At 46.3% G+C, this 144,179-nt stretch overlaps 2 protein-coding genes across 4 annotated transcripts; one reads left to right on the plus strand and one right to left on the minus strand.

Moving 5' to 3' along the window:
• The first annotated feature begins 9,628 nt into the window (after positions 1–9,628).
• LOC119181222 (E3 ubiquitin-protein ligase rfwd3.S) lies at positions 9,629–50,349 on the plus strand. Of its 3 annotated transcripts, none has more exons than XM_037432402.2 (14): positions 9,629–9,766; positions 16,660–16,897; positions 20,065–20,209; positions 20,917–21,083; positions 28,711–28,796; positions 30,778–30,880; positions 37,213–37,379; positions 38,032–38,236; positions 38,881–39,038; positions 39,632–39,838; positions 45,486–45,583; positions 48,524–48,615; positions 48,965–49,135; positions 49,812–50,349. In XM_037432402.2, the coding sequence occupies exons 2-14, from the start codon at positions 16,676–16,678 to the stop codon at positions 49,974–49,976; spliced, it is 1,986 nt and encodes a 661-aa protein (XP_037288299.2). In that variant the 5' UTR covers positions 9,629–9,766; positions 16,660–16,675; the 3' UTR covers positions 49,977–50,349. The 3 variants fall into 3 exon arrangements, with proteins under 3 accessions (XP_037288299.2, XP_075731682.1, XP_075731681.1); XM_075875567.1 differs by lacking the exon at positions 9,629–9,766 and adding an exon at positions 10,025–10,110; XM_075875566.1 differs by lacking the exon at positions 9,629–9,766 and adding an exon at positions 10,989–11,030.
• Positions 50,350–52,785: 2,436 nt separating this feature from the next.
• Positions 52,786–77,541, minus strand: LOC119181223 (uncharacterized). Its single transcript, XM_037432403.2, has 4 exons — positions 77,318–77,541; positions 73,565–73,747; positions 55,003–55,033; positions 52,786–53,324 (listed from the first exon to the last, which is right to left on the minus strand). The coding sequence occupies exons 1-4, from the start codon at positions 77,334–77,336 to the stop codon at positions 53,177–53,179; spliced, it is 381 nt and encodes a 126-aa protein (XP_037288300.2). The 5' UTR covers positions 77,337–77,541; the 3' UTR covers positions 52,786–53,176.
• Between the last annotated feature and the right edge of the window lie 66,638 nt (positions 77,542–144,179).

Here is a 144,179-nt window from a genome sequence, read left to right on the forward strand (position 1 = left end):
TGTGCCCCCTCCTTATGTCAACGTATGGGGCTTAGGGTGCCTCGATGCGAGCGGAGGATTGATTGATTTGTGCGGTTTAACGTCCCAAAACCACCATATGATTACGAGAGACGCCGTAGTGGAGGGCTCTGGAAATTTCGACCGCCTGGGGTTCTTTAACGTGCACCCAAATCTGAGCGCACGGGCCTACAACATTTCCGTCTCCATCGGCAATGCAGCCGCCACAGCCGGGATTTGATCCCGCGACCTGCGGGTCAGCGGCCGAGTACCTTAGCCACTAGACCACCATGGCGGGGCGAGCGAGCGGAGGAGCGGGCATTGAGGCATTCTAATGGCGTTGACTTTGCGCCCTTCCCGACCGAGTCGCAGCGTTTTCCCCCCTCCACATTGTGTGGATGTATATGGCTCACTGCGCCCCTTCCCCTCTCAGGGGACAAGGGGGGCTCGCTCCCTGCCCCCCCCCCCCTCGTTCGCACGCCTGTGGCAGACAAGGCGCACGTAGAGCCCATGTCCATTTTTTTTTTTTTTACCCCAGCTAGCACTGTATGGAGCCAAAAATAAAAGCGGGAGAGGGGTGTGCAGCGCTGCGCTAGTTGTGTGAACTGCAAAGACTGCTATAGCACCAGAGGCGAATAGAGCCACTCATTACGGGGGGGGGGGGGGGGGGGCGGTCGCCTAAAGTCACACCGGATATATGAAGGCGTGGTCATAACTTTATTGTTGTTTGTATTAGCAGAAAAAAAAACCCCTTCATAGCATACTGTTCAAGTTTGCTCACAGGGGTTTCACTCGATTTGTCCTAATTGGCGATAGGAGGGTAACTACAAGCACTGTATTGAGGGGGGGGGGGCAGACTACCCCACCCCCCTGGATCTGCCACTGTATAGCACCGGAATTGGCGGCGCTCCCCTTCTCCTCATCGTCACCTCCCTATTTATTTGTCTCGCTCTCTATTGTTTCTCTTTCTCAGTCTGTCTTTAAACTCCGTTTCTTTCTATCTGCCTCTGTATCTCTCGCTTCCTCTTTCAGGGTAAACAGGTGTGCGCTAACAAAGACGAGGACAGGGACAAGCGCAAACTTTTCAACTGAATTTTATTATTCGTCACCCTTCAAATATATACTTACGAAATAACATAGTCACGTGGTTGCACGGTCAAAACCAAATACGTTTCTAGAAGCCGCGCATAAAATTAAGCTCACAATCAAATAAGGATATTGACGTGTCGCTAACAGAAGCATTGCCTCTTGCAGTAATATAAGAAGCTTCCATCAGTTCGCGGGCTGTAATATCACCGCTCCTACCCAAAATCTTAATCTCACTGAAAATCGGCCAGCCCATGCATGCAAACTTGGCAATGCGCAGGCAAATGCGCGTTCCCGTTAATTTCCAAGTGAAAGCTTTTGTTCCCTTGCACAGTCATTCACGCAATGCCCCGTATGGCCAACGTAAGATTTTCCACAAGACAGCGCCTTTCTGTTTTTCTTTCGTTCTCTCTTTATCTCCTTCTTTCTGCCTTTCAGTCTCTCTATCTCTCTCTTCCTTCCGTGCTACTATATATATATATATATATATATATATATATATATATATATATATATATATATAGCTCACGGCTGGTTATTTTTTCATCCACTTTTCTTTCTTCTTATTTACATTCCATCATTCCATTGGTTCTAATAACTTCCCCTGTACATTCCTTGGCATTACTGTCTGTTAGATCTCATTAATATTGTGTCAAAACACGGAAAAACGAGCCCTTAAGTATACACTTATCTCCCATATATATATATATATATATATATATATATATATATATATGAGATATGGCACAACGGGAGCGTTGTCAACAAGGATAAATATATTTATTTCCCAACAGTTTCGGGAGGGGTCCTCCCTTCATCAGGGGATAAGTTATATATATATATATATATATATAGTGTCTTGAGTGCTATGCTTCACTCCCTCATTCCGTCACCCTCTTCCCCAATTTCATTTATCGCTCCATTTCTATACCACACCATGCTTTGGATGGTGCACGTGTGTTCGAATGCCATCTCTCGGAGAAGATTGTTTCCCTAGAATTTTTCTTTCTCTATCTTCATTTCCTTTTCTCTCTTTGCCTGTACGTCATCTCATCCATCAGAGTTATTGCTTACCGCGCCGGAGAAATCGTATAGCTTGTATGAAAGCAGAAGACCATGACAATGAAGAAGAGGACGAAGAGAACGCGAACATGCCGCTTCAGGATGATGTTTTTCTTAGTGACGCCGCATAAACTAAGGCGAGCTACAGCAGCTTCGCTATTAACTAAAAAAAATGGCAGCCGATCTCCGAAGTCAATGCTGAAGATGTAATTAAGCCAGGTCCTAAATTCCATAATGTCAAGTTTGAAGTCTCCGACTAGTATAAAGTACGGACGGACGCGCGGACAGACACACGGACAGGCGGGCGCATGCATGGGTGGACTGATGGACAGATGGACGGACAGAGTGCGGTCTATGCGCTCTATGAACGCTCTGTGCATGGTCTGTACGGACGGACGACGGCGACAACGGGCATTGTGCAAGCCTAAGGAGCTTCGCTCCTAAAATGTCGCCGACTTCGAAGGCTACGATCCGCGGCAGATGCCGTCAACTCTGTTGTGCCCATTGTGTGCAAGAGTTCTGACCGATTTCGTTACTAGGACTCGAGGGCGTAGCCAGGGGTAGGGAGGGGGTTGAACCTCCAACCCCCCTGCCCCAGGCTACGCCCCTGGGTGCCAGTCCCCAAAATTTTCCAGTTTTGCTTGCACACATTAGACTCGTACATACATACGCACTTACGAACATATTGTCACGGGCTAAGTAGATTCCTGAGGATGACGACGACGAAGTGCTGAACGGGAACGTGCTCGGACTGCAGCAGCGTCGTACGCATTAGCTCGCCAGTATATTCGCCAGTACGAATTTGCTCACCAGTGTATACTTATTCCCCGTAACATCATTGGTGGAGGTGCTGGGTACCACTCGCTATACAGCCCAACGAGCTGGATCATCGCAGCGGACGGCGCATTGCAGCTACCACGATGACTGACCAGGCTACACAATGTCAACAAGATCCGTCAGCCCCGCAGCCGATCGTTGTGGTGCAACCTCGTGACCCAGGTCCATTCAACGGCACAAGTGGCATAGACGTCGATGACTGGCTGGTTCAATATGAGCGCGTCAGCAGCAGCAACCATTGGGGTCCAACGCTTATGTTGGCGAACATCATCTTCTACTTGCATGGCACGGCAAAACTCTGGTACGAGACACATCAAGAAGAGTTGACTAGCTGGGACGTCTGTAAGCAAAAATTGCGCTATCTATTTGGGAAACCCATCGGACGTCAAGTGGCCGCAAAGAAAGAGCTTGCGACTCGTGCCCAGACATCCACAGAGCCGTACATCGCGTACATCCAGGACGTGTTGGCTTTGTGCCGCAAGGCCGACAAGGACATGCTCGACGAGGACAAAGTCGGACACATCCTGAAAGGAATTGCGGATGACGCCTTCGATTTTCTTCTGTGCAAGGACTGCTCGACGGTGGAGTCGGTCATCGAAGCATGTCGTCGCTTCGAACAGGCAAAAAGTAGGCGCATAGTTCACCGATTTGACCGCCTCCCCAACACGGCGGCTACGTCCTCTTGCGAAGATTTGCCCACACTACACCAACCACCAGCGCCAGAAAACGTCACCAGAATAGTCCGTCGGGAACTCGAGGCTATGGCTCCCGCTATGTCTAGCGTCAGCGCGCCAGGACAAAACCTCGATGCTGTTTCAATGATACAGGCCGTGGTTCGCCAAGAGATCGCGAATCTGGGCATTTCGCCACCTCATCAAAATGCCCCTGCTACTTCCAGCTCGGCTCCAGTCGTTGCGGCTGCCACTCCGAACCGCACGTTCGCGCCACGACGAAACCCAGCTGAATGGCGCACTCATGATGATCGGCCCATATGTTTCACGTGCCATCGGATAGGACACATCGCTCGCCATTGCCGCAGTCGTTGGACCTCATCACCTCGACCGAGCTTCTATGACTGGCGGCCTCGCTCTGAACGTGCACCTTATGCCCCGTCCTACCGTGCTGAGACAGGTGCAGAGCATAATCCAGAACGTCGGACCAACCGCTCGCCATCGCCCGTGCGTCGTCAGTCACGCTCGCCCCAACCCCGCCGTTCTCGGTCTCCCTACGACCGTCGCTCGGAAAACTAGCCGGTGCAGCCCCCGGAGGTGACGCTGCATACACGACTCGGACTGCAAATCCTCTGATTACTCCCGACCAGCGGTGCAACCTCCTTACAATTCTCGTTGATGGATTACCTATAACTGCTCTTATTGATACCGGTGCACAAATATCTGTGATGAGCTCAGACCTCCGCCGCCGCCTCCAAAAAGTTCTGACGCCTGCGATTGCACCTACCGTTCGTACAGCGGATGGGAGTACTCCCGCTGTGCTTGGAATGTGCACTGCGCGATTAACAATTTCTGAGCATCAAACTTCAGTTCTGTTCGCTGTACTGGAAAATTGCCCTCATGACCTCATCCTTGGACTCGACTTTCTGACTTCACACGCTGCGCTCATTGACTGTTCCAAAGGTCTTCTTCGGCTCGAACTACCATCCTTTTCGGAAACCGTCTCCACTAGCCCACCTCGTCTACGCTCTATCGATTTCCTCAGACTTCCGCTGCAAGCCACAGTCCAAGTCCAACTCTCGCCATATCCTGCAGTACCCGATGGTGATTATGTTGCTGCCCCAATTTCTGACGTCGCCATGACACGCAACGTTGCACTCCCCAACACGGTGGTTACCTTTAAGGACAACCGAACTTCGTTTCCCGTCCTCAATTTCGGCCTCTCAGCGCAAGTTATTCCTCGCGGCATGTCACTTGCGCATCTTACACCACTGGTCGACCACACAGTTTCGGCTCTAACCACCGATTCGCCACCCGATTTTTCATCAACGTCGTTCTCGTCACGTTCCTGTTCCGACCTTTTCAAGCCAATGCTATCTGACACGCTCACCTCTGAACAAGTCTCTGCTTTCTGCCGTGTGCTTGCTTCTTATCAGGACATCTTTGACTTCGGCGACCGTAATTTGGGCCAGACATCTGTGGTAACCCATCGCATCGACACCGGTGACGCTCGACCCATTCGCCGACGACCCTACCGTGTGTCAGCCCCGGAGCGTGCTATTATACAGCGAGAAGTCGATAAAATGCTTGATAAGGGCATAATCGAACCTTCATCTAGTCCCTGGTCCTCACCCGTTGTACTTGTTAAAAAGAAGGACAATAGCTGGAGATTCTGTGTTGATTACCGCCATCTCAACCATATTACCAAGAAAGATGTCTATCCCCTACCGCGCATAGATGATGCACTCGATTGCTTGCACTGTGCCAAATATTTCTCTTCAATAGACCTTCGCTCAGGCTACTGGTAGATCGCAGTGGACGACAAAGACAGAGAGAAGACGGCCTTCGTGACTCCTGATGGACTTTATCAGTTCAAGATGATGCCTTTTGGATTATGCAAAGCCCCCGCGACATTTGAGCGCATGATGGACTCTCTCCTTCGAGGCATGAAGTGGACCATCTGCCTCTGCTATCTTGACGACGTTATTGTTTTTTCGACTACTTTCGACGACCATCTCACCCGTCTGTCCGCAGTGCTTGATGTTTTTCGACGTGCCAACTTGCAACTTAACTCGTCCAAATGCCGCTTTGGGCAACGCCAAATCTGCGTACTCGGCCATCTTGTTAACGCTGCGGGCGTTCAACCAGACCCTGCGAAAGTCCGAGCAGTTCGCGACTTCCCCACACCCCGCTCAGCCAAGGACGTCCGAAGTTTTCTGGGACTGTGCTCCTATTTCCGTCGTTTTGTCGAGAAGTTTGCTGAAGCAGCCCGTCCTCTAACCTGCCTCCTCAAAACGGATGTCGCATTCACCTGGGGCCAACAGCAAGCAAACGCCTTCTCGTCGCTCGTTGAAATTCTCACCAATCCACCAGTCCTAGCACACTTCAACCCATCTGCCGCCACGGAGCTTCGTACTGACGCCAGTGGCCACGGCATAGGCGCAGTGCTCGCGCAGCGGCAACAAGGCATGCACCGCGTCGTCGCGTATGCAAGCCGACTGTTGTCGCGCTCGGAACAAAATTATTCCATCACAGAACGCGAGTGCTTAGCTCTCGTCTGGGCCATTGCGAAATTCCGGGACGCCTTGGTCGCTGGGCGCTGCGCTTACAAGAGTACACTTTTTCCGTATCCTATAAATCCGGACAACTTCACAAGGATGCCGACTGCTTGTCCCGTTACCCAGTCGATCCTCCTGACACGAGGGAAGATGAGCAAGAGGCCCTCGTTCTTTCAATTACCGACTTCACCGACATAGCTGCTGAACGACGCCGCGACCCCTCTTTGCGTGCTATTATCAATGGTCTGCACTCTCCCCACCCTGACCACTCCTTACAACTGTTCGTTCTTCACAACGACATCTTGCACCGCTACAACACCCGCCCTGATGGTGCTGAGTTTTTACTCGTTGTTCCTGTGCATCTTCGCTCAGACGTTTTGGCCCAGCTGCATGATGCCCCCTCCGCTGGACACCTAGGGGTGTCACGCACGTATGACCGCATTCGCCGCCGATTCTTTTGGCCTGGCCTCTACCGTTCTGTGCGACAGTACGTTGCGGCATGCGACCTCTGCCAGCGCCGCAAGACACCTGCTCTGAGACCTGCTGGTACCCTCCAGCCCATTGAAGTACCAGAAGAGCCATTTTCCCGAGTCGGCCTCGATCTTCTAGGACCCTTTCCCGTGTCGGCCACCGGTAATAAGTGGATTGCTATTGCTACCGACTACGCAACGCGGTATGCCGTTACACGCGCCCTCCCCACCAGCTGCGCTACTGATGTAGCCGATTTCCTTCTTCATGACATCATTCTGCGTCATGGTGCTCCTCGTCAGTTTATCACCGATCGCGGCAGCTGTTTTCTATCTAAAGTAGTCGACGAGCTCCTGCGATCCTACTCTACCCACCACAAGTTCACTACAGCGTACCATCCGCAAACCAACGGCCTCACGGAACGCCTCAACCGTACCTTGACGAATATGTTAGCGATGTACGTCTCCAAGGATCACAAAGATTGGGACATCCACTTACCTTTCGTTACCTTCGCATACAATAGTTCACGTCATGATACAGCTGGATTTTACCCTTTTTACCTACTGTTCGGTTATGACCCGCCTTTGCCCATGGACACCATGCTCCAATCTGACGCCCCCTCATCGACTGCTTATGCTCGTGATGCCCTGGCCCGAGCTGACATCGCCCGCCAAGTCGCCCGGGATCGTTTATGTGCCTCGCAGCTTAACCAAAAGAGTGCTTACGATCGCCGGCACCTCGACGTACAGTACTCTCCGGGATCACTCGTCTTGCTGTGGTTACCATCACGTCGTGTTGGTCTGAGCGAAAAACTAATGTCCCGTTACGTTGGCCCCTACCGCGTCATACGCAAGGTCACCAGCGTGACCTATGAGATAGCTCCACTCCATACCACGTCAGTACCAGCTTCAGTCCCGACCGATACAGTGCACGTCTCACGGCTGAAGCCATACTTCTCACGCCACGAGAATTGATCGCACCGGGACGGTGCTTCTGCCGCCGGCGGGTAATGTCACGGGCTAAGTAGATGCCTGAGGATGACGACGACGAAGTGCTGAACGGGAACGTGCTCGGACTGCAGCAGCGTCGTACGCATTAGCTCGCCAGTATATTCGCCAGTACGAATTTGCTCACCAGTGTATACTTATTCCCCGTAACATATAAAGCTACAGTATTAAAGTTTCGTTAACCTCTCCCCCCCCCCCCCCCAAAAAAAAAAAAAAAACTGGCTACGCTTTTCTTGCGACCAGTTTCTCGACGCCCACTGCGAGGAGAGCACTCAACCTGGAGAAGCTAGCTGGAGATATAGCATGGCATCCCGCTAAGAATTGGCGTTCCGGGTATTGATATACTAGAGTTCCCCTTCATGGGGTAAGGTTAGTCGCAGCGCCCCCCTCCTAAATCATATAGGTCAATGTATGGGTATTTACAATATTCTAAGCACAAACTTTGCATTTCTCCAAGTCACAGCACCCCTCACTCTGAGTTTGCGCCCCCCCCCCCTCTGTCTCCCCCCCCTCCCGTCCGGACTCCTATGGTTGCGGGAATCCATTTTTCGAGAAGGGGGCTTTGCATTTGTTCTCTTCTTTCATATACTCCCTCTCCCACCCCCAAGCAATCTGCTCAGTGCTGTTCTTTCTCGTGGGTGAGAAGCAAAGTAGATCGAAACAAACGGTACCCTCATAGAAGATTTAGAAGATTCTCAATTTGCACTTCTTGCCCCTAGCAGCTGTCAGCAGAGTGTGATGACCATGGTTGCTCGTTTTTCATGTGTAGACTGGTGTAGACATTGACACAAGAGGACCGCGTGCAGCACTTTCTTCAGCTCCGCAGGACTGCAGAAGTTAAACAAAAGCAACAATAACGATACTTTATTTGTACCAAGTTAGAGCATGCATGCCCTAGGCATCGCATAGGGTTGGAGTGCTGAGACCTTGTGCTCCACGCTCAACCTGAACTTTCGGACCGCACTACGGGAAGTGTCTTCCGGGCAGCTGTCAATATGTGGAGCCAACACGGAGGAGCAGCACGAACCGCTCCTTATTTTCCTTATTGGTAAGCATACGTACGGTCGGTCAGTGGCGTCGGGGTTCCCTTTTGGCCAAACCAGAGACAAGATGTAAGCGAAAGTAGTAATGTGCCTCGAGTTAGCAATTTTAATTCAGTGTGTTTCCTTAAATTGCGTAGCTATAGAAGAACAGTGAATGAGTGACTCATTCACTGATATTTCCTCGGGGGCCGGGATTCACTTTAGTGAGATTCAGAGGCCACTAACTTGGTGGGCATGTAACCTGCTGATCAGGAGCGTGCGCCGAAGTCGGCCCTCTACGGCACCAGTGCCTGCACAAAACGGAACCAATAGCCGCATGCAGTAAGTTTATGCGCGCTTGTAGCACTGAAGACCTAGCTTGTAGGATACATATCCCAGATGCATGAATACTTTGAGCGTTACCGGCGTTACTTCTGTTTTATAAGCATCGCAGGTCACACAGTGTGTCGTACCAAAGAGTGCCATAGTGTTTTAGACTATAATACTTGTATGGAAATACATGACAGGTACCGTGCATCCTGCTGCAAAGCGAAAGGAGTGTTCCGATAAACGCAGCCACAGGCTGCGTGTCACATCAGGCAACCATGCGCCAGGCCTGCTGAGTTTGGTTCTCGCTTTAGTACGCGCCGAGTTGAAACAAGAGTTGTTTTGAGCTGCTAATTTTGCGTGAAGTCGTCGATCGATCAAGCAAAAAGGTGCACCACCCTGGAAATTCGATATTCAGTCAATCACCCGCTAATCCTTGTAGCCGCGTTCAGGCGCTTGCCGTCGCAAAGCGCCCGTTGCAGCAATCTCGTTAACTCTCGCCGAGAGTTGACGGACCCGAATATCGCATTTTCCGTTCGCAACTTGCGCTCTCCGGGGTTATCCTTAACTCGACTGGAAATTTCAGTCAATTTCAGCGTTGAAATTCCGGTGCACTTCACTTCATGCAGGTAAATAAGATTGCCCTTTCGCGCCGCCCGCGTAGATGCTGAAGAAGATCGTCCCGTCATGTACAGCTGACTAGCCCTCTGCCTGCTTCACTTGCGAAACAGGTAACTAAAAGTGATTGTCCATTTACCGCCGTGTTGCATTTGTCTGCAAAAGTGTTCAAGTTCTTCTCGTGTGGTTTGACTCGAGCCTTCGCCACTAGCCCACTCCACTGTTGAGCTACAAGTGGTCAATCGTTTTGCTTGCTGGTGCCGCTTATATATCCATTCCCTAGTTCTAACTCCAAACTGTGCCGCTGTTACGTGCATTCGTCATAAAAACTCGTGTGAAATACACGAGGCTTCGTTTCCCAGTACCTCTGGATACCTATGCGCCTTAGGAGGTCCACTACTGGTTCAAAAAACAAAGAAAAGTGACCGCTCCCGTATACTGTGTGCACTGTTATCCCGTACGTTCGGTTTTGTTTATGAAGTGCTATCATTTATGGTAACCGGTGTTTTCGTATATGTTAGTTTGTTTTGCTGCTGTTTGTATTCGTGCGCAAGTTGATGAAACGTTGCGGCTCGGTGCCCACCTAATGTTAAAAATATCGCGTAAAGTGCTGACGCGCTTAGCTTCGTCGCCTGATGTTTAGCGATTATTAGCGTTCCGGGCGCTTTCATCAATGCGCTGTCCGCTAAGGGGCTTTGGCCCTGTGAAGAAAAGAGTAAGTAAATTAAAGTGCACCATTACTTCAGTTGAAGCTTACGCTGGCATATTTATGGTGGCCTTTCGTACGCTTAAGAATTCAAAATGTACGGATTTAGAATTGAAAGTGCCAAAGCAGTAGCAAACAATTAGCTTCAGTTATATGTTTCTGCACGTCCTCATCGGAAAACGTTGAATAGTCAATGTTGGGGCTGTTGAAGATGCTAGGAGTTTCGTATTGGCTACTGATAGAATGTGTGGTATGCTGTTTGCTGTCGAATATTCTTACGGCAGCCTCTCTTTTTTCTTTTTTCAACAACTAGCTCAGAAGTTACTTTTTTTTATCTTGCTGTTGTCGGTTGGGCTTCTATTAGTTTTGTGTACGATCTTGAAAATAGTTGAGTGAGTCTGATTGTAAGGTTAAACTTCCGAATTGTCACTCCAAATATAAGGGCTTCTCAATGTGGTATTAAATTTGGGGCACTACACTGCTGTGGAAACCGTCTGAACAGGCAATACCTCGGATGTAAAAATGTTCTTGTCCTTTGAGTGTACATGAATTTTGTTCCGTTTTGTTTTTTTCTTTTTCGCCAAAGTACAGTGCAATCCTAAATGCCAAACATCTTCTTGCCCCTAATTCAGGACAAGAGCCTGAAAAAAAAAAAAAAATTGCCTCCAAATGTGAGTACCCGTCATGTTTTGAATGTAAGCAGTGGGCACTCAAGCCAATGCTGTGAGATCATTTAAAAAAATGTTTAAAAAAATGTTTGTAACTGCAAACAGCCTCCCAAATATTAGCCATTGCGACATGCTTGAAGCAACAGCGGCTGATTTATGTGTGAAACATCGAAGTTTTCAAAAGCTTAGAATTACGCAGTCCATCTGCTCTTTTACGTGTTTATGATTTCAAACTTGCTTAGCTAACAAGGATAGAAAAATTTTTCTTGATAAGTATTTGTAGTATTGGCTCTTTTACATTAAACCCTTAGGCTGCCATTGTCTCAGGGGAAGGGGAAGGAGGAAAAAAACTTGTGTTCACAGTGCAGAAACTGTATGTTGACGATGGCTGCACATAAATTCTGAATATATGGGGTACTCCAACGGTTACCTGGAGAATGGATCCTGTCTTTATCAAGCCCTCGACTTCAGAAGCACAATACCATAACCATCAAGCCTCAGCGAAGCTCGGAAGAAAAGTGAATGAAATTATTGCATCCACAGCTATCGCTTGTATATTTCCTAATCGGTATGCTAAAGAGAGTAGCATAATGAATTCTGTCTCAATCTTGTGAGCCTCTCAACATGAATGGTAACCTTGTAGGTTTTGCAACCTCATGCATCACATAAACTGACTTCCGTGTAATGAGCGCCACTTGCATGTGATTTACGGGGTTTCTGGAAACAACAGCCTTCGTCCTTGCAGTAAGTCTAATTCATAAATAAGCGTAAAGGCTAAAACTAATCGTACACTCGGCTGTGGGGTACCATACTTTTGCAGATATTGTTTGTGCTAACGAAACGCAGAACATTTTTGTGATCAGCACGCCGCACCCTGGAAACTCGGAATCCTACGCTAAAGTGGAGCAAGTTCGGATGGAAGAAAAGCTCCTCGAAGTGTGAACTTAGCTGACGCCGCCCGGGCATACGTGCATGGGAGTTGTTCGGGGTATTGACCCTGATCTTTCTGACGACTGGCTTAGCGAGCTCTTCGTGCAGGCAAGAAATCTGAAAGTTGTTGGAGTATGGCGCATCAAGCAAAGGCCGACGGTAATCATCCTGTTTGACGGAATGAAAGTTCCAACACTGATAACAACGCGAAGCCCGTCCTTTGTCCTAACTAAAGAAAGCATGTCCAAGCCGAGGACAAAGTGACTCACCAGAACTTTCCGAGGCCGGAAGAGGAAATATGGTGGCCAACTTTCCTTCTAAACAAACGGCATAAGATGCGACAGGAATTCTGCCAAATATTAGTCTTGCTTCGAAGTTTAATGTTTGATTGAATATTAGTCTTGCTTTGAAGTTTAATGTTTGATTGTTTGGCGAGAGCTCCATGCTGAAGTGCGCAGCTTTTAAAGAACCCCTAAACGACCGAGAGGTTGAAGTTTAGGTGTAGTGTTTCAATAGTGCATGAGTATTGAACAAGCGTGCTGGCGTGAGAATGTTTCGAAATGGTGCCATAAGGGAGCTGCATGCATTTGATGATTTTGAGGGGTTTGCTCGTTTTGATTTTTTCTTCTTTATGCTCCGTTCGTCAACTCGTCTCTTATTTTGGCCTGGTGCTCTTCCTGGTCATGCAGGGGGGAAGAGTGGAAAGCAGACGAGCTGATGAATATGTCACAGCAAACATTCAAGGAGCTGAACAATGTAGAAAGGCCCGGAGAGGAGAAGATATTTTTTAATTTTATTTGTGGGGCACCCATGGTTTCTTGCACTGCCACCTTTGTTATTGTTCATTGTGACATCATTCTGAAGAATTTTTTTAAGACGATTCTTTCATAGGAACCTTCGAGGCAAAAATTTTGGTCTGTCTGGCTGTCTGTCTGCCTATCTGTACATTTGTCTGTTTGTCCACCCTAAGTGATACCTTAAATGGCACCAAATGACACCACAAAAGGCCGACCTTATCCCCAGTGCCCACCAATATTGCTCATGATTTAGCGTTCATACTTATGCGATTGTCAATTAAAAAGCAATTATTGCGCATATCTGATGCGCCATAACAACACGTCAATATTCTGTATGTGTGTCTCTTTACTAGAAAAGGCATACATAAGTAATTCTAGACGATGCAATGCTTGCACGAAAAGGCAAGTGTTTTCAACGCTTTGCTAAGACGACATGGTGGTGGCACCTACGCGTCGTCTGACTTCATCTCGAGGATCAAGTGGATACCCGATTTGTGCGGCTAGGCCATGTTTTCGCCTTTTTATTGGAGTTTTTCGCCCCGTGCCACGGTGGCGCTCGGCTTGACCTGCCAAGTGAGACGCTGCGAAGATGCCGCTCGAGGACATGGTTTTCAGCGAAGACATGTCCAGGCAAGAGACATGTCCCTGGCCCTAATGCCAGCAATAGTGCCAACCGCCCAGTGCACCCGAAGGGGCCGATAAACAAGCTCATCGCCGCGCCGCGTCTGCCGCGACTGCCTAAAGATCACTACCGGGTTGTCGTCCGCCCCAAAGGAGGAATGGTCGTGCGCAAGGTCAGTTGACTGAAGGTTACCGAAGCTTTGGTGATGGTTGCTTGTCTTGGCCCGCTGCAGGCTGAAGAGGGTATTGTTCGTGCTATTCAAACGCAGAACTTTTTGTGATCAGCACGCTGCACGCTGGGAACACGGAATCTTATGCTAAAGTGAAGGGAATTCGGGTGGGAGAAAAGCTCCACAAAGTGTGAACTTTGTGACCCTGACCTCTCTGACGACTGGCTTGGCGAGCTCTTCGTGCACGCAAGAAATCTGAAAGTTCTTAGAGTACAGCACATCAAGCAAAGGGCGGACGGTAATAATCCTGTTTGACAGAATGAAAGTTCCAAACTGCGCTATGTGTGGGACAACCTTGATTCGGCGCACCGTCTACCGACGACAGATTGACGCCTGTCGAACCTGCGGTAAGTTGGGCAATCGCTCGGATGTTAGTCCTACTCCTACCGTTATCAGCTGCCGGAACTGGGGGGGTCTTATCACCTGAAAATCACACCTGCCAGCCAACGTGCTCCATCTGTGGAGGAGCACATCCGACGGCGGATCGGGCCTGCAAAAGCAGGTACCAGGTCCCTTACATCATTTGGCGTAGAAGAGCAAACAAGCAGCTTGGGGAGTTCGTGCCACAGCAAGCAGACGGGTCTTGGTTCAACCAGGGGGTTGAATCTGGTACCCCTGGGTGGGGTGCGGGTCACCACTCTCGCTCGAGGAATCAGTCGGCCTCCTGTGTCCGGATTCAGCATGGACCTACCTGGGCTGATCGAGTGGGTCACCAACGTGAGTCTCGCACTATCGTGCAGCGCCAGCTGCCATTGCAAGATACCGCTAGGATACTGCTGATAGAGCGTGAGAAGGCAACTCTGAGGAGTGAGCTTCAGGAGATTAAAGCTCTAGTTGAGGAGCTTAGACAGCGTGGACGCATGGTGGACGCGGCAGTGAATGTTCAGCAGGCAGACGCGCAACCTAGAGGCAATAAGAGAAAGGCCGCTGACTCTCCGGTAGATTTCGAGAAGGAGCTCAGCGACTTTAAACAAGAAATTACAGGAGTGGTCCGCGAAATTAAGGATGCCATCGTTGGTGTGATCTCTGTCATCCAGACCCTCTCTACAAGGGTGGAAGTGGTGGAACAAAACTTAAGTAGAAATCATGGCGCAGGAAAATAAGGAGTTACAGATTTGGCAATAGAATTGCATGACCTACCTCAGGAAGAAGGCAGTCTTGCAGCAGTTCATTAGCTCGCAGGTGAATAAGCCAGCCATAATACTGCTCCAGGAGACCCTTAAAGCAGAAATGACCCTCCGTGGTTATCGCTCCGTGGCGTGCTGGGGGGAAGGAAAAGGAGGGGTCACCACTCTTGTTTCCAAAGAGTTCTCTTTTGAGGTTTGCAATGTACATCTGGATTTAAAGGTAAAACACATATTTATTTAGTTAATTCCAAACTCTATTTATTTAGTTAATTCCAAACTCTCGGCTTAAAGAGCACCTCTTCATACTGAACGTTTATAGCTCACCATCAGACACTCGGGAAACTTTCAATGCGCTTCTGTGCAAAGCCTCCAAAATCGCCGGCTCGGCTCCGTTTACAGTAGCTGGCGATTTCGATGGGGCTATATTCGTAACCCGGCTGAGGGGACGGCGCTTCTGCAGCATACTAATAATCTCAGCCTGTTACTTGTTACTGATCACAACTTTGCCACTCGTCTGGGCAATTCTGTAGTGAGGGACACCGCGCCAGACTTGGCTTTTGTCAGGAACGTCGAGCTCCCCCTCCGGCAGAACTTGCATGAGAACTTGGGGAGCGACCATTTCATTGTGTCGGTCTCTCTCGAGGTTAAGGCACCGCTGCCGCGGGTTTTCAAAGTTGTTGATTGGGGCGCCTTTCGAGAAATTCGAAAGTGGAATGAAAATAACAACGATGACCTTGGCCAGCTATTCGAGCAGCTTAAGGCAGACATTAAAACTGTCACTAAGGTGGTGCTCATGGATATTAAAACGGATCGCATGGACAGTTGCCTAGCTAGGCTAGTGACTCAACAGGCGGCTCAGAAGGAAAATTGCTTTACTCAATAAAGAGATTGAATCATACAGCCATACCCTAGCCAGACAACAATGGGATGAGGTCTGTAATGCTGTTGACGGGCAGATGCGATCAGGGGCTAAGTGGAACATTCTCAAGCATCTCCTAGGAGATAGGCAAACTAAAGCTAATCAGAGACACACTGCTGACCGTCTCATTCACAAGAAAGGTCTGCTGGGCTCTCCGATGATCACATCTTGCAACAGTTGGCCAATAGGTACCTGCCCCTGAAGGCTTCCACGGGGCAGACTACCCAGATTGCTGAGAAGGCGGAGCTGGACTCCCCCTTTAGCGTAGCAGAGGTCAGGGCTGTCCTTTTTGGTCTTAACGGGAAGTAGGCTCCTGGGCCAAATGGTATTACTAACAAGTTACTTAAAAATTTGGACGATAGATCTCTTGAGGTACTAACTGATGAGGTCAACCAGGTTTGGGAGTCGGGGCAGATGCCGCAGGAGTGGTGAATGGCCTCTGTCGTCCTCATTCCTAAGCCTGGTAAACCTCTCGAGCTCGACACACCTTCTCCTCCCTATGAGGGAGAAAAGTGGCAAGGCCATGCGGAAATTTGAAACCGGCTAGAACCGATGTTCTAACCCCTATAACTTCCTTAATATATCACATATTAGCGAAATTCTTGTGGCAGCATGTACACAAAGCAATAGTGCACATATAATTTATAACAATTTTTGCACCTCTTGGTTGTTTACTGGCCCTTTAAAAAGTGCATAGAGGATCCACCCAGACTACTGAAGCTTTGCAGTCAATTGTCCCTGCCACTAAAGTAGTGGCCCAGCTCATGCACGTGGCATTGCTTTCTGAAGGCTGAATCCCCAGCCGTATGGCTTATCACGTCAGTCGGGAGTACACGCCCATTGCTGCAGGCTTGTGTGCATCTGCCTTTGAGGAGAAATTGCTGTAGACTTCTGAAGTTGTATTCGACTATAAATGGTACTGCCAAAGTCGTAAAAAGTATGCTGTCATTGCTGATGCCTCTTTGGAGTACACTGTGAAGTGTGTCGCATTTTTTTCTCTTAACGCAGGTCCTCTGACATTGAGATGTCCGTTGTGGAGCTCTCCGGCGACTCTGAGGATGAGGGCAGCCAGTGGAACACAGATGCGTCGATCTCGGACAGTGATAGAACAGTGAGCAACGAGCAGGACAGCAGCACAGATTTGTCGGACAACGACCAGGACCTCTTCTCCGACTCCGAAGAATACACGACCGACAGCTCCAATCTCATCCACCTGCAAGTGGGCGTCGGCAACATGAGCGACCTCGTAAGTGCGGAATGTGCTAGTTGCAGAAACAATTTTGCTGTTTTGGTGGTGCGACTGCGTCGTATTTCACCAATGGTAGGAAGAAACTGATGGTGTTCCTTATGCACCCGCCTGATGCATTCATCTCGAAGGTGAAATTCATATTCTCCTTCTTTTTCTTAAAAGCTGCCGTATTGGAACCTCCATCGCCTCCCTCTGAAGTCTTTCTGCAACTAACGTGTTTTTGTGATGCCTTCAGGATAGCAGGCATTGCAAGCTTCTTGCCTTCCATCTTGTTTTGCACTTCCATCGGGAATGACTCACTTTTGAGCAAGCAATGATGTTGTGATAACGTCACCATGGGGTAGGTGATGTGACGTTACCTGACATTATAGCGATGTCATGATTACGTCACAAATTTTAGCGCTCCATAAGGTCATTATGACGTTGTATGGCCGCGTCATCATCTGATTATATTTTGCATCGTTCGGGTTGACGCCGCCGATGTGGGACTTTGGTCAGTTTTCTCAATTGGTGAAGTATCTAAGGATTTCGCCTTAAAAAGTGAAAACATTCATCTTTGATAGTGCGGTGGTGCCGTCTTGCAATATCTATATAGGCAGTTAAATCCCGAGAAAAAGTACCAGCTCTGCCCACAGCCATGACTGTCCCTCCCTCGGAGAGAAATTGTAATAAAGGGACACTAAGGAGGAAAACATTTTTCTTAATAATAGTAAATTACCTTTTCACAATTCAGAAATCACCGCATTCGCCATGAGAAGATGTTCGGTAAGCAAGAAAACGTGCATAGAGACAATGCGGGTGGCATTGCCATCATGAAATTCCTGCAGTAAACTGTGTGATGTCATAAATTCTGGCGGTATTTACTAAGGCCTACGTAGCTCCTAATAGGTAATAATGAAGCACAATGTCTGCTGATGAAGCCAGAGGTTATCAAATTTTGGGAAATTCTATCGAGCCAATGCCGACAAATTTTGACAAATACGTTTTGAAATTCGTTACGTCATGAACTCAAGTTTCGGCACGAAATTTAGAAATAGTATTTGGATGTTAATTTCATCCTCTATGAATAAGCTTCTGATGGTGTAATATTAATGAGATTAGAGTTCCCGAAGAACACTTTATCAATCTAAACCATTTCAGTGTTTCACTTTAGTGTTCCTTTAATGCTCCATCAAGCAGAACTTTATTGCACGACATCGAGCGAGTGATTGTTTCAGATAGTTCGCTTTTCCATATGTAGAGGCACATATTAGTTTCTGGTTGTCGCAGGTTGAACATACAAAGGGAAACTTTGCGTGTTGTCTGTTAGTGCTCTTCAACGTTGGTCTTAGTTTGGAAACTTGAATGCCCTAGCAAATTTTGTCAGCGTTATTGACATTGGTTCTCAGCCAAACGTAATGTTCGAAAGAGTAATGATCGATCTTTAATTCTTCGTATGCTGTAGCGAAGAGGAATGCTATAGTGGAGCACCCTCTCCAGTGGCATTTAGTGGGTCAGCCTCTACCGCGCATTGCTATCGCGCTGCCCTCTCTCATGGTGTCTGTGACTTCAGACGTTGATTGAGCCACCAGTTGACTCTTATGCCAGCGTTCAATAAACACCATTACAGTGCGTATCTAAATCAAAATCAGTCGAGAAAAAGTGCTTACGATTCAAGGGTAAACCAGCCAGCATAACTACCTTTCGCATGTGAACGGCATGCGCACGGCATGCGCACGTGGTTTTTGTGGGTGGAGCATACATTTGTGCTGAGCTTAAGCTGAGTTTAGACTTGAAACAAACAGTGAACGCTGGTATGAGATCACAACAAGGGGGCTGTAGTTGTCCACTGGTGTTCGTAAGAGATATTGCACAAATTACTAAAAAAAAAAAAAACACCGAAATCAGAAAAAAAAATATCCAGGATTGCATGGAGTTTTAACCTGGGTCTTCTTCGTGCCAGCCTAGTATTCTACCTCTGAGCCATGCTTATGTGCCAAAAACCCTATACAAGTGTCATGTCGGGAAGAAACCATGTTAACATATGCAATATAACATGGCAGAAGAATAAGATAACGACCAGGCGTCACACAATATGAACTGCATTACAAGTGGGGTGTTGAATGCTTCCAGCGCATTGCAAAGGGCACAGCCCTTGTTCTTCATCTTCATCGACCACCAAATCAATCAATGGAGTACTGGGTACCTTGCAAGCGTACTTGTATTAGTAGTAACCCCTAGAGAGTTTGCAATAGTTTCTAGAAATGGTGCTCTTCCAGCTTTCGCTGTGACTGTGCTGTGCTCTCCGTGCATGCTTGGCGTTTTTACAAGTTAACTGACTCAGGCATGCATTACTTGAGTGTGCATCTAGTACGCCGGCTGCCACTGTACGTGATGTAGAAAGAAATGAAACACTTGGCGGTCATCTGTCTGTAGAGACTGGAAGGATTATGGTGATATACCTTTTGGTCTTTGCGGTATTGAGGAAATGTCCAATATCTGATTATGCGACTAAAAGTTGGCACTAAGATTACTACAACAAGCTTAATAACAATCAAGAAATCGGCCAGTGCTCGTAGGGCCTGCTTGTGTCTCCGGCATATTTCGAGTTCTCCCATTGCTATCCAACTGGTAGCTAAGCACAGTGGTTCGTTAGCGTGCATAGCTTACTGGAGCAGAGTGGTGTGTGGTGTAGTGATGCTAGCCGAGCACAGACCCTCTGAAGGAAAAGGAATGCAGAATTTACCTCGTTATGCAGCGCAGTAGTGAAGCACTTCTATTAGGATGTGAGTAAAAAGCGTTTGTCACCGTCACAGTCATGCGGGCCGACTGACTCTCACTGCAATTGACACTCAGCTTTTTCTGTTGCATCATTTCCCTCTCATACGCTCCTTAAACTTTCCCCTGGAATAGCAATGGTAGAATTCAAAATACGCAAGTTTCGTAGCTGCGGGCCGATGACGGTGCATCGTAATCAAAGAAGTGAAAGTTGATCTTCGCACAGTAGTCTGGCTTTCCCGCTAAATGAAGTGCGATATTAGGCTCCGATGTTTGCAGGAGCCTTGTCTGTATGACCGGAATTTTTTAGTAAGCTTGAAAAGTCTTTCAGAGTGAATTTGAATCTGTCGCTCACCTGTGTACTACTAGACCGTGCGTGAATACCACTGATTGTTGCCATTTTGCAGGAAGACTTAGGCGACTCGGACTCCTCGTCCGTTCAAGTGCTCTCAGAAGCCGAACAGCTCGACGTCTCTAGCGTGGTCGAAGTGTGGACTGACCGTGGTGACGAGCCACCTGATGAAAATGAAGATGACCAAAGCGTGTCGTCAGGTGATTTCAACTTTGGCCTGTTTTTCAACTCTTTCTTTCTTATTGGTGTAGCTTTTTTTCACATCATTATGATTGCTGCTTTGAGTAACTGATTACGTGTTAGATTAGTCTGCTGTTTGTTTTGACAAATGCAAATAATGTTGATGCAGCTCTTTTCAAATAGGCCGTCACTGATTTCTGTTACTGATGCCCCGCCGCCGTGGTCTTGTGGCTAAGGTACTCGGCTGCTGACCCGCAGGTCGCGGGTTCGAATCCCGGCTGCGGCGGCTGCATTTCCGATGGAGGCGGAAATGTTGTAGGCCCGTGTGCTCAGATTTGGGTGCACGTTAAAGAACCCCAGGTGGTCGAAATTTTCGGAGCCCTCCATTACGGCGTCTCTCATAATCATATGGTGGTTTTGGGACGTTAAACCCCACATATCAATCAATCATTTCTGTTACTGATTTCTGCGCGGCCCAAACTGTGGCAACACGGAGCAAGCGAAATTGTATTCCGTATCAAGTCGTAAGGTACAGGCTCCCAAGATGACACAGGTGCCGTGTTTTTCTTTTTCAGCTCATAGGCCCATGCAGAGGGCCAGGGTTCAAATCCAACTGTTATTTTGTTGCCATACCTGCGTTCCTTGCCTTCTCTCATGATCAATTCCTATAGACTGGCTCAAATTTCTGTCGTTCTGAGTGGGTGGTGCCTTTGTCGAATTGCTGCAGAAGTCCGCTCAGAGCCGGATAACCCGGACACTGAAGTCGAAGAAAACGATGAGCCACAGGCAGAAACTGCGGCGGCGGCTTTACCGAGTGAGCAGCAACCGGAGCAGCAACTGGCGTTGCAGCCTGTGCCCGCGCACGAACGGAGTGCTTCTGATGAAGAAGGAACCGTGAGTATTGAAGCATCGGCTCCTCAACCCCTTTACAAGCAAAGCGAGGAAGTACCTGTAGAGCAGTGCTGTCATAATGTATGAAATGCACTTAGATTTAGAATATTCATTGGAAACATAACTTGGGACAGAATTAACTCTATGGGACAGAATTAACTCCAGCTGTCACCATACATCCACAATCATTAAATTGAAATTGGTTGAAAGAAAAAAAAAAGTGTTTCTGTTTCTATAATGTATTGCCAACAGTAGGTGACATTATCTGTAATTAAAGCAACCTTAGGAGACATTTAATAAGTAATAAGCGGGTGTGCCAGGACAAAGCTGTTTATTAGAGCTGTGCTAATACTCTCATATCTCGTTATAACGAAGTTGAAAAGAACCCACAATCATTTCGTTATGTCCATTATTTCATTATATTGTCATGACTAAAGGCCGGGCAAGAGGACCACAAAGTGATGAGCGTGGACAGCACCCACGGTTGCTCCGAGAAAGACGACGTCGAAGCGGCTGCTCTTTTGTTCTGTTAATAGAGACCTTGTTTTTCCTGGTCGCACCCGCGTCCCGTGTCCTGTTATTTTCATGTCGCAACAATATCGATTATAACAGTTTGTGGCAATGTATGCTCAGATGGGCACACACCTATAAGCATGCTAAGAAAGAAACCGCCTCGCGGACGATGTACCGCTACGTGGCCACGCGTGCGATGGAAAATAAACACAGTCGAATCTCATCAATTCAAACACGCTTAATTCAAACTTCCGGTTAATTTGAACTCAAGCTGAGGTCCCGTCAAAGCTATGTGTATTCTAATGGGTGAAAACGCCCTGTAATTCGAATGTGCAAGCACTTTAATTCGAACATGCCGCGCTCCGAAAATGCTCTCAGTACCATGTCCAATTCCACAGCGGCACCTCTCATTGCTGTGCGCGGAGAAGGAAAAAAAGAAAAGGAAAGAAAAGACTGTGGCGGATTGTTTGATCTCTCTCAAATGTCGACCTGCGACGCGCCTGTGCCACGCTTTGCCCTTTTCTGTCTCTTCACGAAGAGACCCTTCTCCTTTCAAGGCCGCACGTGCGGAGAGAGAGGAAAAAAGAAAACTGTCGCGGAGAGTCCTCCTTTCTCGGTGCGGAGGGTAGCAGCCGAGATGCCGTCGTTGCCGTTGTCTTTAAGTCACGCAAGTGAAAGAGAAATCGCTTTGCACTGCGCCACTGCTTCTTCGTCATGTGAGCCGCTGAGTGCTTCCTCAATCCTCTCCGCTGGCTGTGTGAGGAGAACAGCTCTCTCGGCCGCGCGTGGCGTGGCTGTAAGGTCGGCGCAGGAGTTTTGAAAGAGCCGCACCGAATGAGCGTCAAACTCCGCAGAAAACGATATACTTAACACACTACAGTCTTTTTTTTATAGACTTTTTGATAGACTAATTTTTTTGTTATATCCATTTACCGGTCAATTTTACTTCATTACAACGAGGTTTAAAACGCATGGTTCTCAATGGAGCTTTCAAGTGGAATTTCATTTACTTCCTTATATCCATTATTTTGTTATATCCTGTTACTTTATGACGAGGCTTGAGTGTAGTAATATTTTGGATGCGAAGCAAATTTGAATATTGAAGTGTGAGTGCAAATAAAATCGGATATTTTTCTAATACTTCGAAGTAAAACTGCAGAAGAAAAAAAAAAAAAGCTGGAGAGGATTCTCAAGCACATTCTTATAAAACAGCAACATTCTGGCTAGGGTGATGAAGTGCTGGTGAGTTGGTGTTTCATAGCTATCTTATCAAGAATGATGCAATGCAGAGGCCATATTGAATTTATGTACATGATTTGGCACAACTAAAGTGTCTCCAACAGCAATTTACACAGGAATGGCAGAGATGCTATTTACTTCAGCCTCTCCCCTTCTTTCAATTTCTCTGGAAGCGCAACTGTTGCGGTGGATAAGGGTGCGCTCGTTTTGAGGCGGAAGTTCCAAATGTCTCCTGTAGATGTCAATATATGTATCAGAACATCTGAAATTTTGGATGCTAAAACTTTTTGGCACGTGATATTTCATACATCCTACTCATATTTCAGGACCAAAGGAGCATTATTTGAGCCCCCAGCTATGGCACATTTATCATCTCCGTGTTGGAACCAGAGTTTATTTTTTTTTTAACGCACTTGCGAATGTAGCAGAGGTTGAAAGGCAGCTTTGCCGCATCACGAGAGTGTGGTGGGGTGAAGCATAATAAAAATTTGAAGGGGTCATTGTCAATTTGACATTGACTGTATTTGTCTTTGGGACGTTCGAATTGCTTCGAATAGTAAAATTGGAGGGCAATTTGAATCGAATAGTGAACACTATTAGGAAAATATTCGAAATTTTGAATATTTGCACAGCTTTACTCTTTATAGAATGGAGGGGATGATTGGGGGGTTTGCTACATATCATCGCATGAAAAAAAAAATGCTTTGTGGATACTTCTCTAGAAGTAAGTTTGGTGACTGTGGGCAACACCTCGAAGAACCCTGAAAAGCAGCTTTGTCTCAGGCTGCCCGTGGCTTTGTGTAGAACTTGAGCATACCATTCTCACCAGGTATGTAGCTGCAGCGAGCGTTACATTCCTTGTGTGTTAGCCATGTGATACCGCTGTAGCTGGAGATGGCATCAGTTTTTGTCCTTCTGCTGCGCTGTTAAAACAAAGCCAGTTGTACATGAAAATTTGTTTGCTATGTTATGTTCCTGGTCCTTGCTTCACTTGATGAAATGACTCTCGATGCCTGTCATTCTATCCTTGTCAAAGGTGACTAGCCAAAAAAGGCACATAAAAAACTATAAGTGTCCAAGGAAAAATATATATATATATATATCTTTGTTGCCCACTGACTCGAACTTGTGTACAGAGAAGTTGAATAGCTAACTACAATAAAATATTAGAATTCATAAAAAGTGTAGGTTTTATTAATGCAGATCTAGAGGAGCCAAAGTGCAAAGCTCGATCATTTTCAAAGGAATACTGAATGGTAATCGGAAAAAAAAGGGATACTGAATGGTAATCAGAAAAACTGACAGAAACATCGAAATTTTACTTGGAAGTAGTGACTCTTTTGATGAACACAATTTATTTCACCTATTTTCGGACATTTGGCTGTATTTTTGGCGGCACGCCAGCGCGAGCCGTGCCATCATGATGGCAGCCGAGCGTGCTGGGTGTACGAGTTAATGTCCTCATCTTCCCTTCTCACTATCTTTTACATCACACTTCCCTCATTCCACAAAGGTGCTGAGGCATTCTCCATCATTTAGTGAAGTGCTGTTGCCTGTCAGTGCCATTTGCAGTGGTTCCGAAACAGTAGTTGGAGTTCGGTTAGCTAAGAGATGGGGGCGACGGCTGGCATTGTTTGCGTGCCCATTTGCAGCATATGAAACTTACCAAAATGTTGCCTCCTTTAGTGCACTGCATGGCCGCTAGACGTGGAAGTTTGTGAGGAGCGCATTAAAATTAATATTTACCTCCGCGAAAGGTGTCTATCGATTTCAGTGCCTAGTCTTTCAATTTGGCTAAAAATCTTGGTGGCAAAAAGTTTGTTCATTATCTCTTTAAGCACGAGCAAAAAGCTGGAGAAATAGTGCGTTTTTTTCTGTGTGGAACTCGTAAAATGTTGTTTTAAATGTTGCTTTGTTGTTAATATCACTAACCTTCTGAATTTTATCTTAAAAATAGCTGTGAAACAGCCAGAGTGGTGGTGGTAGCAATACCGTGCCATCAGCTTGTTATTTGTTCCTAATACATAATGATTCATATGCATACTCATGAAGCTGCCTTGCCGTTATAATGCTGAATCGTTGAGCTGTACAGTGAGATTATTAGTAGATAAGCCGTAGTACTGAAACAGCTCCTTATATTTATCCTTCATATAAAACCTGGCTTAATCTTGAAAAATGCAGTGGGCCTTGCTCTGCAAACAAACATCATAAGAACCAAGGGCACCTTTTTAGATGTGAAGCAGCTCTTTGACTAGCCTGTGTAACGCTGTCTCTCTGTACGAGTGGCATCACACTCCTCTCTGAGTGCACGCTGACATCACTCTCTCCCTCGCCTGCCGCGCACTCGCTCCGCTGTTGCGACCGCCGCTCTCTATACCGTCGACTCGTCGGTTCACGCGCAATAAACCTGACGCACGCCTAGCGTACACGTTTAAACATGTCCGTACATGCCACCTCTCTCTTGCTTCACCCTCTCCACCGCTCGCAACGCTCGAGTGCACATCGAGTGGTAACACTCTTTCGGCTCGTTTGTCTGCGATGGAGTGGACGCCAGAAGACGATGCTCCTTCACCTGCTGAAACTACTGCCGATGCGATTACTTCTAACTTGGCCATCGCGGGCATTGCGAGGGTTAGCGAAGCCGAGCGCGTTCGCTAATGGCGACGTCGTTTACTCAACTTAAACGCTACACCGAGTTTCGCTTCAAACCATTCTTGCAGCACCCGTCGATGCCCATTTCAACAGGGTCAACGCCATGCGCACCGCTACTGCTTCGCATCCCATCAGGTTTCCCTTCGGGGAGATAGTCCAAGTTTCTTGAACTGTTGTTGGTTGCAAGGCACCTATTTGTGTGTATGTACTGAAGTTTTTCAATCACATTTGACTTTTTTCTGCTTTGGAAAGTTGTACAAGCTCTTTGCAGTGATAACATATTAAGTAAGGCTGGTTTGTTCTCTGCTTTTAATCTATGCACATTGCACGTGTATCTTTTGCAGACTGATGAGCTTGGAGTAAGTAATAAAAAAAAGAAAAACTTTTAAGCAACTTCTCTCTTAGTCAAGCATAAATCAGCAATGCTTGTGTGCCATAGCATACGTCTAATTATCTCTGTACTTCTACTCCTAGATCAATCAATGAACACGAATAGTTTTGTTGTCAGCCTATTAGTTTGCTGTTCGTACCAGTTTGGCCAGATGTTAAAAAGATGATGAATTAAAGCAGGAAGTTTGGGTGCTGGTTGCTTGGCATCATTGAATACTATCAGTGTGCATATTTTGATAGCTGACTACAGTAAAATTATAGACATTGTAGAAATCTTAGATTACCATGTTGTAGATCTGTACCAATCTCCACGCAAATTTTTGTATATCAAATGGAAGTGTATGTGTGATGAAAAGTTTGCCATAACACTAGGCGTCTTTAGTACTGAAACTGGATAGACATTTTGGTTATATCTTGCTGGGAACGACACACAAACTAAAGTAGTGCGACCTCATAGTGTAACCTCTAACAATGGGTGATGTCTTAGGCGTGCCCTAGATCTTAGTTTTAGTGGGGTGGAATTCGTCAGTGGCTGTGACTTAGATGGCTTCAACTGCAGAAGCGTTATATGTCATTAAACTCTTCATTGGGCCAATGTTCACCTAACAAAATGGTTAAAACTTGCAGTACGATGATAGTGGCGAGCGCAGTCATTGGTCATTGAAAATTTTATCTACAAGTCTGATGATTTTGCTTTCTATACATGAATAGTGGTACATCCCAGATGGTGAAAAGCAGGAATTTACCAGGTTTACCGACTTGTTGTTCTAAGGCTGTATTGAAGGCAGGAAATCTGACTTATCACCAATTTTCGATCTGCAACCTCTCGCAGAACACATGCATTGATCTGGGAGGCCTCTTGCGTTTTTAATACTACATGGCAGTCCTCTCTCTGATAATGAACGGCTACAGGGAGAACTTTTCACTTTGCTGCTCCAAGCTCTGTGGGCTTTTCATATCCTTCACAATGTAACACTGCTGTGCTGCGCTTAGACTAATTGAAGCAAGACTGGTGAGGAGACGCACAAATGGTTCCCACTTACACGTGCATTGCGCTGTGGGCATCGTGAGGTTGTAACAAACGTGGGGGTGCCATCGCTGTTGCAATTGGTGTGTATCTAGTCACATAGATGTTTTATGCGAATGCACATGAATGTTAGTAACATTTGTCTGGGGGCCACAGCAGCCATCTTTATAAATGATCTCTTTCTGACATGGAAGCCACAACAACGTTTATTGAAAGTACCAGCACGTCTTGTTTATTTGGGACCACTCCAGATGCTTTATGCTTTTGTTTTTCTGGAAAGGCAGTGATAGGGATAACTAAAATAGTAGCTAACCAGTCATGTGACCAAGACCGGGCAACTGGCTCATTATTCTACTCGCTCAAACACGAATCGAGTTGTGAGTCTTGAATAGGTCTGGGTGGGTTACATTTCGGAGAGTCTGAATCTAGTGAGTCTGGTTGAAAAAAAATTAGAATGAGCCTTAATCCGAGTGAGACTGGTTGAGCAAATTTTTGATGAGTGCAAGTGAGCCCTAAATGCAATAAATATTTCTTGAGTGATTTTGAATGAGCTCCACATTTTTTGCCAACCTATTGTATCTACTTTAGCATTGCTACCAGCCTAATGTTAGCACACATTTATACTCACACTTATTTGCATGTACTTCAACGCACTATGGTTCATACTCCGGCTCAATAATTATTGATCAGGAGCATAGGTAGCGAAAGGGTAGGATGCCTTGGCTTCCTTCTGTAAATGTTATCGTAGGAAGCTTTTAATTAAAAAAAATAGCTTGTGCGAGTTGTGTCTTTCAATAAAAAGTACTTGCTTGATTGCAACTGCAGATAACTTGTTCGAAAATACGAGATCAAAAGGTGCCACGTGGACCACTGACTATGTGAGATATGTGTGTTAAACAGCACTGACACCATGCTTGAAAATGCTAATTATACGCTAACACACTCATGATTTGACTCGCTTAGACATGGTTGAAGCCGCAAGTCAAGTCTGCAGGAGTCCAGCTCGGTAACGTTGATCAGTTCAAGTCCGAGTGAGCCCTCAGCTATAGAAACGTTACTTGAGTGAGCCTTGGTGACCTTCACATTCTTTGCCAACTCATGGACTTGACACTTTGGGGCAAGTGTGTTACCCTGTAGAGTTCGGAAAATATAACCAAGTACACTGCTGGGTTGTCGGAGAAAGTAATGCATCATCGATAATGCCGTCACTTTTGACGCGTTACCCGCAACACCACTGTTTACTGAGGGGAGTGACGCGTTTCTGACCTGTATGTACAGCACAATGTGAGTGCCCACTATCATAGCGTAGTGTTGCGCTCACTGGAACTACGAAGGTGCTCAGCTCATGTCTAACTTCAGGTAACTTTACGTATGCAATGTGTCATTGCGTTATATGAAGTAGTTGTTTTATAGGAAGTGTTGTGTATAAAGACCTCTGGAAAGTATGCAAATCAGGCTTCCATGACTGTACCGTTTGTGTAAATTCTTGCGTGGTTGCTTGATGAGATTGAACTTGGGGGATAGAGCCACATGAAAGCATCGGCAACGGGAGTGCTATGTGGAAGAGCTTATTTTGTTCTCTTTGGCAGTGATATTGGAGGGGGGGGGGGGGGGGGTGGACAAAATGTAGTCTTATTCGAGCTGTTTGAGAGACTTCACTGTGAATGGTTTCCCACTTAAATGTCAATAGCACAGCACCGGCATAAGTCTACACTGAAACTACAGAACGTGGTTTTGTTTGCAAGACACATTTTCATGGCCATGACGAACAACTTCTGTTTGTTGTTGTGTTTTGCTCTTTTTGTGCAGACCTGCACAATATGTTTCGAAGCGTGGACAGCTTCAGGCACTCACCGACTGGCAGCTCTGAAGTGTGGACATCTTTACGGGCTCAGGTTAGTATTGTGTGTGTACTGTATTACGTGAAACACAAACTGCATGCTGTGAAAAATGCTAAAACTTTGCATCTGCCTTATAAGGCAGGCTGTAACTAGTTTCGGTAAGTGCTTCACTGAGTCTACTTCTTAATTTTATGCATAATAAGTACTTCAGATTTGGCAAAGATTGAGAATAAAAAGTTGTAGTATATAGTACATGGTTAGATGAAATGCTCCTGACTTGTAGCAAGGTGCCTCACATCCTTCTATTTTTCAATTCTTTCTCATACTGCTCTTGTTTTGACTCTTTTGCATGCTAAGCGGTGACTTCAGGCAGCAAATTGTGTGAAATGAATTTTACTTGCTAAGCTGATAGAAGATGCATGAGAAAAAGCGTTGGTTCATGCCTGTAAATTCTCACCATCTCCAAAGTTTGAGAATGGAATTATAAACGAGGTATTCAAACTTTTAAATCTCCTGCTCTCCTTGCTTAAGACGTTCGTTAAATTTTACTCTAGTCTAATTTATTACCTATTGTTCCCATCATTCTCATACCTCGTCGTGGCAGACATGGACAAGTGTCCCATCCATGTGTCCACAGCATCACATTTACCTCTTCATTTTTTCCTGATGCAGCATCAGACTGGAAGAGTCTTTCCCACAACATTGCAGCTATCACTATTCCGTCAAATTTCTTGGACAGTGTAACAAATTGTCTCTTTGTCATCACCTGGCTCTACTGTAATCCTACCCGTTACGTAATACCCCCTGGCACAATACATGGCACAATACTGAACAGACAATTATTGGCACCAGAACATAGTACAGCACGAGCGTTATTTTACTATCCCCTTTAGCGGCAGTGTGTACAATTGTACACATCAAATTTAGAGGTACGCCACTTACAGTGTGTTTATTCAAATGGCTTGGAACGTGGTGTGCACATTCGGGCAGGCATCCTGAGTGAACAAATACCGGTCATTTAGCTTCTTTGCACTGTGTAATGCTGCGGAGCATTACTTTGCTAGCAGCACTGCCATGTTCGACAACCTTGTGACGTGCCGTATTCCAGAAACCACGTCAAAAGTTTTTTTTTTTACTTGAAATGAATGCAACCAAAAAGTAAATTGTGCTTGCACTTGGGCCTTATATATCATTCTTTTATGCAAAGATTGATGCTAACTGATTAAACAATATTTAGATACTTAATTACATGCTAATTAACATGAAATGCTAAAACTTGTGCAAAACAAAAGATTTCTTCATATTCTTTCTTGGAATTTAATACTGAGTGCATTGGAATCATGCCATGCAAATTCGACACATTTGCAGACAGCAGATCATAATTTGCGCCCAAAGGGGTGATGTATGTATTCTGTGTTGAGGCCTGAATACACTAGCGGAAAGAATTCATGGGGCGGGTGACAGCGGCAAAATGGGAGCCTTCAAAGCTGCTGCACAGCAGCATTTTCATGCTGCTAAAGGAATGGGTTTGTGCAACCTATTTTGTGGTGCGTCGCTTTCTGAAAAGACCAATCAGCGGCTCCCTTGTCACTTCTGTGGCGTATGTGCTTGGCATAGTGGGTCGACCCGGCCAGACCCTGGTCGAAGGAGGTTCTATTAGTGCTGGTTTCATTTTCTCAGGTTTTGGGGGCCAAGGTAATCCCCTCCAGGCTGTTTGAAATGTGCTTGACCACTCAAATATGCTCCTTTTGGCAAGCAACATCAGCTTCGTACCCGTGCAACAATCCAAAAAGAGGAGCTAGCCGCAGCTATTGTGGCTGTACCGACTCAGCAGCATTTCTCTGCCAGCAACGTTTCGAGTGTTCTTTCACTAGTGTGTTTTATGCCTTGAGCGTTCTATTACGTCATGTGCAGTTAACTTCTGCAATAGTGTTTCGTTTGTCCTCTTTTTTGTTGTGGTGTAACATGCTGCATTACTGTATGGTATGCATTTTATGGTAAAATACGAATGATTACTTTTCTTTTTTACTTCCAGCTGCATTGAAAAATGGGTCCAAGGTCTGCGTTCCAAGTGCCCCCAGTGCAATGCACCAGCGAAGAGAATTGACATCCGCCCCATCTTTGCCCAAAAGCTGATGGTGAGTGTTGCTCTTTGTATTGGCATATGCTCGTCGTCATGTCAGATTTTGGCTTTGTGAACTCTGTGCCGACTTGCAATATAGCTCTCACTTAGATGACTCACTGGCTTTGGTGTCATGCGGCTGAGTGTGAAGACGAGAAATTGGCCCAGAAACAGCGGCCAGATTTTGAATATGCCGTACTGACAAATATGGTTATTGGTAGAGGAAGGATGAGGAAAGCGGTTGTTGTGGTAGATGCTCGTGGTTGATGCTCGTGGTTGATGATCCTGGCTCTGCTTAAGCCACTGACACAGAAACCGTAGCACAGCTAGGACACACAGGAAGAAACAGACGAGTAGAGGCACTCACTAAGAACCGATTTTATTGAAGGCAGGTTCACACCTTTATACATCAACAAGCTTTGCAGGCACAAGGTCACAACAACTAATTAAACATAAAAAAGAATGACAGCTGTCTCGTTGTCATATAGAACGGTTGCCTAACCTAGACTGCGAAACACATTCTATCAATTGGTGGGCGTTCAGAGTAGAGTCTAAGAACAGAGTTCCAGGGCAAGGAAACCAGCACCCTCTAGCATTAAAGTATAGCTAAAAAAAATTCCTTTTTCTTATCTCTAGGTAAGTGGTTGAAATGCGAAATACTCATGCGATAAGAAGCCCCAAATGGATGGAGTCAAATTCATACCCCTGTCACACGGACACCCGCAAACACCGTTTAACTCCCTCGTCTTTACGACAAGAGAGATAGAGTCCGGGTCACGCGGCCACTCTTACGCAAACAAAGGTAAACAGAGTATTTCGCTTGAAGCGTTCGACGATCTCCCTTTGCAGCGGAACGAGGTACTCTCGTTTCCAGTATCTGCAGGTAAGAAAAAATTTCGAGTACTAAATTTCCACAGTTAGTACAATAATACGTTTTGGCAGTATTAAATGTTATATTGTTGCAGTACTCATTCATAACGTCTTTGTTTACATACATACACGCTCACCAGAGTGCAGCTACTCTCCACACCAATGCCCTCCAGACCATGCCTCGCGAGTCAGGCCGGGCACCGCTATTAAAAAAAAATATTTCGTTCGTGCGTGCGGTTGTTCTCGTCGCCGTGTTTGCGTTTGCCCGTGAGAGGAATGAATGGCAGCGCTGCGTCATCGTCAGCTGCTTCGACAGCTGCAGGAATGGTTATGGGACCCGACCTAATTCAAGGGAAACTTGGAGTGCGCTCCCGATGAAAGAAAACGCAAGAACTTTCGTACACATTGCAGCCCGTGTCTTATCAGGTTGCGCTCCACTGCCCTCTTCGCTCGACCGCTTGCTCGTAAGCCCGCCCAGCTAAAACTCTCTAAATAACAACTAGTCGTCAAGCACGGCACAATTGTAAACAAACATAGCGTTGGGCACAAGGTGGCCAGCATCGCTACCAACATCGTTACAGTTAGCAAGTACGTTGTCATTTAAAATAATTTTAATGTTTTGTTCGCTTCATATCTACTAAATATTGTGGTTTTGTAAAAACGATGTAACAAAAATTCACAAAAAGCAGCAACTAGAGATGAAACAATGATACTTCTCCGAAAATCAAACAGCGTCGGCTGAGCCCTCTCGCGGCAACTATTATAACCTTGTCATTGCCGTGTGACACTCCCACAACACCATCTCCGTCGAACTCTCTGGGGGAGATTAAGGTTGACGGAGTTTATTGGAGTTCGGTGATGGCCGTGTGACAGGGGTATCAGTCTGCTTACTAAATCATTCCACACGGCCTATGAGCCACTTTGAGATTTTACCACATGAACTTGTTGGGACTTAACAGACGGCATTCCTGTTAGTGAATAACAGATGGCATACGTGTTCATTTTCTATGAAATGAGCCCTTGTTATGTATTGGATGTGCATGCCTGTCACTTGCACTCTCACTGAAAGCACATGAAGCCTTCTGTTATTAAATAAATTTTGGTCATTCTTTCACCATGCAGTGTTTCATGCTTTGCAGATAAAGTTGCTGCAAGGTGACCTATTCTCCATGCTCTTGTGCTTGCAGTTAGAATGGTTAGAATATATTCTGCTAATTGGAGTACTATTGCTTTTCGTAATTGAGTTTCTTGATTTTCCTTTGCAGTTGCATTTCTTTCTTCATGTTGATGTTTGCCAGCCATCTTGGTGGTGCAATTCTTGCATGGATGTTTCCCTCAGAGGAGTCTAGATGGCATGTTGAGTCTCATCAGTGTCTGTATTGCAGGCAGTTTGTCAGAAGGGAACGAAATTGGGGGGGGTTTGACTGGAACAAAGTCGAAACCAGATTGTTATCTCTTATTTAGTTTTGGAGCGAAACTGAAAGATTTTCGTTCATCGGTTCTTGGTTATGGGGAAAAGCAGGCGATTCGGAACAACCGAGGTGATGCAGCACAAAAAGCAGGCGATTCGGAACAACCGAGGTGATACAGCACGGATATAATGCATATCTCATGGGACAGTGTTAGCACTTATCTTGGGCGGGGGGGAGGTCCTGAAAGTATCGATGTGTTGAAATTTTGTGAAAAATGAAAACCTTGGCAAACGGAGCCTTTTATGTTGATGCAAGTTTCCCTTGATGTGTCAGTGATATGTGTGAAGGGAGCATTTGTGCTGAAGTTTGTTCTATCCGAACAGTTGGTATCACATATCGCTTGACGCCCCAACGCGGTGGTCTAGTGGCTTAGGTACTCTGCTGCTGACCTGCAGGCGGGATCAATCAAATCACGGCTGCGGCGGCTGCATTTCCGATAGTGGCGAAATCGCTGTAGGCCCGTGTATTTGGGTGCACGTTGGAGAACCCCAGGTGGCCGAAATTTTCGGAGCCCTCCACTATGGCATTTCTCACAATCATATGTCGGTTTCGGGACGTTAAACCCGACATATCAGTCAATCAGTCAACATATCACTCGACAGCATGCTGCTTCTGAAATCATGGTTGTTCCCTGGATGCAAAGCACTGAGCCTGCTCTGAGAACTTGTTATTCGCTTATGAGAACATGAAATGCTATGTTTTTAGCTGCGAAGCAGTTTATGGTGGAGTTCAATGTAGTGTGCGGCGTGACCACCCTTACGGCACGTGTGTCAACTACCGTATATACTCGTGTAAGGGCCGCACTTTTTTTTCGAAAATTTTGCTAGGTGCGGCCCTTACACGAATCAGGCCGATTTAGTACAGGCAGTACAGGCCAAAGGTCTGTACTGTTTATGCAACAGTAGCAGAGTGCAAGAGTCACAAATGACATGCCAGAAATGTTTTTATTCGGATTCCATTTCGCTGTCCTCGTTCTCGGAGGAGCTCGCCTCGGCGTCCGCGTCTTCCCAGAGACGGTCATCTTCGGTGCCGTTCATGGAGTTCGAAATTCCCGTTACCTTGAAGCTTTTAGCAACTACTTCTACTGACATGGCACGCCACGCATTCAAAATCCATTCACACACCTGTTGGAGCGACGCCCGCTTCAGCCGTCCTGTAGGGGTCTTCTCGTGGACGCCTCCAGCCATCCATTCAGAGTAACATCGGCGAAATTCCACTTTGAATGGTCTGTTGACGCATACGTCGAGCGGCTGCAGCACACTCGTCAGGCCACCGGGAATGACGGCCAAGTCCGTACGAGTTGCGGCAACTCGGTTCTTGACGCGGTCGGTCAAGTGGCCCCTAAAGCTGTCCAAAACAAGGAGGGCTTTCCGTTGTAACAGCCCTCCAGGTCTGTTTGCCCAGACGGTCTTAATCCAGTCAACGACCAGTTCCTCGGACATCCAGCCCTTCTCTTGCGCACGTACGACGATTCCCTGAGGGAACTTCTCTTTTGGGAGAGTCTTCCTTTTAAATACGACGTACGGCGGAAGCCTCCTGCCGTCTGCCGTGATGCACAACATCACAGTGCACCTTTGGCGTTCTGCACCAGTCGTGCGCACAGACACACTTTTCGCACCTTTTAAATCCACTGTGGTGCTTTCCGGTGCATCGAACCACACAGGTGTCTGGTCCGCATTCCCAATTTGGGACAGGTCGTATTCATGCTCCCTCCTGAGAGCATTCACGAAGCGATGAAACTTAATGACGTGGTCTTCGTACTCGCGCGGCAGTTTTTGGCAAATCGTCGTTCGGCGCCGAATAGAAAGCTGGTTACGGTTCATAAACCGCGTAGCCCAGCCCCGACTTGCCTTGAATTGTGCCGGGGGTATTTCCATGTGGCGAGCGATGCTGAGGGCTTTGACGCGTATCATGTCAGTCGATACGGCGTAGCCGTCCCTTCGTGTGTCGACGACGTAGTTGACGAGCTCGCTTTCGAGTTGCGGGTACTTGCACTTTTTCCCGCGAAACGCCTTTCGGCTCCTGTTAGTAGCGGCGAGGGCATCTTTCTGATTCATCCAGTAACGCACGCGCTTCTCATCGACGTCGTACTTTCGTCCAGCTTCCCGCTTCCCGTGCTCCTCGGCATAGTCAATCACTTGCAGCTTAAATGCTGCAGTGAATGATCTCAGATGCCGGCCCATCGTCCGTCACGTGCGCTGGCTTCTGCAGGGTTCACTACAACCAACAAAGTGACACCGACGACACCGATCTGAAGTCGCGCTGCCAACGTATCGACACGATGCTAGGAACGATGCCAACAAAGAGGCCGCACAAGGCAAATATGGCGGCGCGCTGTCAACAGCGTGGTCGGCGCGTCGGCGGAAGTAGAATAAAAGCGGAAAAGCGTGCAGCGCCATCTGGCTGTAAATGAACTAACTACACTTTTCTGGCGGGACATTTTGAACTTTTGTTTTTTTTTTTCGAAATATCCGCTTTCAAAGTTGGGGTGCGGCCCTTACACGAGGGCGGCCCTTACACGAGTATATACGGTATTTCCCCCTCTCTTCGCGCCCACCAGGAGGTGGTAGAGCACCGCCTCCACTTCGTTACTACTCTCTTGTCTATCACTCCGCCACATCTGTGCACTCATATATAATGCTATGCTTGCTTGCTCCATCGCACTCTCCAGCAGCGTATTGTGTTCACTTTCCAACACCCACACGATAATACACACATATACATAAGTGGTACGCAACATACTGTCGCCGATCGATTTTGCTGACCTGGTGGGGACTGTGAAATAGCCCAAAAAATTAAACAGTCCAAAAAAGTGGTCAGGACTTAACAATGAAGTTTATTCGGATTAGAAAAGCCTAAATAAATCTGCAATAACGCCATGCTTCATACTGTTCTAGGTTACGAGCCAATTTGGTTTTATTTGTGCTATGGTCACGTCGCTGGCAAGCGTGTTGGCAATCGCTGCTGCCAACCATTGCGGGCGGCAAAGTTGGTGGCTTCTCGGAAACAAGCTAACACAACTGAATGCTGGTCGCGAAAAGGTGCATTCAAGTTCTCGCCTGTTTGGTGAGATTTAGCAACACAGCGTAGGCTCTTCTTACCTGCAACAACACCCCACAGTACGTTAGCCTCCAGCATGTTGCCACCATCAAAACGCTACCACTGTGGCCGCGATCGAACCTGCGTGTTCTTGGTCAGTAGCTGAGCATGATGACCACAGAGTGCTACTGAGCAACCGCGAACAGCAGCGAGCATGTGATGCGCACGACAGCTCAAACACTCTTCGCACAACACTAACACGATCACGTGCGCAATGATAACCAGAAAAACAAACGCCCAGAAAAGAAAGACAACCTATCGGCGTATTAATAATGGTGATAAGGCTGACCGCAAAAAGAAAGTTTCGCCATTTTTCTAGCCAAGAAAAATCAAACATGGCTTCCTAAACTGGAAGATTGTGCGGGCTTCTAATCTTTGAGGCCACCCAACTAGCCACTGCAAGCAAAACCAACAAAAAATTCAATATGGTGGCTTCTAAAATCGAGCGGAATAGCTCAAAACAGAGGATTTATTTCGTAAAATGGAACTTTAGAACACAAATTTGTTCGAATAATTCATTGCGAAAATGCACTGGTGCAATGGGAACCTTGGCGGTGCAGTTGTGAACTTTGAATTTCTGGAGTCGGAAAAATTCTTGGGTGACTGTAGACACAACGCCACACGCAAATGAAACATACTCAGAAATATACAAATGGAATATACAAATGGAAATGCAAGTGAACACCAATGCTGCTTCGCATTCCCACATAGTTCCCTTCAGCGAGAGATGTAATTTTTATTGTTATTGTTACCTTGTTAAAATTTTTTTGTTTTTAAACAATAACCATTGCAAACTTTTTGGAACATTTTTTTCTTTTTTCGGAATGAAATAGAATGAAACTTTTTTTCGGTGGAATTAAACTAAAACCGAAACGAAGAACACTTTGCTTTGACTCCCTGATCGCAGGCACTGGACACCACCCAACTAGACCATCTGGTGAGCGAGCTGAACGTAGAGCGGGAGAAGCGCAAGCGCTCCGAGATCGACGCCGAGCTCATGCGCCAGAAGTACAAGTTGCTGTTAAACGACTACGAAAAGGTCAAGTCTGAGTACGCCAACGTCAAAAGAATGAGGTGCGACAGCAGCGTTTCTGTAGTGCTGTTGTTTTTGCTGGAGTTTCTTGAAGCACTATTTCATTTAGCCTTCTCCAGCTCTCTGCTGGAGCGTTGAAGAAGTCTAGAAACGGCACAATTTTTGCTTTTGTAAACTTGTTATGAGTAGCTGTGTCCATCAGAGAAGTTATCTCTGCAAGGCTGTGGCTGTAATGGCAGTGTTTTCTAATGAGCAGCCTTCAGACAGCTCCTGAGCAAATTACGCATGCATCTGACGGTTGTAACTTTGATGTGCTTAACTACATAGCCTCCAAGATATTGAGCGGCCTCTTATCTCTCTGGTCATACCTAGAAGCGACATGTTCAAGGTTGTGCCCGCGACATGTGCCACCTCTGATGAGTGGAAATAGTTAATTAAGCTTGCATAGTGAGGCACTAATAGGACACAATAAGGTGCATTGAGTTCAACTTATATCAGCATATTTCCCTTCTGGAAGTCATCAAAGCTCAGTCTTTTCACATAAGCTAAACTGCTTATGTTTTGTTTACTTATCACTAAACCTCTCCGCAATGAGTTTTAATGAAACTTTTGAAACAATTTTTCAGCAGTGTAAATTGTAGAATCATGTTTTAGTACTCCTCCTAAGAGCAACGTTTCCATAACTGCTCACAGGCTCGAGTCTCCCATGACAAGTCATGGCGACTTCAGCGCTGGGAGCAGTTTTTCGCAGCGGTCTCCGGGCAGGTTCACGCTGGACCGTGCTATCGACCTCGGCCTCAACACCTCATGTCGGAGTTTGGCCGTCTCGGGGTTGCTCAATTTGCTGGTGGCATCGCAGAGCAAGAGTGGACTTTTCAGCGGATACGGTCTCCGCAAGGTAGGCAGATGCACTGTCCTCTTCCTTTCTGAACCGCCAGGTTGTCATGTAGACGGCCACAGTGTTGCGCCGTGAAGAACAAGAGAGTTCCTTCTATTTCCGGCTGGCGCATCTGCATTTCATGGGGGTGGAACGCTAGGACATCCACATACGGTACATGTCATTGAGAACCTCAGGTAGTTGGAATCGATCTTGGTGGATTGTGGAACGGTAGGTGCTGCGGCAATGCATAAACTGTTCCATATTGGCTGCACAGTGGTAAATTGTGGAGCATGTAATAACGAAAGCGAGTGAAGGTTAGAATTCAATTCTGTGGTTTCAGGGTAACACTGCCCGTTCCAAAGCGGTATTCGATCTTACTAAAAGCATTGAGTAGAGTTTTCCCCTAGAGCAGATTTTCCCTAGAGCAAACGTCGTAGTGGAGGGCTCTGTAAATTTCAGCCAGTCAGAGTTCTTTAAACGTGCACCCAAATCTGAGCACACAAGCCCACAGCATTTTCGCCTCCATCGAAAGTGCAGCCGCCGCAGCCGGGGTCTTTGCCCTGAAGTGGGTGTAGTTTGGCTGATAATTATGATCTGCTTCAATTTGTCACTGCCGCTTTTCGTTCGAAACGGCCCCTTCTTTTTGTATCCTCTTTTGCCAGGTTTCTCTCTTCGACCTGAAGTCGTCAGAGTTAATCTTGATCCACAAAGGTGAAATCAAGGACATTGCATTCCACCAGCGTGATGCGCTCGTGCTCTCAGCCTCCAATGACAAGACAGTCAAGCTCACTACCACGTTGAGCAACAGCGTTGTCCAGACGTGAGTACGAGTAACTTAAGCAAGCCTTTCAATCGGGGAATGTTGTTGGCTTGTCTTCTTAGACCCGTGTGTCCAAACATGATGAGTTAAAGGGAAGGAGGTGGCTTGAAGTCGAGTGGTTGGACCAGGGCTGTTCTGAGATAAAGTGAACGTTTCAATGACAAGGCTTGTCTTTGCAGAGGCACCTAGCAACCTTGCCTAGTGTCACTTTGAGTGATTGTGTTTTACTGCTACAGTTGAATTATTTTATGAGAGGCTCTGATGTATTACAGACAATAGGGTATAACAGACACCAGGGTGTCTACATCGAAATTGTGATTGATGGGAAATAGAGGACGTGGGACTGTTCTATAAGAGGTCCCTGATATAAGGAAATGAAACTGCCCCTCAGTGCATGTCTCTTATGTCTCTTAATGAAGTGAATACTGAAGACCTCTTACACAAACTGCTACTTGCGAAGCTTCGTTGAGATGAAAGCCTCGATCAAGAAAACCGCATTCGTCCCTCGCTTTGTCTCGTGGCCAACACTCGTAATCACAAAGTAAGTCAAAATCACATTACGGTCATTGTCAATAGCTCTGTCTGCATTGCAGTTACCACCAGCCCGTGGAAGCCTGGAGCTGTGCTTGGGACAAGGATGACACCAACTGCTTCTACGCGGGCCTCCGCAACGGCTTGGTGGTGAAGTACGACATGCGGGTGACATCTGAGCCCGTCTGCAAGCTGCCCTCGACCAATCGATACGAGCCCGTGGTGGCCATGCAACACATTCCGAAGGGGCCATCCTGTGCCGAAGACAGGTGATGTAGCTTACTAGTTTATCTCGAGCACTGTGTTGGAATGAAATGTTTCTCATTTCGATTTTTGTTTCATTCCACTGAAAGAAGTTTCGTTCCATCTTTGTTCCTCACCCTCTCACTTCCTGCTTTCCCTCTTACCCTCGCCTCTCTTTCTCACTCTTTGCCATGCTATACCATACACAGCTATGCTTGTTGTCTAATTTGTTCGTTTCTTTCAGTCTCTTTCTTCCTCTGTAATTGTTTCTCTGTCTCTCTATCTCTTTCACTCCTTTTTCTTTATCTGTCTATCCTTTTCTTTCTTTCCTTTCTTTCTCTAGTTTTCTCTTTCTCTATCTCCCTACCCATTTTTTTGCTGATAAGTGTTATTGTCATCTCATGCTGGACCAACTAGCGCACGTGTTCGGAATGTGAAGCAGAAGATGAGAAAGAGGATGAGAAGAGTATGTGCTAGTTCGTCGTGATGACAGCTTTCTAGTGTCATCACACGGAATAATAAAAATGCTTAACGGCTTCTCTGTGAAATTTGAAATTAGAGTAACGATAAGAACATGGTAAAGTTGAGCCCACATATAACGGCCCCATTTAAAACGAACTTTCGTTTAAAACGAACAATATTCGCGTGACCGTGAAAGTACACGTTGGTTCAATGGCACAAAATCGAACTTACAACGAACGTCTCCGAGTGCCGCTGATCGATTACAGCGAACGGAGTCAGCGGTCTGCTGACTTCCCGGGAAACCAATTTCGACCACCGATCAGGCATCGGCGAGGTGCCCATACATTCTTATTGTTAAACGCCAACCCTGCCTCTACGACCCTCTAGTTGCCGCTCTCCCCAAACCATGGAAGAAGAAAAGTTGTTTCCTTCCTTCATGCCCCGACTACTTTTTGTTACGCACCCCTCCGTCCTTTGTCCCTTCCCGCTACTCTGAGCACCCCACATCGCCAGACGAGGCCCCATGTTTTCTCACTGCCACCCATCTTTCAAAGACCGGTCGGCCACCTACCCTGTTTTTTATCGCTAATACTGTTTTTGGCGTTGTTGCGTTGCCGGCCTGGAGTGACCAGACTATTTGCCAACATCGTCGGCCACCGACTGTATCAGATAGTCTGCGTCTAGTGCACGCGCCTACACTGCCCCACCGACTCTGATAACTTGCGATTGGTTTCGTGTATAGGACTTGTTCTCGCTCACTTCACACTCAGCTCAGCATGCCTTCTGCGCGCGTGCAGAAGCGTGAGAACGGCTGTTAATTTGCGCGGAACGAATCGTGAAATAGTGAAGTTCGTCAGGCCACGCAAACCCGCCACCGCAACAAAATCATTTTTTGACCATGGGCGTCGAGTCTTCGAACACTGCCACGCGCACTGATTGAGGCGGCCATGCTTTGACTTCTGCGCGCGCGGGCATTCTTTCCAAGTTTTTATACGTGCGAGTTTCGCAGACCTTTCAAGCAAGCTACCTAGTTTGCCTCCTTCCTGTGTGTTTTGGTTTTCAAGGTCGCCCTCCCGCCGTATCCTCCCCTCTCTTTATCGCAACTCCTTGCCTTTCTCTCGCAAGTCTCCTCTCCTCTCTTTTTGATCACAACCCCTTCGCCCTTCTCCACCACCCCGCGATGCCCACCACACTGGCTCGAATTAGTTTCGTTTTCTGACTGGAAACGGGCCCAGAGCCGTTCCACGCGTTCTGGCATGTGTGTCGCGCGTGCGCGTCTTGCTTGCTCTTGGAGTGCGTGTGTGGTCATGATGGCCGACGGGAGGACTAGCACGCTTTTTTCTGCTGTTCAACAAAACGTCATAAGTGTGACCGCTTGGCTTGAGTGTAATTCGCGCGTTAGGTGCCGCGTTGCGGAGCACTTGCTCATAGCTGTTGACCACCTGGCAGCCAACTTTCCGCTTCAGGCGTCCCGGTATTCAGCTGTGGAGATGGTGAATATTTTGTGGGCGGCGGTGACGACTACATGCGCATGGAACTGTTTTCGGGAGGCCGACTTCGTCGACGTCGGGCCCGATGCCTAGCCTGAAGCTTCCGAACTACGACGGCGATTTGTGGCAGCGCGTCGTCGACTCCGACCTGGGAGAGCGGGTGGGACATCTGTTGCGATGGTTTAATTACGGGCGATGATGATGCCGACACTGCAGAACCGTGCACGGATTGGGCCATTGTGAATGAAGTACGTGGCGAGAGCGATTTCAAGGAATCGGATTGCGAGAACGACGAAACCTTGGAGCCAGTGCCTCATGCAGCTTATTCCTTGGCAAACGAGCACCCTGCCGTTTTAAATGAACTCGAGACCGCCCTTATCACTTCTGTTCTTCGAAACACATGCATCACGCACTTTTTGGGGCAAAAGAAGTTTGTGTTTTCACTCGCAACTTTTTTAAAAAGTTGTATTTCATTTACTACGAACTTCGGGATACAGTGAACGGATGCCGCGTCACGCTCACGTTCGTTATAAGTGGGCTCGACTGTATTTATTTTTCCTCTAAGTGAAGGGGTATGACAGCTGTGCCAATTGCGCCAGTTTGATAAAGTTCCCTTTTTTTGGGTCAAGCTGAGCAGACCGTGAAATTTTTCGAAGTTGTGCCACGCCTTGCCAAAATGCCTCGCTAGCCTTAAAATTTTCTCAATTCTGCTAAATGTGGCGAGAAGCGGAAGCCATGTTGGCCATTTGCAGTTTCGTCATCTTCACCGATTAAATACATACATGCAGATCCTAACCCTAATACTCTCCTCACTGTGAAAAAAGTAATTAAATAAAAATAAGAGGCAGCATTTCGGAAATTTTCTGGCTTTTTAAGTCACGTTCATTGCAGTACACTAGTTTCTTGTGGAAAAATAAACTAAGATTTAGAACGGACTGTTGGTGCTACTTGTCATGGGACACAGCATATATTGTTAGTTATGTGTGCATGCTGTGTGTAATTACAAGTATTAGAATAATGGTTAACATCTAAAAAAATTACTGGCTATCATTTATAGATGTGTGCAATTCTTTTGTGACCCTGAGAAACTATGAACAAACATGTACGTTGGTTTTCTTTTATTTGCCACCTCTGCTCATTCCTGCCTTATGAATATCTTGGATTTCAAGCTCGGCAGGTTGGCAGGTCTGCATTAGGGTTAGCAGCGGCGCCTGCCAAGTCATTTTACAGGCTCCGCTAAAGCTAATCTAGACATTTTTAATCTTTGCATTGGGGGGGGGGGGGGGGGAAGAGGCACTGTTTCTATTGAAATAGCAGTGCTCACATGCACTGTGCACAAGTTAGGGAAGTTCAGTTGTTTGTAGATGTTTTTGTTTTCTTTAAAATTGTGATTTCTCTGTTACACTACTCTAAATTTGGATTTTTGTGCTCCAAAAAGCAACATTTTGCTGCTCCGCAAATTGCTACAAACCCTGTTTTGGCTGTTGCGACCCTGTAAGTGAATGGCGAGTCATCTTAGCATGCTGAAATGCTGTGCATCGAGGGAGTGAGCATGATTCCGGATGCAGCACATCATAGAGTGACAAGCGAGACCGCTGTTCTGATAAAACAAACTTCAGCGACAAGAATGCCTTCTTCACACTGGCCTGCGTGGCTGGCACGCCAAGGATCACCTGCGTTAACATGTATATATACAGCCCTGGTTTCCGTCTGTTTTCGTTCTTCCTTTAACACACCTTTAAATTGGAATTCCTTCCTGAGATGTGCGTTAGTCCTCACGTTGGGTGACTGTCGTTGTTTGTATTGCCAAACTCTCCCTTGAATGGAAAACTGATTAAAACTTTTTCGGTTTACCTCTGAAACGAAAATGAGGAATCAGTTTCGTTTTTGGTTTTTGTTTGGCTCTGATGCACTGTTTGTGCACACTGTTGCTATGCTTTTAAAAAGAGAGCTGTTAGCTTGTTTGTAGTTGTTAAGTAGGGCTGTTTGCTCACGTTTTTTATGCAAGTAAGATTACAAATCATTGCGCAGCTACATCTTGACTTTAATACGGCAGATGCAACTGCAAGCAAGAGTTGGGGGACCAAATTACTTGCAGGACACATATACATTGTTCATTCTAGGCTGGCAGCCTGATATGTACAGTAAAACCTCGTTAATTCGAACTCGGTTATTTTGAAATCTCGCTTAATTTGAAGTATTTCCACGGTCCCGTATTTTGCTGTGCAAGTTTGAGTGGATAATTTGAAGCGGCGGTCAGCACAAGTCGACAGTGTGCCCATTCCAGATTCCTATTTCGCCGCAAATCCGCGGAAACGACGGATCTTATGAGCCACTAGGCAATGTACTTTAGCGATTCTAATGAGTGGTAGCTGAAGCACACCTGCCTCTGCTTCCAGCACGAAAAATAAAATTATATTACAAAAATAACGGTATCGTGATCAACTAAAATATTCGCCTGTGGAAAACAAGGCGGGCTTCACTGCAATTTATCAGTGACGTGCGGGCAGCGTGTCGCATGCTTCTCCCAACATCAGTGCGTCACGATTTATCCATTCTTTCTGGGAATTTAAAGAAATTAATAAAAAACAGTCTGGAGAAATTCACGATGTATGCGAACCTTCGAGTGCCGGTTGCTCCAGCAATTTGTGCACTTGCACCGCTGGCGGAGTTCTTGCCTGCAATGCCTACTTTGAAAACTCGGCTCGAAAGCTTCAATGGTGATGTTTTCCAGCCAAAACACAACACGAATTTCGTCACACTGTCTATTAACAAATTCTTTATTTTACGAGAAAAAAATGGGCGAATGGTCGCATCATGACGTGCTGACGCTGCGAAGAGCAGGGAGACATGCTGCCCGCTTGTCACTATTGTGTTGCAGTGAAGATGTCTTGTTTTTCACAAGCGCGAATTTTGTTGGTCGTGTTTTTTTTTTTTTGAGACAGCAATTAGGCTCGGAATTCTCCCTTGTTTGCAGCAAAATTGTGACAATGTATTACTGGAAAACATGACCCTTAGAGCCACAAACTAGCCGGCACAGCAGATGACCAGCCCTGATTAATTTGAATAATTTCAGGTTCCTTGCATTGCACATTTTGTATCTTCTGTTAATTCGAAAGTTCACTTAATTCGAAGATTTCTTACGGTCCCAGTGACTTCGGATTAATGAGGTTTTGCTGTATTTGAGTGTACCGTGCAGCTGCGCAGCTATAATACATGTTGCATGGGATGCCAAGTTAATTAAATACGTCTTTGGAGTATAGTTACAATGGGGGTTATTGGTTTCATTTTATCCTCCTTAAATGTATTCTACATGCATCTATAGCACGCAAGCCTCAATTGCTCTCAAGGGAGGGAGAGACAGACTTATTCACGGAGAGGTCGGCTTGAGCGTTAGTATGCTCTATCTAGCCTGTTGCTCTGCCCTGGGGGAGGGGAATGGGGAATAAAAAAGTAATGGATGACTCTACACAGGGGGAGGGGGAATTCAAAAAAGCAATGGATGACGAAGGGAAGGTATGGAGGTGAGTGTGTACAGTCAATTTGCTCTCGAGGTTTGTTTGAAACAGTTACAGCAAATATTCATCTAGAATAGAAAGGGGGGTGCATGCAAACATGTATGCGGAAGTGTTTCGATTATATATGTGTCCTTGCCTCTAGCGTTCAAAGAAATTAGGCAACTGGATTATGAATATTAGGGCCATTCATTTCTCTTCAACAGGTGCCCGTCAGGCCTACTGGTCTCGCAGTTTCAGATGTGCTCCTTTTTTGAAAAGCAGACTGACACAGATTTCAAGGTGCACCCTCTTCACATGGAAGGTGAGTACTACACTCAAACCTCCTTATAACAAAGTTACATATTAGATAAATATAAGTTTGTTATATCCGAAAATTTGTTGTACAGGTATATTTGTGACACTATGTCTATCGCAAGACTGGTATTTATTTACTCTTTATAACTCATATTTCGTTATATCTGGGTTTGTTAAATTGAGGTATGAGTGTAAAATAATGTCATTTCTATGTCATATTTCTGTACAAGTTCTATGCTTCTGACCGATTGTGCTCCATGGGACGTGCCATCAAGGGCTCGCTGCGATTAAATTTTAGGACGCATGACAAATTAAGTTTTGCATTATTTAGATGTTTATTGGTGTATCTAAATATTTTAGCATTTGAAACGAGTAGACCAGTTATAAAATATCTTGCAAAAATTTTGGTTTCAGGTTGCAAAAAGTTTTGTGGTTAGGGCGCCTTGGTTTGTGATTGTGTTTCCATTATGTTGGTTAATTTTTCGAATGAAGATCTGGCTGTGGCCATATTTCAAGCAGGTTTCTCATTGATTTAAAAGTAGCCCCTCTATAAAAGATCCAGCTGTTTTTCAGTACGGAAGGCTTATTAACAGTCGCAGTAGTCCTGTCATGGTGCACATCATTGCGATGCACCCAATCTTGCCATCATCACCAATAGTGTCGCTTCTATAGTGCAGACAATACATGCTGACAACACCACTCTTTGCTACCGTGCGACACCAATCTACCGCAGCAGTTCAGTTGTTACGAGGTCCAGCTTTAGTACTTCTCACGGAAAGATGTTCAATCTTCATTGGTAGTGTTGTGTGTGGCCTTCATATTTTATAAAGCAACTGCAAGGAAGTTTCAGTGCTAATAAATTTACTATTACTAAGTGGTACGTACCACCAAGGCAATGTTGGCAAAGCAGCAGGGCTGATAATCGCACGTTAAGACTCTGAGACCAGTTGGGGATGACATGGTGGTCTGATGGCGTGATATTCTTCACAGCTCAACAATGATTCGTGTAATTGCTGTCTTTTGCTGTTTTCATTAGATTAGTGGATGGAATGCATCAAACGAACTCTGTTCCTGAGCAGTTAACAGCTGTTGCAGTTAATGGCAGCTTTTGCTATGTTTTCAGGCCTTGGTGACATTCCGTTCCAAGACGTTAACCAGATAGCTGGTTGAACTTGATAATTGATCTGGTGCATATTTCTGGTGTTGTGGTTGACCTGCATCTGTTTGCAACCTGTGTGTGGGTCCTCTGCCTTCACTCAATGGCACTTTTTTGGCAACAGGGATGTACTCTTGTTGATGTCGCAGAACATACTTCATCACATTGGCATTAGCCAGCTTCCATTCTGGCGGTACTCAACAGCTCTGGCCTCGTACATGCCGACGTGTGCACACATACATTACCGTAATTACTCGAATCTAACGCGCACCTTTTTTCCGGTTAAGCGAGTTCATAAGCCGCATGCGCGTTAGAATCGAGTACGAAAAAAAAAAAAATGAATACGGTCATTCTGTTGCCATCGGCACTTTCAAAATGGCCGCCCCCTACGGGCGTCGGCATGGCGCATCGGCCATTTCTGCCTATGTGTTTCCCATGTGCGGCACTTCGTACATGTGCTGAGGAGTTCGTCATCTTGGTGTGCATTAGCATCGACGGCATGGTAGGGCCGACTCCAAAAACTCGACGAGTGCACCACAATGCCGCTTTTAAAAGAAAAGTAATCACGTGTGCCGAAACGGACGGAAATCGGGCCGCATCGCGGTCGTTCGGAGTTCCCGAAACGTTCGGAGTTCCCGAAACTGGCGGAGTTCCCGAAACTGGCGGAAACAAAAGCAGAATATTGTCGACAGCAAAGATTCACGCAAAGGCTTCAGTGGACCACAGCAGGGTCGGTTTCCACAAATTGAAGAGCAGCTCGGCGAGTATGTGATTAAGCACTGAGCAGCACAGCGGCCCGTGATGACAGAACTGCTCCAAGTGCAGGCTATGCAGTTAGCCTTAGAAAAAGGGCTAATGTAGAGCCAGTTTAAAGCGAGCAAGTGCTAGCTAACTAACTTTATGAAGAAGAAAGGTTTTTCCCTCTGAAGGCGAACGGGCATACGCCAAAAGTTGCCGGAGGAGTACGAAAAAAAGCTTCAGTTTTCAGAGGTTCGTCCTAAACTTGCGGCACAACAATGGCTCCCTGCTTGGGCAAATCGGGAATGCCGATCAGACGCCTCTTTACTTCGACTTGCCTGGCACCACAACCGTCGAGAAGTAGGGGGCGAAGCAAGTTCGCGTGCTGACATCGGGCCACGGTAAAACAAGATTGACGGCAATGCTCCGTTGCACGTCAGATAGGCAGAAGCTTCCCCCGTACCTCATATTTAAACGGAAGACGCTCCATAAAGGAGTCTTTTTCCCGAGTGGTGTGATCGTGTGGGCCAACGAGAAAAATGGGTGCGCGTTGCAATCGATGTCTTACTTTTTTTTTTTTTAGTCGGGGAAACCAGGTGCGTGTTACAATCGAGGGGGCGGTAGAATCGAGTAAATACGGTATTAGGGGAAGTGGTCGAGAACGTAGTTATTGTTTTTTGGCCGTTGTGTCGTCTCCTCACAGCAACAGTACGTCCCGAGCTACTCCAAGTCTGTAATAAGCAACTTCATGAAAGTTTGCATGTCCCCCCAGTGCGGTGAATTCTTACATTGAACCTCAAATTTTGCCGCGTTCATGTGAACTGGGCTCACAGCACAGCCCGAGCATTGGCTAATTGGGCACAATCCTTGATCAGAGCAGCCCTCACCCCATTCCCTACTATAGGCATGTTCTTTTCAGTTAGGCATTCTATTGTAAAGGGGATAATACTACAGAATCACTATTCTCTTGAAGCTTACTTGGATTACCAACTGTGCCCTAGATTTAGCAGATAGATTGATGGATTGATTGACCTTTGTCTTCTTATTTAACAGGCAACTGCGTCTCTATCAGCTATGAACAAAATACAAGGCACCTACTGATGAGCTGCAGACCAAGTGCTAGGACACCTTACATGACGCACTCGGTGAGTGATCTTTTCCTTGTCTTGATTGCGATTTCTCATCTCTGAAAATTTTAAGATCCAACAATCTGAAGACAAAGTCAATAGTATTTCATATCGGTTTAATCCTTGTGCGTGCATCAGTTTTGCAATATCTTTCCTTTTTTTTTTATTAACACAGAGCTTTTTCTGAATGCAGAAAAATGATCCTATAACATATTCTGAGCCACTCGTTAAACAGTTGCTTTTTTTTAATGCTGATTGGGTTTTTCTCGCTGTGTGGAGATGAGTGAAATTAGCCATAATTTTCAACTGTGAAATCTAAATGGCCGTCTCTTCTCCTTCGACTTGGGCAACGCCCTTTTCTGTGCAGATATGCAACCTGCTTTTCCCAATGGCGGAGGAAGGCAGCTGTAGCTTCAACGTTGTGCATGTCTTCAACGGAGGCCCCACTCAGGTGCAGCTGTCGCGATCGTGCATCTGCCTCGACCCTGACGACGCCGCCAACTTCTGGGCTGTAGCTGGAGATGAATCGTTCAAGCAGGTATGAAAAAAAAACAATGTGCTTGGAATGATGATGAATCAAGGCTTTGTGCGTGACTCTTGGAAGCTTCATTTAAAAAAAAAAGTTGGACCATAATTAGTGCTTTTTTTTCAAAATTAGACTAAAACCTCAATATGACAAACTCGAATATAACGAAATATTGGTTATAATGAAGTAATTGAAAAATAATGTTAGCAATATACCCTTATAACGAATTTTTGGATATAACAAACTTATTTTTGTGTGAGATGCAAGTTTGTTAAAATGAGGTTTGAGTGTGCATGTTTTTATTTATACTTCAAGAGGTAGTGTTCTCACGTGATCATGTCATGGTAGCTGGATGGTCAAGTGTAGCGATTGTTTTAGCCTTTTTCTACTACTGAATGTAGTACTTTTCTACTACTGAATGTAGAAGATAGAAGTCAAAGCAGAGGTGGATACGAGAAGCTTTCCTTTAGATACGCCTGAAGTTAGGCACTGTGACATTGATGTTGCTGCTGCTTTGAATAACCTGTTCACCCTCTCTCTTTTCTCTGAAGGTCCATTGTAATAGAATCTTTTAAGGCATAAAAGGTGTAGTTTCAAATAGTTGATAATCCTGCGCACAAATTTAGTTGTCTGAACTACAAACTGAGCTAAGTTGCATTGATAAAAAAAATTTACTGTGCTTGCGTAGGTTATGGTGTGGGACGCTTCGTCGGGCAAGCGCATCCACCAGCTGCCAGTGACCAACCCTGTGCTAGACGTGTGCCCCGTGACGACGCCTCTCGGCTGGGGTCTGGCCGCGCTCGCAAAGAACACCCTCTCGCTTTACTCCTGGAAGCAGGATGCCAACCACTGAGTGTCGTATGTTGGAAGAGCGGCATCAAACTCTCACTGAGCACCGTCAAAGTGCGGCTTGTCTTACGGCGACGAACAAGTTGTTTCGGCTGTTGTGCCCCCATCGTCATGTCTGTACATAAAGAAGGGGACTTCGAAATTGTGCACTCAGGAGTGCGTGGGAAAAGACTTCTCGTGGTTGCGCGTTGTAATCCTAGCCATCGTATAGCACAACTGTTTGGCTCACAGGTTCTCGTCGGATGTCCAGTCGTCACTGGAGTGGTGAACCTGACTTGCTGTGCAAGAGGACTACAGCGTGAATCGCGTTATGCACTGGACTTACGGTAACGTGTGATAAAGGCATCCTGGGCTGGGCTATTTTGTGGCAAGGTAAATGCTGTCCAGTGTTTTTGTTTCATCATCCCAGTGGTCCCCGAGCCGTGCATTGCCATGCTCTGGACCAGACTTGGTTGCTTGCAGCAAGCAAATTTGCAGAAAAACATCTGTGGACAGGTGCCGTTGTCCTAAGTTACGTGTGCTAACGATTGACTGTCTTGCCTTTCAGTACATTTGCATGTGTCGTATTTATTTCGGGGCATCATAGCTTTGACAACTGGATACTGCTTTCGTTTGCCCATGCATCTGGGTTAGGTTCCCTCTAAATCTTCGATCGAAAGCTGTTGTTGATGTGAGGCTTTTACATAGCCGTTAGGTGCGGTGACGCAGCTGTTAGATTCGGGCAGTACAGCACTACCTGGGAGCATCGTGTATGGTCCCCGAGTCGCTGGTCGTATTTCGCCAAACATTGAATCCTGGCCACAGCGGTGTCATTGAAATTTACGCATGTGTAATCAGCAAAGGCATGTCTTGAGTTTTGTTTGAAGCACAACTGTTTCCATATCACAGGATTTTATTTTAGTGTTAATAAGTCAATGTCTAGTGTGTTTCAAACCCTTGTGACCAGGTTCATACAAAGCTTCTTGGGCCACGTCACATTGAGTCGAAGGCACCTAGGCCTTTTGTGTGTGCCGAAAAATCCTCTTGTACAGGTTGTTTATTATTACCTCTTCAATATATTATACATCGCTGCCTTACGTACTTGGAGACATCCCGGAGCTGTTACTTGTGCCAAAAGATGAACAAGAAGGTTGTTGGGGGGAAGCTGCGATGGGCTGAGTGACATTGCAAGTTTAAAGGTGAACTCGCCGCCGATTCGCACACTTGTGTTGTGAACGTGGATGGCTTTGTAGAAGTCGCCTCGCACTAACCTTTACAACTGCCACTCAACAGCTGTGATTTCTTCTTGAAAGCGTACTTAATATCGACTGTCGACAATCGGAAACCTTTATTCACACAGCTAAAAGGTTTAGGGCCGGTCTATTTGAATATAAATTCTTAGTAGAGCTGAACATGTGCTGAAGGTGCAATTGTGCATTGTGGCTTGCATCACGTTTACCCTGTGCGAGTTCTATGTGCTCACAGGAAGCATAGCTGACTAACATTCCTTTCTTGACAGTCTAAAGTAATCTTATTTTACCGCTTTCAATTCAAGATGTACAGGTGATGTTGACTGAAGCTAGTGAATGTCGGTGTTGAGCAGTTTGGGTGTGACTGCATGTTCCCGTGAATGCTGTTTCTGCTCAACAATTTCACTGTTTCTTTTTGTTCTCTTCAATGTGCAAGGTTATCAGCTTATTTGAGCGTTGGGAGTCGCTTTAAACTAAGGTGTGCGTGTATTTTTTAGGTGAAGCCAGTTGAAGTGGGAATGGATTCCAGTGTGCTGCATCGTGAATACGTAATATGATGGAGGGGAACTCTGCACTCTTGTGTTAATTTTTTCATTTATTTCTCTGTGTGTCTATTCCATCTTTAATCTTTTGCTTTAATATGCCGCACAGCGCGACTAACCAAAGTGGCACTACTCTCGTCTTAAGTGTGGGGGGAGGAGGGGGTTTGGGTGACACAACTTCTGGGTTGTTCCTCGTTGGTGTCTGCGTCTGAGTGAGGTTTTAAAAAGTTGTACATAATATATAGATTGCGTGCCACCTCACCCGGGTCGATGGTCTCAGGGGGGAACAAAGCACGATGGTGCTTCAGCAGAGCGTTTAATGACCGTGCGTTTCAAAACAAGTGTTTGAAGGCGTTGCTGTTTTGTGTACATATGCATACAGTAGTTTGCACGCACTCTGGGGTCAATCAATAAATGCTTTGTGCGTGAGTTCTTACGAAATGTTCTGCCGTACTTCTGGGAAATGATTGCCACATCTCATCCACATCTCAATCAATCAATCAATCTCATAAGTCCCAGTCATCTAGTTCACCTTTTTGTGTTGGGAATACTTGAAGATTGGTTGCGCTGCTATTTGCAGCAGTAAATAAGTCTGACAAAGAGCTCTTATCTGGGCAACTATATTTGTGCATTACTGCCATGCAAATAAAAGAAATCAACACATTTAAACCTAATGCACATTCTCTAACTGAGATAACTACTATCTTGAAAAATTGAACATTTCTTAGCTTGATATATTTTTCTACATGTCTTTCAGAAAAGGTTTGTTGCAAGATGACACCTTCTGCATTAAGTAAAAAACTATAGCTACAGTAGTGAAATCCTACTCTTGTCCATACTCAAATTTTTGCAGCGCTTTGCAACCTGCTACTTGACTTAGCATCATAGTGCTACACATGTTCAAGTGAGAGCTTGGACGGGTTTACTAATTGTGTCACTGTTGGTTTAATTGCAGCTGTTGACTTGCAGGCTGTTAGTAAACCCAAAATGCTGGTTCTTATGAGGGGAAGAATGAATCAAGCACTGTTTATTGACCATTCAATAACCATTAAGAACAAATTTTATTTCGACTTTTCTATTGATTTCACCTTTAATCTCTACAACCATAGCAGGATGGCGAAGTAGCTTCGACACAATGTTAACATGACAGATGTGACGCAACACATACACTGATGACGCCTAAGCACAAAGGGGCCTCAAAGAGGCCTCTAAATGATTATTGCTGAAGCATGCATCGAATGATTGATGGTAGCTTTGAGTTCTATCTACAGGACAGTCTTCTAAGGTGCAAAGAGCGGGTTTCATTATATATACATGATATTCAGGCTGCTTGCTTCCACGGTGACTGTTCACATGTGGGCTTATCTGGGCTTGTGCCAATTTCTTTGTTTCTTTCTAGTTCACTCTGTATGCTGTGGATAACGTTGTTGGTACTATACGAGGCCAACACGTGTGGCCCCCTCGTAGTGGAATTTGCGAGCGTGCGACTTTCGGTGCTCCCTTGTCAGGAGGGCCCCCTCCGTGGTTGCTTGTTGGAAGTGCGGCATCTCGGCAGCCGTCGGGTTTTGCAGCGGATGGCCACTGTTGGATGAAAATATAAAATTAATGAGCTGGTTATAGTTCTGCATACAAACTGGCTTACATTGGGGAAAGCATGTACTTATAAACTCATCGCTACATACATAAATTTATACTTGTAGGGCACGTTATGGCGTGATTTGTGATGTTATGTACCACAGCTTCTTGCGTGTCGTAGGAAGTGTGACGACGAGAAGCTTTCATATGATCAGGATTTACCCGACTTTGATGGCGATGCATGTTCAATTCACTTGCTTTCGCGATATCAATGAACAGCTAGACACCTTAGTAATGGCCTGCTATTGACTCACAACCAGAAAAGAAAGAGCATGAAATATAAACGGACACCAGTACAGTACCGCCTAACGTGTATTTCATGTAAGAAGATTACAAAAACTGTGTCGCAACTTTCACCATGGTGCACAACTTCTAGCAGCTACATCAGCGAGTGCAAACACGGTGATGTGTTTTTTTGCTGGGCTCTTTTCATTGACGACAGAACCATTGGAACAGAGCTGAGCTAAACTCAGAAGCAAACGAAGAACTTAATCAGATGAGCAGCATGAAGTATGTGCACTTCTTGGCCCAGTGCCCAGTAAATGTAGTGAAATGTAGCTTGCTACAATTACTGCCATTGCCTGGCTGACCCTGTACGTTCGAAAGCAGTGCACTTAGTTACAAGCTAAAAATCAAAGGGCTGGACCACTTTGAGATGTGGCGGTGTACCTCTTTAGAACATGTGTGCAAATAAATGTTTGAAAAGGGATTGCCATTCACTAATACGGCTTGGGGTGCCTCAATGGTCCTCCTTGCTAGTCGCCATGTGGAGAGTGGCATTATCTGTGCCATGCTGGTATCCACTTCTTGGCAGCAAATGGCTGGCACACGGTTATAAAGTGGTTTCGTGTACTGGGGCACACAACATCTTTTTTAAAGTGTGGATGCTAAGCCATTGTGCAAGCTTGATTGAGATGTGAGTGCAGCGCACAAATGTTTATGGCACATTCATGTTGGATGTAGCTACAATGTATGTAGTACTAGACATCCTCAACGGATTATCGGTGGAGGAAAAGCATCGAGGCACCCCACTGTGGCTTCATCGGTAGTATGTCACCAAAGTTGTTCATTTTTGTCCTGCCTATCATGGGATGTCATTGCCTTCTTTCACTTTTACACTGAGTGATCAGAACCAGAGTTAATACCGTCCTCTTATGGTAAAAGGTGACAATTTCTCTTTTATTCGTACGAATCAAGTCACCCGTGGTGTCCTCGCTAGTTATACAAAAAGTCTGTAGCTTCACTCCTGTTCTTTCAGCAATGTTCATGTTCGTTGTACTCTTTACTACTGTGCATGCACAGTATAAAATGACGGACTTGAGCATGGATGTATGCTTCTTCATTTTCGAACAGTACAGCACTTGCTGCAACTGTCCTTGCGCTGGAATGAAGAACCAAAGTAACTTTCTCACACATTTAATAAAACCTAAGGAGACGTTTGTCTCGTATCCCTTTATTTGCAGATCCGAGGAATGCACAGTCTTGCTTGTTATTGCAAATTTCTGTGGAGGGCACTGCTTTCGATGTTGAAAAAGCTTGGTACAGGCTTCTAGATTTTGTTGTGGGAGGTTTTAAGCGTGTGTGGTGGCAGCTGTAACTATTCTAAAGGTCAATAACATCTTACCTGGTTGCCAGTCCAAGTGGTGCATTTACATCTGCAAAAGAGATTGAAGACATTCAGGTGTAAGTAAAGGCAATAATCAAATGAGTGAATGTTTCGAGAATAGCCAAGCTACGAGTAAGGCAGCCTTTTGGGTTGGTTGCTTTTCGCTTATAGATTGGTTGGGCAGGAAAAAACGAAGGGCATTTGCTCTTATTTGTTGCGAACTTATTTTGTTGCTACGTCAGTGGTACATTGGGCATGCCCTTACATTGCTGCGTGTGTCTTGTTATTGTACACACTACACGCACCTCTCTGTGTCCCTCATTTTCGGATGCTGTTCTTGGAAACAAGAATATGGTGAAGCAAACTGAAAGCGTTGGCTTGTAGCAGTTTAATGGGGTGTAAAGTAAGCATTTCTGTTGTGGAAGGCAGTAATATGTTTCACTGCAAGAGACAACACAGCTGCACAGTTAAATTACATATAGTGTGGAGCAAGGGCCCTCATTTTCCAGGGCTGTGCTTACGGCTTTTACCCTAATATAACCTCACTTAAATGACATCGCAGTGTCTATTGTGCTGCCAGACAGTCCTTTTACATTTGCCCAGCTGAGTGGTAGTAAAAAAAAATCAGTGTTCTCGTGGTTCTCGTGTTATTTATCGCAAAAGCAGACAACCACAAATACATAAGGTCGTTGCACTGAGATATATTTATATGCACTTTAAGGACGTAAAAATGTGAGTGAAAAGTAAACAATTGCAAAATGAATGCAGGCATTGAGGTGAGAATACAGTGGGCTAGATAAAAACCAATACAAAAACTAACAAAGCACAGTCAAAAGAATAAGCACGGCGAGTTCATAATTATACGGAGTACAGTATGTAAATAGTATTATGAATGCGTGCATGATGCCACTTTAGTAGTAAGTTGGCAACTCTGGAATGGATGTGGGAATGTATAACAATCAGTTTGGAGGGCCACATGGAAAGTTTTATGGTTACGTTGCACCATACGATATCTTTCTTGACGTGCATTCAAAAGGAAGCTCGTCTTGTCTCAGTTTGAAGTTAAGTGTTTCTCACTAGAGCAATCAAAATCTTATGCAGGGCATAGAGTTTTACATATAAAATTCAAGGCTTATCTAAAGTCTAGTCTAGCATCAGAGACTGCCAAAATGCTGTTCAGGCCTCCTCAATGCTGTGTTTTTAAACCAAGCCACAATTTCTGCATGAATTTAAAGATCAACAAACAGTCTTATTTTTACATCAGTTAGATTTCATATTTTGCAGGTTGATGAGCGAACATGAAATGGTTGTCGGAGAATATGCTGTGGATTCTCATGCTCGCCTAATTCCTCGTCTTATGCCTGCTTTCAGCTTTTATTTCATTATTTGCAAATGACCTCTATTTAATTTTTCTTTCACAATAAAGATATTAAATAACTTCATTTTTTGGTAGCAAAATGCATTCTGATACAATAGGATCATCTGGCTTTAATCAGCCTAGAAAAAACCGAAACAGTGTGTAAAGGTCCCCTGAAGGTTTGTGCACTCTCACAGATGCATTCCTGCTAACAATGTTATCTTTTAATCATCTGGCAGTATTGTTGTGTAGCACAGGACCTAATAATATTTTTTTGTGCTGGGCTTCTATTCTATTGTCTTGTTTGTAACACACACATTGTGTGAGGATATATTTTAATAATTCAATTCAAGGTCAAATGTTAATGGTGATGGCGTTATCTGTTTGAAAGGATGTTCAGTCTTCCACTGATTCCATGCCTTCTCAATTGGGACAGTGAGACTTGGCAGGAATGCAAAGTTGTCCCGTAAATTACACCGTCGACCAGCACGGGAAATGTATACACTGGCAAGCTGTGCTAATGATCGCACATCAGAAAACCTTATTATGCGTTCCCCTCGTGCATGCTCTGCTGAATTGGGTTGAGAGTTTTGTCAGCAATGTGTTCTGATAATCTATACAGTCCATATCTGCATCTTCTTTTTGTGGTTGTTTGACAGTGATGTTTTGCTTGCATTTTGTTGCTAGCAATAATTAAACATGCCGCATTTTTCATTATAAAACTCATCTCAATAAATTGAAGCGGCCGAATGAAAATGTCATTAGTAGTAGTTCTGCACATCGTAATATTATCAGTCACACTGAATTGCATCACAAGTCATGATCAAGAACATAACATTAGCTAATTGGGATACAAATTAGTGCTTAAATTGAGTATAAGCATGGTATTGATGGGTTGTTAACTGAGCTGATGTAACTTATACTTGTCTGAATGTTTGTGAAAAGGATAAGCATGCACGGAACCAAATTGTGAGCTAAGCTCACAACTCTTGAATGTTATGTTTAGTATAATTAAACATTTATTAGGTGTAATCTGGCCAAGTCATGGGCATAGTAAAGGAGGACGATTATCTGGGAGCTGGTGGTGCAGTACACCACAGTACACCAGTGTACTGCGAACCGACTTTGTTACAAACGTCATAGGGGAAGACATCGTGGGCGGTTGGCATGGCACAACTGCGTGTGAATTGAAAGAAGTCCGGGAAAATTACTCAGCAGAAATAAATTTCATTAAACAGTAGTGTGAGAGATGACAAAGGGAACGTGTAGACAGTAGTTCGTTGAGTCTTGTGCAAGGAGGGGCCGGTGCTTGCACCACTCGCATGTAACTATACTCACATGATTTCAAATCGGTGACCTCATTTTGAATATCCTACCCGGCGCATGGTCAATCAGCTCGACAATGTGCCACTTGTGGCTAGTCTTCAAAACTGTCCTGTTATGGCGCCAACAATGTCGTGATTACAACACTGCCAACTTACAAATGTGTACATCTTTTGTCCACTGATCAGGTACTTTCTTTTTCAGGCACAGCATTATGATACATTTTACTAAACAAATGCCCTGTATTTGTGTTTTAATTGCTCTTAATCCCTTGAAGAGAGACATAAAAAGTATTCGATCAATTCTTAATTACAAGCCAAGGGACATAAGTTGGCTTGTGTACTTATTCAGTTTGTCGCAGAAAGCTAAATGAACACTAGAAGTAGTGTCGGGCCATAGTTCTAGGCTGCAGTTCTGAAAATGTCTCGTTAAGCAGATGTTTGGTGAGCAATACAGCAAAAAAAGAAAAGGTTGTAAAATAAGGGGTGGTAAAGAATTTCTGAGATGTCCACATTAGACATAGACAAGTTGTGACTGGGGCAGATCGTAGCGGTGTAATTTTTTATTGAGAATGAACAAATTATGCACAATCATCAAAAGACTCAATTCTGTGCATGATATGAAGGTTGCAAAATTGCAGCCACGATAGGAATTATTATGCCACATATTTTCAAATTATTATGATTTTCTATGCATGAGTCATTATTTGGCATCAAGTTGCGGCTTTGACATGCGAAGCCATAGTGCATGCAACCGTTTGTGGAACTTAGAAGTGTGGCAGTTTGGGCTAGTTGGTATGACATGACGATATTTATAGCATGAGAACAGAACGATGACAAAGAGACAAGAAGTACACTTCGATAGTTGCAGCGCGAGAACAGAACGACGACAAAGAGACAAGAAGGACACGAAGTCCACGAAGTTTCCTTCGTGTCCTTCTTGTCTCTTTGTCATCGTTCTGTTCTAGTGCTATAACTATCGTCGTGAGTGGAAGCTGCACTAGCAACGAAGGTGTGCGTCTAGAAGGTGAAGCACTCATTGCGATGGCATTAATGCATAAAACAGCCGCACGAAGGTCCGCCGTTCGTCTGGCCTAGATATATTGAACTAAACAATGGTGCACTGATATATTACGAACACGGTGTCATGTGCGCACCGGAAAACCAGAACACATTTCGTTCGGTGGCCGCGCATGAACACTGGCTGACGTGGTCGTTGCTGTAGCGATCGGTGTTGGAAGGCTTATCATTTTTCACTTTTGCTCCAGTATTCGGCTGCGCATCTTGCGCTGAGACAGCGATAACCTGCGCAACGCTGGTAAAACTGATAACGTGACGCGGCTACGAAGCCACGCGTCCGAGGAAAGCTCTGTCGACAGCGGGTGGTTTTCAAAAAAAAAAAAAAAAAAAATGCCGTCGGCTGTCGTTTCGGCACGAAGCTCCGGAACGTGTTCGCGTAGTCTGTATTGTTTTGTGGCGGACTGTACTTCTGGAGCTCCTGCCTGTCATGTGACTTCCGGAAGTGCGCAAACGGAGGGACGTGACGTTTGTTTTTCGGCAGGTACGCAGTGCATGGCTTTCAAATATAGGACGCCAGATAGTTCCTTGGAGCGCTGCGGACTGGCAGGGATGGGGTCGGAAATAACACCGGGCCTCAGCAACGATGCACTTGAGCACTCAGAGCGTGAGCAGTCAAGCTGGCGCCGAGAGATAGGCAGTTTTAGAATGTGGTACGCGGAGCTTTGCGCTAGATTTGTTGTCGCTGCGCGTGCGTCACACGCTATATATCTTCTATGTGTATCGTGTGCCCAACACACAGACACTGCAGCTGGTTCTCTGCCATGGCTACCTGAAGATGGCGGCCACCATGATTTTTTTATCGCATTTGAGAGTGCCAGTGTACAATGTAGCCAGTGCAAGGGACAACCGAGAGTCGTTCACCCCACGCGTTCTTTTGTGCCCTCCCCGATTTCTTCTTTTTGCCAGCCGCGTCAGGGGAGCACCGGCACTAATCTGATTTCAGTGTTTCTTGCTCGGCGCGATCGAGCAGGAGTTCACGGAGCATCTCAACTATCTGGTACCTCAAGATGGCGACCACAGTGATGCCAATGCAAGCTGTCGCGTTTCCCTGTACTGGGTTTTATTTCATTAATTTTTTTTCCCCCTGAACGTGACGTCTCATACAGCTATAGCGCTTTGGTACTTTGAAATTGCTACTTGGCAGTTGCAAGCTGGCGTTCTTGGTCTCTTCTTGTTTCGTGGCGGTTCAACCAGGCTTCGCTGAATCTTCAGTCCTGGTTCCGATAACTTGTCCTCCCGCTGCTCTTCTCTTAGTGATGTGGTTTCAAGGCTTTGTCTGGACCCCCATACCAAATGGCATAGGGTCTATTTTATGAAATTGTTTTGCCATTTTACGTTGTCGCATCCCATTGTTGTCTTGATATGAAATCTTAACCGTCGTTCGTTGTCGCCTGAAGCAACGGAAGTATTGCGCTGATAAGAACCTGGTGGAATGTCTTGTTCCCGGCTCGGAGGAAGGAAAGGCCTGACCACACGTACGCATTTTCTGACGCGGCGCCGGCTCTCTCCCATATGGGGAGAGAGGGCGCGCAAGTTCGCGTAGACCTAAGGCCCCTGTATTTTTCCTTACGTAGACCAACGCCGACTAAATTTCAAGGCCGAAAGGCTGCCGCAGTGACGTCAGAAGGTGGGGGCCCAGTTACGCCGCGAACGCGGCGGGAAGCCTGCGTTTCGTTCACGTTTTAGGAGAACCAACTCTCCCGCTCTCGCAGCTGCTGCGGCTTGATTGGGCCGAATAAAAGATGTGGAAAAAAAAAAAAGTCTTACTGAGCATGCCCAGTTGGGCAACTGGGCCCCCAACGTCTGACGTCACTGCGGCAGCCTTTCGGCCTTGAAATTTAGTCGGCGTTGCGTAGACTACGCGCTCCTTTTCTCTCTGTAGGAAGAGGGCGCGGCACCGCGTCATAAAAAGCCACGTGACCTAGAAAAAAAAAGGAAGTGTGTAAGACGCGTCAAGCTCCGCTTGCCCCCCCCCCCCCCCCCCCCCATCTTCACGATGAAGCCATGGTCCCTATTTTCATTTTTTTTTTGTCGCCGTATCATGAAGTTTGCCGAGATTAGGACCCGCGCAACTGGACTGCCATGCTCCGCTCCTTCTACGCTTCATCATCAGCGTTGAAACCGCGGTTCGGCCGCACCAAACTGTGCGCGTACCAATTGTCAGCGAGGCTTTTTTTTTTTTTTTCGGAAGCCGTCCTTCGTCCCCTCCGCGCGGGTAACAGCTAAATATAAGCTCACTCCGACGACAGGCTCATTCGCTGAGCTCGGAGAACACCGCAGTGGAACGGTGTTTCACGCAGCGACGTTTGCTGGCTCACGGAGGGCGCTCGCTTACGTGATACAGCGCATGTGAGCGGCATAGGCGTCGCTCCGAAACGAGACCTTGGTACGTTTATGCTGCTTGTTTTAGACGCCCGCATTTTTTTTTGTTTCTTCATTTGCTTGCTTGTCGACCGCCAAAGTTTTCTCACGTTTACCTTTGCGATGCCTGTCAGTTGGCGCCTCCAACCGTCGGCGGCGGGGTAGGCAGTTACTCAGTCGGCACGTTACACCGTACGTTGCATTACAGGACTACACCTTACCCATTGGTAGACATAAGGTATGGTCTAACGTAGTCATGGTTAGACTAGACTATCGAGTAACATGGTTGTTTTGTTGTTTTATGAAAAAAAGGATGACCGAGTGCATTGATGCACTCTAAGAAAAAAAGTTACTCTTTTTTTTTCTAAGTCTGGACATGTCATGTATATGAGCACCTTTCTTTAAAGAGGCACGTTAACTCTTGTGGTTGAGTGTGACGTCACTCGACTCTCGTGGGTCACAGGACCCTCAAAGAGAGTACAATGTCCCCTAAAGAGAGAAAAAAATTTTTTTCATGAGTGTACGTTCTAAAAAGCTGTATAGCGACAGAGCTTTTGATAAACGATTATACTAATATATAGATAGCCACACTATATAAAACGTAGGCACTACGTTTATGTAGTGTGGCTACAGAATAAATACGTGCTCCGCCCCAAGTACTGCAGCGTGCCTGTCGTACACTTCTACAACAGAGCAATGATTGGCGATTTCCGTTCAAATCATAAAAAAAAAAACACTTTTTCGTGGATAATGCTAACAACCCGCATATTTTGAATTAAAAGTTCGTCGTTTTTTTGTGTGAAAATCTTACGTTTGGCTGAGGAGTGAATTCAAAATTTTTGATGAAATTTCTTTAGAGGTAACGTTTTTTTTTTGACCCAAACTATAGAAATGAACACGCGTACGGCAAAGTTAAATTACTGAAATATATGAAAGGTCCTGACGTCACGTGAATAATCGATTGTAATTTGCGGCGCACTTATTCTAAATCGTTAACAACTTTTTCTAAACAGACGCATGTATGAAAATTCTGCCTGGGTAGGATGGCTACCGCTGTGGGAGGAGCCTACATTTATTCTTAGCCTGTAAACCGACTATAGTGCGTGCAGTGTGCCCCGCCACGGTGGTCTAGTGGCTAAGGTACTCGGCTGCTGACCCACAGGTCGCGGGTTCAAATCCCGGCTGTGGCGGCTGCATTTCCGATGGAGGCGGAAATGTTGTAGGCCCGTGTACTCAGATTTGGGTGTACGTTGAAGAACCCCAGGTGGTCTAAATTTCCGGAGCCCTCCACTACGGCGTCTCTCATAATGAAATGGTGGTTTTGATACGTTAAACCCCACAAATCATCATCATCATCATCATCATCAGTGCGTGCAGTCTGAAGACAGCGTAACCTTCCGGCGATCAAATGCGACTGCGTGCCGCGGAGCACGTGCCGCAGCTATGCCAGGACTGTCGCGACGTCTCGGACTCGCGTTCCTCGTATTTTGATTGCGGGCGACGTGCCAAGAATCCCTTCGCCTCCGCGTCCTCTCGGGAGGACCGCGGCACTACTGTCGACGGAATATTTACGCTGCGGAACAGCGCCGCTGTTTACGCCAGCTGGAGTTCAACGTCACCACGACGGCAGATTCGCACTGCGCAGCTACATAGTTAGCCGGCCGGATATAAACCGCCCTGTTTACTCTGGCTCCGATTCGAAGCCCATGCCTCGTATTCGCCGTCGCTGCTGCGTGGAAAGCTTACGTTTTACGGCTGGAAAGTGTAGTGGTATTTATAAAGATTCGGGAGCACTTCCTGGTTCATCGAGGCATATACGCGCACACGTTTGAGCCGATAGAAAAAAGAAAGCAAATAACTTAGCGTTAGATTTGTATATGTGTGAACGGGGAACGTTGGGTAACTGCAGGGGTAAGCAATTATAAGCTGAAGTTTTCTTTTAATATCGTTCTATTGGTACTTGGGCGTTACCATTTTTTTTCACTGTAACATGGAATGCTCATGCTAACGTCATCGCGGACACAACGCTAACCGTACATCGGGATACATACATCGTAATTTTAGCAAAGCTTCACACTCCCTCAAGCTGCTTCTTTATAAAACTGATGATGATAATATGTGGGGCTTAACGTCTGAAAACCACAATATGATTATGAGAAACACCGTAGTGGAGGGGTCAGAAAATTTCGACCACCTGGTGTTCTTTAACGTGCACCCAAGTCGGAGCACACGGGCCTACAACATTTCCGCCCCCATCGGAAATGCAGCCGCCACAGCCGAGATTCGATCCCGCGACCTGCGGGTCAGCAGCCGAGTGCCTTAGCCACTAGACCAACGTGGAGGGGCTTCTTTATAAAACTCATGTGCGCTCTATATTGAATTACGCTGCTGCAATCTGCAAAGCTCCCCATAAAACCCTAAATAGATCTCTTGATATAATTCAAAATCACTCCGTACAGTTTATTCTGTCTGATTACAACCGTGCATCAAGCGCAATAGCAATGAAGCACCGTTTGTCAGTGCGTGCTTTATCGCTACGTCGCAAGTACTTCCGTTTTTGCCTTCTGCATAAGCTCTGCCTTCATCCATCACTGAGCTCATTACATTGAGCTCATTACACCTCCCACTCATCATTCACCTCGGATTGACCACAAACACAAGATTAAGATTACAAACATCAGATGAATGTTATTGCATTTTTGGATTAGTTTTTTTTCGTGCTTGTCTTCACATTTCGTATAACTTATATTCGCTGTTTCGTACTTATATGTACATTTTATATATCCTTATTTTTGTATTCCTACCACCGTTTACTATTGCGTTGTGTCTCTGATTAATAATTTCTGAGGAGGTCTCACTCACAATCTTGCGACTTTGAGACCTCCTTTTGTATTTGTCTTCAACACATGTAATTTATCGCTTGTATTTACATTTCAAAATTTCAAATTTCAAATTAAAGGTACCTTCTGCAACACAAACACATTTTCTTACTCCTTCATAGGCTTTACATCAAGTGATTGGGACCAGCTACCAAGTGACATTGTTTCTATCTCTGATCACACCATGTTCTGTAATTCATTATCAGCTCACCTGCTTTGAGCTAGCTCTGCCTAATCACCTCATGTGTTTTCCTTCTTCCTACTGCTTTCGTTTGACACATGTCGAGATGATGCCAGCATTTTCTTTCTTTCTTTCTTTCTTTCTTTCTTTCTTTCTTTCTTTCTTTCTTTCTTTCTTTCTTTCTTTCTTTCTTTCTTTCTTTCTTTCTTTCTTTCTTTCTTTCTTTCTCTCTTTCTTTCTTTCTTTCTTTCTTTCTTTCCTTCCTTCCTTCTTTCTTTCTTTCTTTCTTTTTCTTTTTTGCAGCATTTTTTACGTTCACATTTTTCTGCTTGTACTGTAAAATTTTACCGTGCTTTCAGTGTTAATTTCTGTTATTAACTTTCAGTTTTGTTGCACTTCATCGGCTAGAGATTTTATTTCGTTTAGTTTCGTCTCTTGTATAACATCGCCCGTGTTGTTTCTTTATGTTGAATTTTTATATGTTGTAACCTGCTCCCCTCTACACAGGTTCAGTTATTGGGGGCTAAGTAAATAAATAGGTAAATAAATAAAAATAAATAAATAATATTCCAGTTACGCACGTGAAACCTTAGACATTCTTGTATGCGAAGTACGTGAACGGACCGTGCGCTAGATGCAAATTTTGCTTCGTCACAGAGCAATCCCTTCTCATTTTATGAGTAAATGTATATGAGACCAAAATTCTGCAATTGAAGCTTCTAATCGTAAAATTACAGCGAGAAAAAAAAGGGGGGGGGGGTACTTATATCTTCGCCTTTAACAGTTGAACTCGATAGAGATGTCATGTTCTTAGTGCGTACTTCAAACACTTTGTACTTGAAATATTCGAACTTGCTATGCGCCCACTACGTGGCCTTAAGGGAATAGACGCAGTAGCTTGTGCGCCTTTTGTAGGGGGTGAACGGCTTTAAACCATGAAGTCATTATGAAAAATAACATGTTCTGACGCTCGAGTTCAATTGGCGCTTGTACCACGCATTATTGCTGCAATGCTTTATGTTGTATTGTGAAGTATGTATACAGGACGCTCATATGTTTGTAAAGAAGGAAAGTTACTTATGTGGTTGTAATGTGGTTCTTTAAGAGAAAAGACGAGAAAAGTGAGCCCCGTGACTGTCTGCATTAGAGTGCGACACCTCAACAGTAGCTCACGAGGGATGGGGGTAAGGAGGTATTAAAAGAATAGGATTAAAGGTATATAGATAGAGAGAGGAAGGAGAGAGCGAGGCGCAGGGACAGCGAATGGCAGAAGACGACAAAAGGAAGGGGGAAATAGGAAAGATGGACACGGTCGCAGGAGTCTGAGGACGGGGCGCCGCTCAGCGAGAGCTCTTGTCGGTGGCAGGGGATGGCGTAGGGGGAGCTCAGTCGGCCAGAGCTGCGCTGTCATCGGAGATCGCGGGGGCACAACTGATCGGAACGAAATTCAGAGAGCGAGTCCCTGAAAGTTACTTTCACTGCATTTCCAAGCAGAGGAAGTTGTTTTAGTCGTATTCACAAGCAGACACGTGGCTCTATGGTGGAACATGCGCTTGTCACGCAAACGGGCTCCATGGATTCGATACCACTTGAGCCCAAACGACCCGAGTTGGAATCCCACTCGATTTTTTGGTGACGCATAAAATTTTTCGCTCGCATCCATGACGTCACTGCTTTCTGGGCATGCGCAGCCATGCTGCGCATGCCCGAGGAACAGTGACGTCATTCGGTGCACGGCTGGCGCGCCGGAGAAGGCTTGCAAGCTCCTGGAGTGACGTGTAGCTAATGGGCTGGCGCTCGACACGCGCGAACTCGCCCTCTAGTCCACCCATCCGTCCGATCACCTGCGTTTCCGGACGTGTGTCCGTCTGTGTGTGGCTCATGATACGTCTATCCTGGCATAGCCGAGCTGCCGCGTCCTACGCCTTTAAGGTCGTTCCACGCGCTTTCCGCACAGCCGCAACGCACGTGCCGGGACCCGTACCGCACGCTATAGCGGGGCACAAATAAGCCAATTGGCGACGCTGCGGAGGGTGAAAGAGCATCGCCAATTGGCTTATTTGTCTCCCGATTGCGTGCGGTAGGGGTCCCGGTACGTGCGTTGCGGCTGTGCGGGAAGCGCGTGGAACGGCCCTTACTCCCCCCCCCCCCCCCAGAGCAGTATACCATGAAAAGTAAAATCTCCAAAAAGTACTGCAGCACCTTTCGCCTCCCGTTTTTTTTTTTGCCACTTGTCTCACTGAGTGTCTTCTCCATGAGGCCACCTTCAAAGTATGCGCGACGAAAGCCCCCTCGGTTCATATTTTTAGTGGCCTAGGAATGGGACGGAGCGAGAGCCACCACCGGGCACGACATGCGTGTGTATGAAAGGGAGACGGAAAGAGTTTGCCTGCCTCGTTTTCCCGCTCTCCGAATACCGGGGGTCTAAATGCGGAGAGTCCGAGAATCGTCCTTTCGTGCTGCTAGCAGGTGGAATGGCTGTAAATCAGTTTATCTGCACCCCGCGCCCGAGTAAGATTTCTTAGTGCGAAACTGCGACGTTTCCTCCTCGTCTCCTCGTTTGCGCCTTCTTTTCGCTCCGAGTACGAGAATGAGTCATCACAATCTGTCGGGAAACTTACAGTGCAGTCAAAATGAACCTCACGAGGTTCACTTCTCACTCTCACCGTATATGATGCGAGCTTTCGGTATTCTCTTGAAGAAAAACTCCAACTGTCAGGGAAGTTTAAAGTTACTCCGACTAAAAAAGTGTTACAAGCTGTGTCTGCGAAAATACACTGTGTAGCCAGACGGGCGTACTTGGGGCGGGCTCCTGTCTTGTAAAGATTATAGTGTTCTGGCATCCTCACGCTTTCCTTTTCTTCTGCTCCGCCACGGTGGTCAAGTGGCTAAGGTACTCTGCTGCTGACCCGCAGGTCGCGGGATCAAATCCCGGCTGTGGCGGCTGCATTTCCGATGGAGGCAGAAATGTTGTAGGCCCGTGTACTCAGATTTGGGTGCACGTTAAAGAACCCCAGGTGGTCAAAATTTCCGGAGCCCTCCACTACGTCGTCCCTCATAATCATATGGTGGTTTTGGGACGTTAAACCCCACAAATCAACATTTCCTTTTCTTCATTTTTTCTTTTTTTTACCAGAAAGCTGCGCATTTGCTGCATTCCTATCGAGGGTGTCATATCCGTAAGATATCCGCTCGCAGTTTGACAACGGTGAGTAGGTGCGCGCGATGATAACGCGAGGAAATCACGTGAAACTTTGCTTTGGGACCGAGAGCCCCAAATACGTGATCTCCGTCTCAGACTGTCCAGTACTATACATTACATTACGGTACATTACGGAACATTACAGTACATTACAGTACATTACAGTACAGTACAGTAGTGTGCAGCACAGTTTAGCCGCAGCAACCACGCTGACACCAAATCAGCACGCACAACCTCCCCCCCCCTTTCCATCTAAATATTCGGTACTACCGTGTACTCGGTATCTGCCAGGCCCTTTGGTTTTTGATCACATACGTGCGATTAAATGGTTGTGCATGCATAAACCGCGATATTATCGCGAGACACGTAGTTGCGGGGTGCTGCGTCCATCTGTATGATTGTGCAAAGGCGTTTTATTTTATCGATTTCTTGGCATTCGCTTCAATTGAATTAAGCCTTACGTGGCCAGGAATAAAGTATGTGCTGGTAAGCCATCACGAGATGCCGAGTTACGCTGCAAGTTGTGAGAGGACGCGCGATCCAAAACACGAGTGCACACGCAATTGTGGCACGTAAACTGACTGGGTCGGTAAGTAACACTTGCTAGTATGCGTACCTTGTGTGTATGGCTACGTTTTTTTTTGTGCCGTCCCTGTCATGCAACGCAACTTTCGTGTAACTTCTGCGTTGATAATGTAAATGGCTATTAATTATTTTTGCTGTCAGTAACGTTGTTAGTAACTAGCAGCAACCTTCCGCATCATCTTGTGTGTGCAGCTGTGTTTTCTTTTTCTTTTTTTCACTCCTAACAAGTAACACTTGTACATTCGCAACCAAGCAAGAGTCGGGTCGTGTAACTGTATATCTATGGTGACTATTTTGGGAACCAAGATGCCTCGCACACTTTTCGAGTACCTGTTCCGGAGGAACACGGAACTGACACTCCGTAATCCCTGCTTCGGTTCCTGCAGAGAAAAGAATCGGGCCGGCTCCGAACATCGTGGCTCCACGTACAAAAGACGGCAAGGCGGGCGAAGTGACGTGCACCCCGTGTTCACCGCCTTATTTTGCCCTGAGCGTGACCTCGACGTTCCTGTTCGCCCCTCGCCTGTTCGCGGCCTGACAGATGAGCTTCGTGAAGCGCGGCGCCCTTCTCCGCGACGACGCCAGTGCATGGATGGGAGACGACGAGAAGAGAGAGGGGTGCAGGACGGGGGTGTGTGCTTATTTTGAGAACGCGGACCCGGCGTTCTTGGGCCTCCCGTAACGCGACCAGCAATAGCCCCATTTCCCAACCGTTGCTTGTTTGGGTTTTCAAAGGTTCAGTGAGCGCGCGTGTGCATCCAGGATTTTTTTTTCTTTAGCGCAGGATTGTGTGGGTGCCCATTCCTTGGATGCGTCCGGCCAGGTGTTCGGCGCAAAACGATGATCAATTTGGGATCGATGACGCCTTGCTTTATAAAGGCAAGAAGCTAGCTTGTAACAGTGCGGTATGGGTAGATTTCAAACCCGTTGTAGCCACAGCGTAGATTATCAATGAGCTCTTCTAACGAAAGAATGGAGCGCCTCGCTATGTTTGACTGTTTTTTTGTTTGTTTTGGGTCGCGATGCGAAGACTGAATGTGACCACCTGGTGTGACGCGATGTTGCGTGTATTTATCTTGCACGTGTAACGGAAACCGCGCTGACCGCGAAACGGTTTACGAGTAACACGTCTAGGCATGAGTTAAGATTTTGTTGAACATCACTGAAGAGCCCATGTAGCCATTTACACCTCGTTCACACATTTCCTTGCAGCTTCAGAGTGATGGTGTGGCATCATTTCTCCGCTTGTTTGTTCCCGTCGAAACGCGTAGACAGCCAGTGTTAGGTGGGGCTTCTTTTGACATCCCCGAATCAGGGAAACTTCTATTTTTTTTCCCCTTCCCCCGCTCTTTGGTTTATTTTTATTCACAAAATAACTGTTCCATTTTACTCACGCAATTCGTCCCAACACCTCCCCTGCCCACAGTGGAGTGGGAAAGGGGGATGAGGCATTCACTGTTGCCCCCTCCCCCTGCTTTGTTGAGATTGGAGTAGAGGCTACTAGACGTATACACGGTAAGGAAACCAGCTCTAGCCTCGAGGAATACAAGTCCCCAGGTCGAAACTTCTGCTCGAGTACACTACCCCCGTTTACGGATTTTTTTTTTTTCATTGCAAGCTTCCTCTTTCTGCCGTTTTGTAGACAGACAATACTAATCATAATAATTCTCGGGGTTTAATGACCCAAAACCACCACACGAATATGAGAGACGTTGTAGTGGAGGGCTCCGGAAATTTCGACCACGTGGTGCTATTAACCGTGCACCCAAATCTGAGCACGCGGGCCTCCATCGTTTTCGTCTCCTCCGAAAATGCGGCCGCCACGGCCGGAGATTCGATCCCGCGACCTGCGGGTCAGCAGTCGAGTGCTTTATCCACTATACCATTGTGACGGGTTTGTAAACACCCGAGTAATTCTTGTTCGGCTAATAGGTATACGCTCACTGTAATACACAATACGCTAAATCACTATTGAAGGAAGGCGAGACAAAATTAAAAAAAGTCTCTTTCTTTAGTCTCGTCATTTATCTGTGGTGGACGCGCGTATTGTTTATTCCAGTAAGCCGAGAAAGCAAGCAGTCCAGTGTGGTTAAACGCGCTGGTTATACAAATGATCCGCTGATCAAAATAATCAAGGATTTATTAGAAATCAGGTTGGGACCAACTCTCATTTCCATATACAAATAAATGTCTAGCGCATAGATGCTTTTGTGAGATAGAGTTAAGTCAAATTATAACAAAATTTATTGCATTTGAGAAAGAGAGATAGATAGCAGATGTCGCAGCATTGAAACCTGCATGTGTTCGAGCATGTCATGTGGAAATTTTTAAGATTTGACTGCTTAGGACGCAATTCGTATATTATTAAGTAGAGTGATATATACAAATTGGTTGTTAATTTCGAAGCAATAATGATATTCGTTACGCTAAGTTCGTCTGCTTTGAATAAATTTATATTGAGTGCAGAATATCGACCACGTAATTTATGTGCACCAGGGAGCGGAGGGGGCAGCAGCGATGGTGTCTCTGTAAACGAATTCGCGGGAGTAGAAATCGTCCGCAGTTATGTTTTTCTGGTAGTTAATAAGTAGTCGTAAGGCTAGTGCACATCATAAAGACATGCTACCGACAAAGTTACGTTGGCCGTACACCGATTTCGTAAGTAATTAACACGTGCAAAACACTCTTACAAAATAACTAATTCGCGAGACTCATTATTGACAAGTTGGCTTCGCCTGTATGTTGTAATGCCTAACAGGCAAACCACGCTTTACAGGTGCCACGTGCGAGTGCATGGTGGTCGTTCGGTGCAGTGTGGGCACCTTTTCCGAAATATGCGCACGCTATAGTGCACGTTGTCCCATAAAACAAAAGTTTAGAGGTTATACAGGCTACCTGCGGTTCACACACGTTTTACCTTCCTTGAGATCGTAGTTCTTAGTTCTTATTTTTGAGGTTCTCATAGTGCTGGCCTCATCGACATCAAATTTTAAAGTGTAGCTCCTAGCAATGCTATCTCTTCCACGGATACGTGCCATCAAAACATTAGTACAGGTGTCTTCGCGTCACGAAACGAAGACCTGAGTGATTTTGCGGGAAAATAAGATTTTAGAACAATCTTGTTCCTTTTACACTCACCAGAAGTGTTCTTAGTGCAATAAACTTTCATTTCGATTTGAGTAAAAGCAAATGAGTAAGTTACGACACAATACTTAAGAAGAACTTCGTGCACCTATGCCAACGGTCCTGTCATTGACCCGATTCGACGAGCAAATATGAAGAAAATATTGGAAAAGTAACCGGTGAAAAAAAAAAATGGCTGGCTGTTGCCAATAGCCTATTTCAGTCTTCGCTCACCGACGGGATAGCTGTCGGTGTTGCAACAGGTTTCTATTTCGTGAGCATTGAAGGTGAGTGTGAGATTCCACTCACTTCGAGTATTGAGATTGATTTCAGAAGACATGTATGGACATGTATGTGAAACATGTGTTATATGGCACTTGAAAACAGATACCAGAGCAGAATGAGGTTTATAGGGTATTAAAAATCACTCTGGACAGAAAAGTGAAGACATGCAAGCCTTATTACTAAAAATATAGCTGTCAGTAATAAGGTCTATGAAGCCAGTTACAAAATGCACAAGGCAGCGTTCCAAGGCATGGTGTCAGTCGCCAAGTCGTGACGTCACCCATGTCTTGCGGCTGACGTCAAGAAGGCGCGTGAGTTGGTCAGTAAGTGCGAGTTGACAAAGCGTTCTTAGAAGACGTTCCTGGTAACCCTTGACTGAGAATCTTGGTTGGATTGAAGGCCATTGTACTGTGGCAAAATGGACAATTCATGTAGTGCCTTCATTAGACATAACGCGCACGTGTAGCGTTTTTCTTTTTGGCAATGAAATTTGTTTACAACAACAAAGAAGTTTCTTCAGAAACTCTTAGAGTTGTATGAGGAAAAATAAAATGTACGCTAGGTGCGTTTAAACCATCAGTGTAGGTTTCTTATTGTTTTTTTTTCTATAAAGTAGGCGGGTGTAGTGAGGGTGGTGCACTACAGGAAGTCTTTCACGTAGGAACATAATTTTTTTTTCAGAATTCACCTTTATTAAAGCTTTAATGGCAAACCAGAGCTTGAGTCGTCTTTTTGCGTTTGACTAATTAAAATTCAGATAAAAATAAGAAAAAAAATTACGTTTCGCACTTTCGCTGAAGTAATATCTCAGTGGTGTCAGTAATGGTGATGGGAAAAAGTGAAAAACTGCTCCATCAATTTCAAGGCATGCTGCGGCGTTATTCAGATTAGAATTTTTGGTTAAAATTCCACTTGTTTTACACGTTGACTGTCATTACATTGTCCTGAAGGGTTTCATTGCAACTTCATTTCATCGTTCTGCAGGGTTTTTGGCTAGCCGGCTACGTGTTCGATGTACCTGTTATTCCCCCTCTAGTGAAATCAGCCAAATAAGGGATGTTAGTATGGCATCGCATCGAAGTAAGCTGAAGTTGTAAAACTTCTTTTGGGCCTAGTTGGTTCATAGCCATAGAATATACTTTTACAGCGCAAACATAAAACGATCCACAAAGAAAGCGACGACACACACCAGCGCTGACTAACAACTGACTTTATTTCGGGAAATGTCAATGCATAAATACCTCCTGGGCAACCTCACCGCACATGCGCCACACATCTCGACAGATAACAGACACTCAGAGGAACAATCAGAGTTGACAAAAGAAATGAAACCGTGTATTACATACGTGATGAAATGAACTGAAACTCAGATGGGAGCAGCGTCAGAGACGTGTCGCTTATACAAAGCTGAGCCCTTTTTCTGATATGATAGGCTTCCAAAGCCAGCAGCGCATGTTCATCGTGTGGCAAGTTCTACGTCGGAAAAACTGGTAGATGTATCAACGAGCGGCTCAGGGAACACGCTCAAAAAGTTAACAAGAACGAAGATAAAGGAGCCCATCTTGTGGCTCATATTAATTCTTGCTGCAATTGTGAGCCACGTTTTGAAGGGACGTCGATCCTTGGCAGGAGTATCAATGAACATGCGCTGCTGGCTTTGGAAGCCTATCATATCAGAAAAAGGGCTCAGCTTTGTATAAGCGACACGTCTCTGACGCTGCTCCCATCTGAGTTTCAGTTCATTTCATCACGTATGTAATACACGGTTTCATTTCTTTTGTCAACTCTGATTGTTCCTCTGAGTGTCTGTTATCTGTCGAGATGTGTGGCGCATGTGCGGTGAGGTTGCCCAGGAGGTATTTATGCATTGACATTTCCCGAAATAAAGTCAGTTGTTAGTCAGCGCTGGTGTGTGTCGTCGCTTTCTTTGTGGATCGTTTTATGTTTGCGCTGTAAAAGTATATTCTATGAAGTTGTAAGCCAAATAATCTATGTTGGCGCGTTATAGCATATAAGTAAAAGCTCGCTGCAATTTTCCCCCCGACATTCCTGTTTCCGACTTGCTCATTTAGAAATGCAGTAAAGTAGAAGCGCGTTCCGTAGATGCTGTTCGTTCAGTCACCATAGCAACCAGACTTCGTGGCGTGCTTTGTATGAGATACAAGCGAAGCTGCTGGGTAGTCTCGAAATAAAAGAAAAACTTACTCTTGGTCGGAGCACTTTTTGGCTCCGTGCTACACGGAAAGGCTGTACTACCAGCGAAAAAAACTGCCTCTTCGTGTATACCGCTACGCGGGTCCAAGTTCTCGTGGGGCAAATGGGTGTACGGGATTCCTAGAGGGTGGGAGAGGGACGGGTCCAGTGTCGGCCGTGGCCGCGTGCGTCGCCCTGGAGACAAAGGTGGCGTGGTTAGCACGGGTATCGAGAGTTATGCAAGGTTGAAGACGTGGCTATCGCGGAAGCCTGAAGCTTCCTACCCGCGACCGTGGCGTATCGTAGGCTATCTTACGGTCAACTTTTTAGGGCCGCTATCTTGGCCTTTTTAACGTTGCCGTTTTGTGTCTGTAGTAGCCAAATAAACGCTACCATGTCATAATCATAATCAGCATGACTACGCCCACTGCAGGGTCAAGGCATTTTACACACAGAGAGAGAGAGAGAGAGAGAGAGAGAGAGAGAGATAAAGATGCAAGGAAAGGCAGGGATGTTAACCAGACGCACATCCGGTTTGCTACCCTGCACTGGGGAAGGGATGAAGGGGAGAAAAGAGGTTGCAGAGAGTTAAAAGGTACACACAATCACGAGCACACTCGTGGGAGCACACACAGTCTACAGGCGGTCACTCAGGTTTGTTGTCTTTAAGTAAAGTAGGAGTACTTTAGTCGCTTTGTGCACAACTGAGGCAGATACCCAAGGTCTCACAATATTCTGCACACAGAATGGTCTAGAGTCCAGTTGATTCGAAACCATCCGGAGCTGGCATCGCTGTGTGTCGTAGCAAGCGCAGCTGCACAAGACGTGTTCAATGGTCTCTTCAGCTCCGCAGTAGTCGCATGTAGAGGTGTCTGCATTTTCCATGTTTCTATGAAAGCTCTAGCTATGGGCTTGATACGGCAACGTCGATATCCCCGCAAACTTCTCAGCCTCATTTGCCTACCTAAACTCTACCTCCATATGGCATGTTTCCTGTGTCTTAGAATCTAGTGCGTTATTCTAAATGACCAGCTGTTACCTTGCCTTCTCGCCACATGTCATGATCAGTATACTTCTAAGCACGGGAAAGAGGGTACGGGAACAACAGGCGTTTAGTGGCCTCGGTAACTCGGAGTTACGACACGCAAAACAAAGAAAGCGTTCGCGTATGAAAGTGCCAAGATGGCAGCGCCCGTCTAAGACGAAGCCGCCCATACAGGAAGCAGCCATTCTGTGGGATATGCCCGAGCGCTCACGGCATTTAGAAAAAAAATGTGGTGATTACTTATTGCATTTTTAATAAATTCTGCAATACTCAGAATACAGAGTGCAGACACTTGGCTGGCGTAGCAACACCAGCCATAGCCGTTTGCTTAACCGCAGTTCGTAACTGATCAGGCTGCATTTTCACGGTGCATCTTCGATTGACGAATAACGCGTTATTACAGAATACCGATGGCTATATTTCTCTTTTATTTCATTATGGTCGCTTGTCGGGAATTTTTTCTAGTTTGGCGTTTGCCACAGGGCGTTGCAATTGTCTTTGCCTGGTTCGTCTTAAATGCCAGCCGCGTTTCTTAACTGATGTTCTGCAGTACATTAGTCTCCTCGCCAAAGGAAGAAGCAAGCAGACTATTGATTTCATTGATATTGATGGTTTCGTGTCAACAGCTAATCAAACCGTAGTTCATCATGGACAAGATAGTTACAGATGTTGGTATTAAACAAAGTGTCACAACATAGTGGGGTGATTGCAGTCGTTCACGTGTATGTATTTAACATGGCTTCGTTACAGGCACTTTTGAAAACACCGTGATTCATCGTAAAAATGTGCTGCAAAAATTTGTCGACCAAAACGTCACGTGATGACGTCACGAGAGGCGTGTCCTTTTTTATTAATTTATAGCGGCAGTGTAAACTCACCATGCAGTAACCAGTTCCACAAGTACGTGACATCGGAATGTTTGTTCAACATTTGTGATTCATCTACAAGGTAGTGCTTGACTAAACAGTTGCGCAGGCCACGTCCTTTATGATACGTACACTCCCGTCGGTACACATAACATACTATGGCGTCAGATCTGGCCATTCACTGCAGAATAAGAAAAAGGAAGACCATATTCGTGAGTACTTGTACTATCCAGCTGGTATTTTTTTTTCAAGGCTGCCAGAAAGCACCTTCTACTAAATGTCTTGTTGGTATTAACAAAATAAATAGGCCATATCCGAACACCGAAAAGACACGCAAAACAATTTAGATTGGCGCGCAGTATACAGCTGCTGTTTATTAAATAGTCTTTCTTGGGATACTTGAACGCAGAAATTTTGGTCTGTCTGTCGTTTCTTTTTCTGTTTGTTTGTCTGTCTGTCACACAATTCAGCCACCTGGCCAAAGTTCAAGCACTTGTTGAACGCATAGCCATCCTAGACTAGTGCCTGCGTTCATACTTGTGAACATTGTCGATCAAAGACCACTATTATGCATATCTGAGGTGGAACATTTATACGTAAGTGTTAGGCGGTGTGTTCCTCTACTAGAAAATGCATAGATACGTAATTATAAGGAATCTAGTGTTTCTTAGGCTGCACTGATAATGCGGCGATATGCACGAAACAAGGCCGGCAAAAAAATTGTACGATATTCGCTGCGAAGCGCGTAGACACGCGACCCATTTCTTGTTTTCACATTTCGTGCGATATTTAGAAACCGCTGCAGGCCAGAGGGCATTGAAACAATGTTTATTTGTAGGATAGCGTCGTTTACGCTTTCGTAGGTGTCCTATTTATGGACGCATATTAAGCAGGTTTATCTTTGAAGCCATTCGTTGGTTCTCACATTCTTGTGTCGTACTATGGTTCTGCCCTTACATTTTTTTCCCCTGAAACTAATTTGAAGCAGTCGATGATGCAGTTTGGGTACAAGAAAGGTGAATTCGCTGTTAACTCGTATTACTTTCGTTATTTCTGCATTGATGAATTCCCATGTTAGGGCGTTACCAGAAGTTGCTTGTACAAAAATAGTCATATCTCCTGAAAGTCGCGTTTTATCCACGATTTTTTTGTCGCAGGTCAAATTGAGACAAAAGCTATCTTTTTACCTAAGCTGCTTTTCTAAACGCAACACTAGTAGTTTTGGGATGAAAAGGACACAAATATAGCACGTTACGACCCTGCAATGCCAAGCCCTGCTTATTCGACCACCAGTTCTGTATTATGCCAGGCTCACAAGGTCACGTGAGCGTCCTGCTATGTGGTCACTTAGCGTAGTCACTTAGCTTATGGCCTGATTAATTATGAGTAATTTTTATCCGCGGCACCCTTACCCAATTTGAGGACACAAGGACGCACTGGAAATTGCCTTCTCTTACCTCGTCTCACGCTGAGCTCTTCGAGCTCGACGCGTAAGATAGCTCTATCCTGTTTATGACTTCGCACGTGACAGCTTACCGGGTATAATTACGTATAATGCACCAATCGAAACGTTTTGTATAGTGTTCTTGCTATTTTAAGATTACTGGGTTTGGAATAAGTTTAATTAAATCATCAACGGAGAGTAAGTGTGGGAAAAAATATTCATTATTGGAGAGCCGGCTAACGAGGCCTGTGTTTCGCGCACTGATGACATGGTTTGCAAACCTAGCTCACTTGTGAGAACCGAATTAATACTATTAGTTCGTGGAACGAGACAGGATGGCATAACTTAGCGTGAAATTCCGATGCTCATGTGCGGGAACGAGAGAAATGTCGAGCAGAACGTGTACTCACTCCGACGTACAGGACCCATAAGATGAGCAGGAGCACGATCAGGATGAGGTAGTTGATGAATAAGCTCTGTCCTTCGCGGGAGTCTATTCCTGCCATGGCTTCGAGTTAGCACAGCGTCGTTGAAGCCACTATAGAACGTGCGTGCCGGAGTCAATCCGTTGCTGTGGATGCGGCCGACTTCGAAAGCGCGCCCCACTTAAGGCAAGCCCGCCGGAGGAGATCCCCTCTCCCCCTTCTCGGCTCGGCGCGCCGCTCGTTTCTGCGGAGCCACCGACGAGGCCCGTGTTTTGAGGGGGTTCTTTGGCGATCTGGGAATGCGATTGGCCCATCGCCCGGCTTCTGACAAGCTCTCGCCCCGACCACCAACGCGGCCTCCTTGCAGCGAGCGCTCGCATCTCTCTCGTATGATTGGTCTGTGACAGAGTAAGGGGGGCCCGCACCCTCGCCACTTGAAAATTTTAACTTTCTTTTCTTTATCTTAGTTTTTTTCTCTTTTCCCGTTTCTGTTCTTCTGGGCGTCTCATCACAGCGTCTCGCTTGCCTTCCATTTTTCAGTCTCCTATCTTGCTTCTCCTTTTATTTTCTTCCCTCGTCGTTCTCATATTCTTTTTTTCGTCCACCCCCCTTGTTGCCTTTATTATTTCATATTTTGCCCCAACTACGTGCTTCGCGATGCTAGTCCCGTCTCCTCGAGGAGAGGAGTGGAGGTGATCTCTCTGCGCGTGTTTGTGAGTCTTGACGCACGTTGCTTCAAATTTTATTATTTTAACAAATGACATTGGTGCTCACGGTCTTTATTTTTCCGGGGGGAGGGGCAGGTGGAGGGTACTGTGTGAGCACAAACCAGTTTGACATTGCCTTCTATTTTGTGCAACTGCCACCGTAATTTGCTAGTGCAGGTGTGCGCTTCTCCTTCTTTCGTTTAATTTTTCTGCGCTTAGGAAGTGGCAGAACTGGAGATTTTTTTCGATACTACTTTGCTTTTAACGGCTTCAATGCCACCGTTACCATAAAATGCTAAATTAATCAAACAATTTTCGGCTACTGCCCCTCCAGCTCCCCGCCGCTGTCACAAACGAGCTCTCAACAAAGCGCGCGACCTCATATTCTAACCACTACGTGAAATCTAGGCGCCGGACAGACGCGACAAAAGCCGGCGCAAAGAAGAAACAAGCATTGAAAGATGTCCCGCGCGTACCTCTTCTCCCCCTCAAAAACGCCGTCCCCACGCCTACCAACCTCCTCGCACCTGTCGCCGAGCGATCTCTAGAAACATCTCGAAAGAAAAGGGCGTGGTGGTGCTGCGTTATGTCACGGTTCACGGAAAGTTCGAGAAAGGTCCCGTCCCTTTCCCAGCTTTGGCTGTGCTGCACGACGACGAAACGCCTGAAACTTTCTGGAACCCAGCGGCTAGAGCATATAAGCCAGCAGCGGAGGATGTCCCACGAGCAGATAAAAAGAGTTTGCCGCCACAAGGTGAAGGCTTACAGTTCTACAGTGACCAAGCAGAGACGAAGTGGTTTTCCACCGGCGGGTGAAGGCTTTTCTTACAAACCGCTCGTGGGCGAAGACGTGTTCTGCAGTCGGAGCGCGTGAGTGACCGACGTGTTACCAGCGAAGATGTTTTGTTATTGAAGTACGGACATTTGGCGACGCGAGAGTTTCCTGGAAGGGAAACCTTGGACGCAGCTGGACGACAGCCGGCGCTGGACTTTGAATGAGTGTTTCCTTGAAAAGAAGCCTTCAGCCTTTGGTCCAAGAACTTTGGACTGAACACGTTTGACGAACACTTTAGTTTATAAGTGTCCTGGTTAGTTAATGCATGAAATTGCATATTAGCGCGTGTTGTTTGTGCCCGTTGTCTTGAGTGTATCTTGTTGTGTAGCCCATTGTTTTAAGTATCTTGTGATTGATGACGTAATCTATTGTATTATTGCCGAGTGTCCATGTTTGTGTGTTAATTGTTCTGTCGTATTTGATGATAACATATTTTTGTTTTGTTATCAACTCTCGGCTCTGCCTCGTTCTTTGGACGACAGCCAGAGTTCACTAGTGCGCCAAAAGGACCAATTCTAATTTGTCCGTGCTTTCGTCGTGCACTTCGGGTGGTCGATACGTCCGCCCTTGGAATCAGCCCGGCGAATTGTCTCCCTAATTAACGGGGCTAGTGACAGCCACCCATTTGTTTACGCGTGACCATAGACAAACTTGTTTGCTGAAATATGCGATGATTATAATTATTAATACCTTACTACTGTGCGCTGGTAGTGATACTTCACTAAGTGGAAATTGCGCTAATACAAGAAAACGTATTTAGAATGGTTGGGAAAATGTAAATTCACTCGACGTTGCTATCTGCGTGGTTTGACAGGCAGGTGAGGTAAGAAATAATGATGCGGATTTAGATAAAGACGTGGGATATAAGACATAAGGATGTGTGGTGCGCGCGATAAGATAGAAAATGTGATAGCATCAGCTGAATTAGAACACAGGTGATTAGACAGACAGACAGACAGACAGACAGACAGACAGACAGACAGACAGACAGACAGACAGACAGACAGATAGATAGATAGATAGATAGATAGATAGATAGATAGATAGATAGATAGATAGATAGATAGATAGATAGATAGATAGATAGATAGATAGATAGACAGACAGACAGACAGACAGACAGACGGACGGACGGACGGACGGACGGACAGACGGATAGATAGATAGACAGATAGACAGATAGATAGATAGATAGATAGATAGATAGATAGATAGATAGATAGATAGATAGATAGATAGATAGATCCTGTGAGTCAATAGGTGCGGAATATCAACTGTGGCGTCTCCACCAGCATTTTCTTCTTGCGTGTTTTCTCTCTTACCAAGAGTCTTCTCGTAATAAGGGTGGGGTTTTTTGGTATCGTGAGAGTCATTCACTATTACGGGAAAAATCGGCTTTCTTTTTAGTGCCTAGCACAAGAAAGAATTTGTTTACGCGGTTTCGGTTATTTCGAAGTTCTAGTCAACGTTCTGCTCGCGTAATATTTATACAACGCTAAATTCGGTCGTTGCATCGTCCTAGCGCACGTCCGCGCCAGGCGTCTTTAAAATGTTGTATACATACCTCCTCGCGCATTCCAGCCAACAATTTTTTCTCTATTTTTTGCTTTTTCCGCGCCTTTTAACTGCGCGTTAACGCGCGGACCCTGTGTAAACGTGTATCTCTTTACTTCTACATTTTCCCTCTCCTTCCTCATAGCTGAGCTTTTTGAGTCGCGACGTTGCGTATTTCAAGATGGCCGCCACGGCGCCTTGGCCCCTTCTCAAGCCGAGGTCGCTTGAGCAATATTTAGAAAGCTGCAGCCGCTTTCTAAGGGGCCGTGGATGCAGCAAGTGCTTGCATTCCTCGGGCTGTTTGGTTTCGCGTTTTTTATTTCTCCCTCTTTCTTTTCTTTCACTGCAGCGTCGGTGTACTGCTCTCTCTCTCTCTCTTTTTTTTCTTGTGTATATTTAACTCCTTCATTGTTTTCAAGCACTTCGATTCCTTTCTGCTCACGTACGGCATATGGATAGCATCGCTCTCTTCGGGATTTAAACTTTATTACCGCACTTGAAGGGCTCCCTGAACAGGATGTTAGGTAGAAGAAAAACAGCCCCGCTAAGGCGGCCTGTGCGCGTTTGAACCTAATGTTTGCGTGCATACTAACGAAGTCTTACAAATGTCTCAGAGCCAGCTGTGCAATTAAGTCACATTCTTTTTGAGCGAAACTGAACACGGAAAATAGTGAGGAAAAAAGGGGGGATGAGCTTTCTTAGGGTTTTATACGCAGACCGTTACCTTACGTGACAACAGCGTTGTGTTAAATTTCGGCAAGGGCGCCGGCGTATCTGAAGCTCACCTGTTGTACGCGTGGTCTAGAAAAGATGGGATGCTGTAGTTTATTTACATTTTTTTTATATGGTACCTACGGAAACGTGGTAACGGTGGCCCAAGGTCATTAAGAGTCAACCTAAGTCATCTTGACGCAAAACTCGAGCTAACTAAAGACGTCCAAGCCAATTTTGTACCACCGTTTTTCAACCAACTTGCATCGCTCTATTGACACACCTGATAACACGCTGAATTCTTTGCTCACAGAAAAAAATGTCACAATCACGGAGTGTAATTTAAAAAAAAAGGAGAATGAATGAAAAGAGGCCTGTTTTCATGCTATACTTGTCTGATATTTTGAGACACCTATTATTATAACCACCCGAAACTGTCTTCGAATACTTCGCAGCAGAATTTTGAAGTAAACGGTTTTTTGTCTAGGATATCCAAGATAATTTATTTATTTATTTATTTAATTAATTATTTATTGACAAATCTGTGGGAGAACGGGCTTTAGAAAAGCGCTCGCTCTTTAAAAATGTTTTTTAAAAGATACGAATATGTTATGCAAATATTTATATTTCGTACGTGTCTCGCGAAAACCGCTGATTCATCCAAATCAGTGGTTTGTTATGTTTTTTAAAAAGTTGTGTCTGATATTTTTGGTCATGCGCATAGGTTCTGTGTATAGTTTACCTACGAAACAGTGTGTTTGATAATTTTCATCCCGTCGTGCATCGTAGGATTTTCCAAATATTGTTGCTTACAGTGGCGTGGCCAGGGGATGGCACACCTCTCTTTTGATTTTTTTTTCATCTGTCATGGAACAGAGAGCACAAAACGACACTTCATTACACTTGCCTGATTGAATGTTAAGTCAAATCATGGGCGTGCTCTCTTACCCCTAACAAAATTTCTTCCCAATGCTACTGTATGCTATACGCACTTGCGCAATTATTTATCCGCTACGATCTCGTTTCTAGCGCTACGCGTTCAGGTGCTAACCGTTCGTTTTGAGACATGCAACTTTCTTCGCACTGTCTGCAATATTCTAGGACTAAGGCCACTAACACGTGCTTTACTTCATCACGACAGTAAGAAAAGAGAGATGTGAAAAACAAAGAAAAAAATCGCGGCATATATCCATGAAGTGAACGACGACAATTGGGTGACAATTGGGCGGTAATGGGTAATAATTGGGCGACGAATATTGGGTTCGTTCGGAGTGACCATAAAACTCCCGTGACATTGACCACTCACGCATGCAAACGAGTGGCAAGACACGGTGTACAGTTATATATACAATTTTTATTGGTCATAACTGGTGTGTTGTGTTGAGTTGTGAATTTCGTTTTGTCTTCTTTATTATACTGCTTTGCGGTAACGTATCTAGCCTGAAGTTGGCAATGACTATAGGTCTGTGCACGTTCTCCTGGCGGTTGTTGGTTGTTGTCAGTCAGACGAAGTGAATCGTAGAGCATCTTGAGACGTCGTGCACATTGTCCGTGATCACCATCGTAATAATCTTCATCATCGTGAGCCGCATCGTCATGACGTAAAGTGGACACCTTGCATGTGCTGTGCCTTGATGGCTGGGAGAAAATGTGTGGTCTGAAACGCGCTTGTCGTCCATCTTCATAAGCATCATCGTCATCGTGCTCGGCCACGGTGAGCGCCAACGCCGCCAACGGACAAGCCTCGACCTTAAGGAGATTCGCCCTTACAAGAGGCCACTTACCCCCCTCCCCCCTCCTCTGCCCCAATGGCACACCCCCACTTGGAAAACAAGCAACACCAGCCTTCCCACCCCTATAGCCTTCCGCCACCACCATGCAACAACGGTTAGTGCCCGAAAGTCAAAATTTTGCTGACACCCATGTTTCACAACGGCGCGCATTTCATGCCCCGCCACGGTGGTCGAGTGGCTAAGGTACTTGGCTGCTGACCCGCAGGTCGCGAGATCGAATCCCGGCTGCGTCGGCTGCATTTACGATGGAGGCGGAAATGTTGTAGGCCCGTGTGCTCAGATTTGGGTGCACGTTAAAGAACCCCAGGTGGTCGAAATTTCCGGAGCCTTCCACTACGGCGTCTCTCATAATCATATGGTGGTTTTGGGACGTTAAATCCCGCACACCAATCAATCAATCAATCAATCAATCAATCAATCAATCAATCAATCAATCAATCAATCAATCAATCAATCAATCAATCAATCAATCAATCAATCAATCAATCGATCAATCAATCAATCGCGCATTTCGTAGCCTGGGTCCCTTTGGGACGTTAAACCCCACAAACCAACCAAACAACTTATTTTCAGTGAAAGTAAACATATCAGTTTCTGAACAAACGCATTCCGCGCGTTTAGCGTTCGACGGGCACTGTAAATATTCTTTTGTTGATGCTCGCCGAGCAGCCTAGTTCTAAGGCATCCACAACGCTCGTTATTTCGCCGCCATTCGCCCGTATACCTCCGCGGACGCCTCGTCTTGAACAGCGTAAACATATGTCTTCACGCTTGTTTTGCTTAACTATAACCAGCTCCGTTTTGCTCACCCAGAGTTCCCCCCCCCCCCCCCCCCCCCCGGCCGCAAATAGGAGCTCGGTCACCATCGGATGCTTCGATGGGAGGAATGCGAAGCACCTGATCACAATAGCGATCGTTGTTTCCCAACGTAAAGACGATCATTGTCATGTAATTGAAAACTGTGTCACGTTGCACGTGTGGGGTATTATGATAATAAAGCACACATGGTTACCTAATGAGTTCGCCAAAGACGACTCGATCGGCGAAAGCTATCTTCGTCTCCTATTTGTTCTCGAAAACCAGAGGCTGTTGTGTCAGCGTAGCTTCGCTATCGCTTCGCAAAAGTGAAATGCTGTATCTTTCGAGTTGGAGTTATTGCGGCGACATGTCGTTCCTCGATACGTTAACTGATTTCGTTTTGTCTGTATCTATGTATTGACGCGCAAACGCAATATAATATGGTTGTTAGTCAGCGCCGGCGTATTTATGTCATCGGCGTCTCCGTGCTCTTCCAGCGCTGTTTCTTCGTTCAAAATCAGTACGTACAACCAGCCTAATTCAAGACGCTAATACGGTTCTCGGTAGATTGTATCGATTACCTCCCCCCCCCCCCCATTCAAAAGCTTTCCAGCAGCCCACGTGGTTCTGCGCCGCCTCCGTGAATGGCCTACTTTGGAGCTAGCGACGGTGTCCTGTGGTGACGCAATGATGTGACGTCATATGTTGACGTGGTCATTGGGTGATTATTTCTTGCATCCCTCGTGTTGACACTGACGCCACCGATGACCAAAAGAAAGGGAGACATATGAGCAGGAAGGCTGTGAGGTTATGCAGATAGCAGATATTACCATCGGCTTGCTACCCAGCACTGCATGGGGGGGGGGGGCAATGGTTGACAAATGTTTTCGTGATTTATGAGGCATCTAAGGCCTTAATAATTTTACAGGGTGTGTAATTCGAGAGAAATGGGCTTGATTACTTGTAATTGCTGCTAGTTGCCTTCCAATGATCAGCAGTGATCAATAGTGGTGATTGTTGTTAGTCGAAATTATCAAACAGTGCTGGTATTATGTGACCTAGCGTATACGGTAGCCAAACCGGGGTAGTAGCGTGCTTCGTACGCACTCTCAGCGTTTTTCTTCGGGCCCTGTTAATTCTAATGCATAAAGAAAATTCGCACCGAACTTACAATCGGTGTAAAACGAATTATCTTCCATGATGTGGTTATTGCAATGCTGTACATTTCGCTAACGGTTTTTACGTTTGTGACTTCTACAAATGGTACGTTTTGATTATTTATTTGACTCGCCTATTGCAATTAATAATACTTTGTCCGGGTTAGCTACGGAACTTGTCTCTAGTATCTTTTTTTTTTCGAGAGACACCTTGTGCGGCCAATATATGGATTCAAACACTACCTTGGAACAAAATGCATACTTCCTAATGGGCTTACAGATTTAAATAATTCTGAAAATCAGTGTGTACATGGTTCGTAAATCTGCCAAATATACTTCAGAAATTATTCATGTTTGATATACAGAAAATGCATTCATTCAATCAAATAACCACGTTGGTGACTACTCCAAAAATATCTATTCATATCTATTCTGTGCTCTCGATCGGGTAGAAAACCCAGGGCTCAGTGTATAGCCACTTCAAAGCCACGCCTCGGCCAAGGAGCGGGCCCTCGGCATTTTATGAAGAAAAGCGGCAAGAAAAGCAGCAAACATGCCTGCGAAAAACCTAGCATTGCTGCCACAGCATAAGGAACACGCTTAAACATTAACAACACAGAAGTCGGCATCACAAAACACAATGAAGATTAGCAAGGCACTGAGCTGGAAATATTTTTTTATTTGTGCCTCGAGCTAGTTGTGCCTTAAAAATGAATCTGAACGCTCACGTATATTATATACTGTAAACTGGCCTTCGCTACACAGGTGCCAATTCTACAAGACACCGTTCAACTACGCACGTAACACAGTTTTATTACGTCACATTTCTAATACACATAAACTCTTAAAGTGTTATGCCTTTTAAGAGCGGGTGTATATCACAATAAATAAATAAGTAAACTTGCGCAGCACCACATTCTTTCACCCTCTGCATCGACTGTGTACCGATTATAGAGACGTGGGTATACATCAAAATATCGCAAGTTGTCTGCGCAGCATCGTTGGAGTTCTACGACACCGCCATAGCTATAGAGGAGGTTGCCATCGCCTTAGCGGCAACCCACCAGGAAGCCAAGATCATCCCCACGAACCCACAGGCTCGTCACGATGAAGTGCGTGAGCTATAAGGATTGCTAACAGAAGAGATCAGAGTAAAAGTAGCGGGGCCGAATACTCAATAATAATGCGTGTTTCGATATCTTGAAACGCGCATTTCTTAAGGTAAATGATGACCAGATTCCTTTTTAGAACGCACTTCTGTGAAATTTTTCGTAGAGACGGACCAACGGTTGAGTCACACGCTATAGCCTCGTACTGAGCGAAGAACACCAGAGCTCGTACACTGGCATAAGTGGCATGAGCTTCGATGGAGATCGAAGGGGGTTACGACCCTGCAAAAGTTTTATTTTTGTACGTGTGTATACGCACGCGCACACGTGTGAACGCACGCACGAAAATAAAAGAGGAGGGGGGTGGGGTTCGCACCATCTTTCTCACCCTTCTTAATAATATTATCTGGGGTACGTTTTGCGTGCCGAAACCACATGATGACTTCGAGGCACGTGGTGATGAAGGACTCCACAGATTTCGGCCATCTGATGTTCTTCAAGGTGCATTTCCATCGCGCAGTACACGGGTCTCTATCGTTTCGCCCGGATCAAAATGCGACCACCGCAACCGGGGTCGAACCCACGACCTTAAGGTAAGCATCCCAGCAATGAACTCACCACACCACCGTGGCGCAACCCCTCCCTTCCTGATAAAAAAAATACTTATGGCTTAAAGTTGAGCAGCGCGGAGCAATAAATGTCAGAAATACAGATATTGGTAGACTGAGAAAGCAACAAGAGTGACCAACACGAATTCTTTTTTTCTTCCTCAGTAATTCCTTACCTGTGTTTTTCGCACTTCAGTACTTGACCCGCGCAGGTCGTGGGATCAAATCACGGCAGCGGCTGCTGCATTTTTGATGAATGCGAAAATGCTGCAGACCCGTGTGCTCAGATTTGGGTGCACGTTGAAGGACCCCAGGTGGTCAAAGTTTCCGGAGTCCTTCACATACGGCGTCTCTCGTAATCATATGGTGGTTTTGGGACGTTAAACCCCACATATCGATCGATTGATAAGTAGGGCACCAAGTATTCTGAAGTGATCGCTTGAGTACTTGGTGCTGTTCATCTTCAAGGTAAGCGCGAATTCCAACTCGCCCACATTGGAATTTTTGTTTCTCGTTAACTCCCGAGATGGCCTCTCTATTCTGAAGCTTTTACTGTCTAACCTCTATACACAGCCTCATTAATTGTACATATCTTTGTGTCTTTCATTCAATTGGATGGACATCCGTGGAACCCTTCGGGTCGTTTTCGATCTTGCACGATTCGCATATCACAGCACGAAGTTAATCGCCGGTGTAGGTTCGTACCATAAATTTCTCGCATTTTTCGAGGCAATTTATGTTATTCCCGGAGATAAAGTTTTGCGTTCCTACACTTTTACTCCTGAAGTTGCCAGGACCGGAGCATGCATAAAGCATTACAGTAGTCTCGACTGAATTCAATCTGTTCGAACGTACCTTGTACGTTGTATATTTTGTTGTTGCGCAAACAGAACGTTCGTAATCTTCAAGAACATGCTGTTATCTCTTATATACCTTTAATCAATACTAAATTTTTGCGTTCCTATATACTTTTACTGCTGAAGATGCCAGGACCGGAACATAAATCATCGCAGTTGTCTCCAGTGAATTCAATCTGTTCGAACGTACCTTGTACGGTGTATATTTAGTTGCTACGCAAACAGAATGTGCGTGATTTTCATGCGCATGTTGTTATCTCTTATTTACCTTCAATTAATACTGTTCTATGCTACTCAGCCTTTAGCTGAGCATTACGAATGCGCAGTTCGAAAATTGCGCATCGGGCCCCACCAACAGCAAAGGAGTCTATGGCGATTCCCATCTATGTCATCATTACTACACTACGGTTAAAGACTTGTGCATACAATGACTCAACTTTTTTTGTTGTATTCATAGGTTGTGTAAAAAAAAAGAAAGCAAGAGCCTCTCGAAGTATTTCCTTGTTTTTTGTTAATCATTTACTTGAAATATTCAGAAAAGTCGTGGAGCTGTTGGTCAGTGCATGCTCTTGGCAGGAGTGGAATGGCGACCTTTGGAGACTGAAGCGTGGACATGCTGCTGTTCCGCTGCTTAGTAAAGCCGCACAATTGTATATGGTGCATCTCCCGCAGTAAAAAAAAAATGAAAGTATCTAAATTTTGGAACCTTACTTGTAGTGTACTCGCGAGGCTCTTTGACATCTCTATTTCTCATTAAATGAAAAAAAAAACAATAATTCCTTCACTTTCGGTGCACAGATTCAGCGGAAATTCGAACGCATTTTTCTATAGAAAGAAAGCTTTGCAGTACGCAAAAAGTCCGTCATATTCTTGAACCCAGTTTCGACGCCTGTCGGAGAAAGACGGTGCTTCACATCTGAGCCGACCATCGATACTCGAGTGTGAATCAGAGGAGGACAAGGACAAATTTTTCGCCAACTTGGCTGTATATTTTTTTGTTACAAGCACAATATTTTGTCGTAGCTGCGGGCTAAAGTTGAGTTCATTACAATTATAGTGTTTCCTTCACGACCCCCCCCCCCCCCCCTGAACTGATTGTCCTTGTCGCTCGCGGAGCGGGCGAGTTTTGTTGCAATGTCAACGAGACGTAAAAGCCACTGAGCACGTGCAAGATATAACACGCTGTAACAGCGGCGCGTCAAAAAAATCCTTCACCGTTGTAGTTGGAGTAAAGTACGTGGCTTCAAATTTCCGAGTCCTGACCTGTTCCCGTAGAGGTTGAGAAAGACCCGTGCGGCGGTTCACCTTTTGGCGAACAACGGACACGAACGGTCTTAACTCTTTTCAAAAGTTTGCAAGACTCGAAGAAACCTGGCTGAATTCACCGCGGGGTCCACAATTTCGAAAGTGCATTGTTGTGCAATCCGCAGTGGAAATTACCCTAAATAATAAAGATAGCCGCTCAAGAACTCTGAAGAGATGGTTACCCAGCGAAGACGAAGCGTGTGAGCATATATAGTGTTCATCTGCGGAAGACTTTTCTGTAGTAGCTTTTTCATTTCTATATGGGTGCTTGAAGCTTTGCGTTTGGTGACGTTAGTTTAAAGGACATAAAGGACGTTTTATGTTCACAAAAACTGCATAGATACTAGTGCAAGTGTGGAGACCCGTCGATGAGACGTACGCTAGCATTCCTTCTTCGCTGCAGTTCATGCGCACTCGCGAACGACGACGGCTTCCCACCTTAGAAAACCCCGCTGTAAGAAAAAAAAATAAAGGAACTTTAACGTGAAAGCGAATAGCCGAAAAACTTACTCCCGTGTAGAGAACCCATAAGATTAGCAGGAGGACGATGAGGACGGCGTAGTTTATGACCAGGCTGCTGGCTTCTCGGTCCATCGTGAGCTCCGAAGACGTGTGCAGCTCCTGGTTCCCGGATCGTGTCCCCGCTGTGTCGAACTAGAGTGCTGTGTTGTCTCGCGATCCGAGGTCCCCGCTGACTCTTGTGTTTGCGTCGTTCCGGAAACACTTTGCCCCCCCTCGTGTGTTGTCGACGGCGAAAGCCGACGGTCCCTCAATCCCCTCACCCGCCCCGTCCCCTTTCTCTCTATATTGCGTCGCCCACCGCCTCACCTCCCCGGCTTCGCCGGTAGCCGGCAAATTACGACCATCATGTTCCTGGCACCGAACCATCACCGCGAGCACCATTTAACACCACCGTCGCCAGAAATTTCCTCCTTTCCTTTCCTCTGACAAACACACGTGAAAGTACGACCACTGCCTTCTACATCCGTGGTCTTCATTATGTTCTTGTTCCCCTGCGCAGGACCATACGTACTGTCTCTACCCACCCCCTCACTCTTTATCCTACGCTCATTCTTCATCCTCTCTCCTGTCCTATTCTACTCTCTTTCTCTCGCATGGAAAGAAACTCTCTCACTCCTTGTTTATTCTGGATACAATCTGCGCGACCTTAATTCGCTGCACCCCTGGCCTCGCGCAACTCGTCTCCCCCTCTTCCAGTTGCGCGTTCTATTAACGTAGCTCCATCCCCTCCCGTGCTCCATCACCCCCTTTCCCTTTAAGTTTCAACTTCTACCTCTCTCGAACTTCCCTCCATACCACGGACGTCGTTGTCGCCACTGTGTTACGCGTGACGTGAGCCTGAACAATGCCCTGTGACGAGAGCTCGTTCATGAGATTCTCGCCGCCTGGCCTCGTTATCCTGTCACAACATTGAAACTGTATACAACGGGTTGACGAAGTTGCGCAAGGAGTGGGCGCCGTAGCAGGAAAGGAAAACAAAGTACCGAAGGTAACAAGCTTGGACGGTGATCTGAAGTTGACGTCAAAGGTGCGAAGCTGAGGGAGCTTAGAGTTGAAAACGTGTTTCAAAGACTGAGAGCACAAAGCAGCGGTCACCTTATCACAGTATCCAATATTGTTTGCGATCAGAGACAGTCTTTTGTACCGCGTAGGGCGTGCAATTAATCCCGACTGTGGCCATTGGATCGCATTTGAATAAAGGAACACATGCCATCTGAATGTTCCAATTACGGCTCAATTTCTCGAGCGACAAGTAGACATGATTCGGCACGATCCGTTGATGTTACGCAGCTTGTTAGATCCACTACCCGGTTCTAAGCAGCAACGGGTTATATTGTGAATATAGAATAACTTGCCAGGAACCGGACCAATGGGAAACCTTTTAATGATTCACTATTTCATATATAAAAACCTAAGCTTACCTGAAGTCCCAGTTGTATATATTAGGTCAGGTTCACTTGCGCATTCAATATTTGTTTATAATCTTCCTCTTTCATTAGTATTTCCATCCCTCTCAACTAAGACTTTTTTGATCCCATTCCACCGTCAATATTCAGAGTTGTATGCAGGCGGTTAGATAAGCGTGGGTTAATGTCTCTGTTTTTCTAATAAAGAGTCTCTCTCAATCTCTCACCCACGTGCAATGCTTGTACTCTTTCTCTTTTTTTTTGTGCTCATCAAAAAAAAAAGGAAAGACGGTACAGTCTATCGGCTGAAAAATGTGAACTCTTAAAAACAACTAACTTAGGTCACGGGTTCGATTACCAGTCACGTCAGCTTTGTTGTACAATTGGAGAGAAACGAAATTACCTTCGCGGAGTACATTCCCACGTTACCAAGCCGCCGGTGATCGAAAACAAAACGAAGAAGCTATATCACATTTAAAAATGATAGTGTTTAAGAATCACATAGTGCTGGTGACAGGCTGTCACTGCATATTCTGAGAATCAGTCAGTCAATCCAACCTGTTCGCTAAACTTCCAAATGCCGCTTACAGTAAGCAGGACATGTGGTTAACCACAGAAGATTACAACTACGACATCTGTACATTCTGTTTCCGTCCACTTGACGTTTACTTTCTATGACGTCATCACAAACCTCCTCCCCTATCTTTCCACGATGGCTTTTTTTGTTTTTTGCGTGTTCGTTATTCTCCCTGCTACACGTTCAATTTTATGTACTTTGTCGCTGGGCTTCTATAAATATTTCTCCACTACTTTCCTAATCTGAACGTGTCATCGGGCCTCGATGCGTTCAACCTATTTTTATCGTACATTTTTGTAATTATTTCGCTTGTTTTTGTTTATGCCTGGAAGTTGACGCCTCAGCCCCTTTTATCTTGTTTTTTCATCTGACACGCTCGACGCTTTTCCTATCGCCGCAATCGCCAACTGCACTCTTCCAGCTGCCAATCAGGCCCATTGGTTGTTTCTTTTTGTTTATGACTTCCTCTACCAAGCTCCTCTCCCAACCTCTTTCCTTTCTCAAGCATTCACATCTTGCTGCTCCTACGGCAGCGTTCCTAGCGAACTAAGCTGTTAGTTTAGGTTAATTTAATTATTCCCAATACGGTACCCTAATTTATTCTTGGCATATATCATCCTGGCATGTTTCTTTGTTATTTTTTCTCATCTCGCTTCAGTCTGCGTCGTTAATTTTTTTTTTCAGCGCCGTCCCTCACACTCCTCCACTCCCTTAGATGCCAGAGCCATCGGTGCCCTAACTACCTTATTGTCGTGCGGCATCTCGTTCTTAATAGCGCTATCTCTGTTTTTTCTTGTCTCATTTTGCCCTGCATTTCCTCCTTTTATTTTTCATTCGTTCTTTGTCTCAACAGTGCAATGTCGCAGCTGTTGCGAACAGAGTTATCAGTGCCTTCAGGCACGCCGTCTGTATTTGTACGGTGTTTCATTGTTTCAGTGGAGCGCTGCAGATACTAGAGATAAAAGTGGGGACGCTAGTAGGTTACAGAGTGGCAGAAGCCTTCAGAATACATCGCTTGTGACTGGAGACTTCATGCAGGAAACAATTGCTCCAGGTTCCAATGTGGGTGACGTGGCTGTTATACTCAGCACTTTTAATTGAACGAGGGAGGGGGGGGGGGTCAGATGAAAGCATGGGAGGAGGTGGAGGGGGAAGGCTGATTTGGAGATTCGTATGGACTTTTTTTTCTGCTTGTCTTCTGTATTTCACCTTATTTCACCTTCCGTCCCCCCCCCCCCCCCCTAGTCTTGAAATAATTAGGCACCTTTCCGAACACGAGACTATGCACTATCTACTCCTGCGATGTTGGGATTGTCTGATTCCCTTGTGTATAACCCGTGGCGTAAAACAAGACATCCAATCCCGAACTAACTTCTTTCGATGCACGGGGAAGCGTTTGGCATAACGTACGTAACATGACAGTCACGCGAACTTAACGAGTACTGCTGATTGGGCGAGTTGGTGCGCCATATTGTTGTGTTGCTTTAGCGCAACTCAGCTTGAGCATGAAGAAAAAAAAACGACATAAGCAAGAAAGAAAAAAAATACAGCTGACAGGATCAGCGGTAATTCTACCGCTTGTATTATAACAGCCAAGCTGCTTTGAGTCGAAGCCTACACGTCTGTTGGCGGCGTAGCGCTGATCACGTGGCATCGCAGTGGGGCGAGAGTGAGGCTCATTAGAAAAGGGAAGGCTGTTCCGTGGGGCGATTGGTGAGGATGAAGCTTGGTGGAAACGGTGAACCAATGAGAGGCGCACCAAGAAGGGGGCTCCGAAGCTCGGCTGAAAGGGATAACCAATGAGAGGGCGCCAGGAAAGGAGTGCGAGGCTCAGCGGAAAGGGTCAACTCTATAGGGTTAACCAACGAGGGGCACGACAGGAGGGGCAATAGTGACGGTCAGCGCAGACCCCCACTTTGCTGTCTCGACAGTGTTCGCTAAGTAGATCCGACTGTAATTTTTTTCCTTAGTTAATTTTATTCATACTCAAACTGAGTTGCGCCAGAACAATACAAGACGTCTCGCAAAACGGGAGAGCTAAGATGGATGGTCATGTGGATTGATCGGATACTTCACGTTTGGATTTAAGGCGAAGACACCCTTCACTATATGTCGTATTATCCTTAATACCTTGCGCGATGTCTGTGTAAATAACGAGGGCTCGCCCGTGATCTCGGTGTGCTCTCGAATAGAGAGCCTCTTGTTGTCAGACCATACTTAGCCTGATATCGGCAACGCTGAAGACCTCCTACGTCAGCACGAGTAAAGAGTTCGCTTTAGCGTGCATCAGAATTATCGGGCTTTTGGTTTTTAGTTTATTGGTTACATTATATACACCAGTTAAATTGAGTTACATGGCATTTCTGCACAGATATGAGTGTATTCGCACACAAATCATGAGCCTCTGCTCCTATTCGCACGTGTTGCAATAAATTGTGAGATACAAAGAGAGAGAGAGAGAAGTAAGCTTTAAAAACTATACGATTTCAGAGACTATACTTAACCAATATATACAATTTTTTTCGACTGTAACCATTTCCGCGACTATGGGAAACACTTCCTGGCCTTTAAGGTATATCAATCTGTTATTAAAATTTTCAATAATTTACCCTTTATGGTCATAGCGTACTAAGCGTGTGACAGTGCGAACTTCGTTGCCTCGTTGATTGCTTTCCTCGTTGCATTCATTCAAGGAAGCCCGGAGCCCCGTATACCTGTCCGCACATCGTTTCGGAATCGCGTTTCTATATTTTTCCGCTCCACCCCTCCTCGTGAGCCATTTCGGTCGTGCTACGAGCGTCACCACTGCCTTGGCGCCCATTGTTTACTTCCCCCCAGGCGCCCGCAAACGGTTTTCGCTGCCAACTGGCACCACGGATTTCGTCAGCGCTTTTTTCTTTCCTCTCTGAGCTCTCGTCGTTTCTTTCTTTCCGGCTTCTTGAGTTTGAACAACCAGCGTCTTCGTATGTCGCTCTATGAAGTCCTTCTACACCACGATTCCCTCGCTGTTTTGCAAGCGCCTCTGTGTAGCCAGGCCGCAGAGCAACGCGTTAGCTGTAGCACGCAAGCTTTGTTCGGGCACGCTCGGCATCTCCCCGCTGCAGCTTGTATGCGTTCTTTGTTGCGGAGCTGAGTGGCACTGTTGTAACGTTTGATGACGTCTGGAATTAAGCGCTTGCGTCTGAAATTTAAGGAAGGCATAACTTGGGAGTAAGAGCGCGATATTTTGTTGCTGACGTAGACGCAGGCACTGAGCTGCAGTTCGACCATTTGGGATACAATGAAAAAAAAAAAAGCTGGCCCTGCAACTCGATGCTACTTTCAGGGAGTATACGCCGAGACATGTTAAGCGAACACTAAAGAGAAACGGCGACTTAATTTAGATTGATAAACTGCATTCTGAGGACTCTAACGCCATAAGTTTCACTGCCATAAGTTCATTATTAGCAAAGAAAATAAAGGTCGAAGTTTAATTTCAAAATTTTGCTCCGAAATCTCCGCGCGTGACGTAACAAATATTCAAATGTATTTTTTCTTATTTTTCCCAATTTGGCTAGATAAAATTTTCCAAAACTTCGCTTGCTAGGTTTACGGTACCCACAGATGACTATATGTACTTTATTTTTATCGAGTAGAAGTTACGTAGAGCCAAGTAGACGCCTTCGAAATTTACTACGTCACAGTGTTTGGTGCACGGGAATCTCACATTGGTGTTTCCCCCGCATTTTTTTTCGCGCGTTTTTTGACTTATTAAGCGTCGTGTCACAGTAAAAGTGGTGTTTTTGGGATTGTGATATTTTACTTTACTGATAAGCGAGAAATCGGTTTGCTCTTTGTAGTGTCACTTTAAAAGAGTGAGCGTGTAAACACGGATGCAAAAGAGAGGTGAAGGAAACATGCATAGCATCGTTCTTGTGTCTCTGTTTGCACGAGTAGTCTTTTAACGTGAACAGCTATTAATTAGCTTGGCTCTCTACAGGCGAGGACAGGCAGTTATGGCACGTCATATTCTAATTTAGCGTAACTAGGGGATTCACACGCGCTTAACATTCACACCCACTTCCACTCAAGAAACCCACACCACAGACTGGAAACACTCACACATTCGGCCGCGCTTACACTCAAGAAGCACACACCACACATTAGAAACACTGCTCGCACACGCTTCCACTCAAGAAACACACTCCGCGCACTAGAAACACATATTCATACGCGTTTACACTCAAGAAACACACTCCGCGCACTAGAAACACATATTCACACACGTTTCCACTCAAAAACACACTCCGCGCACTAGAAACACTCACACATTCACCCACGCTTCCACTCAGGAAACACACGCCACGCACTAGAAACACTACTCACACACGCTTGCACTCAAGAAACACCCACCGCGCACTAGAAACACATATTCACACACGTTTCCATTATAGAAACACACACCACGCACTAGAAACGCTCACACATTCACACACGTTTCCACTATAGATACACACACCACGCACTAGAATCACTCACACATTCACCCACGCTTCCACTCAAGAAACACACCACGAACTAAAAACACTACTCACACACGCTTCCACTCAAGAAACACCCACCGCGCGCACTATAAACACTCACACATTCGCACACAATTCCAGTATAGAAACACACACCACGCACTAGAAACACTCACACATTCATCCAAGCTTCCTCTCAAGAAACTCACACCACGCTCTAGAAACACTACTCACACATGGTTCGACTCAAGAAACACACACCGCGCACTGTGCTTGCGTGGGGTGTGTTTTTAAATAGTGGAAACGTGTGTGAATATGTAAGTGTTTCGAGGGATTTCCAAGGTGCGCTAAATTTACCTACAATATGACGACTTACCAACTAACCCAACAACGATAGTTTCAATAGGCTCGGGCACGCGACTGTTGTGCCCGGACTCACAGTTCCCGATTGTGCGGGCGTGCTTACCAGTCGTCAAAATTGGATTTGTGCTGCAGCAAAATCCGCGGCGACAGGCTTGGTGGCCGCGAATGCTGGCGACAAAATCATAGAAAGCACAGAATCAATTTAGAATAAAAAAATGTTGTTTTATAACTTTATTTCACGTAGATTCCGTATTAAAAGGTTCTGTTTAATAGCAGAGAAAACTAAAACTGAACTTTCCACCTGCCTATTTTTTTTATTAGGCCGAACTTTTTGCGTCTATAGACACCGAAGTTTGACGGCACCGATATGAACGTGTCTTCTTATTTGAACCTGCTGCCGTACGGTGGAATGTATCGTGCTTTTATGGTGCTTTTCTAAATTACAATTTCAACCTACTTAATATGTGGAAATCATGAGTATACGTTGATCGGTTTACCCACCCTCTCAAATATGTTTAATTTTGCATGTGTATGCACACGTACAAACGCACGCACGACACACAACGTATCAAACCCCGCCCCCCCCCCCCACTAATAAAAAAATGGCTGTGTTCTTCTTGGTAAGTGGAAAGCGACAAGTGTTGATGGAAATAATTTCTGACGTTCGCAAACTGATCTTTCTTTGTAAATAATTTAGAGGAGCAGGTAATATGGCAGCCGTGAATTTGTTACAACCTATGTAACGCTACACAATGCACCCGAGAAACCGCAGCGGCACGGTTTGCACATCTCGTTACAAAGAAGAGAGATCGAATAGGTTTCACTGAGACAAACGCACAATATAGCGGAACAAAACAAGAACACAGAAAGATGCACATAGGACAACCGCAGCGTCGTCCTGCGTGCACTGAAAGCTGGCTTCCCAACTGTGCAAGACCTTGTAAGGAGAAGCACGCTTTACTCGTTTTACTCTTTTATGTTTGAAACATTTGTTTGTGTCGATGGGAGGGAATGAAGGAGGGTGAGACGACCGGTAGTAACCCATTACGTTCCCTTTTTCTTCGTTCAGCGAACTGGGAGCGCAGAGAAAACACGCTTCGCATGCTTCGCATGCTGCCCTTTACACGCTTCGCATGCTGCCCTTGATTTCGTCATAATCTTTTTTGACATGCGCATTTTGTGTTTATATATGTCCTTCCGATGTGGAAAATAAATCAGTTGATAGTTGAGCGCTCGTGTTGTGTGGTTCCTCGCTTCGTCCTTTGTGTTTTCTCTGCGCTCCCAGTTCGCTGAACGAAGAAAATGAATTACCAACTGGCCCACATTTTGATCCTTTTGCCATTACGTTCCCACCACAGTAGGTGTAAGGCTAAGAAACTAAATAAGGCCGGATGAGCCGTTAGTGTGCCTAAGACCTACCCGGTCTCCCTTTCACACAACGGATGCATATACTACTCGTCATATAGATATGCTCGCATGTCATCTGCGTACACGACTGATTTTTCAGTGTAAGGGATACTGCGCATATTGTCTATATAAAGTAAAAATAGTAAAAGTCCTAATATAGAACCTTGAGGAACGCCTTGTTTAAGTTATGTTTTTGCTGATGTTAAGCTTCCAAGTTTAACATACTGTTTTCTATAGGATAAGTAATTCATAATAGGTTTAAGAGCAGCACCACGCAATCCGTAATAATATGTATTTACTTCAAGAACATCATGTTTTATGCTATCAAAAGGCATCCTCAGGTCAAAAAATAGTCCAGTTGTATACAGTCTTTTTTTTTCAAAATTACTTAGCCCCATTCAACCCGTGACGCCACCCATGCGCATCGCTGCTGCAACGCATCCCATCAGGGTTCCCTTCGGGGAAATGGTCCAATTTTTTCAATTGTTCAGTGCCACCTCTGCGCAGATACCCGTCAAGATAATTCCAAAAACTCGAAATCGGCAAAAAAGAAAAAAAACAAAGAAAAGAAAAACATTTTTAATTGTTCTAACGGGTCAAATATTTAGATGAAAAAATCACCGGGCACGGTGTGCGGAAGATGAAATGAAGTACAACACTGGAAACGGTGTGATTTATCTTATTTATGCAGGAGGATGATAAAATTTCAGCACGCCACCTAAAACTTGTAGTATATGTCGTTTGCAATCCACTAGCTGAAATTATAAATCTTGCGTTCAAGCATGGCAATTTTCTTCTTGTCTTAAGATAGCCAAAGTACTTCCAGTGTTTGAAAAATGTAATCAACAATGTGTTTCCAATTATCGTCCGATCTGTATTCGTTCTACCCCCAGTAAAGTCATCAAAAAATTATTTATAGTTTGGCTTAACAAGTACTTGAGTAAGTTCATTGTGTTGAAGTCCTGTCAATTCGGCTTTCGCTCTGGAAGTTCAACTAACCTTGCCCTTCTTTCCCTTTCTGACTACATCAAACTCTCCATTAATTCAGGGTGCATCGTAGGGTCAGTTTTCTTTGACTTTTCAGGGGCATTCGACACCATTCGTCGTCTCATTTTTTTCAAGAAGCTAGACACTTACGGTAGCACTGGTCCATCCCTCAAGTTCTTAAACAGTTACCTGGCTAATATAAAATATATTGTATACATAGCAGGTTCATTTTCATCTACTAAAACAAGAAATCAAGGTGTTCCCCATAGTTCACTATTTGGCTCCTTACTTTTTTTTACTTTACTCTACATTAATGACCTTCCTGACATTATAAACTAGTGTGAAGAAGAAGATGTGCCTGCAGCGAGCAGCATAATAACCAGATTTCGATGTCGTGTCCCCCCGTTAAATTTCTATTCACATAGGGCTGGTCTGGCGATATCACCACTATGCAACTTTTGTTCAGAATTGGAAACTATAGAGCACTATTTTTTATCATGTCGCCGATACAAATTGCTCAGGAAAACATTCTTAGCCCTCCCATTTGCTAGCCTGGGGTTGAATTTCATTATAGAAAACATACTTTCCTTCGGTGCTTACGATCTGGGCTTCAGCCACGAGAACGTTTTCTACGCAGTTTGCAAGTACCTGAATGAAAGTAAAAGAATTAAGCTTTTAATTGCGTGATTATTAATCATGCAAAAAATAATTCCAACGAACACAAGAGCATTGTTTAACCATGCTGATTCTTATTCAAGGTAATGAATAATTGTCTTATCTGCACGAGTGACAAGCAACTATTGCACTCCTTTCATTGCCCCGCCGCGGTGGTCTAGTGGCTAAGGTACTCGGCTGCTGACCCGCAGGTCGCGGGTTCATATCCCGGCTGCGGCGGCTGCATTTCCGATGGAGGCGGAAATGGTGTAGGCCCGTGTGCTCAGATTTGGGTGCACGTTAAAGAACCCCAGGTGGTCGAAATTTCCGGAGCCCTCCACTACGGCGTCTCTCATAACCATATGGTGGTTTTGGGACGTTAAACCCCACATATCAAATCAATCCTTTCATTCTGACTAGGGTGTCTTTTCTTTTCTCTTTCTTTTTTCTGGTGGGTGGTTTCGATATTTAAAAAAAAACTTACTTAATTAAGTCATCGATTCTTGGCCGATCCCCCTGAGTGGGTACGAGCCATGTCTGTGGATTCATCATCATCATCATCAGCGAGCAGCATCGCCAACGCCCGGCTCTCTCGGCTCGTGCTTCGGTTCGTTGCTGTGCCGATCGCTGGACGGTTCTTCACGCTGTCTCGTCGCTGTCTTTAACGGCTAATAAACCTCCTCACATTTGGTGGAAGGTGCTGTTAATCCCCGTTGCTACACCCTGGAGCTGCGAAACCGCACGCTACCACCTGTCATGACTGCCAACGCCACTACATCGACGCCTTCGCTCCAGTTCAACTGCCCTGGCCATCCTAGGCTACGGGAGCCGAAGGTCTTCAGCGGTGCGCATGGGACCGACGTCGAAGACTGGCTCGAGCACTACGAACTGGTGAGCGCCAACAATAAGTGGGATGAAGCCGACAAGCTGGGCCACGTGATATTTTATCTCACTGGCGTCGCCGAATTGTGGTTTAATAACCACAAACACAACATCCCCACATGGAGCGTCTTCAAGACGTCATGTGCTGAAGTGTTCGGTCGGCCGGCTGTCCGCAAGCAGAGGGCAGAACAGCGCTTACGCGTCCGCTCTCAGCAGACTGGCGAGACCTTTACCAGCTATATTGAGGACGTCGTCGACCTTTGTCGACGTGTGAATGACACCATGTCCGAATCTGACAAGGTCAAAAACATCCTGAAGGGCATCGACGACGGCGCATTTCAAATGCTCTTGGTAAGGAATCCAAGCACAGTTTCTTAAGTCGTCAGCTTGTGTCAGAGCTACGACGAGTTGAAGAAGCAACGCACTCTGACTAGGCAGCCTCAGCCTGGTGGTGAGTCGCTGTCCAGTTTCGACTCCATGCCCGACAATTCACCATTGCTTCAGCAAGTCCGAGCCTTCGTCCGTGAGGAAGTCGCCCGCCAACTTTCCCTAGTGCCCTTTACTCACGAGACCACCACCCGTCTACCTGCCCCGCTTCGCACTGCTATATCGGAAGAGGTTGCACAAGCTGTTCCTCTTGCGCACTACGAGCCACCTCTATCTAGCCGTGGTCACTGCCCGGGTGTCGCACAGCCGGTAGGCGCTCCTGTCACCTATCCGCCAGCCGTTCAGCCTGTGGCTGCGCCCCTAACCTATGCAACGCAGCCTGTGGCTCCTCCTGTCGCCTTTTCGCAAGAGATGCAGCCCGTAGCCGCGCCGCTCACATATGCAGACGCTGTACGTAGGCTCCCGCAACCACCCTACACCACGCGCTCACAGCCCGCACACCCGGCTGCTTATACTGCACCTTGGGCGGCAGCACCAGTCGCCAATCCCTGGAGGACGCCCGATAACCGACCGATTTGCTACGCTTGCTTCACTCCCGGACATGTTGCTCGCGACTGCCGCCGTCGACCTCAGACGTTCGGCAACTATGTCCGGTCGTCGCATCCCGGCAGCCAACCCTTCGTCCAATACGGGCCGGTCTCGCCACCTAGCTATGCGCCTACTGACCACCTTGCCTTCCAGCCGCAACGCGCACCCTCTCCTCGTCGGCGATCGCCCTCCCCCATGCGTCGCCGGCCCGGACCCTCCGACCAGGAAAACTAAGCAACGCAATTCAAGAGGCAAGAACTGCGCCGTTTTCGAACTGTCTAAGCCCTCGCTCCTCTCCTGCTAACGTGGTCGCAGTAACTGTTGAAGGTTATTGTACTTTCGCCCTTGTGGACACTGGCGCCGCTGTTTCTGTTATTGCCGCTAATCTCTGCCGTTTATTACGCAAAGTAACGACGCCGCTTTCGGGACTGTCGCTTCACACCGCAAGCGCACAGCAAGTAACGCCTCTCGCAGCCTGCACTGCAAGAGTCTCCATCGAAGGCATTCTTTACATCGTGGAGTTTATTGTTCTTCCTGTCTGTTCGCATGACGTCATCCTCGGGTGGGACTTCCTATCCCGCCATAATGCCGTCATAGACTGCGCACGCGCCGAAGTTGAGTTTTCACCCTTGTGTGATGTCCCATTACTGGACGCTCCTCATCAGCCGCCGAAGTTGCTCGTTCATGAAGGTACCGATATTCCGCCTGGAAATTTCGCCCTTCTTCCCGTTTCATGCAAAGCCTACACTGACGCTACAGTTCTTTTTATGCCTTCCGATATCTTCAAATGTCGTCGAGCTTTGCCGCTGCCTTTCGCAACAATTGATCTTGCCGCCGGAAGAAGCAACATGTTCGTAAGAAATCCGCTTTCCACACCTGTCACATTGCTTGCGGGAGAATGTCTCGGCCGCGTGCAGGATCTCGACCCTTCGTTTTTGTTTGATGTCCCGGACGACTACTGCGACCACCCAAAAGCACTGTCGGCACTCGGGGAGTCGTCCAATGATACGTTTTCCTTGTGGGCATTAGACTTGTGGGCACAAGTCTAATGACTATGGTCGTCGAGTCCGAGTAGCCGAGAGGCACAGATTCAACTAACTTCCTCTTCCTCGTTGTTGGAGCGCACGAACGCGTGACGCATGCCAGCCGGGTCTTGCTGGTGCTCTTGCCATGATGATTGCGGCGGCTACTTGAACGTGGCCAACCTGTCGCGGCAGTATCGTCAATACATGGCAAGGGCAAGAGGTAGACATCTCGTTTAGTTACTCTGTTGAGTTTTCGGTAGTCGACACAGAATCTAAGCGTGTTGTCTTTCTTCTTAACGAGCACTACGGGGGACGCCCATGGACTATTCGAAGGCTGGATAACATCATCCGAAAGCATTTCCTCCACTTGCTTCTTGCAACCGACCGACCGACCGACCGACCGACCGACCGACCGACCGACCGACCGACCGACCGACCGACCGACCGACCGACCGACCGACCGACCGACCGACCGACCGACCGACCGACCGACCGACCGACCGACCGACCGACCGACCGACCGACCGACCGACCGACCGACCGACCGACCGACCGACCGACCGACCGACCGACCGACCGACCGACCGACCGACCGACCGACCGACCGACCGACCGACCGACCGACCGACCGACCGACCGACCGACCGACCGACCGACCGACCGACCGACCGACCGACCGACCGACCGACCGACCGACCGACCGACCGACCGACCGACCGACCGACCGACCGACCGACCGACCGACCGACCGACCGACCGACCGACCGACCGACCGACCGACCGACCGACCGACCGACCGACCGACCGACCGACCGACCGACCGACCGACCGACCGACCGACCGACCGACCGACCGACCGACCGACCGACCGACCGACCGACCGACCGACCGACCGACCGACCGACCGACCGACCGACCGACCGACCGACCGACCGACCGACCGACCGACCGACCGACCGACCGACCGACCGACCGACCGACCGACCGACCGACCGACCGACCGACCGACCGACCGACCGACCGACCGACCGACCGACCGACCGACCGACCGACCGACCGACCGACCGACCGACCGACCGACCGACCGACCGACCGACCGACCGACCGACCGACCGACCGACCGACCGACCGACCGACCGACCGACCGACCGACCGACCGACCGACCGACCGACCGACCGACCGACCGACCGACCGACCGACCGACCGACCGACCGACCGACCGACCGACCGACCGACCGACCGACCGACCGACCGACCGACCGACCGACCGACCGACCGACCGACCGACCGACCGACCGACCGACCGACCGACCGACCGACCGACCGACCGACCGACCGACCGACCGACCGACCGACCGACCGACCGACCGACCGACCGACCGACCGACCGACCGACCGACCGACCGACCGACCGACCGACCGACCGACCGACCGACCGACCGACCGACCGACCGACCGACCGACCGACCGACCGACCGACCGACCGACCGACCGACCGACCGACCGACCGACCGACCGACCGACCGACCGACCGACCGACCGACCGACCGACCGACCGACCGACCGTAGTCAAGGCAAGGTTCAAATTTTAAGAAAAACTGTATTGTGCTAAGTTACAGGTGAATCGGCAGTGGTTACATGTAAAAGGAAACTGGACTCGGTGCAGGAGCTCGATCGGATACGTCCGACGCCACTCGCGTCTCGGCTCGCTCCGCGGTGCGTTGCTCTGCGGTCCCGGCTCGAATCTCGGCTCGTTCTCCCTCTCTGGCGATGCGTTGCTATGCGGTCTCGCTCGAAGGCTCACTTTTTGTTTTTTGAATGTTCGTTGAACCAATGGGCAACCGCGTCGAGTGGACGCGCTCAGGGCTCGGAGTCCACGTTAACGCAGTGCAGCGTTTCCCGAGCAAGCACGGAGACGCTGCCGGAGAAGGAGGCGCTGCCGGAGAATGAAACGCTGCCGGAGAATTCAGCTGTGCGAACTCGAGTGCCGCTGACACGGCCCTCCCGAAAATTGCGCCTGTCCTCAGGCGTGCGTGTCGTTAGATGGCGATGGTTCCGTAACTTCTAGGAGCGGCTCCTTATATCTACGAAGCTGCTCCACGTTGACGATTTTTTGGTTGATCATGCCCGGTGTGTGGGGTACTCTTTGGATCTCGGCCCTGTTTCCTCCGACGAGGGCCGTTATCTCGAACGGACCTTCATAGCGAGGGTCTAATGTGCCTCGAGTGCTCAACTCAAGCAGGACGAGGTCCCCCGTTATGAACCTCGGAGTTCGCCGCTTCTTGTCGTATCGGACCGTTGTTTTGCGCTGACTCTGCAGTAGCCTCTCTCTTGTCTCCGCACGTCCCCTTGCCAAGTCGTGTAGTCTATGAGACTCGTCGATGTCTCCCTCGACTGAGGCGAGGTTGAGCTCTCCTGGCAGTTTTGGGTCGTAGCCGTGCATGAGTCGAAATGGGCTGTGGCCACTGTGACGATGCTTCATGGCGTTAATTGCTAGCGTTGCTCGGGGTAGTTCCTTCTGCCATTTGTCCTTGTTGTTTAGCATTTTGCGTAGCACCTGTTTCAATGTTCCTACCATTCGCTCGATCAGTCCGTTTGATTGTGGCCAGTACGGTGGGGAGTTCTGATGAGCAATTCCCAGTCTGTGATGGAATTGGTTGGTTTTCTTGTTCACAAATCCCTTGGCTTGGTCCGTAATAATGACGCTGGGAACTAATCGCGGAATCCACCGGTTTGTCATGAAGTCAAGGTAGTGCGTCGACGAAGTGCTCGGTAAGGTCACGGCGTCCATGTATCTCGTGGCGTGGTCGATACACACGAGGATGTGGTCTCTTTTCTCGTTTAGCGGACCCATGTGATCCAGGGATAGAACCGCGTTTGGCTCAGTAGGAATATCGCGTGGGATGAGGCAACCTTCATTCCGTATCGTGCGGGCGTTGATAGTCTGGCACGTGTGGCAGGAGTCAACATACTCGCGTATGTCCTTTCTCATCGATGGCGACCAGTACTTTCGCTGGATCAGGTCTCTTGTCTTCTCGACGCCTAGGTGGCCGTTGTTGTCGTGGAAAACGATCATCACACTACTTCGGAGGGCAGCGGGAATGATCACCATCTGACGGACCCGTCCTCCCTCGAGAGATTTCTTCACCAGTATGTCGTTTTCGATCTCGTAGTCTGAAGATTTGTGCGTGGCCTCCTCCCGAAATCTTTTGCAGTCAGTCTCCCTCTCCTGAAACTCGCGTAGGCGACTGTGTTTGCCGACCACTACTGCGTAGCAGTGGAGGTCTCGGGTCGAAACGCCCTGGTCGAAAGCCTCTGCAGATTCCGACTGCCTCGAGAGTGCGTCAGCAGCGGAGTTCTGGCGTCCTGGCTTGTGCTTGACGTCGAAGGTGTACTCTGCTAAGTCGAGCGTCCACCTCGCAAATCTGCGGTTGCTGGCTCCCTTCTGGACGAGGTATGACAAGCTGAAGTTGTCCGTGAACACTGTAAAACGAGGGCCTCCTCTCAGGTAGACCGAAAACTTCTCAGTGATCGCCCAGTGGAGCGCCATGCACTCAAGCATATTAGAGTGTAGACCACGATCGTGCTCGTTTAGTGATCTGCTTGCGTACTCTATGATTCGCTCCTTTCCGTCTTGAGTTTGAGAAAGCACCGCACCCAGCCCGGTTTGCGAAGCGTCGACGTGAACGTTAGTCGGGCAGTCTGGGCGGAAGCTCGCCAAAATCGGTGGGTTCTTCAAGGCGTGTTTTATGGCGTTGACGGTTGCTTCATGAGCGTCAGTCCATACGAAAGGAACGTCCTTCGCCAGAAGATGCCGTAGCTTGTGCGTGACCTTTGCAAACTCCGGTATGAACTTTCGGTAGTGGTTAGCGAACTGCAGGAAGGAGTACAGCTTCTTAGCGTTGCGATGCGGCTCGAACTTCTCGACAGCGGCAACTCTGGATTCGTCCAGTGTTCGTCCTTCGGCGGAGATCACGTAACCCAGGAAAGATACTTTGTCTTGAATCAACTGGCATTTCCGGAGATCCATCTTCAAACCGTTGATCATGACTCTCCTGAGTGCTTCGTTCAGCAAATCCAAAGCCTCCCTCACTGTTGTGGCTCCCTGCCCGACATCGTCCACGTACGTAGCTGTCCTGGGTAAGCCATCGAACGTGCGACGCATGACTCTTTGCATGGTCTGAGGGGCCTTGCAAAACCCAAAGGCCATTCGAAGGTATTCGTACTTTCCGTCAGGAGTGACGAATGCGGTCTTGTGTACGTCGTCCGGCTTCATTCGTATAGTCAGAAATGCCGTCTTCACGTCCAACACAGTGAAGTAAGCCGATCCGTCACGCATGACATTGTCAATAACGTCTTCCATGACAGGCATTGGATAAGATGGGTTGATGGTTTTCTCGTTTAGCTTGCGATAGTCGTGTACCATTCTTCGTGGAGTCGTCGGGTGGTGCGGTTGGTCGACGACTATCGTTGGAGCACCGTACTCGCTTTCGCTCGGCCTTATGATGCCCTTGGAGAGGTAGTCATTCACCTGTTCTCGGATGAACTTGCGATCAGCCGGTGAGCCCCTGTACGGCCTCGATGACACTGGTATATTGTCTCTGAGTTCGATGCTGTGTTCGGTGTGAGGACACACGCCCAAAGTGTCGCCTTTGGAAGTGAACGCTTGGTGATGCCTTAACAGAATTGCCTGAAGTTGTTCCCTCTCTGCCTCGGTGGCATCCTTCGTTATCTTCCGTGTGGCGTCTTCGACTAGACTCGTGAAGTCTTCGTCGGGTGCGGGACATTTCGTGTTGAGGCGCACATACCCTTCGTCTTTGGAAACACTCTCGTCCGATTGCCGGCAGAATGTCGCAATAAACGTTTCCCCGGTGCGGTGTGGTGTGCTTTGTTTCGGGGGTGGCACTTCGGACGATGAAAATTTTCCGGAGGGCTCGACTGGAACGATAGTCACATCGTTTGACGTGTGAAACGTTACGTCGACGTTCGCGACTCGTCGCCAGTCTGATCCCAGAATCAGGTCGATGCCGCGGGGCAGTTCCGTTACCACGACGTCTTCGAGTTGCACATTCGTGGTGCCCAATGTCACATCAAGCGTTGCAGCGAGAGTTGGGCATATGCTGCGGTTGAGAACTTCAATGTTCTCGCGCGATACCCATGCGTGCGTGGGAATGTCGTCCGTCAAGGCATTGGCACTCATGATGGATAAGTTGGCGCCACTGTCAATGCACACGCGGACGGGTCGGTTGTTAGCAGTACCGGACACTATTGGTAATGTGCCGCCCATCGAATGCAAAAAACAGTTCGCTTGCCTAGGTGACGTAGTCCCTGTTTCGTGGCTGCTATTGTCCCTCTTCGCTCGTTTCTCGTCCGCTCTGATCGTTGCTGGCGTTTTCGGCTTTCTGCAATCACGGGACAGGTGACCGCTGTCGCCGCAGTTGAAGCACGAACGAGCAGAGATAGGCCGCGGGTGTGGAGCTCCCGAGAAATCGCTGCGCGGGTTAGCCTTCGGCAAGTTGGCAAAGCTGCTGGCTGGCACCCGCTGGTTCGAACCCTGACCGCGGCTTGCTGTAGACGATGTCGGTTTCTTGTCGTTCTCGGCACACACGGTCGTGCGACGCCTCGCGTCGAGCAAAGCCGCTCTGTCAATGAGTTCGGTTACTGTGCCACACAGCTGCGCTGCGAGTGGGTTGGCCCATGTGTCGTCCTCGATGCCGCTGAGAATGAGGGAAATACGTTCTTCCTCTGCTAAACGGTACGGCGCCTTGTTCAGAATGGCGTTCTTCGAGTACATGTACTCGACGATGGTCTCGTGGCTCTGAAGGCGTCGCTTCGTCTGCAGTTCGAGGAACTTCTGCATTGTCAGCTTTCGTTTGAATCGGAGAATGAGCGCTTCCTTCCATTGCTCCCAGGTGTCATACTGTGAGCCGTAGGCGCTGTGCCAATCCTTGGCAGATCCCGTCAAGCGGCTTGCTGCTGTCACCAACGTCAGCGATGGCGTCCAGTGGGCGAGCGCTGCGATTCTCTCCACTTGCGTAATCCATTCGTGAGTACTTTGTTGCGGCGTCCCATCGAACAAGGGGATTGAGGATGACGTGTCGCTTGTGGAATGAATCTGGATCGGGCTCGTCGTCGGTGGACCTCTCGACAGCGTGTTGGCGAGCAGGGCTTGTGTGTTCACGAGCGCGGCGAGGATCTGGGCCATGGAAGGTTCTCCCTCGTGCGTTGAAACGGTCGGCGCGGCGGGGCGTGCCGCGTCTTGGTTGGTGCCGTCGTTCAGTGACGGTGGCCGCGTCGAACGCGAGGACATCGTTATGTCAGCAGGGACGGAATGGTGCAGCCCGAGGGTTGGAGTCGTCACCCGTTCCGTTGGCAGTGAAGCGTTCTGATGGGCTTCGTGCAATGTCTCACGTTCACTCGTGGTCGCACGGTTAAGCTGGGCTCGCAGGCTGCTCAGTTCAGCGCAAAGCCTCGCGTTGTCGGCGGACAGCGTCTCCAGGTGCGCCTGCCTGTCGTCGTCGTAGGCAGCCTGGTCCTTCGTTGACGAGTCCGTCGGCTCTAGGGCTTGGCGAGTGATGTTGTCGCGGATGATTCTTGCGATGAGCTCGTCCTTTCGTCCGGAGCACCGTAGACCTCGTGCTCTCAGCTCGTCGACGAGTTGCTTTTTCGTTGCATTGGCCATCGTGTTGTGGTCGAGGGTCGTGAACACGCTTTCGACGATGGTCTTTTCGGAGTCCCGAGACGATGTACGGCGTGGCGTCGCTCCTTCTCGTGGCGTCGTTTCCTCCTCCGCATGCAGCTAGGTCGATTCACATCCTGTCGGCTGCGCCATGTCAGCGATGTCCGAATGAATGTAGTCAAGGCAAGGTTCAAATTTTAAGAAAAACTGTATTGTGCTAAGTTACAGGTGAATCGGCAGTGGTTACATGTAAAAGGAAACTGGACTCGGTGCAAGAGCTCGATCGGATACGTCCGACGCCACTCGCGTCTCGGCTCGCTCCGCGGTGCGTTGCTCTGCGGTCCCGGCTCGAATCTCGGCTCGTATTCCCTCTCTGGCGATGCGTTGCTATGCGGTCTCGCTCGAAGGCTCACTTTTTGTTTTTTGAATGTTCGTTGAACCAATGGGCAACCGCGTCGAGTGGACGCGCTCAGGGCTCGGAGTCCACGTTAACGCAGTGCAGCGTTTCCCGAGCAAGCACGGAGACGCTGCCGGAGAAGGAGGCGCTGCCGGAGAATGAAACGCTGCCGGAGAATTCAGCTGTGCGAACTCGAGCGCCGCTGACACTGGGTTACAACGCACGATGGAGTTACGCAGCGGACGCCTTGTCAGTGCTTCCGACATGTCCACCGGCAGCAACGCTTCGTCAACTGCCGCGCCCAATGCATCAACGGCGCCGACCTCACCTGTTTTTCTCGTGGCTGCTCCACTCCGCGATCCCGGCAACTTTTCGGGAACGGAAGGCGAGGACGTGGATGAGTGGCCTAAACTCTACGAGCTCGTCAGCGAAAACCACAGGTGGAACCCAACCTTGCTGCTGGCAAACATCATCTTTTATTTGCAAGGAACGGCCAAGGCATGGCTTAATAACAATGTGAACGTGATCACGAGCTGGGACGTATGCAAGATCAAGTTACGCGAGTTGTTTGGTCAATCTGCCGGCTGCAAGCAGGCCGCTAGGAAAGAACTTGGCACACGTGTTCAGACGTCCACGGAGTACTACCTGGCGTATATACAAGATGTGCTGACCTTTTGCCGTAAAATTGACTGAACCATGGCTGAAGCAGACAAGGTAGCACGTGCTCAAGGGCATCGCAGACGATGCATTTAACCTCCTTGTGTGCAGAGGCTGTTCTACCGTGCAAGATGTTATCTCGGAGTGCCAATGCTTTCAATAGGCTAAAAGCCGTCGCACTGCCCACCACTTTACGCGCCTTCTCAACACTGGTGCCACGTCAACTTGCGAGGATCTTCGTATAGCGACCCAGCCCAATTCACACTCCGGTGACATCACGAGAATCGTACGCCGCGAAATCGAGGCCATATCACCCGCACCCTTGAGAGCACTAGCACCGAGTGATCCTCATTCGACCGTTTCGCTACTACAGACCGTTGTTCGCCAAGAACTGGCCAACACGGGTATTCACGCGGTCTGTTCTGTGCACCGTCCCGACGTTGTCAGTTCGTCTACCTCCAGCCACCCACAGCATTATCGCCGCCCTCCTCCACGTAACCGTGACCCAAATGCGTGGAGGACGCCTGACAACAGGCCGATTTGCTTTCGATGTGAACGAGTGGGACATATTTCCCGCCATTGCCGAAGCACGTGGACCTCACCATATCGGGCAATCTCAAGCTTCTCCAACCTCCACTCACCAGTCCATCTCTATGGCCAGGAACTACCACGGCGTGAGGGCTCAGCTAATTACGACCCGACCACTACGACCACTGCCCAGTACAGTCACTCACCTTCACCTCGACGTAGATTTTCCCGGTCTCCGCCGCCGCCCCGTTCCCCGTCCCCATCCTCTCCCCGGCGATTTTCTTCGGAAAACTAACGGCTGCAGCTCCTGGAGGTAACGCTGCTGATACCACTTTCTCTCCAATTCCTCTGTTGACGCTGCCGACCAATCAGAACCTGATCGACGTTGAAGTGGACGGTTTATCTGTTAAAGCTTTGATGGACACTGGCACCCATATTTCTGTGATGAGCTTGCACATTCGTGACCACTTAAAGAAAGCCCTTACTCCAGCCCCTTCACGCAGTGTTTGTGTTGCTGATGGTGGTACGGCTTCTGTTATTGGCGTCTGTACTACACGCGTCACTATCGCTGACCGTCAAACTTCAGTTCTCTTCACTGTTCTGTCTTACTGCACCAATGATGTGATCCTCGGTCTTGACTTTTTGTCCACTCATTCCGCCCTCATCGACTGCTCAGCTGGTACTGTGCAACTTGACCTACCGTGTCCGACTGATCCGCCCAGTCCACCCCAAGCTCGCATGTGCTCTGCTGAGCATGTCCGTTTGTCACCGCAAACTGTGACCTGCATCACCGTGATGCCCTCACCACCTGTATCCGATGGCGACTATGTGCTCGCACCCATTACATCCATTCTTTGGACTCACAGTGTTACCTTACCACACACTCTTATTCAACTCCGTGCAAACCGCGCCTTGATTCCTGTGCTCAACTTTGCTCTGTGTCCACAAGTGCTCCCGCGTGGAATTGCCTTCGCCATGCTGACTCCCTCTGACGAATGCGTCATCTCAGCTCTGTCTTCGAACGATGCTGGACACTGTAGCTACACGCATGCTCGATCTTCGCAAGCAAGCCCGTCTGCTGACGTTAAAAAAATGATCGCGTCAGACCATTTGCCGCATCAAGCTGACGCACTCCTTCACCTCCTTGAGTCGTACTGGGACGTGTTTGACTTTTGTGATCGTCCGCTAGGTCAAACTACTGCTGTAAAGCACCGCATTGACACCGGCGATGCCTCCCCTGTCCATCGATGGCATACCGCGTATCTCTAACCGAGCGTCACATAATTCAAGCAGAAGTCGACAAAATGCTCGCCAGAGACATAATTGAGCCATCATGTAGTCCATGGGCTTCCCCTGTAGTTCTTGTCAAATAGAAGGACAACACTTGGCGATTCTGTGTTGATTACCGACACCTGAACAAGATTACTAAAAATGACGTCTACCCGCTACGGCGCATAGACGACGCCCTGAATTGTCTTCACGGCGCTAAGTATTTTGCGTCCATCGATATAAGATCAGGGCACTGGCAAATTGCTGTCGACGACATGGACCGCGAAAAGACCGCTTTTGTCACGCCTGATGGTCTTTACCAGTTTAAGGTCATGCCCATCGGGTTATGCAATGCTCCGGCCACCTTCGAGCGGATGATAGACTCTCTTTTGCGTGGGTTCAAATGGTCAATTCGTCTATGTTACCTTGACGACGTTATCGTCTTTTCTCCGACCTTTGAAGCCCACCTCGACCGCCTATCCTCAATACTGGCTGTTTTTCGCAATGCCGGCCTCCAACTGAACTCGTCAAAGGCCACTTCGGACGCCAGCAACTAACCATGTTTGGCCACCTTGTCGACTCCTCTGGTGTACGCCCGGATCGCGATAAAGTGCAAGCCGTGCGGAACTTCCCCATTCCGACCTGCACCAAGGAAGTCCGCAGCTTTCTCGGTCTGTGCTCGTACTTTGGACGTTTTGTGAACAACTATGCGGAAGTAGCCCGCCCTCTCACAAACTTACTGAGAAAAGATGTCTCATTCACATGGGGTGCTGCGCAGGCTACGGCGTTCTCTACACTTATTGCATTGCTAACAGAACCACCTGTTCTGGCCCATTTTGACAATGCCGCCCCTACAGAAGTCCGCAGCGATGCCAGTGGCCACGAAATTGGCGCTGTTTGGTCCAGAATCAAAGCGGCTGCGCCCGCGTTATCGCCTACGCAAGCCGTCTCCTCTCGCAGGCGGAAAGGAATTACTCAATCACCGAAAGGTAATGCCTTGCTCTCGTTTGGGCAGTAGCGAAATTTCGGCCCTATTTACACGGTCGACATTTTACCGTCACAACCGATCACCACGCACTTTGCTGGCTCGCATCCTTGAAGGACCCCACTGGGCGCCTTGGTCGATGGGCATTACGACTCCAAGAGTATGACTACTCGGTGTCCTACAAATCTGGCCGCTTACACCATGACGCTGACTGCTTATCTCGGAATCCAGTGGACCCACCTGAGGCGTTCGATGAAGCGCCATGTGTACTGTCTCTCTCTCCGCTTTAAGCAACATCCGTGAGGCTATTGTGCTATTGTGGACTCCGTGCTATTGTGCTATTGTGGACTCCGACCAGGCGCGTTGGACTTTCTGAAAAACTGCTTTCCCGCTACTCGGAACCCTACCGCGTATTGCGCCAGGTGACAGATGTGACCTACGAGATAGCCCCACTCCAGTCTTCCTCCTCCTCCTCTTCACTGTCTACAGACATTGTTCATGTATCTCGCCTTAAGCATTACCACTCGGCAACATCATAGAAAGCACTGAGACGGTGCTTCAGCACCCTGGGGTTATGTTATGAGACAATGTCCCACAAAAGCGGTTAGATAGGCGCAAAGAAAGACGACGTGTTTTTGGTGTAGAACAGAGCACTCGTTCTCCATCTTGGCTTGCACGTTGGCGCTGTGTAAATATATCTTTAAGCGCCTAATTTCGCGCGTATCTTCACGTAACAATATGCTGTGTTTTTGTTTTGGTTTTTTAGATGCCTTTTTGGTTTTCATATTTGTTTTTTTTTTCAGTCATGGTTATAATTCTTTGTTCATTCAGTCGTTCTAGTGTTGTGATGCCTCTAAGTTTACTTTTTATACGCTAATGAACCTTTGTTCATCGGCCTGTACAGCAGACTTCTCCGGTCAATTATCGCGTGACACCACTTGTCGTGCTAACTGACCGCCCTTACCGCAGTACCGAAGTTGTGCACGTCTCCCACATGAAGTTCTTCACTCAACGTTCCTTGTCACCTTGACTTGCAGCGGCCAGGCTGGGCGCTTCGATTTGGAGGGGAATGAGTGTAGGCATGTTGTTGTTGTTGTTGCCCCTTCGCACTGGCACATACCCACTATGGGGGATTGGCCATGAAATCTAGAAGTATCCTATATGAGATATATTAAAAGGTTTATCCTTAATGAAAAAACTAATGATGTAATAGAAAATAATAATTAACTAAAAAGGAATGTTAAACTAAACAAATAATTGAAGATTGAATCAAGAAGAGAAAAGGTGAGGTAATACTACAGTGGAAGACAGAAATTTTGAGTAGACCAGACAATCGAGCTTATATCACCCGGTCACAATCAAATGAATATGCAAATTTCATTCAAAATTAGACAAGTGTCTTCAGAAATATATTTAAGCAGGCATTATTATGACATGCGCTTTGATTCTCGAATGAAATTGCATACAGCATCGAATACGCTCCTGTGGCAATGTCCCAAGCTAAAGGCACCGAAACTTAGAACATTATCTGCAGTTAAATTTAAACCTACTGCTTGAAACGGAACAATTAAAAGTCTTTTCCTAATTAATGAATAGTTTTTACATGTTATAAAGTAATGCTCTATTGTTTCCGTTTCTTCACAGAATGGACACAGGGGGGATATCGCCAGACCAGCTCTGTGCAAGTAAAAGTTTAATGGAGGGACACGACATCGAAATTTGGTTAAAATAACTTCTAACTTTTTAGATTGACTCCACTGAGGTTTCCAGGGGTATGTTAGGTGCTGATAGTCCGTATATTTAGTAATATTTTCCATAATATCCGTATAAATAGCCCATTTTCTATATCTGATCGACACTATGTGTTCCGATTCTGGTAGTACCGAGATCACAGGGCCATCAAGTGTGGCTCGAGATAGTGAATCGGCTATTTCATTCAACCGTATGCCACAGTGTCCCGGGACCCAGACTAACTTCAGGAACTTCACATGAGGTGGAACTAATGTTTGTAATGTCGCTAGAGCTCTTGATTGTTCTGAAGCTGTAAGAGTAGTACACAGCGAAAGAGAATCAGTAATTATCATTGCACTCTCTTCGTTTGAAGGAAGTTTTCGTAGCGCTAAAATAATAGCCAGGAGCTCAGCTTCGAAAACCGGAGTGAAGTCTGGTAGTCTTACCGAGAATGACCAACCGAGGTAATCTGAGACGATTCCTACTGCTGCCTTTTCTTTATTCACAGAAGCGTCTGTGGCTATTATGTTCTTTATTTCCGCATGAGCTATGTAGTCTTCTAACCTGTCATTTAAGTAACTCGAAGATTGAAACTTAGATAGTGGGGGAAAAATTTCATCACATTCTATCGTAATATTGTGATTTAATGCTTTGGTTCCAATTACCGATCTGATATCCACCTTTATGCTTTCAAGTTTCTTTTGTACAAAAATAATCTGGGGAGTACGAAAGCGTGGCCAGTGAGCGAGGAAGAAGGCGTCGGGGTCACTAATAAAGGCATATGCAGACCGTCTCGCTGATAAGCCGTAAAATTTCAAGTATGTTTGTACTGTTAAGATACGGAATCGGCAAAGAATAGTTGGTATGCGAGCTTCCTGATATAGTACATTAATAGCGACATACCTGGGGAGTCGCAAACACAACCGTAACGCTTCTCGCTCTAATAGAACTAACGGTTTAATTTTGTACGTAGGGCCACCCGAAAATAATATACACCCAAATTCGAGTATTGGGCGCATGTACATTTTATATATCATTAATAAGGTGTGTCTACGTAACCCATATTTTCTGTTGCTCAACCTTCGCAATAAGCCTGAAGCTCGTTGTGCCTTTGCCACGTTATAGTCTATGTGAGGGCTCCAGTTAAGTTTCTCGTTATAAATAATGCCCAAATATTTGATAGACTCTACTTGTGGAATCGGTTCCTGATTATAAAGTACTGAAATTTGAATCGAATCTGCTATAGGGAACACCAGGAGCGCACTTTTACTGATGTTTAGAGACAATGAAATTGAATGCAGCCAAATTTCAAGAGAATACATGTACTTTTGCAATTTTTGATGCAAAGAATAAATGTCACTGTCTGCAACGAGTGTAGGCATAAATCACAAACTTCATCCTCATTTCAGAAGCAGTCAGTCATCGTCATCTGTTTGGGCTCCTAATCGTCATCGTTTTTTCAGGTGCGTGGCACTTCACTTTCGTGGCGCTTCTTCGCTCCCGCGAATAAACCGAGTCGTTATACGCGGTTACAACCGAGTCGCCATACAATGATTTTTTTTTCAAAAACTCAAAACAAAAAGGGTCTCTTTCGGTTTATGAGAACACGTAAACTTTTGCCACGTCCAACTAATATTGATAGTGAGATTATGTGTTTGGAAGAAACAAAGAAATCTTTAGAAAACATAGCTAAAGGCCTAGAGGGTCAATTTAAATCCACCAAGACGAACTATTTTCCAAAACCAGCGGTGATATTTGGATTTACTAAGATTACGTTAGAAGAATTACATCGGGTGATTCAAGCGTTACCTACATCATCTCCAGGTCCGGACGAAATCACAGCTCTTCTGATCAAAATAATATTTAAATTATCAGCATGTGACCTCCTATAAACACTATAAATTTTTTGTTAAAATTGTGCCTGGATTTTGCGCGATTGGAAATTAGCTAAAACAATTCCAATACAAAAAAGACAAAGATTCGGCTATAACATTGAAGACATTTGACCCATTTCTTTTACTTCAAGAATGGTGAAGCTCATTTAGAGGGTGCTGCTTAAGAGAATTACTTTCTGGACGGGGGAAAGTTTTATGTTAAATCCAAACCGAATTGGCTCCAGGGGGGATCGCTCCCTACGATCCACTTGCTGCCGGCAGATGATAGTGGAAAGGGCCCCAGTAAATTCATTCCTATTTGATCGAATGATGCTCTAGGTGGTTCTATTGGTTGAAGAAGCCCCGCGGGCTTCAGTAACGGGGATTTGTGGCGTTGACATTCCCGGCAGCTTTTCACGTATCGCTTTACGGATGCAGAAAGCTTAGGCCAGTAGTACGCTTGTCGAACTCGAGCGAGAGTTCGAGAGGAACCTAAGTGACCCGATGTGGGCTCATCGTGGCAGGCGAGAAGAACGTCGTCACGCATGTCAGTTGGCACAACTAGAAGATAGGTTCTCTCATTGCCGTCGAAGTTTTTCGTATACAGGACCCCATCTCGCAGACAGAATGACGACAGACGTCGAGAAATACATCGACGTATGGAAGAGTTGCGTCCTTCAAGGTTTTCGGTAACTGCGCGAATTTCGTCGTCCGCGCGCTGTCGTGTAATCAGATCCGTCGTAGTAGGGGCCCCAATATCTGACCCCACAATTCATCCTTATTCAATCGCACGCACTCGCACAACTACTTTTGCTGCCTCATTTTTTCTTCGCACAGTAGTGGACTGGAATGACCTTCCCCGTGACATTGCAGTCATCACGTGTTCATCGATGTTTGCGCAAAACATAAATGCATATTGTTTGTCAGAAGATCACTCTCTGTAACCTGCATTTCTTAGCCCACCCCTTACGTAATACCCCCTCACCGGGGTTCTTTAGGTAATAAAGTGAAGAAGTGAAGTGAAGACGCAGGATGCTTTCACCCCAGTGTGTATCATGAGATGCTCAGCTCAGACACATAATAAAAGATGACTGGAGAAATTAGTTATACCAATAGAAAATAATTATACTCAGCAGGGCATTAAAGCAGTATTGTGTGGTACCTTGGAAATGGTGCTTATTTGTTTTGTTGTTGATGCAACCACATAATTCTTTTGAACGTGAAAAAAGCTCCGCTAGCAATATGTCACCTGAGCTGTAATCAGTTTCAGTTTCAGTTTATTTTTACTTTCGTACAAAACATACATGCTTACATCAACATACAGAAGGAGGTCCCAGAGCACTTGGTTGAAGGCGGACCTCCGATGAAGCAATCCCCATAGGGCTTGCTTCATCGTACATTTACCATGCAGCAGGAGGTTTGTTTTTATTTGCTGCATTGCATAAAACATGGCTAGAACTGTACATGGATTGCACTTGCATGTATGGCATCAACAAAACCACTCAAAAGACAGAATGAAGAACATCAGTTTATTTTAAGGCACACAAAAATGTCACATTCTACTTTGATACTGACAGGTAAGAGATCGACGAATCCAACTTTTTTCCCACATACTGTGAACAATTTACTAAATTTTTCGTTGCTGCAGACTCGTTCAGCAAGAAGGCAAGAGCCAGTGATTTGTGCAACATGGTAATCATATGAAATAAGACACACTGATTAGAGGCTCGTTACAAGCCACTTCATGGTTGTTTTCTAGGAACACATGCTTTCTTAGCCCCTTTGCCAAAGCAAAAATGCAGTTCTACACAAGGCACCCAACGTGTGAGGCTTTTAATATACGAGTGTTTTTTGGGTGCATTGGAGACCACTTCATAGAAAAGAGGACAATAAATCTATCTGCGATAGAATACAGTGTATACCATAGTATAATCGACAATGCACCATATCCTGCTCCCTGCAGCAATATGAAGCACAATAAAAATAAGGCAGATCTTTCCTTTAAGAATGAATACACGTGGTAATCAAGCTTTCAGAATTGAAACGTTGTAACGCACTGATTTCATGTATTAGGCACCCTCTTGCAAAACAAATAGTATGTACCGGAGCAAAGTGGTGCCAGCTATTTGCCAGTGTGAAAGAACATGACGTTCGTGTGGTTCGTGCTTGCCGGGTTTCTGCCTGAACGAGCTCGTTGTAGCTAACGCTTCGTCAATAATAATAACAACTCTTTGTATGGGCATACTATCTTGTTGCATTATGACAAGTTGTAGAGAAGTGACTGTCGTGGCCGGGATCAAGCTCCCGAACTTCGGGTCAGCAGGTGAGCATTTGAGCCCCTGATCCAGCGGGGTGGACGCAACTTTAAGCAGTCGTGTGGCTCCAGGGTAGAAAACCTGGCTACTTCACAGAATGCCTGGGTTCACTTTGCGCTTTAACTGTGATTTTTATTCTGTATGGTCTAGAAATATTTTACTCTCCGGCATTGTCACTGAATCAGGCAGCAGATTTTTTTTTGACATTTAATGTTATCATGGTAAGATTTCTGATGTCTGTTTTAGCGATACTTGAGAATAAAGCCCTACTGTGGGCTTATAACCTGCAGGACACGCCCAAATTCAGTTCAGGACACGCCCAACCTCACCTAGGCAATCATTGTTTGTTCTGAATAAACAGTGAATGAATGAATGAATGAATGAAATTTTATGGGTCATAGGTACGCACCAGATGTGTTTGGGAAAGGGTTTCATGATTTCACGCGACCGGTATTTCATGTCATTCAAGCCATGACGCGTCAGTCATGTTTGTCTTACACTCATACATATGCCAGTTTTGGTACGTACTAGTAAAAGAGGTGATCATTCGAGCACCCAGACGCAGGCAGCTAGATAGATGGATAAATAGAAATAGTCAAAATACCTTTATTTCCCTAAAAATGTTTTGATACTCGTATGGTGCACATACACTTAAGAACAAATTGAATGGGGTGCATTAAAACTGATGAACTAGAGATTGAGTGCAAAGATAGGAAAATGTTGGCAAAAAAAAATCTCAACGAGATGGCATTCGAATCTATCTACTGACAATCCGAAAACAACCACTCGGCTATACACGCATACGAGCAGAATTGATCATAGCTTTTTATAGTGTAGTGTGCAAGGGGGTTGGAAAGCTAAGCGAGAGTGAGGAACAGAGAAAAAAAAAGGGGGGGTGAAAATGTCGCATAGAAAGAATGAGGAAGGAACAGAATCAAAAAGTGAGGGAGAAAGGTGAAAAAAGAGAAATAGAATGAAATCTAAAATAGAGACAAAAATAAATTGTAGGAAAGAAGACAGAAATAACAGATAAAAATAAAAAGAGGGGAAAAAAGACTAATAACACAAAAACAAGGAAGTTTGTTCAGTATCATTTCTTTGAGGCTTGGCACCACTATTGCAAATCTGCCTCAATTTTTTGTCGCATTGTTATCACATGAGAACAACACTCCGCACTGGTTTCAGATTAAATCAAAGGTCTGAAAAACGTGTCCCGCCGACCTTTATTGAGTGGCCAAGCCTGCACAAAACACTTTGAAGCCGATATTCTTACACTACTGACGAGGCCCTTCAATCGACAATGAGGATCGTCTCTGCATGCAGAAGAATACAAACATTTCTTCTTTCGTTGCTGCTAAATTTCACAAGGCATCAAGCGAGCATGTTCAGAACTTCAGCAGCTGTTTTGTACTTTACAAGGAAGAAAGTTGTGTCATTTTGCTAAATAGCACTCGCACTTATTTCTTGCCTCTTGCCCTTGATAACGTTTTCAGGCAAATCACACAGATGTAATTGGTCTCAAGCACCCCATGCAGCCAGAACATGCCAACAAAGTAAATGCTCTTTATTTTGTAATGAGCATCCATATTTTAGCCATCCTGAATGTCGGTATCATCAACTTTCTCGCATTTTAATGACAAATCTCTCTCGGAAATGTCCCATATATAAGAAGCGGTAAAAAGGCCTTTTAAATTACATTACTTGAAGTTTTTCATCTCTCCTCTACATAACATTTCTGCGCCATGCTAGCCTTTTCAGGACTAAACTTTGTGGTTGTGGTCCACCAGATCAGGGGAGTTTGATACTTTCGCTTTCCTTCTAATGGTGTGCTTTCTCATAAGGTTAGTGGCGAGATGGTGCAGTGGTGTGTATGTGTTTTTCTTGCGTCTTGTTTTTTCGCTGTGTCGATTTCATCATGTATACAATGCATCTGTGCAGAGATTTGAAAATAGTCAGCACAACTGCAGATAAAGCAACACTAGTGACACGAGGACAAGCACAGGCTTCCCACTGAAATTTTATACAACATACAATACATAACCCACATCCAAAATATTAACATGCTCATGGTGAGAAAAATAACTTAAGTGAAAGTGCACTGAAACAAACTGTAAAAAAAAACTAAGGCAAAATAGCACATGACAATGAATACAGGTAAGCCAGTTCTTTAACAGATCGGAAAATCAAAGGTTTAATGTCACCAGCTTCCTTTTGCTGTTCATGCAGCCTCAAGAATAATGCTGGTGCTATCATAAAGTTGAGCTGCAATAGCTTCTGTTTTTCTCGAACAGATGCTGGCAACCACATTTATCAACAATCAGAAGCCAAAGAACCGTCTCCATCTACGGTTTTTACCTTTTGACAATGTTCCTGCAACCCTATACTTAGGCACTTGACTCTTTGACCCACACAACGGTGTCCACAGAACCAAGATATGCTGTAATCGATGCCTCCTGCACAGTCAACAAAGTATTGCTGTGCATAGATTGGCTATGGTTCAAAGCTTTTTTGACATCACAAGTTCAATTACATAAATGAGATTGTTTATTCAGTGCATTGGTAAAATGGGAAAGGATCTAAACATATGGTTACAGGAAAATTCGCAAAAAGTAAAATACATGGATAGATACTTTTCTTTTGGTTCTCATAATTAGAAATACAATTGCCGGAGCCTGTTTGAGAAAACACAAATTCTTTTAACTCATCCTCATGATGGCACCCAGAACCTTCAATACTTTTGACTTCAAGGAACTGGTTTACCTGGATTCATTGGCATGTTCTATGTCACCACTTTTCGGTGTTTTTTTTTGGTCTCTGTGATTTTATGCTTCACTTCAATTTTTTTTCAGAATAAGCATGTTGTTTTTTATCTCGGGTGTAGGAAACACATTTGAGAGTAGAGATAAATTTCGATTGGATGTCGGCGCTGATTCTCGTCTCACTTGTGCTGCTGCGTTTACCGCTGAGCAGTTTGAAGTGTGGAATACCAACTAGTCCGCGTCCACATATGTTGCTCCATGCGCAGAAACCCTGGGGTGCTAGCCGCGTGCTCAAAGTCGAATGTTTTTTCATAGCTCGCGCAGCCATGGAAGCGAATAGCGAGACTTAATTGAGCATGCGGGTGTCACATGGGCACTTTCTATCGAAAGTGAATTTATGGACCATGATTGACTCATGTCCGCATCTAACGATATCAAGAAAGTTTGACTGAATAGCCATCGAAATTATATCGTGTGATGTCTGTAGTTTGAAATCAGAAATGGTCGGCAGATTTTCTGAATGATGTAGTGGATAAAGTACCGCTCACTTAACAGCTCAGCTAATACGAGTTCGATGCTACTACGCATGTAAAATGAAGTATTCGACGAACAAGCGCAAGAATCTGAGCAGGTTGCCGAGCGGGCGCGCAAACCACAAAACTACAAGCGCACCCAGCAAAACTGGCAACACGTACGGACTACCACACCGTCACCACCTCACACACAACAGGAGTAAATATCACGGATGTCAAAGAGCACTGAAACAGGTTGACGAGTCCCAGACATCGTGGCCTTCATGCAAGCTTAGGCGAACCACAAAATTCAGCGGTTCCAAACGCGAACACACTCTAACTATTCACGTTCACAACGCACAATGACGTGAACACCAAGCCGACCATAAACACGACAAAAGAAAAAGTTTCCATAGGTTGCCTTAACCGGCGTTGTAAACTTTAACGAAAAGCCGCAATGTTCCACAAATCCGCCTAGATACAAGCCAAGCTGGGTGAAAATAGCGCTTTCGTTTTGTTGACCGGGTGAATGTAGCATACTGGCTATTCTCACCAGGTCACAGCAGCAGCGGCCTTCCTTTCGGACGGGGCCGGTATGTATAAAAAAGTTATAAAAACAGTACGTATAAAAAAAAGTTTATTTCCTCGATCTCTAACCTGTCAGCATCAAAGTAGAATGTAACATTTTTATGTGCCTTAAAATAAACTGATATTTTTAACTCTGTTTCCTGTGTGGTTTTTTGGATGCTTAATGTATGAAATCAGTGCCTTACAACGTCTCAATTCTGAAAGCTTGATTACCACGTGTATTCAACTTTAAAGGAAAGATCTGCCTTATTATTGTGCTTCACATTGCTACAGGGAGCAGAACAAGGTGCATTTTCATTTATACTATGGTATACACTGTATTCTATCGCAGATAGATTCATTGTCCTCTTTTCTATCAAGTGGTTTCCAATGCACCCAAAAAACACTCGTATATTAAAAGCCTCACATGTTGGGTGCCTTGTCTAGAACTGCATTCTCTCTATAGTAAAAAGGCTAAGAAAGCATGTGTTCCTGGAAAACAACCATAAAGTGGCTTGTAACGAGCCTCTAATCAGTGTGTCTGATTTCATATTGCCGCGCGTATGTGCCAGTGTTGAGGACAACGAAGCAGCGCGCGTGTCCTTGGCCGAGGGCAAAAGACGAAGAAGTCGTTGCAGTCTGTTTCCTGTTAACACGTTAACACGTGTTAACACGTGTTAGCCCACGTTAACAGATACTAAAAAAAAACCGGGTCGAAAAGTAATTTTCAATTCTGGATAAATCCGTGACATACCAAATTAATCGGGTTTGGCAAAACCAGCTGTCTGGTCGGCTCCCAAAATCAAGTTGTAGCTATTAGTGTCTACTTTGTTGTTGATTCTTTTTTTCAATATCTAAATCTTTGGTTTCTTTCTTTTTTTTTTAACATACTGTCTTTACTATCTTTTATCTGTGGTGGTGACTTAAATATAGATACACTGAAAAATGATGCCACGGCATGCAAGCTGAATGTACTGTTGAAGGTTTACGGTCTTATAAACGTAATAGATGTACCCACAAGAGTGACCACTTAGTCATCATCCCTTATTGATATGTTTTTTACCAATTTAGACATCGATAAGATCAAAGCCGGTGTATTGACGTGTGACCTCAGCGATCACTTGCCGATATTCATTTGCTGTAAACAAAACGTGCGGAAGATACGGCAGCCAATACAAAAAGTGCAAAAAATGTCAGAACATGCCTTGTTGACGTTTCGGGAGAGAATGAAGTTAGTGGATTGGTATGATGTGTGGTCCTGTAATGACGCAAACAGTTTCTATGAAACATTTCTCGCCATTTTGAGCTCTATCAAGAATCTTGCTTTCCTTATGTGCATATTAAAAGACGTAAAAACATACGGAAACCATGGGTTAGCCTTGAGCTTATGAAAAGAATACGAGAAAAAAACAAGCTCTACAGGCAATTCATTAAATACAAAGACCCAGACTTATTTCGAGACTTCAAAAAAATTCGTAACTGCCTCGACAAGGACTTAAAAAAAGCGAGGTGTGACTATTACTCTAACCAATTTGAATCTGCTGACGGGCGCGCCCATCTTATCTGGAAAAGATTAAATTCCATCTTAAAACGTAACATCCCACCTGATAAAGTGAGCAAAGTGATTGTGAACGACGTACAGCTGACAGGGAAGTCTCTGGCAGACGCGTTTAATCAATACTTTGTAGGGGTTTCACAGCCTGCTACAGTGCAGAATGACGTTGAAAATATTGCGCAAAACAGCAGCTCTATTTTCCTGAAACCAGTTATTGAGGCTGAAGTAGTAAATATAATTCATAACTTAAAAACCAGTACGGCTAAAGATATCGATGGCTTCAAAATTAAACCCATAAAGTACACCTCCGATTTGCTCGCACCCATACTTACCCACATTTTTAACCTATGTTTGTGCCAGGCTGTTTTCCCCCGTAAAATGCAAGTAGCCCGTGTAACAGCCTTACACAAAAATTCCGCCATATCCACGAAGTGAATGATGATGAGTGGGCGAAGCTCCGGAGGTAAACCTGGTAAACCATGAATCCTCTGTACATTTTGGCCACTCGATTTTATTACATCGCTCCCCCTAGCGTACGTCGCCGCACTAAATCGAACGATTGCCTTCAACCAATGACACGCGCCATATGTGACATCATTCCTATTTTATAAGATCTCGCGTCTTTCATCAACTACAAGTACCGCTTTCTAGTTTATAACATCTTGCATCTTTTCATCATCAGCTACAAGTACCACCATCTAGTAAACACTACAAGAACTAAACGAGAGGTGGCTACATACAGGAGACGGTACCGCCATCTAGTGAACACTGCAAGAACTAAATTAGAGGTGGCTACATACAGGGGACGGTACCGCCATCTAGTGAGCACTGCAAGAACTAAACTAGAGGTGGCTACATACAGGCTACAGGGGACGCACAGCCCACGCCCTAAGGAGCTTCGCCCCTAAAAAGGAAACAAAAACGACATGGCAAATTACCGTCCCCTGTCTATACTGCCGGTCATGTCAAAGATGTTAGAAAAAGTTATTTTAAATCGTCTTACAGATTTTGAAGAGAAGCACAGTCTCTTAAACCGCTCACAGTTTGGCTTCCGCAAAGGACTTAGTACGGAGTTCGCATTGCTAAAACAAAAAGAGTCACTTTTGGCAGCGCTAGAACAAGGAGAATTGGTTCTTGGGCTGTTTATTGATTACTCTAAAGCTTTCGATCACATAAATCACCAAATTCTAATTAAAAAGCTTGACCGTTACGGTTTTCGAGGGAATGCCGCGCACCTAATTACGTCTTATCTGGAACATCGGAAACAAAGGGTTCATATCGACGACTGTTTTTCCGATCTATTGCCTTTATCTTCTGGTGTACCACAGGGGAGCATCTTGGGACCATTTCTTTTTAATATCTATATTAATGACGTGGTCAGCATTAGCCCTAGCGCTGAATTTCTTATTTATGCTGATGACACCAGCATACTTTTACGAGGAAATTCGGCGGACAAATTATTTGGCGAAGCAAATTTTGTATTGGAAAACCTAAATAGCTGGACTGAGAAAAACCATCTTAAAATAAACACGAGCAAAACCAAATCTGTAATATTCAGAAGTAAAAATAAGAAGGTAACATTGACGCAACAAATACTGCTGAATTCGACCCCGGTTGATATTGTACCCAACATTAAAACACTAGGAGTGGTCTTCCAGGAAAAACTTTCTTGGAACGAGCACATCGACACAATATCAAGTAAGTTATCTCAAATAGTGGGACTAGTCTACCGGAATCGCCTGATCCTTCCGAGACATGTAATGATATTAATTTACAACTCTTTATTTTCCTCAAGAATTAACCATTGCCATCTAGTTTGGGCATCCACTAGTCAAGAAAACATACAAAAATTGTATTGTCTACAAAAAAAATTTCTACGTGCTGTAGAGGACGTGCCTTCACATTTTCACACCTACCCGTTGTTTGAAAAGTATAATGTAATGCCTTTTGAGAAGATGTACAACTTTAGATTAACGAAAGCCTATAAACAAGAATTAAAGGGGAAACATGTATTCTTGACTGAACTTGCCAACCTTAAAAGAAATTTTCAGCCTTATAAAACGCGAAACTGCGAAATTTGGACTGTTAAAACTTGTAGAACAACATATGGGCGACATACGTTAGGAAACAGACTTCCGAGGCTACTAAATGCTTTATATGAATTTAACTTTCAGCTGGAAACCAACACTTTCAATGCAATACGTTCCTTTCTTGCAAATAATTACATTGACACTATATAATATCTCGCGCATGCCTATGAGTGTCAGCTATAGAGAATATGTCGGTGTACGCTAGGCATGGCGATTTGTAACCACCTCATATTTTCTCATATTTTCTCATATTTTCTCATATTTTTTTTTCGGTCGTGTATTGAATGATTTGTGCAATTATATATCTATAGTGTACTCTATGTAAATTACAAAGTTATGTTAATCTGTATGCATGTATTATGAAGGTAATCTATATGTACTGAGCTATTTAGTACATCCGTTGGTGTGTATTTTCTTTTGTGTATGGTTTGTACGCAAGACGTGGTTATTTGTAGTGGGCTCACATTTTCCTTCGGGTCCTGTACTAAGTGATTTATCTGTTCAGTACATTTTTTTATTTTTTGTTGTTGTTGTTGTTATTGTTGTTGTCTCTTTATGTACTGAGAACACCGTTGTACGCTGGTGCCAAAACGGGGGCCCGCAGCTTCGTCAAGCTATCCTTGCGATGGCTTTTTCTGCCGGCCTCCGGCATTGTGTACTATGTACATGATGTCAATAAAGTTCACTGTTCACTGTTCACTGTTCACTATACATCTCCCCCCCCCCCCGTTTTTTTTTCGTTGTAAGCAATAATGCAGTTATCGTCCATATGAGACTACATGTTCTCTTGGCCAATCCCCCAGAGTGGGTACGAGCCATAGATTAGAGGATACAAACAAACAAACAAACAAGCAAGCAAACAAACAAACAAACAAACAAACAAACAAACAAACAAACTGTTTCCTGTGATCGATAAATCGCATTTGTTTGAGGCGCTTTGTGTGCTCGTCAATCTCGCGTCGTCACACTGGCGGAGGAGCTGGGTACGTCTTCATGCTTGGCACCCCTTCGCGGACCCGACATTCGAGCCCGGAATCACTACCACCCGTCGACACACTAGTCCACGGTTCCAGCCGCCGTCTGCGAGGCCTAGCTCCCGAGCTCAATCCCTTGCCAGAAACTGCCAGCAATCGCTTGCCTCCTTCAACCACCATGGCTACTGCAGCTACATCGCACATGACACTTCAGATTCCCATGATTCCTGACTGCTTTCATGGTGAGACCTATGAAGATGCACAAGACTGGCTGGACCAGTTCGAATGCTGCGCGAAGTACAACCAGTGGGCCACCCCAGAAGACAAGCTCGCGAATGTGTACTTCTACCTGAAAGACAACGCCCAGACGTGGTACATCAACAGGGAAAGAAGCATGGCTACGTTGGACGACTTCCGCAACCAGCTGATTGACACCTTTAGTAGTCTTGACAGAAAGGAGAATGCGCAACGTCTCTTGGAAGCCCGAATTCAAAAACCAAATGAGAGCGTCGCTATGTTCGCCGAGGACATGACCCGTATTTTTGGCAGAGCAGATCCCAAGATGCCGGAAGACAGGAAGCTGCGGTATTTAATGCAAGGCGTGAAGGAGCAACTGTTTGCTGGGCTTGTGAGAAATCCGCCAACAACAGTAGCTGAGTTCACGAAAGAAGCCACAGCTATTGAACGGGCCCTACAGCAACGGTACCGCCAGCAGAACCCGGTCAACGTTCGAGCGAGTAGCCCTGTTACGACTGCGGCGAGCCTCTGTGACAACGACAGGTCTCTGCGGGAAGTCATCCGCGAGATTTTGAGGGAGGAGCTTCGGCAGCTTGGTTTAATTCCAGCAACTGAACCGACGCTGGCATTGTCTTTTGTCGCTGATGTTGTCCAGGATGAGGTCCGCCAGGCACTCTCCTAATCCGGCTATAATGGTGTGCGACGACATTTTACTTATGCTGATGGAGTCCGACGCCCCGTCGTCGCGCCTTCAGCACAGCAGACTCCAATGACTGGACCACCACCAACCCTGCAAACACAGCCACTGTCACCGCCGACGACTTTCCCAACCACACCAATGTTGCCGACAAGACGAATTTCATTTAGCCAAAATGTGAAGCCCACAACGTAGTTCAATAGTGAGTCCCCATTTACCTACCAGCGTCGGAAAACCGATTTGTGGCGTACCGCTGACCGTCGACCGGTATGCTTTCATTGTGGCGAAGCCGGGCACGTTTACAGAGTTTGCCGTTATCGCGACGCTCAGTACTCGATATTTCCTCGCTACCATGATTACGCTACGTACGACGATCGATGCACGAACAATGACACTCCTATGAACACACCGCCGCAGAATCCAATGAGGCCCGGGTCACGTTCTCCATCTCCTGCGCGGGGCACTTCACCTAATCATCGCAGTTTCGCCGACGTCACCAGGGGCAGGTCCCCTAACCCGCGACGGGGAAACTAGACGCAGTGACCTCGGGGGATGGGGTCGCCATTAATCGAACTTCCGAACAGCCCCCATTGCAGACATATAACAGCTCGAAGCCACTGATGCCGAAGACGACGACAGCAACGACTAATCCGACAAATGGAACAACTGCCGACGTAACCGACGTTATCAGCGCTGACCTCGTCGTTCACATTGACGGCCACCAAGTGACGGCTCTTGTGGACACCGGCTCCCACTTTTCTATAATAAGCCTGCAGCTAGCCGACAGACTAAGGAAGGTCAAGATGCCATGGCAGGGACCCAATATAAGAACTGCAGGAGGTCAGTTGATGACACCGGTTAGAAAGTGCACGGCCCGACTCTTCATCGCTGGTTCCACCTTTGTCGCCACCCTCGTCATTCTTCACGAATGCTGTAAACGAATGCTTCACGAATGCTGGAATGGATTTCTTGCGCGAATACGGGGCTGTGATTGACATCCGTGACAGAAGCGTAACGTTCACTGTAAGCTCGGAGACTGCTACAGATGAGGAACACCAGCCCCTTCGCTTCCATATTGCCAATGACGACGTCATACTGCCGCAACGAAGTTGTTCCCTCGTATCCGTGCACTGTGACGAGTTACAAAACGGTACTGGCATCGCTGAACACATCAAGGAGCTCGCATTCACTAGCGGCATTTCTGTTGCCAAGGTTGTCATCACTGTTATTGACGGATGCGCTGAACTACTATTGACAAATTTCAGCAGAGAACGCCGAAATATTGTTAAAGGCACGGCTATTGCCTATTTTGACGAACTCTCGCAAACAGCAGATTGTCATTTAGTGGAGGAAGCAGCAGCGTCTACTATCACTACACCAACACCTGTCGACGTTGGTCCAATGTTATCTCCCATTGAGCGAGACCGCCTTCTCACGCTGATCAACAAGTTCCACGGCTGCTTCTCATCCACATCAAGAGTTGGTCAAACGGCACTGACGAAACACCGCATCATCACGGATTCCGACGCCAGACCCATACGGCAAAATCCTTATCGAGTCGCCCCAAAGGAGCGTGAGGCAATTAACCGGTGAAAACGATACTAGAAGATGGTGTTATTCGGCCATCTAACAGTCCTTGGGCATCACCTGTAGTACTCGTCAAGAAGAAGGACGGTAGCTTGCGTTTCTGCGTCGACTACCGTAAGTTTAATCAAATTACAAAGAAGGACGTGTACCCTCTGCCGCGTATTGATGATTCATCGGATAGACCACGAAGCGTACGCTACTTTTTGTCTATGGACTTAAAAAGCGGCTACTGGCAAATTGAAGAGGATGAGAGAGATCGTGAGAAGATCGCCTTTGTTACGCCCGATTGACTTTATAAATTTCAGGTTCTTCCTTTCGGTTTGTGTTCGGCGCCAGCAACATTCCAGCGTCTCATGGACACGGTTCTGTCGGGACTTAAGTGGCTAACCTGCTTGGTGTACCTCGACGACGTGATTGTCTTTTCGGTGACTTTCGAGGAACACTTACGAAGGCTTGAAGCAGTTTTTGAAGCAATATGCTTGGCCGGTCTTACTCTAAAACCTGAAAAGTGCCACTTCGGCTTCCACGAACTTCGATTCCTCGGTCACGTCGTGAGCAGCCAAGGGATCCGACCCGACCCGGATAAAATTGCCGCCGTGGCAAACTTCCCGACGCCATCAGACAAAAAATCAGTGCGACGTTTTTTAGGACTCTGTGCCTATTGCAGGTGGTTTATGCGATGCGCGCTAATTTTTCGCGCATCGCATGGCCATTGACACAGCTTACTCGGGAAGATACCCCCTTCAGATGGGGCGTGGACCAACAGCAGGCGTTTCACGAGCTTCGTCAGCGCATGCAAACACCCCCCGTGCTGGCCCACTTCGATGAAGACGCTCCAACAATACTTCATACAGACGCTAGTAACGTGGGTCTTGGAGCGGTGCTCGTACAGTCGAAGGACAACAACGAAAACGTGATCGCCTACGCCAGCAGGACGCTGTCCCGAGCTGAAGCTAATTACACTACGACGGAAAAAGAATGTCTTGCAATGGTATGGGCAGTCCTGAAGTTTCGTCCTTATTTGTACGGCCGCCCATTCACCGTTATCAGCGATCACCACTCTCTCTGTTGGTTAGTCAACTTGAAAGATCCGTCTGGCCGCCTTCCACGATGGAGTCTTCGGCTCCAAGAATTTGACTTCACTGTTGCCTACAAGTCGGGAAAACGACACACCGATGCCGACTGTCTTTCTCGGTCTCCTGTTGAGATGGCATCCCCGGACAACGACGATGACGACATGGCCTTTCTCGGAATTGTGGACACTGCCGCCTTTTCTCAACAGCAGCGTGGCGATGCTGAGCTGCTGCCACTTATAGATTACCTACAAGGGCGAACGAATAGCGTTCCGAAGTTATTTGCGAGAGGGCTGTCGTCGTACTGCTTGCGAAATGACGTTCTTTATAAGAACTTTTCACCAACCGGCAGCAGCTACTTGCTCGTCGTTCCTTCTTCGCTTCGCCGTGAGGTACTGCAAGCCTGTCACGACGAACCTACCGCTGGTCACTTGGGTTACGCAAGAACATTGGCGAGGATAAGGCAGAACTATTACTGGCGAAGACTTGCCGAAGTTGTCAAAACTTACGTGCAGGCATGTTTAGATTGCCAGCGCCGCAAGCCACCATCCATCAAACCAGCTGGCCTGCTGCAGCCTGTCCGAGGGCCGGCGACACCGTTTGCACAAATTGGCATGTATTTTCTGGGCCCCTTCCCAAGGTCTGCCATTGGAAACAGGTGGATAATCGTCGCCACGGATTACCTGACCCGATACGCGGAGACAGGCGCTCTGCCACGGGCAACGACAGATGAAGCGGCGCAATTTTTCATCGAAGCCATCGTCTTAAGACACGGTGCTCCCGCAATAGTCATCACCCACAGAGGTACTGCGTTCATGGCCGAGCTTTTGGACACCATTTTCCGACTAAGTGGTACAGCTCACAGGAAGACAACGGCGTATCATCCCCAGACCAACGGGCTCACCGAACGCCTCAACAAGACCCTGGCTGACATGATAAGCATGCACGTAGATGTAGAGCACAAGAACTGGGACATCATTTTGCCCTACGTCACGTTCGCGTACAACACGGCTCGTCAGGAGACCACTCGGAAGACACTTTTTAGTCTGCTTTACGGACGCGAGGTTACGACAACGTTAGACGCAATGCTCCCTCATGAAAATGATGGCAATCAGACGGACGCCGAAGAGTTTACCCAGCTAGCAGAAGAAGCCAGACAACTTGCCAGGTTGCGAATCACCAAACAGCATGACGACGATGCTAAACATTACAACCTTCAGCACAGACACGTCATATACAACGTGGACGACAAAGTATGGGTCTGGACACCCATTCGTCAGCGTGGGCTCTCCGAAAAGCTGTTGCGAAGATACTTCGGACCCTACAAGGTTCTGCGACGCATCAGTGACGTCAACTACGAGGTTGTTACGGACGGCGTGCAGTGTTCAAAGCGGCGCAGACATTCACCAGAAATTGTCCACGTGCTTCGGATGAAGCCTTACTTTCGGTGACTAACTGTGCAGTTTTGGTTTCGCCTTGCTTTTCAAACGTTTAACATCGGGACGATCTTTTTTTTAAAGGGGGAATAATGCCGCGCGTATGTGCCAGTGGTGAGGACAACGAAGCAGCACGCGTGTCCTTGGCCGAGGGCAAAAGACGAAGAAGTCGTTGCAGTCTGTTTCCTGTGATCGATGAATCGTATTTGTTTGAGGCGCTTTGTGTGCTCGTCAATCTCGCGTCGTCACAATATGGTTACCATGTTGCACAAATCACTGGATCTTGCCTTCTTGCTGAACGAGTTTGAAGCAACGAAGAATTTAGTAAATTGTTCACAGTATGTGTGAAAAAAGTTGGATTCGTCGATCTCTTACCTGTCAGTATCAAAGTAGAATGTGACATTTTTGTGTGCCTTAAAATAAACTGATGATCTTCATTCTGCCTCCTGTGTGGTTTTGTCGATGCCACACATCCACGTGCAGCCCATGTACAGTTCTAGCCATGTTTTATGCAATGCAGCAAACAAAAAGAAACCTTCTGCCGCATGGTAAATGTACGATGAAGCAAACCCTATGGGGATTACAGCTCAGTTGACAAATGGCTAGCGGAGCTTTTTTCACGTTCTACAAAATTATGTGGTTGCATCAACAACAAAACAAATAAAAACCATTTCCAAGGTAACACACAATACTGCATTAATGCCCTGCTGAGTATAATTATTTTCTATTGGTATAACTAATTTCTCCAGTCATTTTTATTATATGTCTATGCAAAGCATCTTCTGGTACACAATAGGGCAAAAACATCCCGCGTCTTCAGCTTCAATAAAGATTTTCTTTTTTTTTGCAGCCCTGCCTGTTCTAAAAAAATTTTGGACAGTAGCTTAAAAATGGGACTGTGCTGCATTTGCCAAGACTGAATTATGCCATGCAGTTTCTTTATGAGAAAGAAATCAGACAGCACCATAACTAAAAGATGAGGTGATAATGGCAGACCTATGTTGTGTCTGTTGCCTTATCTCTAATGTATCTACAGTGTGGCATGATTATCTCCTAAAATAGATGTATTCAGTAGTACACCTTCAGTGTTTGCTACTAAGCACTTTGTGAAAAAATGATACACACAATAAATGAGGGAGTTATTCATTTAAAAGTTTGATATAGGAGCGGAAGCTTCACTTTGGTATGCATAGGTTGTATTACAAAAGAACAGAAGATGATTATACCACTCTTGCAGGAAGTTAAAAGCATGCCAGCGATTCTAAAGCTGAAGAAGAAAGCACAAAAGATTCCAAAGAACTAGTACTCATATGTAATAGGATATCACGATTTTTTTCACTTAAAATAAAGCGATATTCATAACCTGAAGAGGAAGATGAAGAAAGTTTAAGCGGAAAGACAGCGAGGTTAGCCAGTTCTTAGACCGGCTGGCTACCCTGTGCTGGGGAAAGGGGTGAAGGGAATGAAAGATATTAAAAAGAAATGTTGCGAAGAGAGAGAAATTACAAAAAAATTGCGACAGAGGAAAGGCAACATCAAAGAGTATAAGACACTAAAGTCTGTCTCTGAGGCCAGTTTGTCCGCCAAAAGCGCAGCAAAGCTTTCAAAGCCATCTGGACTGAGGATGGGCTCGGCCAATGACCCAGAATCCTTTGTTCCGACAAAGGCCGATCGTTCAGTCTATCCAGAGCTGCAGTGAGTTCTTGTCTTTGCGCGTTGAAATGGGTGCACTCACACAGAAGGTGCGCGATGGTTTCTTCGCAGCTGCAGTAAGTGCATGTAGGAGAGCTGGCCATTCCAATGAGATAAGAGTATGTGTTCGTGAAGGCCACTCCAAGCCACAGGCGGCATAGAAGAGTCTCCTCAGCTCGAGATATCTTTGGGGGAAGACGAAGCTGCAGATCGGGATCCAAGTTATGCAGGCGCGCGTTTGTGAAGTCTGTTGAGTTCCACTGTACCAGTGTGAGGTCACGTGCAAGCGAACGAAGTCTTGTAGCTGCGTCGGTTCATGAGAACGGGATGGCTGTGTATTGGGTACCATCATGTGCAGATCTAGCGGCCTCATCTGCGCGGTCATCGCCATATATACCGCAATGACCTGGTATCCACTGATACACTATGCTGTGCTGTTTCTCGATTGCTTGGTGATGAAGAAACCTTATTTCAGCTACTAACTGTTCATTAGGTCCTTGGCGAAAGGATGACATAATACATTGAAGAGCTGCCTTCGAGTCAGAGAAGATAGACCAAATTCCCGAAGGTTCTTCCACTATAAACTTCAGATCTGCACGTATGGCGGCGAGTTCTGCAGCTGTCGACGACGTCAAATGCAATGTCATGAATTTAATTGTGATGTGCCTCGCTGGAATAACCACCGCCCCTGCAGAACTTACCGAAGACACCGAGCCATCCGTGTAAATGTGAAGACGTCCGTTGTGCTTCTCTTGCAGGAGGAGTAATGTGGCCTGTTTCAGGGCTAGATGCGACGACTTTTTCTTATTTTGGATGCCAGGAATTGTTAGAAGGGCTTTGAGTGGGTGTAGGCACCATAATGGTATCGGCGGCCGTGCTGCATGCGTGAAGTGTAATGGAAACACTGCGCAATACTGAGCTACAGTTGCGCTGAACGCTGAGTGGGGCGTAGAAGTTCAAAGTGAGGCGAGGTGATGAGATGGAAGCCGAGCGAAATGTCTTATGTGCATTCTCAAAGCGTCTACGTGGATGTATGCGTTGACTGGATAATCACGCGCAATGATGACTGTCGCTGCTGTAGACGTGCATCTCGGGAGACCAAGGCATATTCTCAGTGCTTGGGCTTGGATCGACTGGAGGACGCGCAAATTTGTTCTTCGGATCCCGCAAAGCACGGGTAAGCTGTATCGCATATAACCGAGGAACAGAACAGTGTAGAGTTGAAGCATTGCTCGTACCGATGCACCCCGCGTTTTTCCAGCAAGAAACCTCAGTATGTGGGTGATCATGGTGAGTTTAGTTTTCATGTGGGCGATGTGAGGGCTCCAGGAGAGGTCGCGATCAACTATGACTCCGAGGAATCGGTGGGTCTTCACGTAGTTGATCGTGTGTCCGTTGATTCTAATAACAAATGGGCTCATCGCCTTGTGCGTTTATGCTATAAGCGAGCATTTCTCTGATGACAGCTCTAGTTCCCGTTATTCCAGGTACTTTGTCGCTATTGTAGCCGCTCTCTGAAGCCGGGCACGCAAATGAAGGCGTGTTACGCCTGACGCCCATATGCAGATGTCATCTGCATATATTGATAGATGGACAGATAGTGGAAGTGCGTCATCCAGGCCGAGTAGCGCTAGATTGAAAAGTGTGGCGCTAAGAACACCACATTGAGGCCCACCACGACGGTTGCAATGAAGCGTTGTTGTGCCATTTTCCGTCTGTACAAAGAAAGTTCTGCCTTTCAGATAGCTGTGGATCCAATGGTAAACCCGACCCCCTAATCCAACATTTTCCATGACATCCAGAATGGCTTCATGTGATACGTTATTGTATGCACCTTTCACGTCCAAGAACAACGCCGCAGATAAACGTTTCAGTCTTTTTTGATGTTGAACAGAGAAGACCAGGTCTATAACGTTAACAATTGCGGACCGCCCAGGCCGAAAGCCCGTCATAGCATGAGGGTATACCTCGTGGTGCTCCAGGTACCACCCTAGGCGAGTCAAAATCATCCTCTCCATCACTTTCTCGAAACAGCTGGTAAGCGCGATGGGGCAAGAAGAGGTCTAGTGCAGAGGAGATTTACCTGGTTTAAGCATAGGGACGAGGTGGCTGGATTTCCATGAATGAGGGATAAATACGCTGTTTCACGAGTCGTTGTACACGGATAGAAGGGTCGGTCGAGCTGCTTCTCCGAGGTTGCAAAGAGCCATGTATGTGATCCCGTCCGGACCAGGCGATGAAGATCGTTTGCATGCCGTCAAGGCCGCTTGTCGATCCTAGCTCTAGAGAGAAAAAGGTGTCCATTCTTGAATCTCTGGAAACTGGAGCGTTTCCTAGGTGGCACGTGGTGCACGCGGACGCCTGACCGGCAACTTTCATGCCGAAACCTTCTGCTACTTCGATTTCGGTGTGGCCCTGGTGGAGAGAAAGGCACTTGAAGGGGCGATGTTGATGTGGCGATGTTCGTAGGCCACGAACAATCCTTCATGTCAGCATCAAAGGCTTGTGTGGATCCAACGATTCGCACAGATATTTCCAGCGAAAGGACTGAAGTGAATTGATTCGCCGCTGATTTTTTTTCCTTAGGCGCCTTGCCTCCCTCAAGCTGTGAATGGACTTAGTGTGCCTATACCTTCGTTCTGCACGACGACGGATTGCTCTGAACCGTTCCAATGCCACTTGATGTTGACAATATTCTGAAGAATGTTGAATATGATAGGTCGCTTCTTGAGTAGCACCTCTAATCATATCCCCGAGGGTGTCAAGAGGAGGCGCTTTATTTTCTTGACACCTCTTTTCCTTCAGTGACCTGAACTTTTTCGAAGTGTCCTATGTTGTGTCTATGTTGAGACTTATATGTCTGTTCAGGTATGTTGAGTCTGCTCAGTCGAAGTGTCGTAGTTTGGCAATTTTCTAGGCCCTTGATCTTTAGATAAGTTGGTATGTGGTCGCTTCCATGAGTTTCATAGTCTGCGAACCACTTGACCTTTCCATTTAGGCTTCGTGACACAAATGTCAAGTCGAGGCAGTTGCTGTACGTCATTCCCCGTAGAAACGTTGGGCTTCCGTCGTTTACACAATGCAGGTGCTACACCAGAGCAAAGGAGAATACTTGCCTTCCGCGACTGTCTGTTTTCTGACTTTCCCATAGTGGGTGGTGAGCATTGAAATCTCCGGTGATGATCCATGGTCCAGGTATGGTAGTTAACAGTGCACGTGGTCTTTCAGGTTCAAAACGGCTTGAAGGTGATATATATCGCCTATTAGCGTGAAATTTACGTCTCTACGTTTAACTGTCAAGCAGACATACTGGTTGTCATCATGAGGTGCTACACGGTGCTCGATAAAGGTAAGTTCGCATCCGATATAACCTGGTTTCCTCTATGGCTTTGGTGATGCCAGGGGTGTATGCATTGTTCCTGTACTGCTGTAGCCATGAATGAAACACAGCAAAGAAAAACACTTTCTTCTATACACTATAAGTACGTCCCAAGAACGAGTATGGATATGGTGACTAATTACCAATTAGGCTATTTTGAACAAAGAATTAACAGAGTATATGTGGTTGTTTCAACAGGGAAAGAAATAAAACTTGAGACCAAGGTTACAAGCAATGTTGCACCTATGCTGTCTCCAATGTAGTTATTTCCTTTTGCCAGGACTTATATACCAGTCATTCTTTAGCATGTGTCTATGCCAAGCAATATTATGACTCATAATAGAGCCAAAATATGCTGCGTCAAGTAAGGGCAATGTTTGCTGGGTCACATTTATCAAATTTATCCCAATGGTTAGGCTGCATTTGCAGAGACTTGATTTAGCCATGAATGTATCAGGACGACATGAAATGATCAGCAATATATGAAAAAAGGTGGGGCGAAAATTACAGACAGAGCATGTGTGTCCATTGCCTCCTCTTTATTTCATCGACAGCACTGTTATTCCCTCCTAAAAAAGGTATTATTCAATACTACACTTGCGTACACATGTGCGTGTGCCACCAAGCACATTCCAAACAAGTGCTTCACAAAAAGTGTGTAAGTCACTCCTTTCAGGGCCAATTGCATGTGGTATCTCATAAGTATGCCATTTTTGCCAAAAAGTTATAAAAGCATATGCCAGCAATTCTAAAGATGGACAGAAAGGGAATTTCTTTCAAATGCTATAGGTATTTAATAGGCGACAAACTTTGAATACAGCTTTCTGAAATAATCAGATTCGCAAGGAACTTCAAGGTTAGTACTGTTTAGTTAGTACTGCAGATGACTTCAAGTACCATGGTCACAAATCACTTATATAGTCTACTGCGCACATACATGTGCATCGTCACTGCACAACAAAAATCATTGCAGTTAATGAATCACGGAACCAAGTTTTTTGTAATAATTGCAGCCACATAAACAGCTTAGTTCATCTTAGATTCCAAAAGATGCACTTTGCACCCGGACATACATGCAAGAGATGCTTGTACTGCAAAGGAAACAAGTCGTGCGAGGGATACGTGCAGGGGATAATTAACAGCATGATGTTGTGAAACCAACGTGATTATCACAACTGACATATTAAATATAACAGCAGGGTTTATTGTATGACTTAATTTTTATGGTTGATTTTTCCTGCGGTTGTAGAAAAGTTGTGAGTGAGTCGTTGAAAGAGATAGCGGTGATATTCCATGCTTGCTCATTTCTTTTTTTTCATATGGTTGTTTTGGTGCCATAGAAAATTGATCGGCGCAGGCCGCGCCAGAATGTTTGAAAAACTTCTAGATTGTTTTGGACTATTTGCGTGTACGACTTGTACTTGCGGGTACTAACACAGGTTTTATTACTGTGCTCTCAACGCGAGCCTCTGCGATAACGCTCGTTTCACTGACGGTTAGAGTATTGGTGGCCGTGAACTACAGCGAGTGTACGTGTGATCGAGTGAACTTGGTTTTCCGGGCACAAGTCAACTCGATTTGAAAGTTTCTTCTATAAACAGCTGATGACTGAACGGCATACCATCGTAAACACACATGAAAATAGATACTGCAAGACTTAGATCGTCAGATGAGAAGCGGTTCTGAATGCCATGACGAATGATATACATCGAACTACGTACTGGACGCAAAGCGTGTGAGCTGAAGTGCGTTGGCTGGTTAGTTTGTTTATCATACTTGTACGCGCGATAGCTGGAGATATATCCATGTCATGTCATCACGAATATGGTCTCTAGAGATAATGTTGACCCTCATATCTATGGGTGCAGGGTAGCTAGTAACGAGGAAAGCAACCAGGGAGACTCTTTGACAGGTGGTATGAACAGATGCGATTCCAAAGTGGTACCAATATCTAAGATAGGTACAGTCCGGGGCAGAAATAGACGTAGCCACGAGCGCCGAGCCAATTCAGACATAGGGTATATTAACATGCAGGGTGGCAGGAACAGGCTGAAGTGGGAAGAGATAGAAGAACAGCTAAGAGAGGAGAAGCCGATGGTATACGTTTTTGTAGAAACACATCTTAGGGATCTGGAACAACCTCCTAACAATCCGAACTACGCGTGGGAAAATTGTAATAGAGCAGAAGGTAGCAGAAAGGGGGGTGGTATTGGGGCTTTCATTCATAAAATTACAGACTGGCAAAGGGTCAAGCAGGAGTGCAAGTAACATTTATGGCTAAAAGAAAAGTGGCAGGGCAGATGACACTCCTTGGTTTGGTCTACTGGACGGGAGCAAAGGCCAGAGAGGAAAACCAGGCAATGGTAGAGTGCATATCAAAGGACATTGAGCAGTTAAGAGGAGAGCGCGAGATACATATATTAGGAGATATGAATGCGAACATAGATACAGATGGGTATACCGACCAAACAGGCAAAATGATTATGGATATGTGTGAAAGACATGATTTGATAATTTGCAACAGTACCGAGAAGTGTGAAGGGCAAATAACATGGGAGGTAGGAAGGCTGCAGTAGACGATAGCTTACGCACTGATGTTACATAGGAAGAATTATAAGCTCAGGGGAATGCACATAGATGAAAATGGCTCCAGAAGTCTGGGTAGTGATCACAAACGTATCAAGCTAAGTTTTGGAAGAACATTGAAAGTGGGAAGGAGGCAAAATGAGCAACTACAGAAAAATTTTTATTCAGAAAGGCAAATAGAGATAGCTACTAAACAAATTCAGAAAGTAATCACTGATGATAATAAAACAGTGTGGACACACACGAATCTAATTAGAGTGTTTGAGCTAGAGCTTGCTAAAGCACGTGACAAGTCACCCCGGAAAAGAAGACACAATCCCAAGAGTTGGTGGGATGAGGAAGTTAAGAGAGCCATAGCAAAACGTCAGGAAGCTTCTAGGGAACAGACATGCTAAGCAGTGGGGTGAACCGACAGAAGATGTTGAAAGAAAATGGGAAACCTTTCTAAGCTGTAGAAGGGATGCATCCCTTCTGATAAATGAAAAGATTAGAAGAAAGGGAGCTCAGTGGCTGCTAGAAGTACATAAAAAAGATAGAAAGGCATCTGCGAAATTTTGGAACCATCTAAACTCCCTGAGAAATGAGACGAGCCTAGAACAGAGGTTTATAACTAAAGCTCACGGTACTAGGCTAGAAGGAGACGAAGCTATTGAATATATAAGAACAAGGGTGACAGAAAAATTTCAACAAAGAAGTGCCTTATGCACCACAATAGACAAGGATGAATCAAGTGGCGCAATGCCTCCATTTTCACAACGAGAGTGGGAAAGGGCTCAGAAGAAGGTTCCTGTAGTAGTACGTGTTCTTTTAGGCTCCATTTAAAATCAGTTCGCGAAGTTCAAAAATGTTCGTTCTTTTCTTCGGAACAAAACAGGAACACAGCAATAAACGAAGCCATAAGTACGATTTGACGCCCGCAAGTACGAAGACTAGGCAAATCCATGTAATACCAATCATTCTCATGGTCGCTGAACGATGGTAGCGCCAGAGTCTCCGGCAGGTAAATTTTGGATTCTATGCCACCGACGCCGAATTTGCTGCTCCACATTTAAAAGATATGTTGCTCTTTAGCCACCTAAGGTAATTGTACCACAAAACTCCACTAATCATCAGCAGAACACCTTCCTTGAGTAAAAAAAAAATTAGATACCACCTGCATTGAAACATGTGTTCAGGTGTTTATGTCTAACTATCCCTCCATTTGGTGCCCGACTTCTTTGTCGTGGAAGCTACATCGTAGTGTTTCCAACTTGGTTATGCTACACTCCGCCTGCCGAGTATTCTAAGGGCGTTTTTCAATATTGCCCTTGAAGGCAACAAACTTTTTACCAGGCGCACCCCGCGTGAAACTTCGCAAAATACCCGAAATAATGGTTACTAGCACGGTAACACCAGGCACCACAATGCAATGGCTTTTAAATACCTTTTATATTTTTTCCTTGGGGCTGAAATAATATTCACATAAGAGGAAGCCCTAACTTGTGGAAGAAGCAAAAGAAATCGCGGCATATTCACAGAGTAAATGAATACGAGTGGGCGAAGCAGTGGTGTCATTCGGTGTTAGCTTAACTCACACGTGACATTGACCATTCACGCATGTGAATGCGTGACAAAGCGGTGTATGGTTGTATATACAATCCTTATTGGTCACTTATTTTATGTTGTGCTGAGTTGCGAATTTTGTTTTGCCTTCACATATCGCATCTAGGTGGCAATATGATTCCTCTGCACGTTATCTTGGTGGTTTTTGTTGTTTCCTGTCATACGAAATGCATCATAGTACATATTGAAACGGCATCTACTGTTCAAGCAGGTTGTTGCCCATGGTCATCATCGTTTTTACCGTCATCAGGGCTATCGTCATCTTCATGGCGTATTGTGGGTATCTTGCATGTGTTGTGCCGTGACGACAAAAAGGGAATGTATGGTTTGGAATGCGTTTGTTCTTCATTGTCATTTGCGTCAGCGCCATCGTATGTAGTGGTGGCTACGGGGCACAATAACGTTGCCGCCAACGCACAAGCCTCGACTTTAGGGAGCTTCGCCCCTATGTGTTGGTGGGAGTTCTGTTGATCCTGACTGAGGATCGCGGCTCGAGTTGGCTTGTTCTGTTTTCGCACCTAAAATGGCAAAATCACCATGAGCCTATGAGCCTGCATGTAAAACGATCATGTGCAGGCTCCCTACCATGAAAGGTCGCATTTGTGAGCCTCAAAAATGAAGACGTGCCAGCCGACAGAGTGCCACCCTCCAGCACTCTCTCCAGCACCTTCCAGAAGAGCTAGCCTGCTTACTCCTACCCTTACCTCCTCTTCTCAAGCCCCATCTTTCGGAGCTCGGCTCAAACAGATCGGCCAGATGCCTGACTCTAAGGGGGACTACTGAAGTTGGCCTCCTTACCACATTGCGCCTTTCACGGACACATCTCTGTAGCCATCACAGTAACACCGCTTAGCCACGCGTAGCCATAGCTCCACCGCTGGCAACTATCTATTAACCCTTCCGAGCCAACCTGGGTTTCACGACTTCACCTGTGCTGGTTAAAGACTCGCATGCGCCCAGCACATACCATTGCCAAGCCGAAAATGTATTCTCAGTTTCTCAGTCATGACCCTGGTGGTTATTGGTAGCTTATAAAGCAACTATGTACAATTTGTAACCCACTTGGCTTTTACATCAGGGGAGTCAGATGACAAGTAGGTATTCCAAAGCTTACGGCCTGTTAGAAAAGCCTTCCCTATAATTATTATTGTTGTGTGCGTGTGCGTGTGTGTGTTTGTGCGTGTGTGTTTGTGCGTGTGTGTGTGTGTGTGTGTGTGTGTGTGTGTGTGTGTGTGTGGAAAGAGTGGCTAACGATTTAGAGTACTTGGCACTCTGCTATGGGAGAGAATAACGCCGTCCCGTCGGCCTCAGCACAGACTGAACTGACAAGGGCCAATAGGGCTGTAACTTAAAGCCCTTCAACACAACAATCAGCCACAACATCAATCAAGTGGGCAGCCAATAGGTGCGCGTACTGTTGTGGCACTTAAGGTCCCTATACATGAAACAAGTTAACTTGTTTCATCTAGGGACTTTAGTGGTACTTACTTACCTCGGAAATTGATGATGATTTATGGCAGGCGTGCGCAGCCTGCTGTCCATAGGGCAGTGTTATGTGGCCCCCGGCACGAAGGCAACCCTTCTTCCTTTCCCGGCACACTTCGTATCTGAAGGTCGACATGGAGTATTGACCTAATAGGGGGTTTTCACTTCGAACCTGTTTGATTGGAACTTCGTGTCACCAGTGCTGAAAATAAACACGATTTTTTGTTCCAATATGGTGAATAATTCACATCTTTCTAAAGGGAACTCTGATAAGATGTGAAGCAGCAGCGTTGCGCGCTGGTGGCGTCACGCGTTCAACGGCGCTAACGCAGGCGCTGCGGTGAGCGCCGGAAGATTCGTTTGAAGTGATGGCTGGCGTAGGTCTTGACGTTTCTTCCGGGTGGACACGGGTGCTAGACCGTAGGTTACGCGCGTTTCGCCTTGACTACCACGACCTTGTGATCGATGAAATGAACGCTGAGAGGTTCCTGCAGACATTCGATGTCGAAATTGGCAAAGACCAGATCGATGCAGCTTCACCTTATCGTGGTGGGTAGTTTCCGCGTGAACCGACGAGTCGGCGGTGTAGCGAGTGGCGGTCGCGCTAGAGGAGCGAGCGGCGGTAGCGGTAGGTGTGGCGAATGAACGGACGAGGCGGCTGCTGCGGGCGCAGTGGTGAGCGCGTGGCAGGCGAGGAAGAGAGTGACGTCAGCGTGTACTGCGAGGGGAGCGTGACGTCAACGCGTAGCTGCGGCATGACATACTTGGCACCGCTACAACACCTGCGGTGAGGCGAACGCGTAGCAGCTTGTTCCTGCGGACGCACGTATGTACGGCGTTACACAGGCTAGTCAAAGAGCTGCTTCGCATCTAAGGTAGTCAACTCGTCGATTTTTTACGCTTTGCCTGCCTTGTCAAAGGTGATACATTGTAGAATCTGCAACACTGAGCATCGTGTGAGCTCCCGGGATAAAATAGAGGAGGCGCTGTCCCGGGTCACCCAGGTTTACCAGGCCTATTTCATTCGATGACAACGCCAGGGAAGGTAGGCTAACGCAATCACTTGCTTTTTAGATGAGAGACAGCTTATGGCGAAGCTCGATCCGGTGTGCATAACTACTCTTACTACGCACACGCAACAGCTGGCTTAAGCATTGATTGAACCACGGTGTCGGTGTAAAATAGAAACCTAAACCAGAACGTGCTCACGCGTTCCGGTCTATCTATACTCCATTTCATACATCAGGTGCAACGCGTTGATGGGGGCTAGTGTTACTTCTTGCAATGAATGCGTTCGCACTAATAAATAGTACGATGATTTTTCCATCTGATGCATGCTTTTATTCCATCTCTGGTCTTGATAATAAATTAACATGCGTTGGTAGTAGAAGGTAAAGATGCCCAGTTATACGGTCGTCTATAAGTTGTTCTGGATTCCTTAGCGTC

This window comes from Rhipicephalus microplus, chromosome 10 (genome assembly GCF_043290135.1).
Source record: "Rhipicephalus microplus isolate Deutch F79 chromosome 10, USDA_Rmic, whole genome shotgun sequence".
Taxonomy (NCBI): Eukaryota; Metazoa; Arthropoda; class Arachnida; order Ixodida; family Ixodidae; genus Rhipicephalus; species Rhipicephalus microplus.

Excerpts from the sequence above, each read along its gene's own strand:
- LOC119181222 (XM_075875566.1), top strand. Across the intron at positions 16,898-20,064 it reads TCGGCAACATGAGCGACCTC|GAAGACTTAGGCGACTCGGA; the intron begins GTAAGTGCGGAA and ends GCCATTTTGCAG. Across the intron at positions 39,839-45,485 it reads CCATCCTGTGCCGAAGACAG|GTGCCCGTCAGGCCTACTGG; the intron begins GTGATGTAGCTT and ends TCTCTTCAACAG.
- LOC119181223 (XM_037432403.2), bottom strand. Across the intron at positions 55,034-73,564 it reads AAAAAGTGCTCCGACCAAGA|ATGTAAATGCACCACTTGGA; the intron begins GTAAGTTTTTCT and ends TCTCTTTTGCAG. Across the intron at positions 53,325-55,002 it reads CCACTTGGACTGGCAACCAG|TGGCCATCCGCTGCAAAACC; the intron begins GTAAGATGTTAT and ends TTCATCCAACAG.